The 121,896-nt window shown below is 46.8% G+C and overlaps 2 protein-coding genes across 10 annotated transcripts; one reads left to right on the top strand and one right to left on the bottom strand.

Annotated features, from left to right (window-relative positions):
• Positions 1 to 6,087: 6,087 nt before the first annotated feature.
• Positions 6,088 to 15,127, top strand: MOK (MOK protein kinase). Its single transcript, XM_030761915.2, has 8 exons — positions 6,088 to 6,166; positions 6,296 to 6,344; positions 8,429 to 8,613; positions 10,285 to 10,386; positions 11,391 to 11,564; positions 12,139 to 12,262; positions 13,953 to 14,153; positions 14,235 to 15,127. The coding sequence occupies exons 1-8, from the start codon at positions 6,120 to 6,122 to the stop codon at positions 14,313 to 14,315; spliced, it is 963 nt and encodes a 320-aa protein (XP_030617775.2). The 5' UTR covers positions 6,088 to 6,119; the 3' UTR covers positions 14,316 to 15,127.
• Positions 15,128 to 18,620: 3,493 nt separating this feature from the next.
• On the bottom strand, positions 18,621 to 82,366 carry WDR20 (WD repeat domain 20). 9 transcript variants are annotated; one of them, XM_022576055.3, is made up of 5 exons: positions 82,055 to 82,366; positions 41,965 to 42,147; positions 39,246 to 39,338; positions 28,539 to 29,798; positions 18,621 to 18,689 (listed from the first exon to the last, which is right to left on the bottom strand). In XM_022576055.3, the coding sequence occupies exons 1-5, from the start codon at positions 82,301 to 82,303 to the stop codon at positions 18,636 to 18,638; spliced, it is 1,839 nt and encodes a 612-aa protein (XP_022431763.1). In that variant the 5' UTR covers positions 82,304 to 82,366; the 3' UTR covers positions 18,621 to 18,635. The 9 variants fall into 9 exon arrangements, with proteins under 9 accessions (XP_022431763.1, XP_022431765.1, XP_022431766.1 ...); XM_022576057.3 differs by lacking the exon at positions 39,246 to 39,338 and having other exon boundaries at positions 82,055 to 82,364; XM_022576056.3 differs by lacking the exons at positions 18,621 to 18,689; positions 39,246 to 39,338 and adding an exon at positions 25,945 to 26,025 and having other exon boundaries at positions 82,055 to 82,364.
• Between the last annotated feature and the right edge of the window lie 39,530 nt (positions 82,367 to 121,896).

Here is a 121,896-nt window from a genome sequence, read left to right as displayed (position 1 = left end):
GTCCAGCTCCTTCAGCACAGCATAAAGTCCTTGAGGCTCATCCATGCTGTCGTACCGCAGTTCCCAGCTTCCTACTGCTGAGTAGTATTCATTCCAGCCTGTGACTACAGAACAACTTGTTTACCTGGTCTCCTGCTGAGGAACTTTTGGGTTTCTGGTTTTGGACTGCTCTGAATAAATCTGCTATATAACTTTACACAAGACTTCTTGTGGTTATCTGTTTTCGTTTTTTAAAATTAATTAATTTTATTTATTTTTGGCTGTGTTGGGTCTTTGTTGCTGTGCATGGGCTTTCTGTAGTTGCGGCGAGCAGGGGCTACTCTTCATTGTGGTGCCTGGGCTTCTCATTGTGGTGGCTTCTCTCATTGTGGAGCACGGGCTCTAGGCGCGTGGCTTCAGTAGTTGTGGCTCACGGACTCTAGAGTGCAGGCTCAGTAGTTGTGGTGCATGGGCTTAGTTGCTGTATGGCATGTGGGATCTTCGCGGACCAGGGCTCGAACCCGTGTCCCCTGCATTGGCAGGTGGATTCCTAACCACTGCGCCACCAGGGAAGCCTGAGTGTTTCTTTCTTAAATGTTTAAAATAATTCACCAGGGGGGCTTGAAGTTGACCTGAAGTTGACCTGAATTATAAATTAGTTTTTTATTTTTACCTACACCATAGTATTGAGCAAGTGAACAATCTACGAGAGATACAAGCACTGAGGCACCTGAATCCACACCCAAACATTCTTACCTTGCACGAAGTGGTTTTGTAAGTATATTTGGGCCGTTAAACATTATCTAAATTTGATGATAATTATTAAATCTCTTTTTAAGAAAGAAAACCATGGTAGGCATTTTAAATATTTGCTTTGTAGCTCAGAGAATAATAATTTTTATTTTACCTTAAGTCACTTACTTATTTAGACCAGTGTCTGTATCTGAGTCCTAACGTGGAAAGGCCTTCATTTCAGTGACTCCACCTCATAAAAGCAAACAACATTCAAATGGTTCCTCTCCTGTAGCAGTTGGGCTTCTGTGTAGACGGTGGTGGCCCTGGGCATCCGAGTGTGAGTTGTGACCTACTGGGAAAGGCCCTGTTGTCCTCTTTCAGGAGCTGCACTTTATTGCTGCCACTTGCCATCTCTGTGTGGTCTCATGCAGCCTTTCTTACTACAATTGACATAATTTCAGGGGACTTTTAATTTCTCTTCTAATTATAGAGTAGCTTCCGTAAGGTTTACCTGTTGATCAAGAAGGCAGAGCACAGCTTGTCTGGAGGGGCTTGTCTGCCAGGGGCTGGGGCTGGGGTCCTGGCCTGGAGCTCTGAGAAGGCGCCCCTCGGCAGGAAGCCTGGCCTGTACAACCAGCCGAGAAATCGCAGCCTCTGACCCTTAAAGTGCAGGAGATTTTAATCAGGAGGCTGAACAGTTCTAAACTCAAAATGCAATGTCTTGTCATGGCTGTGTGGCGTCCTAGCCCGCGTGCTCTGAGCTGTCAGTTGGGGCCAGATCCGGAGACCGCGGTCTGCGTGTGGCGATCACAGCACTGCCTGTGCAGAGGGTGCCTTATGTGCACTCTGCAAAGCACTTCCATGCACAGTTGCACGTGGGCCTCCTGACAGTCCTGAGTGACAGCGGGGACCCCTTCCAGCCCCACCAGGGGCGCCTGGAGCAGGGTCCGGGGGTGACACTGCAGGGGTGTGATGTGACTCACCTTCCTCCTTTTTGCCTCGGCTGGATTTTTGGTTTTGCTCCCTGCACTGGGATGTATCCCAATCACATGGAAGTAGTTTAGGTAAATTAAAACTAAATTTGCAGCCACAGAGCATGAATCAAATCCTACTTCTTTGTTTTGCTTCTACAACTCCTCAAACCTCATTTCTTCTTTCTGCTGATAGATAACTTTTCGATTTTCCAGACACTTCTCTTTAAAAATCTTGGGGAGGGGGGCTTTTAGAAGTTTCGCCTGAAGTAGAGTTTTACTATTATTTAAATTATTTTTGCCTGAAACGTTGATTAAAAATCAAAACTTCTGCTGTTTCAATCATTACACTTTGGTCTTTGTCTGATGTAGGAGTGCTTTGTGTTTATCAGAAGTGTTTACAAATGAATTAAATATTTGATTATTTTTTCTGATGAAGACAAGAAAAAAAACCATTTTAAAAACCTGCTTTCTTCTTCAGTGACAGAAAATCTGGTTCTCTTGCATGAATATTTATGAACTAATACGAGGTACGTAGAATAATTTCAAAGCTAATCTAAGGTCTTTTAGAGCTTGTAGTTCCCATATATTTGTTTTAGTTCTCAAAATCATTTGTGCAGTAGTTTCATCTAAATATATGGTACTGGGCTGTACACGTACAGTATTCATGGGAGGTGTTTTTCTGGCAGTCTTGTCTGCTCAGAACTCAGCTGCAAATGAGCAAAGCCACGAGGCGTCCAGGCCGGCTGGGTGACGTGGTGAGGAGGGCGCAGAGGGTGGCGGCAGCTCAGCCCTTCCTCAAGCCTGTCCCCTTCAAGCATCTTTCCCGGCTCTGCTGCTGCTTGACATTCTACTCTATGCTTCAGAATGAGGCAGGGCTCCCTGCTCAGATAATCCCTCTGAGAGGGAACCTCCTTCTGTTCGCATTCTTATGAAGTCCCCTGTATTGCAGAGTGCTCATTCACTTCCTTTCTCTCTTTCTTTTTTTTAAATAAATTTATTTTATTTATTTATTTTTGGCTGCGTTGGGTCTTTGTTGCTGCGCACAGGCTTTCTCTAGTTGAGGCGAGCGGGGGCTGCTCTTCGCTGCGGTGCGCGGGCTTCTCACTGCGGTGGCTTCTCTTGTTGCGGAGCATGAGCTCTAGGCGTGCGGGCTTCAGTAGTTGCAACGTGCAGGCTCAGTAGTTGTGGCTCATGGGCTTAGTTGCTCTGCGGCACGTGGGATCTTCCCGGACCAGGGCTCGAACCCGTGTCCCCTGCCTTGGCAGGCGGATTCTTAACCGCTGCACCACCAGGGAAGCCCATCCTGTTACTTTTAATGCAGGTGCTTCTGGGAAGGGCCGTTCCAGTTTGGCTGTGTTGACGCAGCTCGGATGTCCCACGTCAACACACTGGGTAGAGCATGCCCAGTGCTGTGTGCATTTCATGATGGTCGGTCCTGGTTAGGCTCTTGGAGCCTTAGTCCTTGTCTATCAAATGGGGATAATCATAGTGTCTGACTCTTAGGGTTGTTGTGAGGAGTAATAATATGTGTGAGGTGTTTGGCGCAGTGCTGGCTTGCATAGCCTTCAATCAAGGTCAGCTGCTGTCATTACCATCATCATCGTTATGACTTTACATTTTATAGTGTGCTTGCTCTGTGTTCCTGCATTTGCTCTACCCATTTCTGTGAGCTCAACTCCATTATAGAGGTGAGGCAATTGAACTTCCAAGAACTTAGAGCACTTGCTTGAGACGAGCCAGCTTCAAAGAGCAGAACTGGGAGGACCCCTCCTGGAATTTTGTCTTGTTGAGAGAGGGGTGCTGGTGATGGCTCCAGCTCCATGCTGAGCCTGACACCCCACCTGCTACCCTGTAACTTCTCTCAGAACAGTGTGCCATCAGGCAAGGCTCTCCTTTGGAAAACACCGATGGCAAACACGGTGCCGCAGGGCATAGCTTCTGGGCCCAAGTGTAGACTGTGGGCATTTGGCTGTGCCATGGTGGATCCAGAATGCACCCCCAAGCCTGACCAGGAAAGCCAGGCGCAGGCCTGGGTACAGGGTCTCTTGTGAGAAGGCAGTGTGCTGGATATTCTGTTACAGTGCTGGCTACACTGGAGGCCCTCTTCCTTCTGTTAGTACTGACAGCCAATGCCATAGTTAATCACTGTGTTCACTTCAGATTTTTTACATTGCTGGTATTGTATATGGCATTTTTAGTACCTTCTTAATGAGAATATTGGGTAAAAATTAACTTGGGAAAATTAATTTGGTCGGGAGAGGCAAAAGAGAGAAGTACTGTTTGCAGTCTGCGGGCATTCAGTTAAAGGGTCACACCAGGAACTTCAGAGTGGTTCATTAATTGTACTATGTGTATTTGTTTCAAGGTGTTTGTGAGCAAGCATCTGGTGGGAGCCAGGTGCAGTCTTGGGCCTGGCGAGTTAGGATCTTGTTTTGGGAAAACAGTGTGAAAGTCAGCGGTCAGTCCCCTCCTTGTCAAGGGTGTGGACTCCGATGGTTCAGACCAGTGGCCCACATGGTTCATGAGGGCACCTCTGTCCGCCTGGAGCTCCCGTGTGCAGGCAGGCGCTTTCACGGAGGACAGGGGAGGGAGTCGTGGCCTTGCCTCACGGCTGTGAATGGGGGGAGCAGGGGAGGCCCAGGAGGAAAGGAAGGGCAGGCATCCCAAGAGTCCTCCGCCACTGGGGACTGAAGGCAGCCAAAATGCAGATTCCTGGCCCACCTGCCTGGATTTGTGATTCACTGGGTCTAGGTTTGGGCCTTGGAATCTACTTTTTCAAAGCTCCCTAGGTACTTATGAAGATTGGATGGATCAGACTTTTCCTAAAAGAGTCCACCTTTTCTGAGTTCAAGTTCAGATGACTGTAATGGCAGTTGTACGCTACAAGACGTGGACGTGTGGACATGGCTGGGAAGGGTGCTTCTAGGAACAGAGCAGCGTGAGTACGGGATGCAGCAGGAGAGCTTTGGGGGCGTGCAGAAATGTCCCCGAGTGAATGTGGCTGGACCCTTCTATAAACAAGCAGGATGTGATGGGGTGCAGTTCCTAAGGGGAGAGACCAGGCCTGGCGGCCCATTCTGAGAACTTGCTGGAAAGGCAGCTTCTGGGGCCCCGCCGCAGACCTACTGAACCAGGAGTGCCGGGGCTGATGATGGGGCATTCTGTATCTTCACAAGCCCCCGGGGACTCGGGTGCTCCTGGGTCCTGAGAGCCCTGTGCTGGGAGGGAGTCTGCCAAGGGGTGTCTGGAGAGCCGGGCTAGTCAGTGGGCAGCGAGACCTCCTGCCTGATGAGGGCCGAGCCCCACGAAGGTTCATCCAGCCTCGCATGTGACAGAGAATAGAAATTTTACTTTCTTTTCGCCTTTATATAGATAATAATTTGATAAAATTCCTCAAGTGGGGGGAAGCTGACAAAGTCTTAGTTTTAATTCTTTCAATTTAAATTCTGGAAAACTGATGATAAATTACGTGAAACAGAATAAAAAGATTATAGTATGCCATGGAAAAACTTCATTGCACTTAGACGCTTTGTAATTTAAATTACTTTCTATTATTAACATAAACAGTCTTGTTATGCGAGAAAAAGAATACATTAATTTTTCGACAGAAATTGCAAGCTTAGGATGAAAAATGTCTAGAGGGATATGTGCTCACAGAGGGAGGGGAAAGTGGTTTTCTGAGTTGTTAGGTGAGAGTGGGTATTTTGCAGATTTAAAACCTAATGGCTTAGAAACACATACCTCTGATATTAAAATCAAGTAAAATGTGACACCTTGGAGAACAAGGGCAGCTCTGATGCTGGAGTGTGGTATTAAGAGTTTTGGAGCATCCTGAAAGCTGCAGGAGGGGAGAAGGTGTAGATTACAGGCTGCTGCAGGGCGCTGTCAGCCGGCGCCCAGTGACTGCTTCCTTCTGTGAGAGAGGAACGTGCGGCTGTGCAAGTGAGAGCAGCCATTGGTCTTCTTGGGTTAAGAAAACGTACTCCATCCCCTTAAAGACGGAGATCTCCACGTAGCCAGGAAGCCGAGGAAAACCCTGGATTTGAGCTCATAATCAGCGTGAAAGGGGGTGCCCTGGAGGCCCACCCGAGGCTGTGTTAGGACCTCCATACCGAGCCGCCCTTGCGGTGATCCGCTCAGCACTGTTCTGACTGCAGTCAGAAGGCCTGGCGCTCTGTGATTTTAAATGAAATCATGCCAGTATGTAGAATTCTAAATGGCATATTTTGTAGATAGACTCCTAGACTCCTAGATATTTCCTAGAACTACTCCAGGTTATTTTCACTGAGGAAGTTAGATTTTCACACATTGCTAAATAAAAATGGATTCCATCTTTCATTTCAAAAAAGGGGATACGGATCATTGGTAACCATATTTGGCTATTTCCTTGATTGCACAGGGAGAAGACACCCATTATCAGAAAAAAAAATTATGCACTATATGTACCAGTTGTGTAAATCCCTTGATCACATGCACAGGTAGGCACTTGGAGACTTGGCAGCTTTCAAGTGAATAAAATGTATTACCGTTCATTAAGAATATAGTATAAAAGAATTTGAATGAATGAGGCACAATTAATTCTATCCTTCCTTTTATATTGAATGCAGAAATGGAATATTTCACAGAGATGTAAAACCAGAAAATATATTAATAAAGGTAAGAACTTTTATATGAAAAATTGATATCAGAAGAAAGGTAGAATATAAAAACTTTTCCCTGGATATGTTTTCAATCCCAGTGGATACCATGTTTGTTATAACATGTTTGGTTCTTTCCTTCCAGTTTGGGAAAAAATGGTTAATTTAATAAATGCCATCCACATAACTGTACATCTGGAAGAAGGCACCCTTCTTATACTATATACAAAATAAACTGCGCTTAAATGATCATGCTAAGCACTCTAAAGATAGAAGTGGAAGAGGCAGGATTTGAGCTCTGATATGTCTCACTTGAAAGCCCTTCAAGTATGCCTGTGTACAATTTGCTCCTTTTGGGCATATGTGTACACCCACGAATCCATCATCCCAGTCAACTTCACAAACAAATCCAAAACCCCTGAAAGCCCCCTCTTGCCCTTTGGTAATCCTTGCCCCCTGTCCCTCGTCCCCAGGCAAAGACGAGCTAGAACATTCTATAAATGGAATTACATAGCATATACTCTTCCTTGGTCTGGCTTTCACTCAGCATCGTTATGTTGAGGTTCATCCACATTGTAGTGTGTGTGCCACACCTTTTGAAATTGTCCCACAGTTCTTGGATGTTTGGTTTTGTTTTTGACGTTCCTCTATTGCTTTGCATTTCGGTTTGGGAAGTTTCTATTGGCATGTCTGCAAGCTCACTGATTCTTTCCTTGTCTGTGTTGAGTCTATCAAAGTCTTTTAAAATTTTTGTTACAGTGTCTTTTGTTTGTTTGTTTTTAATTTTTAAAATTTTTTGCTGCGTTGGGTCTTTGTTGCTGCATGCCGGCTTTTTCCAGTTGTGGCGAGCGGGGGCTACTCTTTGTTGTGGTGCGCGGGCTTCTCATTGTGGTGTCTTCTTTTTTTTTAATAAATTGATTTACTTATTTTTGGCTGTGTTGGGTCTTTGTTGCTGTACGCGGGCTTTGTCTAGCTGCGGCGAGTGGGGTCTACTCTTCGTTGCGGTGCGCGGGCTTCTCATTGCGGTGGCTTCTCTTGTTGCGGAGCACGGGCTCTAGGCACGTGGGTTCAGCAGTTGTTGGGTTCAGCAGTTGTGGCTCACGGGCTTAGTTGCTCCACGGCATGTGGGATCTTCCTGGACCAGGGCTTGAACCCATGTCTCCTGCATTGGCAGGTGGATTCTTAACCGCTGTGCCACCAGGCAAGTCCCTGTTACAGTGTTTTTTATTTCTAGTGTTTCCTTTTGATGTTTTCTTAGGGTTTCCATCGCTCTGCTTACGTTTCCCATCTGAACTTGCATGCTGTCTTCTTTTTCCATTAGAGCCCTTAACAAATTAATCATAGTTATTATAAATTTCCTGTCTGGGAATTCTAAAATTCTAAAACCTGCACCATATCTGAGTCTGGTTTTGATGCATGCTTTGTCTCTTCAGACTGTTTTTTCTTGCCTTTTAATATGCCTTGTAATTTTTGTTGAACGTATTGGGGAATGGGAACAGAGGTAAAAGGCTGTCAGGGTAGGTTTCTTGGTAATCTGGCTAAGAGAACTGCTGTTTAATGTTTGCTCTGGCTGTAGGTGCCAGAGGCTTCAAATTTATCGACGGCATGAATTTTATTACTTGAATGTGAGAGGTAGAGAAGATGGAAGAAACACCTTGAAACCTGTTTCCCTGGGCTGTCTGACTTCCTTCAAGGATCCCACGTGGTGTAGGCCAGGCCCCCAGCCTCCCCCGAATGGGAACCAAGCTTCCAGAAGCACTGGACGCGGTGGGGAGTTTGAGGCATAACAGGGCGTGTGACCAGGTTGTATGGTTCATCTGTAGACTTACGCTGCGACTTAAAAATTTCCGAAACCTGTAGACATTTTGAAATGTCTGTTAAACATAGCCAGAATATTCGTAAATGTGTTCCACTGAAGAGAAATACCGCTTCCTCACCTGCTACAGGCTATTTCAGGTGCTTATAAAGCCAGTACTTTATGTTCTACAAGCTAGTTTAGGTGCTAGGGATTTTCCCGTTGGTGCATAAATATTTGAAATGGTTTGTATTACAATTGCTGCTTGATGAGATGTTATTTGTCCCTGCTTCTCTCCCCCCTTGCAGCAGGATGTCCTGAAATTAGGGGACTTTGGGTCCTGCCGGAGTATCTATTCCAAGCAGCCGTACACGGAATACATCTCCACCCGCTGGTGCCGGGCCCCAGAGTGTCTCCTCACTGACGGCTTCCATACCTACAAGGTGGGCCTGTGGAGCGCGGGCTGCGTGCTCTATGAGATGGCGATGGCCAGGTGGTGCCCGAGCTGCAGCTGCTGCTGGGCTAGGGGGGCTGCGTCAGGGCCCTGAGGCCGGTCCCCGCGGGGCTCGGCCGTCCGGTGGCTTCGTGCCAGTCCCTCCCTCTGCGCTGCCGAGTTTACAGTCCTGGTGTCGTGGTGGTTTTTTAACTCAACAGGAAAGGTGTCAAGCGCTTGTCCTTGCTTTCTGGGTGTGGAGGAAAGAACACTGTCAGTTACTTCTTTCCCACTGGCCCGCCCGGGCCCTGGGTCGGTGCGCCTCTCCATTCGGTCTCATCAGCGAGCGACAGGATTGATGAAGCCAAGTGAAGGAGCAGAGTCGAGGCGTGCTTACTGCCACCTCGTGGGGCCTGCCATGGGGGCGGGGTGCGAGCGGTGCCCCCCGGTCTACCCTCAGAGTGCAGTCACTCGGGTGGGGTGCTCTGGCCCCGGGAGTGAGGGCGAGCTGGATGGAGTCCAGGAAGCCCCAGCCCTAACCGCCCTCCCCTCCCCCAGCCTTTGTGCTTTACCGCTGGGCGCAGCAGGGCCAGGGCAGAGGCCCGGGAAGGGAGGAGGGCCTGTCCCGTCCACCGGCGGCAGGCGCACTGGGTGGAAGAAGCCCCGGGAGGAGGTGGGGCGGCACCTGCTCGTAGTGGGTCATGCAGGACGGGTGGGTGGGTTTAACCTCTGGGTGACGCACGTCAGGATGGTACAGCCCAGCGCAGGCAGGACCCGGGTTGTCCAGTCCCGCCTGCTCAACTGACCCCTTGATAAATACAGACGTTTGGGCCCTTCGGGACACGCCTTCTGATTCTAGATCATTCATATTGATAAGTGACTGTTATTTTTGGAAAGGAGAGTGGTGATTTCACTGATACTAAAGTACCAACAAATGATCTTTTCTCCCGTGCTAAAATCCCTGAGTCAGATTGGAGGGATGTCAGAGGCGCTGGTGCTGGCGGCATCCACTCAGGGCATTGGGCAGCCAACGCTGAGCCTCGCTGACTGCACTCTGTGCCCGGCCTGCCGCACCTCAGAGGCGTCCAGCTCCTCTGCGTTTCCTATTCTCCCCTGAGGCCTGAGCTCCTGCCGTTTTCCCTGAATAGAAGTCATCTTACCGTCAGAGCTATGTTTTTTTTGTTTGTTTGTTTTGTTTGTTTTTTTTTTGCGGTACATGGGCCTCTCACCACTGTGGCCTCTCCCGTTGCGGAGCACAGGCTTCGGACGCTCAGGCTCAGCGGCCGTGGCTCACGGGCCCAGCCGCTCCGCGGCATGTGGGATCTTCCCAGACCGGGGCACGAACCCGTGTCCCCTGCATCGGCAGGCGGACTCTCAACCACTGGCCTGTAATGTGTATGGGTCTAAAATCTTTTATCCACAATTCCCAAATCCATGACTGCTCCAAAACCAAAACGCTCCTTGGACCTCATTTGTCTACACAGCCCAACCTGACCCAGCCTGAATTTTTGTCAGTTAAACTCCCCGGGCCGTAAGGAGGCTCTGGGGGCTTTCACCTCTCAGCCGGCAGAGGCACCTGCTGTGCAGATACGGGAGTGTGGCCCTGTCCCTTAGAAAGACACCGACCCGTAGGGACAGTAGGAGGAGGAAGGCCCAAGCATGGGCGGGGGGGCTGGAGGTCCCTCTGCTGGGAGGCCGCCGCCCTGACCACAGCCCTGGCCGCCCGCCTAGCCTGCAGCCCCTCTTCCCCGGAGCCAACGAGTTGGACCAGATCTCGAGGATCCACGACGTCATTGGCACACCTACTGGGAAGACCATCACCAAGTTCAAACGGTAAGTGCAGCCCACAGGCCGCCCCACCACCGCGGACCCGCCCTGCCTCTGTCGCCCCCAGGGGCCTCTTCACAGTCCCACGAGCCCGGCACGCGGGTTTTGTCCCGGGAATGTTCACTCAGGCCACAGAGGTCTTTGGGTAGGAAAGGCTCCCCAGCATAGGCTGCACGCACAGACCCTGCAGAGCCGGCAGCTTGGCTACCCTGACCCCTCGAGGGGGACTCGGGGGCATGGGCAGCACCCAGCAGCTCCCAGAGCCCTAGGGAGGTAAGGAGATGACAGCCATGCTGGATTCTTTTTCTTTTTCTTTTTCTTTTTTTTTCCAGTATGCGGGCCTCTCACTGTTGTGGCCTCTCCCGTTGCGGAGCACAGGCTCCGGACGCGCAGGCTCAGTGGCCATGGCTCACGGGCCCAGCTGCTCCGCGACATGTGGGATCTTCCTGGACCGGGGCACGAACCCGTGTCCCCTGCATCGGCAGGCGGACTCTCAACCACTGAGCCACCAGGGAAGCCCTTCTTTTTCTTTTTTAAAACTTTATTTCATTCTTTTCTGGTGGGAATGTGGTATTAGTCTTCTCAAGAAAATGTTTTCTTACACTTAACAGCGTAACAGATTTCACGACCTCCCACCCTTTTTAAAAAAACAGACTTAATTTTTTTAGAGTTCTAGGTTTTAGGTTCACAGAAGAACTGAGCGGAAGGTACAAAGATTTCCCTTCTACCGCCCGGCCCCACACAGTGCACAGCCTCCCGGCCACCAGCACCGGCCCCGGGGTGGCATGTCTGCTATCATCAAACCTGTGCTGACACGTCATTCTCACCCAAAGTCCACGGTTTCCACGAGGATCTTGTATTCTATGGGCTTTATGCCCCCCTGCCCCCTGCCCTTTTTAGATTGTAAGCTGTTACCGTCAGTGCAGGTCCCTGTAGGGTCGTGATGCTGGACCGGCCACGTGCTCTAAATGACGGCATGATCGTTTATTATCATTGGGCTTTCAATACAGGTCGAGAGCTATGAGTTTTGATTTTACTTTTAAAAAGGGATCAGGAATACCTCTACTGACAGCCAGTTTGTCCCCGCAATGCCTCTCCCTCCTGCACGCAATGGTGGCCTATGATCCCGATGAGAGAGTCACTGCCCACCAGGCCCTGCAGCACCCCTACTTCCAAGAACAGAGGTAGGCACCCTGCTGGGTTCCCATGGGGCACGCGGATGGGTGGCTGGTTCCCGGGAACAGTGCCGGTCCCTCTGGGAACACGCACCTTGCTCCTTTCTGGTATCTTCCCCCAAAAGGAGGCGATTAGTGGCATCACGGCAGGGTGGAAGGAGGGTCTGTGGCTGCTTTGCGGTTGATGCCAAGGCTGTGGTGTTAAGCCCCGGAGGGCCACGTGGCACACAGCGGGGGGAGCGGGCTGAGCTCGCTCGCTGTGAGGTTCCAGGGCGCGTGCGTTGGGCGACACCTGCCATTGGAAGTACCTGCCCTGAGGGCTTCGGACTCCACCCCTCTGTCCCCTTGTGCGTGTGTGACGTGGGGGTGACGTCTGACCCGAACCTCGAGTCACTGGGCAGGGGTGGTCCCACGGCTCCAGAGCCCAGAGGCTGTCAGGCTGAGACAGGAAAGGAAAAGAAAAGCTCCTCGGATGAGAGGAGGGGCGACAGGCACAAGCCCACACTGGGGACAGAGGAGGCCGACAAGCCCTGTGGCAGCCAGGTTCTCAGCAGAGGCGCCCCGTGCCCCTTCCGTCCTGTAGGGCAGCTGAGAAGCAGGCTCCAGCCAGGCCCAGGAGGAAGGCCTCCGCTCTCTGCCCCAAGCGGCCGGTGGCACCGGAACTACTCAGTAACAACTGGCAGCCAGCACAGGAGGGCAGCAAGCAGGTACTGAGCGATCAGGCCGTCTGAGCTGGGACTGGACACCCTCAGGGGCCCGTGTCTCTCTGACGCAGATGCCACCTGGGGAGGTGCTACATCTGCCTGGAAAGTGCGCCCGTCGGCGACCTGCCGCCACACCAGGTGGCACCTCTGCGCCCCCAGCTAAGGTCCACAGTGTCGCGGGGCTGGGATCCTCCCAGCCGCAGGGCCAGGCCGGTGCCCAAGCACGTTGTGCTCGCAGAGGACCCTAGCCGGGGCACAGGGAAGCCAACACTGGCCCAGGTGACCGTCCCCACTCGGCTGCTGAGCCCCTGCGAGAGCAGCAGGCCCCAGAGGAGCACTGCGCCTGGCACAGAGGTGGCCTCGCACGCTTCTTGGTGTAGAAAGCATAGCTGCATCCCGCGATAGCTTCCCCTTTCTCTCATGTGCCGCGGGGCCCCCCTTTGCTCGGCTCCCCCAGTTTCTGTAAAACTGTGGGCTGGCACCGAGCTCTGTGGTAACCGTGGCCTTCCATCGTTTCTCACTCAGCCCAGCATCTGTTGAATGTCACTCTGTGCTGGGAGCCGAGGACGCAGGTATACCTGCAGTCAGGCTGCTTTCCAGAAATCCGGACCCCCGTGTCCAGACACCTGCTTGATGGCTCCAGCTGAATGTCCAAAAGGCAGACTTGTTCAAACCCGATCTCCTGTCTCTCCCCCCAGACCTGCCTCTCTCCCCGTGCCTTCCCTTCAAGGGCAGGTGAAGGCGGCTCCCCTTCAGCTGCTCAGGCCGCCAACCGGGGACGAAGCGCACCCCCGCCCCCCGGCTGAGCCTCCCTCACTTTGCCCCTAACTGCCCTCCCTGCCGGGTCTCCTCTCCCTCTTGGTCAGCTGTCGGTGTCTCTCCTGCTGGCACCTGCCGCGGGTGCCCCCGCGGCAGAGCCGAGGCGCACGCTGTCTGCCAGGGCCCCGGAGTGAGGGTTCAGGCTGTGCCGGCCATAACGTCTGGCGCGACTGCCCACTCTTCTGGCCGGTGGCGCCGCGGACCATACATAAACGAATGGTGGGGGGGCTTCCCTGGTGGCGCAGTGGTTGAGAGTCCGCCTGCCGATGCAGGGGACGCGGGTTCGTGCCCCGGTCTGGGAAGATACCACATGCCACGGAGCGGCTGGGCCCGTGAGCCATGGCCGCTGAGCCTGCACGTCCGGAGCCTGTGCTCCGCAACGGGAGAGGCCACAGCAGTGAGAGGCCCGCGTACCGCAAAAAAAAAAAAAAAACGAATGGTGGGGATGGGTTTCAATAAAACCGTGGGCCCTGAAACTGGAGTCTCATAATCACATGCCGTGAAACTTTCTCCAACTATTAGAAGATGTGAAATCCATTCTTAGCGCACTGGCCACGCAGAAGCAGGCTGCAGGCCTCTTTGGCCGACCTCAGGGAATCCGAGCGGGAAGCGTCACCGTGGCCTCGGCCCTTGGAGCTGCACATGCATCAGCGCGGCCTCCCCCGCTGTCCGCCCGGGCCCCGGCCCAGGGAGCGGCCACCGCACTTCTAGGGGGCTGGGACGCGGTACGTGTTGTCCAGTCACCATACCGTCACACCTCACGGTCAAGAAATTGTGTGAGGCAAAAGTAGTACAAAAGAGCCCCTTTTGCTTTTCCTAATTCCCACAAAGGGGAAAGCATTGTATGTTCATCTGACCTTTGCTTTATTTCTAGAAACAGCCCCTAAAGCAAGAGGAGGACCATCCCAGGAGACACGGACCAGCCTACGTGATGGCACTGCCCAAGCTCAAGCTATCGGGAGTGACCAAGCAGCCCTCGTACTCCAGCCCAGCGCTGCAGTCAGTGTTTGCCCCCGGAGCGACCCGGAAGGTCCCGGTGCTGAGACCCCCGAAGTGTGTTGGCCTGAACCAGAAGGTGGGCGTCCCACCGGTTCCCCTGGCGCTGCGCTCGCGCCCATCCCGGCCTCTGCTGAGTGTCTGTCACTTTCTTTAACAGACAGACACACAGAAGGACATCCAGCCTAACCTGAAACAGTACCGCCGGCCCACAGTAGAGCGGAGAGGTGGAGGCTACTGAGTGGCGCTGCGGCTCCCCTGCTCGGGGCGGCTCCTACCCGGCCGGGCCCCAGCGAGCGTCCCGGGAGAGCTGCCCCCAGACCAGCACCAGCACCTCAGCTTGGAGCCCGCCGGCCCGAGGCTGCTTGCATCCTAAAGGCAGCCGTACTGTAGGTTCCAGTCTCATACCTTTGTAAAATCACCTCATTCTAGGGTTTCGGTTCCTTTCCGTAACAGGAGAATTTAGGGCAGGGAATATTTTGTAATTTTTTATATGAATCAAAACAGAAATTATACGTTATGGATTATTTAGGCCCGGTTTCACCGAGGGCTCTGCACACGGTGCCTTCCTTAGTGCATCCATCACCGGCAGTGGCCTAGCACGTCTGGCTTCCCGGCTGTGCCACTGGAGACCCCGATTTCTATTAAACAACAAGCTATCGTTACAGTGTCGCACCTTGATGTATTTTGAGTTAAACATGTGTCCTGATTATCCGTTCCTTTATTTTGACTTTTGGGAGCGTATCAGGCGCATTGATTTTGTTGGGGAGACTTCGGTGCAGCTTCACTGTTCACTTGACCGTCCACTGAGGAACGACACGGGCTGGCGCTCGGCCCTCGGAAACCCCGGGTGCGGGCCGCGGGCAGGTCGCCGGTCCAGCTCCCAAGGCCCAGCTTCCTCCGTGAGTAGAGGCCGCTGCTTCCCGATGGCCTGCGGGCGCGCCCAGCTTCGTTTCTGGGGTGCCAGCAATAAGCGGGCACAAGAAGAAACCTGTTTCCCGTGGGGGAGGGAGGGGAGGTGGCAGAGCAGCGGTGGCGCCGGAAGGGGCAGGGCAAGGGGCCAGGAGGGACAGGACGAGGGGCTGGGGGAGGTGGACCCGGGGCAGGGGGTGGGGGTGGGGGTGGGGGTGGGGGTGGGGGGGGGGGAGGAGGGCAGGCCGTGGCCAGCATTTCCCGGTGCCCGGGAGAGGGGGAGCCATGGGCGCGGGCGCGTGCGGGCCCAGGGCGGGCAGAGCCTCGGTGCACGTGGGGAGACGTGGGGGGCTTCGGGGACGCCCCGGGTGGAAGTGGCGTCGGGGCGGGGCGGGCAGAGGGCTGGGAGCGCCGCGCCCCGGGGGCGCTGCGGGCTCGGCGAACTCGGGAGAGGCCAGGGACAGGCCCGCGCTCTGAGCGCGGCTCCAAGTGAGGGCAGGTGCAAGGACAATTTAGGGAAATCGTCACCCCCTTTAAGTATATAAACGCGAAGGGCCTCTCTAAAGTTCTTCGGCGCTGTACCTTTTTGTGAAGGCACCCTCCTCCCTGCGGGCGTGGTGCCCTGGGCCCTGTGGGCCTCCGCCTCGGTTTCAGGGGGCGGGTCCGCTTTCCCCAGGGGGCCCCTGCGTCCACCAGGTCTCTGTGCCCCGTGGGCCTGGCGACGGGCGGGCGCTGGCCAGGCTCTGGGGGCACAGGAGGCCGCCGGGCCCTGCTGCCAGAGCGCTGCTGGGTCTCCGTGCACCCCAAACCTGACCGGTTGCGAGGCCGGGCGGCTGGGCCATCTCAGCCTCCCCGGGGCCACTGGAGGGCCCGTCTCCACAGACCCGAGCAAGGGAGCTCCCTCATCACCACCCCGACCGACGCCCTCGTCCACGTTTGAGACGCAGCTGGGGCCGAGGTTGGGGGCAGAGGCCGCAGGCGGACACCCCAGTCCAAGGAGCCCGGCCCTGCCGGCTGTTGATGTAAACCTGCTCCCGAGAAGACAGAGCAGGGGCGACGCTGCCGAGGGATGAGGGCGCTCCAGGCGAGCAGTAAGAGCCGGCGAAGCGTACCGGGTGCGCCAAGCCGACCCTCCGTGGCTTCCGAGAGGAGGGGTGGGGGCCGGCCTGGGGGCCCTCTGCCCTGGGCCTGCGGCCGCGGGGCGCGTGCTGGCGGGGCGGGCGGGGGCGGGTAGGAGGCCGGCCGATTTTGGAAGCCATCTTGGACCACTTGGCCAGGGACCAACCGATAAAAGAAAAAGATGCGTTCCCAGCACGGATGCATCCCGCAAACTGCACCGCAGAGTCGCACGGAGGGCGGTGGGCGGAGCAAATAGGGCCGGAGCGACGTCAGCCTGGGGGCGCCGAGAGCTGGGCCGCGCCCTGGGTCCTCGGACTTTTCACGCTGCTGTTGTCCTGGGGCCACCAGGTACCCACCCGTCACTTCCTACAAACAAGCAGGAAGTTCACAGGAAAAGGAGTCGACCCAGAAGAACCGCAAGGCTCAGGATTCTGGACTCGAGTTCCAAGGCGGCCTTTTCTGATCTCCAGAAATACGCGTGGCTTCCTCGTAGGCCTTCAGTGTGATGGACAGCACTTAGAGACCAGTGCTTTGACTAGGATGACAAATACCAAACTATCTAAAACGTGCTGATGTTTTCATAGGAAGGGCATTCTGAATGTGTCCAACATATAAATCCTGCTTCTTTCACTTACAGCGAGAGGGTGTCCTGGTGTGTGGTGGTTTCCACCTTTTGCGAAGGCTCCCCTGCCCTGTGACGGAGGCTCCCCGTGGCGCAGCCCTCCTGGCCCGGCGGCTGGTGAAGAACTGGCTCCCTGACCCTCCTCTCCTCTGAGAAGGAAGCCAAGACCCAGGCTGATGAGAATTTTTCTGCAACAGTAACATCCTGTTGCTACGTTCACAGAAATGATGGAAATGGCGCGTGGACACGTCTTTTCTAGCCTAAAATCACTTAGACGCGCCCCCAGTTTATTGGGATCACTTAGAGAAATGTGTTTTAGGCACTTCGTGGTTTAGAGTCTGACCACATAAAAAGGCCTTCAAAGGGTTCAACTGTGTATGATTTTTTTCAATTGAGAAAAGTTCCTGTACTTGGCAGCTACACTGTCATGATTCTAGTCCCCTGTAGCGCCTACAAGTAGGCGTGGGCATGACCAAGATGCTCACCAGCTGGCTTCAGCCAGATAAAAATCCCATGTAATTGTCATCAGGCTTTTTTTTCTCTGCATCCCTAACAAAGCACTTTCACACTCACCGTACAGAGCCGTGTGTGATCTTCCAACAACAGAAGGTGGACTCGTGGACTTGAAGCTGTAAGGAGAAAACTGCTCCCTGAGACCGCAGTCCGCACGCATGGGCAGCTGCCCACAAAGGCCGAAGATGGGGAGACAGCAAGAAGGGGCCAGAGAACCGCAGGGCTCTCCGGATGAGCCACGGTCTTGAAGAGCCTGCCTCACATCAGGGCTGCAAGGGACATGGTGTAAACATTTAATTCAACAAAAACAATACAGTAAAAGTTGAGCCAATTTAACAGAAGATAAACAAATGGTATATTCAAGCAAGTTTTAATATTAATTATTCAAGAAAGTTTTAATATTTTTTTGTGAATTAGAAATATCACTCTTGGAAGATGAAAAGTACTACTGAAGCGACCATTTCCCCAATTGCAGAATGACATTATTTATACATATAATACAGAGCCGATTGCATTGGAACAAGAGTGTTAAATGTTAACAGATTAAAAAGGGCATCTTCATGCCACACCTTGGAGGCCCACTACAACCATACTCAAAGTTATTTTTTTTTTTTTTTTTTTTTTTTTTGCGGTACTCGGGCCTCTCACTGCTGTGGCCTCTCCCGTTGCAGAGCACAGGCTCCAGACGCGCAGGCTCAGCCGGCCATGGCTTACGGGCCCAGCCGCTCCGCGGCATGTGGGATCCTCCCGGACCGGGGCACGAACCCGTGTCCCCTGCATCAGCAGGCGGACTCTCAACCACTGAGCCACCAGGGAAGCCCTCAAAGTTATTTTTTAACAGCATTAAACTATTTCAAGTGCAAACAATTTTTAAAAACCCATGCACGCAGCATCCGTCTTCCTGAATTGCATATTTAAGCCAGAAAGTAACAACTTTCTTGATGAGTGCATTCCAGGTTGTCTTCTGACACCTAAGGTGTTAAAAAGAAAATCAGCAAAAACAGAGTGAAGTACTATTTTTAACAGTTGGATTTAAGGGGATTTCTTGTCCAAGAAACATTTTATTTCACACTATGTATATATGTATATATTACATAAATATATATAACATTTTTATTACATTGAGTTTTAGAGTAAAAAGCAAGAAAATCTCATTTCTTATTTTTTACTGCAGCCCCAAGAGAACGATTTAAAAATGGAAACAGCTTCTTTGGGTGAGCGGCGCCGAGCCCCGCGTTCCTCTTCCGCGCTGCTCTCCACGCGGGCGATGCCTGCCTGCGGCCTGCCTGCGGCCCGGGGCCTGACGCCCACGTGGCTCACGTGCGGCCCTGGGCTCCGTCGTCGCTCCCTCAAGACCCGGTCCGGGGTGAGAACCTCCGAGCGGGAGCGGGCTCACTACACTATAGTCCCACCTGGAGAACTGGCCTGGTTTGGGGCTGACATTAAACCCTGCAAACAAAGCCGTTTACATTAATCCAGCAAAACACGGGGCCGCGAAGAAAGTCAGTCACTCATCCTTTCCAGCAGTTTCACAGGAGCACAATTAGCTTTCTGTTGGTTTGGAAGCCAGGGTTTTAACAGCCCCTCCGTGTCCATCTACTTAATTCCTAACATCGGAATCCTGAGCCTGCCCCGCCCCCGCACCTCGGGTGTCACGCTTTGGGCAGGGCTGGCCTGGGGGAGAGAGTGGTCTCTCAGGGCCAGGGTTCCTTGGAGCAATCACTGCCCAAAGGCCAGGGGCACCTCCCGGGGGGCTGTTCACTGCCCTCCCCAAGGGCTGCAGCTCTGGGCCACAGAGGGGTCCCCCCGGCTCCGAGGCCAGCTCGCCCAGTGAGGCCAGACAGCTGCACGCCCAGTCCCCCAAGGGCCGGGGTGGCCGCCAAGGACAGAGTCTAGTGGCATTTTTGAAGAGGCGTTTTCTTTGCTCTCTCTGATGGGTGGTGTGATGGTGGTGCCCCTCTGGCATTAGCGCCAGCCCACCGGGCCCAGCAGGTAGAGAAAGCAGGATCCAGTCATGTGGGTGGGGAGGCTCAGGACAAAAAGGCTGCCGCTTGGCTGCGGTAAGTAAGGGGTGGTGTCTGTCCCTTTGGGCTGGTTCCTACGGAGAGGCAGGAGGCTGTCACGGATCTCTTGCAATACAGGCGTGCGCTTAGGTAACCCTGAAAGCGTTTTTACCTCTTGTACAGCAAAGAGCACTTACATCTCCCTGCATCTGCTGGGATGCACGTAGTCCAGCACAGCTTGGCATTCATTTATTAAGAATAATTTTAAGGTTACAGTATTGCAACACTGAAGCTACAAATTTTCAGTTCTGTGAACACAAACATCCTTAAGCTGTCCCCCAAAATGCTGCACACAGGACACGCCTTTAAGCAAACATGGCTGCGTTTTCACACCTGGCCTTGGGCTGGCACAGATGAAGGGTGATGATCTGAAACTGACCCTCAGCTTCGCCCACGCCTTGTTGGAGGGAAGCCGGGAAGCACGCGGTCCTGCTCCAAGTCACTTTATCTCGTTTCTCACCTTAAACCCGAAATCTGTTCATCTAGGCAAGATCAGGAAGCAGGGACGAATGGAACTTAGCAACTCGCCCCCGCTCAGAATCTACAGGAGTGCTTTTCCTTGACCTTGGAGTTACTGCCGGAAAGGCACACAGCCCTGTCTGATCTCCATGGCGACGGGCAGCTTCTCACTCAAACCCCTCAAGACGGCGTGGATGGAGCCTGACAGAAGAGGTAAAGCTCTGGCTGGCCCAACGGGAAGGAGGAGCTCTTTTGGACACTGTGCCCATCCCGGCCCAGTCCACAGAGGGGAGGATGGCTGGTTTACCGCCTCGGTGATGAAGGGAACCTTTGGCCAAGTGATGAGAAACGCTCCCCCCGAGTCTGAACTGAGCTGCAGTGAGGCCGCCAGGCCCGAATCCCTGTCCATCGCGGACAGTCTGGAGGGAAGAAGCCTGTAACATCACAGATGACCTCATCCGGTCTAAGGTGTCTGAAGCAAGGGGACTCTGACCTTCGCGGGTCAGCCACAAGCAAGGAGACGGCGGCCCGGGACTAAGCTCCCCGGGGTGAGCAGAGCAAGGCCTCAGGATCTGCTCGGTGCCCGGCACGCAGGCCAGGAGCCTGTCGGGGGGCCAGGCCTGACCCCTGTCCTCTTCCCAGAGATGGAATTGTTCTGCAGGACAGACACACTGTGGAGGCATCGGGGGAAACACCACTATTCAAAAGAAAATGTGAAGAGTAACCTTATTTCTGGAAGCCTGTGCTTTAGTTTCGAAGTTGCTGGGTGATGATAAGAAAGATGGAAGACACACTTGCAGGCCTCCATCGAAGACTCCAGAACACTCTTAGGGGGAAGCCTGGCTGGACACGTTAACCTAAGGGCACAGTTTGGGGCCGGTTTTTCAGCGAGGAGGACCCGCCGCCGTCTGCCCCGCTGTGGCCGCCCGTGAGGGCGGCCTGCCCTCTGACTGCATCCTCCCTGATGACTCTCGGGGAGGATCAAGCGCCTGGCCTCAGCGACCCTGCTGGCTTCCAGCTGTCCGGGCAGCATGGTAGCTGCTGGTCTCTCCACCTGACGCCGGGCAGCTGGCAAACGAGGGCTTTACATATATCACTCAAGCAAAAGGTTTCTCCAGCCAAGAACCTGCTTAATGTCCCATTACCCCTCCAGGAAGGAAGCCTATCACAGAAATAGTGGCAGCTCTTGGATCTAATATTTAATAGGTTGTTCTGTTCTCACCAGAGTTGCCATTTTATTCCTGCTAGAGATTTCATGTGAAAATTGATAAAATACCCCAGCTCTTAGTTTGGGTTTGGTTATAATTTATAATACTAACAGAATTAAACCTTGTTTCATAAGAATGTATATATAGAAAAAGTAATATTTCGGCTAAAAAACAATTTACAACAAAGGAACATGTCTTTGTTCGTGGGTGCTGCCGAGATCAGAGACCCTGACAGCAAGAAAAGACCGTGAGGGTCTCAGAGGCCTTCGTCAGAGAACGGCCTCGTCCTGAAGTCCCGCTGGGCCCACGGCAGGCCTCCCCATCCGACCCCAGCTACCATGGACTCGTCTGGAAACGTGTGAGACCGCAGACCCTCGAGAGAGTGGTCGTGGGATGGGCATCTGGCGCTGTTCAAAGCCTGGTCAGTCGACTCCCAGAATCACCCTCTTCACCCCAGACGAAAGTGACGTGCACACTGGCCCCGGGACAGGTCTTGCAGCAGACTGGCAGCCTCTCGAGACCAGCAGAGAAGTGCTACAGGAGGAGCTCAGCGCTGCTGCGGCCCTCAGCCAGGTCAGCCTCACCTGGAGGGGTGGCCCTGCACCTGCCACAGAGCACTTAACCCTGGAGGCTCCGGTTCAAGGCAACCTGCCAGGAGCTCCCCCGAATTATCTCACTTCACTCGGAGACTAAGAGGTAAATATTTGCGAAGTGAGGCCCTTTTAGAGACAGTACACAAACGATGAGAACCGTCACCCGGCTAACTTCCTCAGGGCCGCTTCTAGCTATGGATACATTCTCCTTATTTCATCCACAAGAATCCCGCCACTCACACTGCCCAGGCCGCTGCATAAAAGAACCATAGAAGAGCTGGACAGAGGACCTCCCATTTCATCAAGGCGCGTGAGGCCCGGACTCAGTGAGCCAAGTTTAGGAAGTGGGTGCGGGCTGGGAGGGGCCCACTCCACCGGCGCATACTCTGAGCCATTCTCTGAGCATCTGGACCCCTCCCTGCCCCAGACCCACTGTTCACCGTGGCCTGGGACCTTGGCTCCACTGGGCAGCTGCCCCTTGGCCGGCCCTGACCTGCCCGGTGACTGGCCACACTGGCGGTGACACATTTCCCCAAAGAGGCCACTCAACCTGGGAAAAGTCGCCCAGGGAAAACGATCGTGGTGTTTTCTTAGGGCACAACCAGTCAAGGGCTCCTGCGAGAACCAGAACCGTGCTGGGGAAGAGCCTCGCCCACGGCCTGCAGACCCTCCCGCCGGGTGACCCGCTGTGGCTCTGACATCCTCTCTGCAGGCCGGGACCTCCAGTGTCTTCTAGCTTGAGTCCCGTCATGGGGCATCCACGTGAAGGCTGGTTTAGAGGCTACCGACACTAGAGGGGCGGGGCTGAGCACCCCTAGATGTTCTGTCCCTTTCAAGAGATCTGTTGGTCCAGAATCGACTGTTTCAAAAGGCAGCCACACGTGGGAGAATGGACTTATGTTTTCAAGGTGTACAAACTAGTTATCTTTAAAAGATCAAAATGCTGTGCATGTGTGCGTCTTTTTAGACTTCCTGTCAACCTATAGCATTCAGGGCTTAAAATCCCCTCGAGCGCTAAGGAGAAAACGTGCAGCTTCTGTGGTAGTAAAGTCCAAGTAGATCCCTCTGAGGGCGGAGTATCGGACCGTCTCTTCTGCTCTGGCAGCTTCGAGTCAAAGGCAAGAGCCCACACACCCTGCAGCACGGGCGGCTCAGGAGGACAGCGCAGCCAGGAAGATTCTGGAGTCCACCGAGAAGGACAGGCGGCCAGGAGGGGCTTCCAGAGGCTTTGCCAGCCCCGAGCTCTGGGCCCAGGCGTCTCACGAAACAGCAGGGACGCAGCGGCTGAGTGGGAGCCCCAGGGCCTGACAAGGCCTCTGTCCCGGGCTGCTCACCGCTGCCCCCACGAGCCCCGGGCTGAGCGTGCGGGCCGAGGCCTGGAACTCTTGCCATGAAGGTTCTTTCGGGGCCGGAGGCGCCGGCGCTGCCGAGAGCGAGGGGCGGTCCAGAGCAGGACAGTGCACATCGCTCCTGCTTCCCGCCCCGGGAGGACCGGCTCCCACTGCCCTGCTCACGGGGCTCGTCCTGCACCGGAGCCTCGGGGCCCGGGCGCGAGGCAGGACCACCTCCACGGCGATGACAACGCCTCCGGCAAACAGAAAATGACAAACCCTCCCCAGGAGAAGAGCTGCTACAGCGTCGCCTGCCCACCGCCTGGGAACTCAGCACGCGCTCCACACAGAACCGGCACCAGCTCGGCCGCAAAGCCAACCCACGGTCCTTCCCCACATGGGACTTGGCTCAGAGAAAGGTCACAAAAAACAGTGAATACCTCCCGTGCTCAGAACAAACATCTCACTTAGAAAGCTTCTAATTCGGAAAAACTCAGCATCAGTAATAAGAGGTAGCAATTCCTGGGGCTCTTTGTTCTATAAACATTAACAAGGCCCTTGATTTTACAGCATTTAGAAGCTTTCTTTTTTGGTTCACTGAGATTTTTTTAAAGCTCTGATGTGAAAGTGACTACTGAAAATTTATCTACATTTACAGTTCATTCACGCGTTTATTTAACGTCATTATACAGAGGACAACCCCAAAGTTCTTCAGAATATCAAGTATGTAGTAAGTCTCTAGCTGTGACAGTGACAAGGGAACAGCTAAAAACCAAGGCAGTGAAACAGAAACACGATTTTCTTAAAATTATAAAGTAACAATACTGGTATTAAAGCTTCATTAATTATTGCAACAGTTAAGAACTTAATTTACCAACATTTCATGTTAGGAAGGCTCTTTATGAAATTTATTCAAGTTTTCAAGAAATTAGATGAGAATGTAAAAAAGGAAATACATATGAGTTTTGATTTTCATTAAGGGTAAATATTCATACAATTTTATACAGTGTCACCTAACACAGTAACCTTTAATAAACTTAGGTATACAGAAATCAAAAATGCAGAAAAGTTTTCTTTTACATATTTAACTCGAGCAACAGCGATGTGACCATGACACAAAGTCCACGTAACAGATGCAGCAATGAATAAAAAGTACCAGTGGAACAGCTTCCCTCTCCTGGAGGGGCTTTTACACACAGGTTTGAACTTGGCTCTGAGTTTCAAAGGGAACAGGTGGATACAAGTGCCTTGCAAGAGGAGCCCTGGACTCCACCCTCCCAGACCGCCCCTCTCACTGGCCAGCACTGGGGTGGTGGGGCTGAGCCCCCGGACTACCTGAACAGGTGACAGTCCCAAGCAGCCCAGCGTGACAGGTGTGCTCTGGACAAGGAGGGAGCCTTTGCCCATTGTTCCCTGCCGTGGTGCCCGAGGCGGACCTCTCCTCCGGGTCACTTATCAGGCCTACGCGTGAATGCAGAGGAAGGAAGCCCCAGGAGTGGACACGCCCGGCACAGCGGGACGACCCGCACAGGAGGCCAACCGCTGCCCCTCGTTCCCCTCCGTGCAGGGGCCGCGGCCGGTCACCCTGGGCCAAGCCCTCCCGCAGAGAACGGGATGCGGCGCGCTGTGTGTTTTTCCTGGGAAACCACGGTCGACCTCTGCTTCTAGTTCCTCCTCGGACAGACAGGTCCACGAACGTGGCCTATGGGTTTTCAAAGGATTCCTTCCGCGGTGCTCCCCGGCCCTTTGGCTCTCCCCTCACACTTTGAGCTTCCTCAACCAGGAAATCAAAGCTCTCCCTCCCAAGCAGGAGGTAACGAGAACCTTGTACACGGGTGCGGACATCGATAAAGCTGCTTCACCAACTTCAGCACAAGTTCAATACTTGACAATTTCTTAAAAATTCAGGATGTACCACAGGAAGTGGAGGAATCGGGGGGAAACGGCTGCTGGGCCACCTGCCAGCCTGCACTTGGCTGTGGGGCCAGCGGTGGAACAGAATACTGGGGGCACGCGTGTTACACGCCTGTAAAAACTGAGAAAGCTTCAGGGCCTTTTGTCCCTCATCGTTTCTGGATGTCTGAGGCAATAATCACTGTCATAGCTTATCCCTGTATTTCCACTCCTCTCTTTTTCTTCCATTAAGGCATTTATCCTTAGTCCCAAGCCAACGGCTCACAGGAGAACCCTTCAAAAATGTGAGAAGGTCCAGTCAGCACAAAAAACAAAATTAAGATTCTTTACCACTATTTAAATCAATTTAGAACCCAAAGCTACTGGTTATTTTTAAAGAGTCTGCCTACTCCCTCTTCCACATTTGCCTTTAAAAGAAGGCCAAAAATAAAAATAAAAATAAAATAAGAGGCCAGGTTTTCCAAAGGCTTCCCACCCCAGCTCTCCCAGCGGAGGAGAAACAGAGAAGGGCTGGGGCTGGGGCAGCCAGTGGGTTCAGAAGCCTGCATCGCCCAGGTCACAACACAAGCCCAGCTCTGGAATTCCCAGAAGCTTTAAGGGGCGAGCCAGGGCAGGGCAGGCAGAGAAGACCCCACAGCCTGGCTAGTGCCCTCCGAGGGGTCCTGTCGCCGCAGGCGGGCAGAGCCACCTCTTGTGGGGGGGGGGGGAGCAGCTCGGCTCACGTGCTACCCTGAGCACTTTATTTCTCTGCTTTTCATCGATGCGTCTCAGTGCATGGTGGAAAAATCGTGCTGAGCGAGTAGAAATAACCTCTTCTGGCCACAAGCTGTTTTATTCCAGAGGTTAGGTTAGAAAAGATACTCTTGCTCAGGATAACGTTTAAGCTGAAAAACTGAAAAGTTTCAATGAGGAAGCTCAAAATGTGGGGAGAAAACTACAAAAAAACACTCCCCAGATTTCCCTTAGTGGCCACGGTGCCTTATATTCCTGCGACTGGCGCCCTGGAACCCCTCGAAGCAACCCCCCTCCTGACCCCGGTCTGCAGGAGCCCTGGCGGCCCCGAAACAAACCCGAGGGTGGAGGGGAGGGGCCCGCCCGTCCGTCCCCTCCCTCCCTCCCCTGTGCCCCCTCTCCTCAAGCTGCCGGCGACTTTAGTCCTGGTCTTGGAGAGCACCTCGCGCTCTGCCCTCCTGACTGCAGGAAAAGGGTGCTGCTGGCTGTCACAGAAGGGCGGAGGCATCAGAGGGGCAGAGTGGGCGGAAGCAGCGTCGCCCTGCCGTGTCCGGGCCGGGCCGGGCCGGGCCAGGCCAAGCAGCCCTTCCCCGGCACTTGACACTCAGCCAGGGCCCCAGCCAGACATCAAGGATACACTCACCAGCAGCAGCTGGAAGACCGAGACTGTGACCAAGCCCCAAACCCCAAACTGTGCAGGGACCACGGTGGTTTAATGTGGGGGCGGCGTGGAGGAGATGGAGCCCGGCTTCTACGAGCGCGCTGCGGGGCTTGTTTTTTAAGGGGCCAGTAACACCCTCCTCTTGCCTCTCCCACCCCCGCTCCCACCCACAGACCGCGCCCTGGGTAAGCTGCCCCAGCGGACGCTGAAGGACAGAAGGAACCAGAAAGGGCCCCCGTCGCACAAGCATCAGCTACACGGGCCCCACCCGTGGCTTTCCTGCCCGCACTGAAGGAGCACAGCGCTCAGAATTGGAAGGTTGTGCGCGACACACTCCCCCGTAAAGGCCACTTACCTGGGATTCAGCCACTTGGGCCAATTACAAAGTCCTGAATTTTGAAACTGCATACTCAATGCCTCAGAAGCATTTGAAACTGAATTTCTAAAACTATGCAGGTACACAAAATTGCACATGGAGTGCTGGTTCCTGCTCTCCACCTGACAGCCCAATTTCCTAGCCTCCAAAGCTGAAACAGTCCACAAGCATGGCTGTCTTTGCTACCTCAGATCAGTTAACATTTAGGAACAAAGGACCATATCTTAAAGGCAGACAGGACATTAACATCCCCATGGACCGTGATGCATGAACCGGCCCGAGGTTCTCACGTGGAAGAACTGTCACAGGTCACACCCCCGCTGTCACAGGTCGCAGAAACCACCACACTAATGAGCACGGGGGACACAGAGTGAACGGCTCGGCCCGGACGCGTGTGGTGCGGGGAGCTGGCCTGGCCTTCCCGGGAGGGCGGCTTTAAGAGCACGGAGCTGCTCCATCAACCAGAGTCTCGCACCCCGACAAACTGAAGCCTCCAGGTCGGCACTTTGCTGAATCGCGTTCACTACTCAAACCGGTATAAATTATCAGTATCTCTATATTTAATTACAAAGGCGTGCACAACAGAAAAACAAACCTAAGTGAGCTAACAAATGAGATCATTATCATCTTGACACGAAACATATGGGTCAAAGAGCCCTCTCATCCACTGTGAAAACTAGAATTTGCAAAGCAACTCGTCTGACAGCTGATAAGGATCTGAAGGAATTAAGAGTCGCAGCCATCTGGGCAGAGGGAGAGCCAGCCCTGCCCCCAGCAGCCACAGGCCCCCAGGGGCAGGCGCTGGGGTAGGGGATGGGGTCCCTGAGACAGAGGCCGAGGGCATCCCGAGAATGATCCGGAAGATCCGGGACCACGACTGCCCTCCAAGGAGAAGAGGAGCAACCTGCACCTGCCCTTCCCCTCTGGTGGGAACACAAAACCCAAACGAGGGAAAAATTTCAAGTTCTCTGAACCTTGGGGGCCTATCAGTCTTCACAAACAAGGCTGAGGAGTCTGCCTAGGGCCTACGGTCATGTGCCTTTTTGACCAAAAACCAAAAACCCACACCAAAAAATAAAAAATAAAAAAAAGGAAAAGAAAAGAAAAGCTCCTTCCCCTTGTTGGAAAAAACGTAAGCAAATCACATCCACCATAAAAGATCTTGGCTTGTGTGGCAAGAGGCACTTCTGACAACACTGCTGGCGCCCTCAGCCCGCAGTTCGCGGTAACTGTCCAGGCTCTGAGAAACATGGGTATTTTATTTAGTGCACAGAGTCTCAATCAAAGTGCTACAAACTGCTTCTTTGAAAAAAGATGTTTATTAAACAATTTTAATTGTCATAAAATGACTAAAATGGGTTTTAAAAATTAAGGCTCTTCTCTTTCTGTGGATTGCCAGAACGATGTAAAAATAATATCAATCAACCCTGCTGAACACTTTGTTCCTAAAGTTAAATTTCATAGATTCCTAAACATTTGATGATTAAGATAAAAAGTTGGACTATAAATGACAATTAATGGCCGTTCGTATTGAACACACACTCTGATCAGGTGTACAATATTCTAATTGAGTAGTTAAGCAAAAATATTCCAGTTAAAGCAGAAATTTTAATTTTAGCATTTTAAAGTCATTGTTTCCCCACACTGTCATGATTTTCCTAAAATCGAAATAGTCTAATACAGGAGCGCTAACCTTGGGACTCTATATACTCCCAGGAGGGTGACTGACTTGGCTGGCCATTAGTTTGATTATATTTTTTAAACGTTCTAAGGTGAATTATCAAATGATTCAGAATTACATGGCATGCAGTATCCAAAATTATGGCTCTGATGCATTTAGATTTACATTAAGAATAAGAAGTGTCATTCACATTCATTGTACACCCCGCCCCTCCCGCAAGAAAAAAATCACTACCTATTCAAGTTCTAGATCTGGTGCAGCATTAAGGATTAAAACTTACCACTTTACCAGGCCTTCCCCATGTGCAAATAAATCCCTCCTGACAAGCAGTGACTATACAGTCTTCAAGAAAAATTAATACAGTCAGTCTTTCATGTGCTATCTTTTTACAGATGAGCGGCTCTAACAAGGGAACGTCTTCCATCCGAGGACACAGGGGCGTCCCCAAAGTTTTAGCTGGGTCCGTTTTGGTTTTAGTAACTAGGTTCAGTTTGTCGCTGCTCTTGCTAGAGATGTGTCCCATGCTATGGTTTCGTTTGTGATCCTTCTCATGGTGCCTGTCCTTCCGGTCATGTAGTGAGAGCGTCGCGAATTTGCTGACCCCGGAAGCGATGGCCCCGTCCGCGATGCTGCCCTTGCTGCCGGTGCTGGAGACGGCGGAATGCGGGAGGCTGTTGGACCGCGGCAGGGGAGGGGGCGCCGAGTTGCCGGGGGTCACGACGCTGTTGCCAGTGCTTCCGGCAGGAGGACTCGTGGCGTTCATGACGTTCGTGTGCGTCCTTGCTCTGGAGAGGGGCTGGTGGGGGAAAAGGATGTCTTCCGTGAGGTCCCATAAGCAGAGCTGCGTGTCCTGGCCCACGGAGCCGAACCGATACGTGACACTGACGGGGCGGCTCTCGGTCGAGTTCCGCTTGGACAGCCGGGACTGGGTACTGTTTGCTCGGTCTCTCCCAAAGTGAAGAAGGTCCTGGAAGTCCTCGTCGCTGCCACTTAACTCCATAGGGTCGCTCTCTTCCACGCTAGTGGTGTAGGGGTCAAACGCCACCACGCTGACCCAGGATTTGTGCCCGTGGCCCCGCGCGATCACGCGGCAGTCTCCAAAGGACCAGACGGTCACAAGGTCGTCCTCTCCGCCCGTCACGACGTACTTGCCGTCCGGGCTCCAGCACACGCACAGCAAGCCTCCAAAGTAGCTTTTCATGGTGCCGTGCAGCTCCACTGAGTCAAAGCTGAACACCCGCAGGAAGCCGTCCTGGCTCACGCACGCCAAGAACTTGCCATCTGGGGAGAAAGCAAACTCGTTGAGGGCCCCCTCGCCCACCGTCCACTTGAGGAGAGGGTTCCTCGTGGATTTGCTCTTGCAAGTGTGCACGGCAAAGCTCTCTCCCTGCTTCAGAAGCTGGTAGTGGGGAGCTGTGGTGCCACAAGCGTGCTCCACATTATACAAGTACATGTTCCCACTTGAATGGGCTACTAGGAAAAGGCTTTCCGAACCAGGAACCCATTTGACACAGGTTACTCGTGACTTGTCTATTAGTCTCTGTGAAGACAAAGGAGAACAAGTTATCACAATGGAGAAGTTTTAAAGGTCTACTTTTCCAGCAAGAAAACTTGTCTGCTTCTCAGTGAGAAGGGACGCGTCCATCCAGGCACTCCACATCCTATCCCGCGGTCAGGCCAGCGAAGGCATTTTGGCCCCTTGTGGAATTACCTTCTAGAACTGCACCTGGGTGTCAGGCCACTGGGTTTCACCGAGTCAGTCATTCAGCAAACACTGTTGAGAGCCTAGTATGTGCCCGACAGATACTATAAGAGGCGCCGGGACACACCGGGGAGAGGGACAGCCCCGGGCACTTCGCACGTCTCACGCCAGGAGCGGCCGGGCCCGTGACTCCTGCACCTACACAGGGTCCTCACTACGAGGTCCCCGGGAAAGTCTCGCAGTCCCCACGGCCGGGAGCCCTGGGCCCCCAGGGGCTCTCTGCACTGCATCAGCCCCGCGTGCCCCGTGCTGACTACCCCTGCCTCTTCCGGCTGCTGGGGCGGGGGTGGGGGTGGTTAGTCCACGTGCAGCCAGCAGCACCCAGGACAGCAACGCACACCTCCCTGGGCTCTGCCTCGGCCCTGATGCACTGCAACTTCCTCACTCAGGGTCGCTGTCATGTGTGCATCTTTAGAAGCCATTCCTCCATCTTCTTTGGAACAAGGTGGTGTTCAAAAAAATAAACAGACGATTAACACTCAGGAGTATGCGCCTAATCACTGCCACTCTACTCCGCGTTTATTTTTGACCCACTGACCACCTGTTTCTTTAACAGGCACAGGTCGGGAGTCTTGCCTTTAAAAGAACGAAAGGCAAAAGGAGAAACCTCCCAAAGGGACGACCACCCCCCGAGTACGCTTCCCTGCTTGCAGACCTTTCGTGGGGCTCACTGGCACAGCGGCTTCCATGAGGCTGCCTGGTCCCCAAATCACAGCACCAGAAACCATCTGGGAGTTCCCAAGACCCCTGAGTTCTCAGCAGGTCCTGCTGCCAGACGCTCTCCACTGCCAGCCTGGCAACCGGGTGCCTCGGGAGCCCGGCGGGCTTCGGTGAGCTACACGCTCCCACTTCCCTCACGTGCTTGGGGTTCCCCGACTCGAGCCTCAGAGGGCCACGGGCCACAGGGACGGGAAGCCCACCGGGACACAGGGCCTCCTGCCTTGTCGGCCTTGCGCTGTGTGTCTGCTGTGTGTGCTGCATCTTTACAGAAAGTCACAGAAAATGAAAACACTTGGTTTCTTCAAAGAGACTAATGAACCATGCAAACTGCTGCAGAAAATTAGGCCCTGGAAGGGAGGTGGCCAACAATGGTCCCAGCCAGGGAGGAGTGGAGAGGCCTGACCCTGCCCGGCATGAGGGCCCGGGGCTAGAGGGCCCGGGGCTAGCGGGCCCGGCAAGGGTTACTGAGCAGCAGGGGTCACTGCTGTCGCTCTGCAGTGTCACAGCCGCACTGTCACCCCCTGCCTCTTTCCTCTCCTGCCCGGTGACCTTCCTGTATATGGCAGCTGACCTATGCTAACGCCAACAACCTGGAAGCCCAGCGCTGCTCTGTCAGGGTTTCCACGAGACCGTCACCATTTCTTCCACAGAGGTCAGAGGCACCTTACGAGGCCAGGTCAGGGCTTTGGTCTTGGGGGAGCCTACCCCCACCCAGCAGACCTTGCTGTACCCACCGGGCTCAGGCTGCCCCAGCACTCCTGATCCCTTAACCGGGACTGGTCTGCTGGCCTAGTGTCCAAGGGTGGTGCCGGTTCACCCCCATTGGTGGCCTCACTGGGCGGCTACAGAAGCAACCTCAGGCTGAGAAGCCAGGCTGCTGGCCGTGCCCTGGCACGGTGTGTGGCTTTCAACCCCTGCACCTCACATTTCACCACAACCAAATCTAATCTCAATTTTCCCAACAGCTCTCCACCGTTACTCTATCATGTGTGGAAAATTTTAAGGATGGACATAAAAACTAGCACTATGGTTAGGAGAAAAATTTTATTTTTGGCTTAAAAAGGCAAAACAAAAATAATTCCATTAGAACTCAAAACTGGAATACTGTCAAGTAAAAACGGTATTTCCCTGCAACTGTGAGGAATGGAGATAAATAATCATAGCACCATTATTAAAATACATGTTACTGGGGTGACGAGACACATTTAAAGACTTTACTCCACGTTCAAAAGGTGCATTGAGCCTGCTGTAAGTAGACACGTGGATGTAACTTACGGACAAAAACCTGAGCCCACCTTCTGTGCCCCTGCTGGGGCCCCCACGTAGACACGTCACACCTCAGCACTTGGGAAGCAGGTACAGCAGCTTAAGCAACTGCAAACCAAAACCATTAACGGACCACATATCCAACTCTAGCGTGGGAAGGCTTTCTCAGTTGTTCTACACCATCAGTTTTCCCTACCAGATTGTGTGCTCAAGTGCAGGGAAAACGTCTGCTTCATCTTGGGGTACGTGGCAGGCATATCAGGACAGCCGTGCTAACTTCCAACCTGAGGATCTACTCTGTGGCCAAGCACTGAGCAGTGGCTCTGCACACATGCTGTTTCATCCTCAAAATAACCCCGCAACGTAAGCTTTTAGTTTTTTAATAGGTAATACAGTCATAATTCATATATATTAATAAAAGTATCCAGTAGAAAGCCTCACTCACACCCCTTTCCTCCATCCCAGATCCCTTGCCCCCAGAATTACTGTCATTAGCTTCTTGTTTATCTCTGCAAGTGTCTTCCTGCGTGGACAAGACAAACACAGATACAAGTTTATCCACACTCCTTTTTTTCACTGTCTGCGCCTCTGCTTTCTCATGCAGTCACACACGTGCGTCTCTCTGTACTGGTATGAAGACAGCTTCCTCATTCTTTTCTACAGCTGCAGAGTACTCAATTATATGGATATACTGTGGTTTATTTGAGAAGTCCCCCACTGAAGGACATTGTATAGCAAAGAATAACCTGCGCATATGGCAATTTTCACATGTATAACTGCAGGATAAATTCCCATTGGAATAGCTGGCTCAGGAGGTACATACATTTATAATTTTTTATAGATATCGCCAAATTACCTCCCATACAGGATGTAACAATTTATATTCCCACCAGCAGTGTAAGTATGTGTGCTCATTTCCCCATAGGAAGGTAGGTGCTATTGCCGTGTTACCCACCAAGAAACAGGATCAGAGAGGTCCGCAAACTCGCCTGTGGTCCCTCCCGCTCACCACTCACTCATGTTTCGTTCATTCCTCCTTCCATCCTTTACTGAATGTACACTACACGCCAGGCACTGACAGCACCAACAGACAGACATCCCTTCCTGAGGGGAACTGATGTTCAAGTGGGATGGAACTGACAGGATGTGACGGTAAGGAGTGCTGTACTGTGAGCAAACCCCAACCAGGGAAGAAGACAAAGGGCAGGAGGATTAGAGTGATTCCAGTCTCAAGGAGGAAGGCCTAGAAAGGCCTCTATCTCTGGGATGAGGGCGCGCTGAGCAAAGAGGTAAAGGGGCAGCAGAAGAAGCGGGCTGGGAGGAAGCAGGTCAGAGCATCCTCACAGAGGGGACAATGGTGGGGGTGCTGATGGGGGAGCAAACCAAGCGCTCTTCATCCTAGAGACACGGAAGGCACTGGTGCAAGGGGGATGGAGCGGGTAAGATGACACCCAGCACAGGCCCGTCAGCCCCAAAGGCGCATTCTGTGCCACCGACAAACGTCAATAAACCAGGGCGCCCCTGGGGCAGTGGGAGGCACAACTTCAGGGCTAGCTCGGAGTCACTGAAGTAAACTGCCCTGGGCTATCACTTGGTTTGGGTTTAGCAAAACAGTTAGAGAACAGAAATTAAAAAACAAATACCTAGAACATCTTATTCAATAAATATAAAGAATGCAAACCACTTTCTGCACCATAAGGGTATATTTTTTGTTCCAGAAAATGTCTAATAAAAAAAGTAAGGCATCTTGGTCAGTTCTCAGAGCTAACTAACAGGATTTCCCCGCCGGGCTTGACCTCTCCAGTGTCAGTGGGGCCGTGATCTGGATGATGTGTTTGAGTATGTTGAAAAAACACCCTTGGCGAAAGCCCAGGCCCCCTGAGGAGCTCCCGAGTACAGGTGGGGCCGGGCCTGTGCTGGGGGCGGGCGGCCAGATCAAGGCTCAGCACAGTGCAGTCGGGTCTGCGGATGTGCACGGTAACCGTTTTGGCTGGAGCCCCTGAGCAGGGGCAGGAAATTAGGTCTGGAATCGTGAGCTGGGACTCAAGGACATGCAGTACCAGGCTAAGGGGTCTGGGCTGTGACCTTGGATCCCTGTGCTGACCAATCCCACAGTCCCAAGCACTTGAAAGTGACTGGTCCAAAGTGAGACATGCTGTGAGTGTAAATTACACACTAGATCCTGAAGACCTGAAAAATTATGGAAAGTATCTCATTCATAATTTTATATTGATTATATGTTGAAATAATGTTTGGATGTATTAGATAAAGTAATACATTTTTTTTTTTGGTCTGCGTTGGGTCCTCGTTGCTGCGCGCGGGCTCTGTCTAGTTGCGCCGAGCGGGGGCTACTCTTTGTTGCGGTGCGTGGGCTTCTCATTGTGGTGGCTTCTCTTGCTGTGGAGCATCAGCTCTAGGCACGCGGGCTTCAGCAGTTACAGCGCATAGGCTCAGTAGTTGCGGCGCACGGGCTTCAGGAGTTGTGGCATGAGGGCTCAGTAGTTGTGGCGCTCGGGCTTAGTTACTCTGCGGCATGTGGGATCTTCCTGGACGAGGGATTGAACCCATGTCCCCTGCACTGGCAGGCGGATTCTTAACCACTGCGCCACCAGGGAAGTCCCAAGATAAAGTATCTTAACTTCACCTATTTTTAAATTGATGTAATGTGGCTATTAGACATTTTAAATTGAATTTGTGGCTCACAATATATTTCTGCTGGCTGTACTGCTGCAGACAGTAGGGGCACTGAAGATTTCTGAAAAGGGAAGCAACAGAATGAAGTGAAGTCTCCCGTCAGCAGGTACAGAATGGTGCGGGTGAAGAGAGACCAGTTAGGAAGCTATGACAATTGTCCGTGGACAAAAAGGTCTTAAACTTGACCAGCGGTGGTGTGGCAGGATGGACTGTTTAACAGTGGGCTAGGCTGGATGGAGTAGGAGGTGGGGTGGGGGTGAAGGAGGGGTGTGAACAGACTCCTAGGTTTTGAGCTTGAGTGACTGGGAAGGGGGGTGACAGAAAAGAGAGGAGGGGTGACTATGCTGGGGAGAAGTTCAAGTGTCCTCATCGAGTAGGCAGCCGATGAAAACGACTGTGGAAGACGAGGAAATGGGCTGTGAACAGTAAGAGCCAGATCTGTGACATCCTGAGCTCTCCAAGGCAGAAGGTGTACAAGGAAGAGGAGGAGAGTGTGCAACTTTGGGAAAAGATTACTTATAGGGAGCAGGACAAGAGTCAGGAAAGCAGAAGGAAAGCCGAGAAAACCAGCCAGAAGTCCCATGAGGAGAGGAAGGAACTGACACTGAGTGAATGTCTGACAGGCCAGGGGCTCTGCTCCCTGCATCACGATTCCCTCCATCCCGTCACAGGGTCTCTGGGGGCGGCTCTGTGCTACAGGCCAGGAGGGGAGGCAGTGAGGGAGCTGGGCGGGGGTCCAGGAGAAGAAAGCCCCTTGCTCCGAGGCTGAGGTGAGGCCGCCCTGGCAGGAAGGGCAAGGAGAGGAGAGCGGGGCAGGTCTCAGGGAAAGACAGGCGCTCAGGTCATCTGGCAGGACCACTGAGCTTTCCATTAAAGAGGGAAATTCCATAACACTCAAAGGCCTACTTTTAAAATCACTTCCATAAAAACCAAAACCAAAATCTGGGTATTACTATGCCAGGTCTGTACGTCAAGCCACCTACCCAGGAAGCGGGCTCCCACACCCACTTCTCTCCCTGGTAATCACCACGGCTCCCACATTCCCCCTTCTGAATGCAGAAGACACTGCCTCATTTCTAACATCAATCCAGTCAAAGTCCAACAAACACCAAAACTACCGTCCTTAATGGCATTCACAAACAAGACTTTCTAACTATACTAAACTAGTTTAGAGGAAGCAAGAATAAAAATAAATCCGTAACCACATTAAAGCACCACTGCTAAAATGAAGCTTTCCAAAGCACATACTTTTTAATTTTCTTTTTTTCACTGCTATCAACATGATAAGCAGGAAAAAATTCTTGGGGGGCCGCTGGGTATGCATTTTACAATGCAGATATTAATTTACAACAGAAGTACTAAAAACACACAATTCCAAAACCACAGCAGCTGCTGGAAAAGCCGTAACGCAGCCACAAAGTAACGCAGCCACAGAGTAACGCAGCCACAGAGTAACGCAGCCACAGAGTAACGCAGCCACAGAGTAACGCAGCCAGAGTAACGCAGCCACAGAGTAACGCAGCCAGAGTAACGCAGCCACAGAGTAACGCAGCCACAGAGTAACGCAGCCACAGAGTAACGCAGCCACAGAGTAACGTAGCCACAAAGTAATGCAGCCACAGAGTAATGCAGCCACAAGCAAAAACGGTGACTAAGGGCTTTGATTCTGTAAAGGCATTTGAAGACAGCTGCTTCTTCCCTCAGGAAGTATTAGGGAAAGGTATTTCAAAGCCCTGTGAAAGAGGATCAGATGTCATTTTTATCAATGTCAAAACTTTAAGGAGTAGATCATTAAGTGCTCATTTCCTTCCTTTGATTAAAAAAAGCAACAACAAAAACAAAACTAACAAGATGCCCAGAGCCACTCTCTCCTTAGAGGACTAGACAGAATATTGCGAAGCTGGGCCTCCTCTCCTCCCCACTCCTGGGGGCGCTGCGTGCAGAGGGAGCCTGCAGCCTGGGATGAAAGAGCAGACACAGCCTCAGGCAGCAGCAGGGACAGGCGTCCACCAGGAGCCTACAGCCTACCCAGTGCGCTGCCCTGGCCTCACAGCCTGCGAGAGAGGAGGAAGTCAAGAACAGGGGGGCTCATTACACGCCAGGGATGAAGAAGCTGAAACGACAAGTTCTTCTTAGATTTTACATCCACCCAATAACCAAACATACTTAAAAATCCTTTGAAGTTACTGTTCTATGGATACAACCCAGATATAATCAGAATTTTTACAAAGGCAAACAAGGCTGAGTTCATTACCACACAGAAACTACCCCTTTATGACTTTCTCCCCAGTACATCGTAACCGTTAGTGATGAAAAGTGCACTCCTCACCCCTTCCGGGCGCTGACCAGGGCACCTCTCCCTCCCTGGTAACCCTTACCATGAAGGTAGGCTCCACGGTCTGGGAGCTCATCAGATGTGCCATTAGATACCATCAAGGGCATAAAACATACAGAACACTACACACAGAGACCTCAAGTCTACTCTAAGGCTTGAGAGAAAGCAGTGTCTCAGGGGATCTAGGCTATCATTCCCCAAGGGACGCTAGCAAGGACCAGCCTTCTTCCGGGGCTGAACTGGTGCAGCGGCCAGGGTCTCAGTATGACTGGGACGGCCCGGGGAGCAGGGCTCGCCTCTGCTATCTGACATGAACTGGATGGACTGAGGGCCAGACCAGGAGGTGAAGGTTGCCAGCAGCTCTAATGGAAGGTGTGAATCTGACAGTTCTGCCTCATTAAAAACATAAAAAATTACAAAGACAATAAAGTTAACAGTGAGCAATGGGATTTCTAGGTGATGTTTTCCCATCTTCTTTGTCCCATTTCTCTATGTCCCAATTTTTTCTATAAACAAGTATTTTAAGTTTTTTAATCAATGGGGGGGGGAAAAATCACCTTTTAAGATACACTCTATTCCCAGATAGAAATTTTCACCTATCTTCGGTCTAGTGTGGATTTCTGGAACTTATAATTTCTTTTCCATTCACTTACCCACCTATCCATCCATCCAAACATTTATTATACTTTCATGCACCAGACACCTCCAAAAAGGAGCAAAGGTCAGAGTAATCAATAGTGGAGTGTGTGCACGCACACGTGCATGTGTGTAATGGGAGGCTGAGGAGCTCTCTGGTGAGTAAGACAGACAGACACCAAACAGTCATGATAAACAGTCCCCATCGTCTGCCTTACTCATGTTGCTTCTCTGTCTGGGTTGCCCTGCTCTTACCTTCTTGTCCTGGAAAATCATTTGTGCTTCTCCTTCAAAACTGCTGGTATCTCACCTCCCAAGAAGCCTTTCCTCCAACCCCTAGTGAAAGAAACCCTCTGAGTTTCCCCTCCACCTGGAACTTTTCTCCCCAGGGCTTGCTCTCCAGGCCCTCTGCTAACATCTCATCCTCACCACACCTCCAGGCGGGGACCGCCCTTATCCACTTTCTGGCTGAGGAGAAGAGATGAAGTAAAGACCACATCCTGCAGGCAGTAAGTGGCAGAAGGGTGTCTGAGCTCTAGGCATTCGGGTTCAAGGGTCTATGTTCTTAGCCACTGGGCTGGGAGTCTGTAAATTTCATGGTAATACACTGATGGTTGTAAGTGCTCCTTTGCGGGCCATGAGCAGATGACCAGAATCTTGGAGTATAAACAGGGCTCAGCCCCAGACTCGTCTAGGAGTTAGCAAAGACTCGCCTTTGCTCTACTGTGCCTTCTCCACAGACCTGCCATCTAATCTCAGGGACATGATTACTATTTATATGCGGACAGCTCCCAAAATTCACCTCTAGTTTTGTGCTCCATATCCATGTATCCAACCACCTACTGGCCTCTCAAGCTTAACAAGTACAGAACGGAGCTCTGATCTTTACCTCTGTTCCCAGCACCTGCTCCTTCCCCACCTTACCCAGTGTAGTAAGTGAGCCAGAATCTCAAGATTTGTTCCCTCGTCTCTCCAATTCCGTCTCCAAGAAGCAGCCAGGGTTATTTTCAAAAACATCGATCTGACCACCTCTTGCTCCCGTCTGTGAGATCCCACAGCTCGAAGAAGCAAACCCGGCTCAGGCCCTGAGTGGCAGGGCCTCCAAACTCATGCCCTCTCACTTCACAACGCCCTCCCAGGTCCACCGTCCTCTCTCAGGTCTCTTGGCCCCAAGGTCTTCCCTCCAGGGGCCTTCACCGGCTCTCCCTCTGCAGGGACTCTCTACCTCCAGCTCCTTACCTGGGGGCCTCCTCAGGCGAGGCGAGGCTCAAAGCACTTCACTTCCTCCGAGAGACGGACGCTCCCCACGTCCCCGTAAAGCAGGCCTCCATGTCTGCCTCTCCTTCAGGCCCTCTATCTCCTCTGACATCACAACAGGTCACCGCCATCTGCCGTAATTGTGTGTGTGTGTGTGTGGTGCTGTTCACACTTCTCTCCCCTCTCTCTGGAGGGGAGACACAGGGCAGCTGTTACCTGCCGCTGCAGACCCAGTGCCGGGCACGTGGTAGGCTATCAAGGTCTGTCAAATGGATGAGAAAATGGCCACAACCCTAGTTCAAGTCCTCAGCTCTCACCTGGACAGTTACTAGAGCCTCCTCACTGGTCTTGCTACCTTCATTCTCTCTTTCTTCATTCCAATCCACCTTCCACAAGTGCTGACAAGAGTTCTAAAAAAACACATTTAATCCTGTCACTCCCTTGATTAAATGAAAGCCCAAAGGTCCCCCACAGCATCCAGTGTCAGATCCAAATCTCCCAGCATGTAATCAAAGGGCTTTTACAATCTGGTTCCAGCTCATCTGTCTGGCTTTAACTTCTGCCACTCCAAGACCCACATGCTGTGGTGTGGCCACCCTTGGCCTCCACATGCTAAGCTGTTTTCTCCAGCTTTGAAGGCCTTTCTCATCCTCCTCCAACTCCTATGCATCTTTCAAACCCAGGTCAAATGTCACCTTCTGGAAGCTTTCTCGAACTGTCCCCACTGAACTTAACTTTTGTTTTTATTTTATGATATTTGATACACACTGAGGAATGCAATTAATACATTATCCCTTGGTACTCTGTTCATAACACTGGGATAACACACGTTCCAGTATCCTTTGGGTCCATCTCACTAAACTGTGAGCTCCTGAGGAGGCAAGAGCCCATCTGGCAACCACACATGGTGGGGCTTACAATCTATGACCAATAAGAGCTCGTGGAATTAATTTCTGGATCCAGCTCCATCATCAAGTTGTTACCTGATGTGGACGATTCACGTACCTTCTCTTTGACTATCTCCTCATCTGTGCACAATGGAGACAGCAACCCACCCTCCCAAGCCGAGGAAAGAGACAAAACACTTTGAAACCTCCACGTCCCATACCAATGCAAAGCACAGCCTAACGACAGCTTCGACCACCATCCCTGGCACTCTCTGAGAAACAAACCCCTGATGACCCTTTCTCTTAGACATCCTGAGCAAAATCTGATGAGAATGTTACCCATACAAGCCAAAGAATGTCCTTACTGCGAAGGGCAATCATGTCTGCCCCAAGTTGTAAATGCCAAGTTGGTATTAAACCATACACAATCCTAGAACTTTGAACAGCCATTTTTCAAATAAAATGTAAAAAGAGTAGGAGGTAACTCATGCTTCACTCATTAAGAGTGAGGAGCTGCTTTCCGGCCCGTGACTCCCAGCTGTCCCGAGTAAGGAATGGGTCTAGCTGATGCGTCCGCGCGCTCTCAGGGCCCTGCGGCCTCTGCTGCGCCCTCCCCCAGCGACGACACACAAACCCTCCTTGTTCTCAGTGGCATTCTGTGCCGTCCTCAGCGATCAGCCTCCCGGCCTTGTTTACCAACAGCCCTTTACATGGCTCCAATCCCTTCCCCCTCAAAAACACGTCCCCTACCTAACCACAAATAAAACCCCACAGTGACGCCAAATTCACAATTTCTATTAAGAATGCAGAGCAGTCTAGTTTTGTGCCCTCACGCTCCCCACCACTACCCCCCAAAAAGATCGTCCAGCTACTTAGAAGTCACTCCGTCAAATGATGTTAATAAAATGTTTAGGTAAATAGAATAATTTTCTGCTTAAGATTTTTTTGAACAGAAAATGGGTTTAAATACTTCTGTCAATCCAGACGGCAAGTTTTGTTTCCAGTCAACCCAGATGAAACTAGAAGAAGAGATGGCACGGTTCAAAGGATTTCACCAAATCCACTGGCAATGCCAACCAGGAGCACCGTGGCTGGAGACTGGATATGCATGGACAGCATATACCACGGGGACTGCAAAAAGAGTCAGAATTTTAACTGCAATTTGTGGAGTATTCTTCCCCAAGCAAAATTATTTCTTAAAAATCAGAATTTATAATGCACTTCTGTTCCAAGTTAATGACTTTAAAACCATGCAACAATCAAAACCACTTGCCCTTCCTGAGAGGAATCCATGTGACCTGGCCCTTGTCACACCAGGGTTGAGGTCACAAGTAGTAGACTGCAACCCAGGGCTTCTAACTCAGCAAGACTGCCTCATCTCTTCCATTTACTAGGAAAGTCATACAGACACAGAGGAGGAAGTACGTCAAATGTGTAATGGCAATACTTGGGGCTGAAAAGCCACTTCAATCGCTTATAAAAATATAATCTATTTGGCAACTTACATCTACTATGTTTAATGGTTGACATGTTCCTGAATGGACAGCTCAGATATCTCAGGCTCCTGCCAGAATGAAACTGAAGACACTAGAAACCCCAGCACATGCTACAACACTGGCAAAAGCTATGTCATAGGATCCAATTTTAAGTGCCAGGATTTCTAACCATGTCAAAGGTGATTTAATAGCAAACATTTACAAGAGCAAGAGAACAAATTCTCAGTCAAACGCCTGTCAAACATACACACCAAATTTTAGCTACAACTGAAGCAACCTAAGGAAATATTATCAAGTTCTTTGATCTTCATGACATTTTCTGGTGATGTGAATAAATTCTTTATTTTCTTATTTAAATTATAAATATCAAGCTACAAGTCTCATCCCTATCTCCATTATAAAAAAATTTTTAAAGCACCTGCTATAGACACCTGAGCATCTCCATAAAAAATGCACAGAACAGTTAGCCCAAGGAAGAACAGGTAAAAGTCAACAAGGTAACGCACCACATTTAAACTTGGGTAATACGAGGTAGGACATCTGAGAATGGAAAACGGGCTTCGCTCACAGTGTAAAATAAGGCCCACTACCCTCGGTAAGAACGTATACATTCTTAAAGGGATTCTTAACAGCTAAGACAGGGTGCTACTTACTTCCTCATTAAATAGTTTGCTAGTTTCTTTTTTGATTGGGTCTATAAGCTGGACTTGGCCTGCGGAAAAGCCCACTAGGAGAGAGACACTTTCTGCTGTGGCTGTTAGGTGGTTGAAGTCATGACAAGTAGGCTGTGTTCCTTTGTATATCCTTTTATCTATTGGTTTACTCAAGTCAGCAGCCTGGAGGAGAAAGAGAAAAATACACACGGTAAACAGCACGTTGAGATGAGAAATCTAAGTTACACTATTTTATACTCCATTATGATGTTCAATCTTAAAAATAAAAAGTATTAAAATATTTTTGCGGTTTTTAGCATTTTATAAAAGCACTTTCACATACCTCAGCCAATCTGGTATTGTTTGACTATCCATAATATGTTTATAACTGTTACTCTCGTAACTTATTCTTCTTCAAGTATATTTAACAAAGACTCCTGGACTTCAGGAGGAAAAATCCTTGAGATACCAAATTCAGTATTTGCGAAATGCATTCCGAGCACTTTCTAACAAAGTTAACTTTAACCACATAAAAGCTCGGTTTTCAAATACAGCTACAGCACCTAAATGCTCATCGGTGAGTTCACCTGCAGCCCAGTCATTCTCAAAGCGTGGTCCCCAGACCAGCGGTAGCAGCAGCAGCATCACCTGGAAACTCAAGAGATGCAAATTCTCAAGGCCCACACCACACCAAATGAATCAAACTACAGGGGGCAGGCAGGGTGGACCCAGCAAGCTGTAGTTAAAACAGTCTTCCAGGTGATTCTGACACCTACCCAGGCTGAGAACCACTACTATGGCCAGTTGTACACAGGCAGTGACTCCTGTACTGGGTCACATTCTCTCTTCTGCACCAGCTTCCAAGTAACTCTCACTTGTCGAGCCCGCACCCCAAGTCTGGTACATGCATCATCTTTAATCCTTACAATGATCCTTCAAAATGATAGTATTTTCCCCATTTTACAGATGAGAAAACAAGTTTAGGGAAGTTAAATAACTCAGCCGAGGTCACCATACCTACCTAGTAAGTGGAAGGGCTGGATCTGGAACACAGGTCGGTTTTACCGTAAAGGGGATGGGGAGGAAACACCCCCCACACTGCAAATTCTGACTCCTGACTTGGGCTAAATGTGAGTTTTCAAAGTGCCTCACCCCTTTTAAAGCAGGATCTTCTCTTCATGAGAAACCTTCTGTGCAATCCAAAATGCTGGGCTGGCTGTTATTGTTGAAATAAAGGAAACCCAACACCTCCCACTGTCATTTGAAAATCACAGGTGGAGACAACTGAACACATCCTTTAAAACACCCACTTTGGCCCTGTGTGCAGTTCCTGGGTTCACAGCTCTGGCTCTCTACGGACCATCCCCAGGGTTAGGTTCTGAAGATTATATTCTTCCAAAGAGGCCTGTGACACTGCACTGAGAATTCTAGATTTTTCAGATAACAAGTACAGTGTAAAAAAAGAGGACCTCAAGGGCTTCCCTGGTGGCACAGTGGTTGAGAGTCTGCCTGCCGATGCAGGGGACACGGGTTCGTGCCCCGGTCAGGGAAGGTACCACATGCCGTGGAGCGGCTGGGCCCGTGAGCCATGGCCGCTGAGCCTGCGCGTCCGGAGCCTGTGCTCCGCAACGGGAGAGGCCACAACAGTGAGAGGCCCGCGTACCGCAAAAAAAAAAAAAAAAAAAAGAGGACCTCAAAATGACAGGCTCAAAACCTGAGCATTTGGCAGTCTGGACCTGAGTGGCACAAGTGACCCTGGGAGCCCTGGCAAAGGAATGAAGATTCATGCCATGTGGACACTCTCCCTGCCTCACCTCAGTTAAAATGGGGATGAGAATCCGTTCTACCAACCTCATGGTACTGTCTGGAGGATGAAATAAGAGAACATATACATGAAACAGCCTTGAAAAGTGTAATATATAGTATGATGCAAAACAAAAGGAAGTCCTGACTTTGGAGCAAGGAGAAAAGGGACAGTGGGCAAGGAAGCGGGTACTCAGCAGAAGTCGGATGCCAGAGACAGGAGCCTCTTCACTGCTGACAGTCTGCCTGGAGGGAAGCAGCTCCTGGGCTGGGCCCTAAGGGCAGGGAAAGAGAAGTCTAGGCTAAGGGAACAACACAGCAAATGATCTCAGTGCAAGGAAACAGCAGCGAAAGTAAAAATGCTCAAAATATAAGACAGAGTCAAAAATCAAATTTGAAATATGAACAACTAAATTATTATATGATCTCTATATCGGCATATGTTAACTCGAGACTTTTTCTTTTTAGTTTGCTTAAGCAACTACCCCGTGGACTTCCCTGGTGGTGCAGTGGTTAAGAATCAACCTGCCAATGCAGGGGACACGGGTTCGAACCCTGGTCCAGGAAGATCCCACATGCGGTGGAGCAACTAAGCCCATGCGCCACAACTACTGAGCCTGCGCTCTAGAGCCCGTGAGCCACAACTACTGAGCCTGTGTGCCACAAATACTGAAGCCCATGTGCCTAGAGCCTCTGCTCCACAAGAGAAGCCACCACTATGAGAAGCCCGCGCACTGCAACCAAGAGTAGCCCCCGCTCACCGCAACTAGAGAAAGACCACGCGCAGCAACGAAGACCCAACGCAGCGAAAAAAATAATAATAAATTTATATTAAAAAAAGAAACTACCCTGTGAAAGAATATACATAAAATTATGCACCAAAATATAAAAATCAATTCAAAGGCAAACCAAACATTAATAGAGAGAACAAATATAACTTAAATGAGCAAAAGAAATACAATGATTCTCAGAACAACAGAGAAAGTTTAAAGCACCAATTTTTCCAAGTATTGCTACTAGTTTTAAACTTATGGATCCCTTACAATAACAATGTTAGCCTCAGTTCTTGGTATATTTCTTTCACATTCCTGCCCCCTAATATGGAACTTTACTGAAAAGATGTCATTTGTCACAGATGTCATTGGATCACACAGGAACACACATCTAAAGTATTTTAAATGCCAACTGAAAGACAATTTTTACTCTTGAATCATGTATCTATTCCAGAAACGTCCTGTTACTAATTTGCTTAACAAAGTTTCTCCCTAGATCATTGCTCTCAAGGTGTACCAGACCATGAACAGTCTGCTAGCCTGCAGTCAAAATTAAGTACACACACACACACACACACACACACACACACACACATTAAGTACACAGATTGAGAATACGCATTTAGAAACTTTTACGGCAACGTGACAGAGTGATTTTATACCTGTTGAACCCAATAACAAAAAATTCCAGTTTGCATTCTCCATGTCTTTTTCAGGTTTTCTAGTAATCCTTCTTTTATTTTACAAAAGTATCAGCCCAGATAGACTGGAAATTTTAAGAACTGGTCTTTCAGTACTGGTGGGAGAAACACTGTCCTAGAAGGCATAAAAGTAGACCTAGGCCCAAGGAACACAAAAATATCTCTTACCTAAGGTCACTCCTTCCCCCGCAAACCCCCAATGGCCCTGATGGCACTACAAGAGCAGAACGTTAGCCAAGCAACATGCCACTTACACCCAGCAAGACCTACTGTGAGCCCTGTAGTGACTGCGAGGGGTGTACCCACAGGAAGTTATTCTTCCGAGAAGCCTGGGGACTCCCCCAGCGGTGCCTGGGCTTTTTGGAGCCCGACCCCAGGTGCAGGGAAAGGTGGGTCCACCAGTGCCTGCCTTCATTTCTAACAGCACCGTCACCTCCAGCTCATCTCGTCCTCTTTCCTTTTACAGCCAATCACCGAGTCCTGTCTCTTTTTCCATTGCTGTGCCGCTGTCTTCTTTCCTCTTCCTCCTCCTCCTATCTTCCTAGGAGGTGGGGTGGGGGTGTGCCACTGGGAATCCTGAACCCACCCCCGTTTCAGTAGCAGTAACAACGACCTGAGCCAGCCACTCCTTCCCCGTGGGGTCGTCAGCCCCCTGACAGATGGCTTCCCAGGTCAAGGCAGTCTGGTAGGAGGAGAAAGAGCCCAGACTTTGGAACCAGGCAGGCCTGGGTTCAAACCTCGCCTTCCCTCTTGGTAGCTAGGTGGCCTTGGCCAAGGTGCTTGTCACCTCTCCCAGAGCCGCAGAGAACAAAGTCCCCTAGCTCCACTGCAGGGTCACGGAAAGGCCCGCAGGTAATGGATATAAAGCACAGAGCACGCATCAGCACTCAAACGGTAGCTACCACTATTAATTTATCCCTGTCACATCCTACCTGGGGGCAAATGTCTCAGTGGCTTCCTAATTTCCATCACATCAGAACAGGACAACTCCCAAGCAGTCCTGCCCTTCGTGGTTGGGCCCCAGCCATCTCCCCTAACAGCAACAGCAACTTCTGTCCGTTGAACACTTTCTATGCACCAGGACGTTCACACTTATCATCTCGTTTAATCTCACGGTCCGCCCCTCAGAGTCGGCACTAATACCATCCATGTTTTACAGCTGAGGAACCTGGGAAGGAATTAAGGGGTCGAGGGCCATGTCCCACCACTCCACCTTGTTCTACCGTCCCACCCATCCTTGCCTCCAACCAGGTGTGTTGAGTCTGGTGCAGGCAGACGTCCTCTCTTCCTGGCTTCATTAAGTCGCCCCCTTGGTTGGGATAGTCTCCTCTGCCCCTGTTCCCAGGAGTATTACCCATCAGTTCAAGTCCCGCCACCTCCAGCAAGCATTTTCCCAACTACCGTTTCCTGAGCTGGCTCCTTTAACACAATTCTCAAGTACTTAGTTCGTTGCACAAAATTTAGTATTTAATAACTTACGTGATCACAGAATTGTTTTATGTCTGTTATCATCAATTAGAATTACAACTAAAATTACAACAGAAACTTCCTTAAAATGCAGAACTTCTTTATTAAACAGTTACTATTGTTATTCCACAAAACTACTTCTGTTTCTCAGCTTTCTGGTAAATCCTGCATAGACAGGCTACAGACACTTTGGTATTTTTTTAGTGCTTTTGCATCCTAATTATTGCCAATTATCTAAATTCTTAAATGTGAATTTATAGCAGAACCAATTTATTTAAAAGTCTTACCAATTTTAAGAATTGACAAGAATTTTAAGAACTGGTAAGAATATCTGGTTATCCAGCCCCACAGAGCATCCAGTTTGTCATAAATGCTCAATATCTGTTTAACAAATGAAACTGCGATTGTTCCAAACTTTTCAATTAAATTTCATCATTATGCTCATTAGTTTCTGCATAAGGAGTTACGATTACAATTAATTTGTCAATGTCTCATTCTCAACAGAAAAAATTTAAATGATGGTTTAAAAATTCCTACTACAGAAACAGAGCTGGTTAACCAAAACCCTGTCAATAAGTACAAACTTTAAAATGTCATGTTTCTTTTTTCCTTGGACTTTTGATCCTTAAAATCCCTGGAATTCTCTTCATGACGAATACTGTCAAGACGTGAAGTCAGCTCGGTGGGTTTAGCATGGAATTAACGAACATTTATCACAAAGGTCTGCAAAAGAAACCAAGCTGTTGCAGCTCACACCTTCACCGCAGATCCCTGCCCGGTCCCAGGGAATGCTGGTGAGCCGACAGGAACATGGAGGAGGGACTGAACCAGTAGGGCATGGGCTCCCACAGGCGCCCTGTCACAGCCATTCCAGGAGCTCAGAGAAGGCACACGGTGGGCCCGGGCCGAGCCCTTGTCATGGGAACCTGCTACTTGATACTCTTGAGTGCCCAGAAGCATTTGATGTGATGTGGAAAATAATCTCAGAAAGACCTCTTCTGAAAAATGTATGCCAGATGATGGTATGTGGGAGGCATGTAGGTACTAAAGGGGGGCTTTATTTTCCCTAAATGTCACATTCTCCCTCCCCTTTAGAGAATCACCTCAGAGAGAACTGTCTCACAGAACTTGCCAGAAGAATCTCCTTTTACTGGTCTATCTAAAAGCTGCCAAATGTCCACCCAGACAAGAAGCTCACCCCGTCTACACCAGAAATCACTCTCTTCCCTCCGCAGCCCCTCTCCTGAGCTTTAAGCCTGTCGCCTTGGTTGGGTCCCCCGCCTGGCACCCCCCCATGCCAGCTCAGAGCCCTGCTAGCAGCCTGTCCTCCTCCAGGCCCCCTCCTAGCCTAGGGGCAGCTTACGGGTTTAGCACCAGGCTCCTTCCACCCATTTCTACACACCTGCCATTCTTCCCCCACACTTGCCAGATTAATCCTCATGAAGACTTAGGTCACTCTCCCACTCCAAACCTCCTCGGCTCTGCCCGGCCGTACCGACGGCTAAATTGCTTAGTTGGCATCCACAGGCCTTCCTCTTACAGGCCTCACCATCCCCTGCCCCTTCACACACACTACCCGCAAGGGCAGCACGTGTTCACACGCTGCCTGCGCTCTTTGCACCTTCCTGCCTTTCCTTACATTTCCCCCTTCACTTACAATACTCCCTTCCCCCTCCCCCCTCCATCACACAAATGCTGCTCACCGCAGCGCCAGTGTCATTTCCTCCTGATCTCACCCCGGGAGGCAGGCTTTCACTGGGCCTCCACTGAGTGCCTATCCCCATGTGCCACATTTATTAGCGGTAATATGTGAACTGTACTCCATATATTGTGAAAGTCCTTTCAAAAACAACAAAAAAGTCAGGAGGCTGCTCAGTCACTGACTGCCTGAATGGATTAACCCAAAATAGCAGGAGCAGCTCCAGGGGCATCAAAGGTCTCCATTATGCCATTTGAAAATCAAAAAAGAACTGCTGTAGTGCTTTCTTTTACCGTTCCTTTTGACCACATCTCAGACAACCAAAACAGGAGCCAGAAGTGGACAGGGGATTACTTCCCAGTGCCCCAGAAGATCACCGAGTTGGAAAGAGGAGGAACAACTGGAGTCCTATCTCAAGACCTGGGATCCAGAATAAACCACATTATAAAGACTGTTCCACAGTTTTTCCTGGGGGAGACTTTTAACCTAGTCAGGCTTGGGGTTTCTAATGCCTGCGAGGGATTTGTCCACAGCCTGGGGCTGGACCACACCTAGCTGGTCATCCTGGGGAAACGCCTCCCGGTCACAAGAGTGAATGAAACGAGACTCAGACCACTCTGAGCTGTTGTATTTGCTTTGTGAACAAAGACCAATGTACTATTTAATACAAATCTTCTTCAGCACAGTGGAAAATAACCTGGGGCTCTAATGACCAAAATACCAAACAGTGATTTTCAAACATCTTCACTGCCCAGGTGAGCAGTTTAACACTCAGGTAACAGTCAGTTGTAAGGCACTGCACAGATGCTGATTCCACCGTCCAAGCCACCTGCCCTTGAAGTAGACACAAAACCAGGCTAATCTTGTGAAATAGCCCCACGACTCATCTTTCTCATAGTTTCTTCAGTTCAATAGTTACATTCGAAATAGCTGCATAATTGGCATTAATGGTATTTAGAGTCTAACACATTAAAAAAAGAGATATCAGGGGTATTAGGAAGTCAGGTTTGGGATAACTTATCCCAGTAGGAAAAAAAAAGGTCACTCAACTGTACCGTTCCAGCATTTCAAAAAGGCCAGAAGCATGTCTGTCTTACTCGCCACTCTACCTCCAATGCCTAATAAAGCTCCCGACACACAGAAGACGTTGTTAAGTATCTGCCGTAGAAATGAAACAATTCCGAAAACAGGAAAGAAAAGTAAAGTGATGGGAACCAGAAGAAACTCAGAGCCAGACATATATATAAAAGCAAATATATAATCCTTCTGCTGACCAAAAGCCTAACTAACAACTAATGCCTTCTTGGGCGCCCATCTATGAAAGAAAACAACCTCCATTAGCAAATACCGGAAAGTCACTTGACGGTTTACAGAGCACCCTCAAGAGGGTGCACCCTCAAGCATCAATTCTTCTGACCATCATTACGAACCTGTGCACATAAGAACTATGGCCACTCCCATTTTATAAACAGAGAAACAGAATCAGCTGTCAAGCAGCAGCAAGTGGTGGAGTTTAGGCCTCTAAATTCCAGCCCCTGTGCTCCTTCTACTGCATCATGGTGCTATGACAGGAAGTTGACAAGATAACATCAGAGGTAGCACTTAGTCTAAAATTCTATTACTGTGTGACTCCATGCTCCTATCCTTGCTGAAGTGGCAATCGAATATTCCAGCCTTGCTCAGTTTGGCCCAGATTCCAGACCCACCTTCTCAACGCATTTGCCTTGCAGGGCCGTTTTCTTAAAATGGAGATAATCCCAAGCATAATACCTGACACTTAAAAGGCACTTTAGAAAACTTAGTGAAAACTCATATTTCTCCTTTTGAATACATAAGGACTTGCTGCTTATCAGAGAGGCTTTGAAAATCCTCATCATTCGTTAATACTTTCAAAGAAATCTAAATAAGGAAAAACAGGGATATTTCTTCCTGCCCTAAATTTCCTGGAGAAAAACAGCAGAAGCCAAGTTTAGAGCATGTTTTCCTTCCAATATAATTTTCCAAAACAAGACAGTACCTTCCTTAGTCTCTATTCCTCCTTCATTGTCAGACATACTAGCACACGCCCACACTTGCATTGGCACACCAGACCCACTCTCTTTACCGAAAACAACTGTCAGTCGTCTGCCAGCAGTCTTCTGCCAGTCCTGACCCCCGAATGAGCACCCAGCGCTCACATTCCAGAGCTCCTCTCCTGTGCACGACAGCAGCAGCGAGGCCATGAGAAGTGCGGCAGGGAACTCCAAGGAGAGAGAAGGGACGAACAATGCCATCCACCATCAGAATACAGGCAAATAACAAGACGTAAAATGCGAGGGGCACCACCTTTAGGTCATTCCAAAATGGGAAGAGATGCATAGTCACAAAATGCATAAAATGTGTTCATTCACAGCAACGATCTGTGGAATTGCATACTGTTCACCAAAGAAATACTTCTCACAGGAGCCAGAGAAGGCTCCTCCTTTGGAACTCTGTTTCGGGCGGGGTGGGAGCAGCCACCCAGAGGAAGCAGGGCTGAGATTATGTGAAGCGTCTTCTTCTCCCCTGGCCCAGCACTGTCAGCCAAGTGTCTGCTGAAATAATAAACTTCTGTTGTTATCACATGCCATTTTTTCCCAAGGCAGTCTGTTACTTAAAAACTGTTAGCTATGTAAACTCTACTCCTCTTCCCCCAGAGTGATTTTTCAAAAATGAACTTGATAAGCTACTAAACTGCAACATCTTCGCCATCTCTTCGTTTTCTTATGTTGCACTCCACATTCAGGTTAAGGCTCTTATCACAATGCAAAACGCTACAAATGGTTGTCCTGGTGCTTCATTTAGGCTAATGAGATACTGATTTCTTCATTAAAGAAAAACTATGAATAAACATTAGATAAAATCAATTTGCACACATTCTAACACCAGATCTCACCCCACTAAAATGCTGACATATTCAAATGACCTATTTTTATTAAACCCTTCTGTTAAACATGCATAGACATATGCATTCCTATTCCCAAGGGAATACCAACATCTCAAGTGGAAGAAAAGGCAAGGGGCTTTCGTTTCTGCAAAAGATACTCATTTCAAATTCTTAGAAAATAGGTATTTTTAAAGTTTTCCCTAAAAGGGGTGGGGGTGGGGAGAAATTCTGTGACCTTCTAAAAGTGCTGTGACAACACTGGTAAAGTAAAGACCACTCCAAGGCAGTGAGTAGTTCCTGTATGCTGCTTAGCTGCTATCCCACTGCCTTCCTGGCATTTACATGCCCATGAGCTTATTATGTTTGGCACGGCACACAGATGATTTTTCAATTTTCTCAATCAAGGTGCTGAGCAACACAAGCAGCGCTCTGCAGAGGAGATCCCGTTCGAAGGGGGAAATGCCCTAAATCTCCAATTGTGTAGAGGCCCTGCAATTTTCTGACACTCATTTCCTTACCCTACATTGAAACTGAGGCCCAGGGAGGGGTGGTGATCTGCCCAAGGTTGCACAGACCTTAGAACTGTGCTTTCAGTCACATCAAGTTGCTACCTTTTCAATCACCCAACTTCAGGTGGAACAATGAACTACTGAATCTGTAATATATGAAATTTTAAAAAATGGCACTGATGTGTACCAGTAATTTTACACCAAATGACAGTACTTTGGAGCCAGTACATTGCTGGGTTTTCAAATAGGAAGCAAGAGAGCCAGAGAGCACATTAAACTTATCTTACAATGAAAGGAGACCAGCCACTAAAATCGACGGCCAAAACACTGGATTTGGCCTCTGTAATTCAAATAGTTATTTTCTGATCCAGCCAGGCCTCAGGTGAAGAAAGCAGACTCAATTCAATGACAGTTACAGAGAGCTGACCGATTTCTAAATACTACTATGAAGAAAAGCTTTGCTCTTTCCTTCATCTAAAGTTTTATAGTATCACTGGAACTACTGTTCACTTGGCACTTCTGTTGTTTGTCATTCTGTCATGTCTTATCTCCCCAGCTAAGTCAAATTTTGGGGGGACATAACTGTCTTATAGGCTACCTCAATGACAGCCACTCAGGCATTTCTGATGTTTCTTCCCCTACCAGATTAAAAATGCCTTTTTAGGCACCTGAAATGTACCATGCACTGGTACAGCACTAGTAATGCAATAGCAGCGAGTTTCAAAATGTGGACCAGTTAAGACTAGCACATACACGAATGTGGAGGGGCAGGCCTCACCTAACTAACTATGACGGGAGTGTAAACTGGCCAGCCTTCATGCAGAGCAATTCGGCAGCACGGAGCAAAAGCCTCCCTTCCTTTAAACACAAATTCAACGCCTAGGAATCTGTCCTTAGAAAATATTTTCCAACTGTGTAATCTATCTGTAATAGCCCAGAGCTGGCCCAACACAAATGCCCATCCACAGTAGGCTAGGTGAATAGCAGGCTATACATGGAATACTACCCATGGAAGACATGCACTGAGAAAAAACATGGAAAAACCTCAAAAAATAATCTTGAGTGAAAGAAGCCAGATATAAAAGAAGCAGAGCATATACTAAATAATTCTACTTATATAAAGTTCAAAAATAAGGAAAACTCATGTGATGCTGGAAGTGAGGACGGTGGCTACCCCTTCAGGAGTGTGGGAAGGGGTCACAGGGAGGCTCCAGGTGGCTAGGAATGCTGGTTCTTAACCTGGGGTTGGTTCTACTTTGTGAAAAACTAATAGAACTTCACATTTGTACACATTTCTGTTTGGATGCTATCCTTAAGTTAAAAAATAATTTTGGGCTTCCCTGGTGGCGCAGTGGTTGAGAGTCCGCCTGCCGATGCAGGGGACACGGGTTCGTGCCCCGGTCCGGGAGGATCCCACATGCCGCGGAGCAGCTGGGCCCGTGAGCCATGGCCGCTGAGCCTGCGCGTCCGGAGCCTGTGCTCCGCAACGGGAGAAGCCACAGCAGTGAGAGGCCCGCGTACCGCAAAAAATAAATAAATAAATAAATAATTTTAATGATCAAACACACATACAAAGACAGTCAACTCAGCTTTGTTTCTAACAAAACATTATCAACATCTTACGTGTTTGAAAAATGAAATGGGTAAATATATCATGCAGCCATTTAAAATGAAGACATTTACTTACCAGCAAAGAAGGATGTTATATGGTATAGCATTAAGTGAAAAATGCAACAATAAAAAAATAGGATTCAAAAGATTAAAAGAGTTATAAAGAAATCTTAAAACTGTATTCATACTGTAATCATATGGTTAGCAATAAGAGTACATTGTTACTCTTTTATTTTGGCTGTGCCGTGCAGCATGCAGGATCTCAGTTCCCTGCCCAGGGATGGAACCCGTGCCCGCTGCGCTGGGAGCATAGAGTCTTAACCACTGCACCATCAGGGAAGTCCCAGTATATTGTCATTCTCAATGTCTTGTAGAATAAAACAAAAAATTAATTATGTGAATGTCATTAGGAATTCAGATTTTCCACATAAGATGTATTAACTGTATAGAAGCAATGACCAAATGACAATAGGAAATCCTAGTGCCCAGACTGTGTCACGAATGCTATTTTTCAAAGTCATCAAGGCTCCGATATACTTGATACCAGGTATGGGGCAGGAAGTGCACAGATGAATCTGGAACATCTTTCTGTACCGCTGAGCAAGAAAGCTATCAAAGACTACTGAAGTTGTGTCCAAAAGATTCAGGGGCTGGACTTCCCTGGTGGTGCAGTGGTTAAGACTCTGCGCTTCTACCGCAGGGGGCGTTAGTTCGATCCCTGGTCGGGGAAGATCCCACATGCCACACAGTGTGGCCAAAAAAAAAGACTCAGGGGGCAAAGCAGAGGGACTATCATTGGTCAATGATGGGACAATTTACACATAAAAACAATACTACAGAATTATCATGGAATAAAATAAGAATCTGAGTTCACGCTAATATCAATAAATGGGGAGGAAAAAAAAGCTTTCCTCTACAGTAGACTAACGCCTAATAAATGTAGAAGGAAAAAATAATGGAGTTTGAAAATCACCATTTTATAACCATCACAGTAATACAGTAATAACCAATTCAGCCAAAAATCATCAACGGATGCTAAAACTAGTGGATAAAGGTCTGAGGAGAAAAACGGTATTTATGTAGTCCCAAAGTATCCCCTCACAAATTACATACCAATTACAAAGAGAAAAGTGGAACCTGACCATGGATTAATTTAGCAAACACAACCTTAGTCAATGTTCACATCACCACTGTGACCAGAACAAAGCAGCGTCCTGTGTCTCCTGACCTGCTGCTCCAAGAAAGACACAACAGTGGTTCTGTGGTGCCCCCCCCAACTGTAGACTATGAATCTAATCACAAAAATATCAGACAAATCTAAACTGAGAGATTCTACAAAATAACTGGTCTGAACCCTTCAGGACGTCAAGGTCGTGAAAACAAAGAAGAAACTACTGAACACTGAATGAGACTAAAGAGCCTGCAACTACCTGTAGTCTGTGAACCTGGACTGGCTCCCAAACCAGGGGAAAATGGTTCTTAAAGGACAGCATGGAGATAACTAGTGAAATTTTAATGTGAACTGCAGATCAGATCAGTTATATTTAGATTCTGATAAATGTACAGTACTGGGGTTATGTAAGAGAAAATCTTGTTCTTGGGAAATAGAAACTGAGGTTTATATGAATAAATGGACATGATGTCTACAAATTACTCTCAAATGATTTATATTATATATGTACATACATACACATGGAGGGAAGGGAGGAGGAATGGAGGAGAAGAGGGGGAGGGAAAATACAAATGATAAAACAAATAGGCAAATTTTAAATAATTAGTCCATCTGAGGGTTCTTTGTACTATGATTGTCATTTTCTGTAAGTGAAATTACAACCAACTAATTTTTTAGTAAAAAGAGATTTAAGAGGCATGGACACTAACTGCAATCTGTGGTCCTTGCTTGGAAACAAATTTAAACAAACCAATTACAAAATTAATTTGAATAAACTGATTATGAAACAACACTTATTTGTGGCAGTGGTTACATGAATCTACACGTGGGATAACACCGCATGGAATATACACAGACAGACAGACACACACACACACACACACACACACGATCCTAGTGAAATCCAAATGCGCTCTGTAGACTTCACCAATGTCAATTTCCTGGTTTTGATATTATACTATAGTTATGCAAAATATTACCATTTGGGGGAAACTAGGTGAAGGGTACATGGGACCTCCTTGCACATTTTTTGCCAGCTCCCATGAATCTATATTTCAAATTAAAAAATAAATAAAATAATTAAAAGATCCTTATGTATCAAGAAACCAACTGTAAAAAATATTTATGAATCTGTCAAAGAACAGACTTTGATTGAATGTAAATTTTTTACATGTGAAAATATGGTTTTATTTCTCCAGTCTATGAATTGTAGAAAAAGTACAGAAGAAAACAGATGATGTTTGGGGTTTGCTTTAAAATAATGCAGTAAGGGTGAGATAATAGATGAAATGAGACTAGCCATATGTCGACAACTGGTGAAGCCGGGAGACATTCCCTCTACTTCTGTGTAAGTTGTAAATTTTCCGTAATTAAAAAAGTTTCATTCAGTTTGAGATGTATATGTTTGCAAAGAGAACAATTTGAAAAGATATTCAGTAAAGTATTAAAAGTGGTTATTAAAGGGGAGGGTAGTACTTAGATGACAATTTTTTGCCTATCTTAATTTCTAACTTTTCCTCAATAATTATATATTACTTGTGTAATTTTTTAAATAGAAAAAGAAGAAAACACAGGCCAAAAAACCAACTGAAACTATTTGAAAATTATTCTGGTAGTTTAAAAGCATGTCATGGCCTAGCAGAGAGTCACAGGAAAATACATGCCTTGTGAACAAACAGTAAAATTCACCGTAAAAGGAAGCCTACGGTTATACGAAGTAAATGTATGAGCAGGGATGATATATCGCCAAGAGGTGATGATATATTTTGAACTGGCCAGATCATAAGTTTCACACCAATTACGACTGCTGGTGTCTGTTAATAATGTTTCTGTGGCACCAGTGATGTCACTCAATGAGATGAGACAGGACAGGAAAATTCTTTAAAGAAGCCAACCATTCAGGGGACAGATAAGGAGGCGGTGGCTGGTTCTATTGTTTCACTCTTCAAATAGTACTACAGTGTGAGAAGCATTTACTGTGTGCTCCTAATTTGCTACAGTGGCAAATACAGATAACTTTTCCCAGAGTCCTCTTTGGGAAATTCAATCTGTTCCAAGTTTACTTCCCAATTTTGCCTCTAATGTAGGTCTAAAATTGAATCCCCCATCTTTCTCACAAGAATTGAACTGCAAATTTATCATCAATCCCATGCTTTTCTAGAGATTCTAGGCCCTAAATTATCCTCAATCCAGAAGAAATAGCTAAAAGGGTTACACAGTAGAATTTCTCCTTTGGTATTCGGCAATATTTTAACATTTAAAATCTGGAGGCCTGAAATAAAAATATTAGGCTCAAGAGGGACAGTATTGTATTTGTAGTCTCCATGGGGACAGTACTGCATTTTAAATGTAGGTTAGCAGGCCAACCAGCTGAATAAGCAGTTTCAAACTGAAGCCTGAAATCAACCATAATCCAAAAGGTAGCACTTGGCGACAATCGCACATCTGCTTCACTCTAAGCACTTATCATTCATCATCTCACATAATAAAACATAATTTAAAACTTGCAACTACTAGCTTAAAAAGTTAAATATGAAGCTATTCACAAAGAAGTGGACTGAAGAAGCAACTCATTTATTTCCCAGCATGAATAATTCTGTAACATATCTCTATAGACAATGGTCTTATGTGAACATAGGTAACCTAAGTCTCACATTCACGGAATCAGAAGACAGACAAACAGCTGGAGCGGAGCTTTAAAAAAGTCACATTTGCTCTCAAGATGTTACAACTTAAGACCGAGGAAGTAAATTGTCTAAAATCACAAAATCAATTCATACCGCAGCTGAACGTGGAGCTCTATACCCAGTAAACTCAGGAAAAGCACTAGAGTAGCCTAACCCAAAGCCCTCATTTCCGTCTCCTTTCCTTTCACCTGTGGTCTTCTTGCTTCTACATCAGATGTAACAACTAGCTGTCAGAACTTGAAATTACATTATTTATAACATAGAGTGAAGAAATACACAAGACTTCTCAAAACTCATTAAGCTTAGCATAACCAAATGACGCTCATTTAGTTGGCACCAAGTTCCAACTGCTGCGAGCCTTCTCCAGGCTGAGAAGGGAGGAGGGAGAAAGGGAGCTGCTTGCCTCTTGATAAGTCAAAGCTCTGGAGCTGCTGTGTCCTGAGCAACTAAGGCCAATACCCACTCCCACAGCTCTTTCCAAAGCCCCTGACTGTCTTCCAGAAAATCTTCCCTCTGCAGCCAGGCCAAATGCCCACTAATAAAATTCTGGCCAGCAGGGATGTACCCAAATTTTGTATGCAAATACAAGAAGGATGGCAGAAATAGACAGCAATTTTAAGCTAGGCTGCACAGACACTGAAAGCTAAGAAATGCAGGCCAGGAGCTCAGCTTGGTGGTACCCATGGTTATGACAAAGGCTGAGGCTCCAAATACCAGCAGGTCCAATAAGCAGCATTTATAAGTGGCCATAAACTAAAAGGCAGTCTTCAGGGTGGCATGGAAAGATCTCATCTCTCCTCCATGTAGAGTACTGCCGCTAGATTTGTCTTTAAATTAGAAGAGACACACAGTAACATGACATCCCCAAATTTTCTTGTTGTCCTCAGCAGGTCTGAGTACTTGTGCTGTTCTCACAAAATTCTCAGACCTCAAGCACATACATGCTCGTCGGGCGGCGAAAAACCACGGCACACTCAAGACCCCAAAGGAGGGAGAGCATGGCAAAGCACAGAGAGCCAGCCAGGGCCTGTCCTGGTGCAGGACGAGGCTGAGAAAGGCACTGGGAGACTGTTTTCAAGCCCGGTGTGTCCCACTCCAGAAGGCCACCTGCCTTCAGCACAGGTCTTCTGCCTGTGTCCCTAGCAAACACCTCAATTATTTGACATTTCTGAAGGGCCTAAATTATTTCTCTATGGAAGCTCACACATCAGTCCCATCCTCCACACAGGTCCTAACGCAGGAAAACAAAAACACTGAATAGGGTACCATTTGAAAAATGTAAAGTGACATGTTACAGAGAAAGCTCTGGCTGAAAACCTACACTACACTTTGAGGAGTGATTAGGAGCGCAGACTGCGGAGCTAGGATGCCTGGGTTTGATTTGGGTTCTGCCGTTCCTAGCGCTGTGAGCTTGGACAAGTTATTTAGTTTTCCACACTACTGTTTCCACAAAATGGGGAAATGGGGATAATACAATAGTTCCTACTATATACAATGTTTGAGGATTAGGGAGTTAAAATATGTAAAGCGACTGGAATAGTGCTCACTCAAAAAGCTACCCAAGTATTAGCTATTATCATTATTAAGTAAATAATATCAATTCACATTTGATAAATGCATTCAAACCAAGAAGTACAGTGAGTAAGCTTGGAAATAAGCACTTAATTCCTTGTAGGAATTTTAAAAATAAATGTATTTTTCTATTTAACTGCCTGTCCAAAAATGTGTTTGGAGGGGTGGGGGTTTGGAAGTGAGGGAGCAAAGGTCAAAGAGGTGAGAGGAGCAAACAGAGCCTAAATAACAAGGCCTCTCCCCTCACCAGAGACGGCAGCTGTCCCCTGGGTCAAAGCGGTGCTCAATCTGCTAACACGTGTTCACTTCACTTTCGTTAACACAGCTGGACTAAAGCAAAGCCAGCAAAATTACTTTTCCCAACCAACTAAAATTTTTCTAAGTTCAATGTAACATATTTTTTTAAGTTGCAAAAATAATACAAGTGCACAGGCCAGATTTGTGTCGTATACCAATTTATACCTCAACGAAAATACAAGTTGATTTCTGAGACAAAAATACTGAGTAGCACATATAATGTAATGACTAGATGTGTGAAAACATAGAGGCTGGACTATGATCTCAAAGTCTCTTTTACCTCCCAATTCTCTGATATACTGTTAAGTAAATGAATATTAAGAAAAGGAAATAAAAGTCTGTGTTTCTATTAAAAAAAAGCTAGGGCTTCCCTGGTGGTACAGTGGTTGAGAGTCCGCCTGCCGCTTCAGGGGACACAGGTTCGTGCCCCGGTCCGGGAAGATCCCACATGCCAAGGAACGGCTGGGCCTGTGAGCCATGGCCGCTGAGCCTGCGCGTCCGGAGCCTGTGCTCCGCAACGGGAGAGGCCACAACAGTGAGAGGCCCGCATACCGAAAAAAAAAAAAAAAAAAAAAAAAAGCTAGAAGGTTGTTGCTTAGTAGATCGGGTTAAGAATGTGAGGGGAGGGCTTCCCTGGTGGCGCAGTGGTTGGGAGTCCGCCTGCCAATGCAGGGGACGCAGGTTTGGGCCCTGGTCCGGGAGGATCCCACATGCTGCAGAGCAACTAAGCCCACGCGCTGCAACTATTGAGCCTGCGCTCTAGAACCCGTGTCACAACTACTGAAGCCTGTGCACCTAGAGCCCGTGCTCCGCAACAAGAGAAGCCACTGCAATGAGGAGCCTGCGCACTGCAACAAAGAGTAGCCCCTGCTCTCCACAACTAGAGAAAGCCCACGTGCAGCAACGAAGACCCAACGCAGCCCAAAATAAATAAATAAAATAAAGTTATATAAAAAAAAAAAAAGAATGTGAGGGGAGAAGTCCAGAATCATGTGTATTACAACCATGTGTTATATGACATGACAGCCACAGACTCGCATGTACTCTCTGGGAACAAGGTTTTATATGAAAGGCAGTGTGATGTGCCAGAAAGGACATAGGCTTAGGAGTCTGACAGACCCACTGAAATCTCACGCTGCCACTTACCAGCTGTGTAGCCAGCCGCCTTGGCAAGTTACTGCATTCCTCAGAGCCTCCCCTTTCTCATCTATATATAAAGTGGGAAACACCACTCCCTATTTTGCAAAGTGTTTGTGAGGATGAGACAATGTATGTGAAAGCACCTAGTTTAGTGCCCAGCACCGAGTAGGTGTTCAATAAATGATAACTGTGATGATAAACAAATTAATCAATGGCTATTAATATACTCCACAAATTAAATGGCCAATAAGCTTTAACTGAGTGTTAAAGCTATGAGGAGAGCCCTGAATTAGATCCCATAAGGCAGTGGTTCTCAAACTTGAGTGCATCAGGGACTTCCCTGGCAGTCCAGTGGTTAAGAATCTACCTTCCAATGCAGGGGACGCGGGTTCAATCCCAGGTAGGGGAACTAAGATCCCACATGCCCTGGGGCAACTAAGCCCACGCACCACAACTACTGAGCCTGCACACCTCAACTAGAGAGAAGCTGCACGCCACAACGAAGTTTCCGCATGCTGTAACTAAGACCCGATGCAGCCAAATTAATTAATTAATTATTTTTTAAAAAAACAAAACTAGCACATCAGAATCACCTGCTAGTTAAACAGAGTGCTGGGCCCCACCCCTAGAGTATCTGATTCAGTTGGTCAAGGGGGAGGGCAGAGATCTGCATTTCCACAAGTTCTGAGGAGATGCTGATGCTGCTAGTTGAGGACCACATGTAAGAGAACCTCTGATGTAAGAGGAGAGAGAAGAGGAACCCTTCTGTTTTTGAAAATGTGACAAGTCAAATATTTAGGCAATGGTATGGTTGAGCAAAAAGGTGTGGGATGGCACTTGAGAAAAGACCAAGACAGACAGACAGACAAAACAAATGTACAGGGACAACAAGGTGTCAGCTTGGCCAGTTAAGTATCTCATTACGAGAACTGTCAGAAAGATTTTGAAGAGGCCATTGGTAGGCTAAATTTCTTACTAGGCTCAGCTTGGATTTTTGATAGTTGAGTAAAGTGAGCCATTTACAAACCTTGAAAAAGTTAACCACATGGTGAAAATGGCAACTTCAAGCAGAGATGCAACAATAGATAAGGCCAGGCAAGGTGGCATAGAAATAGGAAGAAAAGAACAAAAGCAGTGAAGGACCACCATTGAGTCTATGCAGGTGATCCCAAAGCATCCTCCTTCACTTACAGCCAGGACCTTCAGAGCCTTCAGTCTGCGAGATGATCACCCATAAAGGGAGCCTACCAGACATGAGAATCAAGCCCCAGTAAACCCTATTTATTAACGTAGCACAGCCACGCATTAATCAAGGAAGCCAAGAGACCTCAAACACGATTCACTCAAATGAGAGGGTAAAATCTCTTATTTCTTTAGTTTTATATCATTTACTAAACATGTTCCTTTAGTGTAGTACATAATATTAATTAGCTATCATTATACCTATTATTACTAATCTTTTTTTTTAAACATCTTTATTGGAGTATAACTGCTTTACAATGGTGTGTTAGTTTCTGCTGCATAACAAAGTGAATCAGCTACACATACACATATATGCCCATATCTCCTCCCTCTTGCGTCTCCATCCCACCCTCTAGGGGAACACAAGGCACCAAGCTGATCTCTGTGCTATGCGGCTGCTTCCCACTAGCTAGCTATTTTACATTTGGTAGTGTATATATGTCCAACTAATCTTAATTTACCAACTGAAAATCCTACAAAATTTATCTCAAAACAATGCTCACCAATAGACTATACTTCAATCATTATTTTTAAGTCAACAGTGGTAAGATAAAGATAACTACAACTTGGGAATTCCCTGGTGGTCCAGTGCTTAGGACTTGGTGCTTTCACTGCCATGGCCCAGGTTTAATCCCTGGTTGGGGAACTAAGATCTTGTAAGCCATGCAGTGCCACAAAAAAAAAAAAAGAAAAAAAAGATAACTATAACTTATAATGAAAAAATACACAGGACATCATGATCTACTCAGAGTTCAGCAGAAAACTGCTGACAGAGATTATTTTCCACATAAGACATAAGAAATAAAAAAAGCTAAGATTGTTGTAAAAAATAATAATAATAAGGGGGGGTTGAAACTCCATCTCACATCTTATTCCCGAATAAATCTCAGCAGTATCAAAGAGATGTCAAATGTAACTAATGAAACTTCAGAAGTACAAGAAGAAACCATGAGGATTTTAAAAAATAAAATTAGAAGGGCTAATAAGTATGACCCCAAACCCACAGCCAAAAGGGAAAAGACTAATACGTTTTCCTCTAAAAAATAAAATTTCTACCTAGGAAAAACCACCACGAGCAAAATCAGGAAACAAATGACAAATGGAACCAAATGTCTGCAACTCAGATCACAAATTAAGGGCTAATTTACATAAAGGAGAGCTCCTACAAGTTAAAAAAAAAAAAAAAGAAAGAAAGAAAGACCAAAATCCTAGTAGAAAAATGTGCACAGGATATTGACAACTCACAGAAAATATAAATGGCTCTTAAATATATGAAATGATGCTTATATCACTTTTCATTCATCAAACTGGCAAAGATCAACTAATAGCACATTGTTAGCTAGAAGCCAGAAGTATAAATTGGTACAACCCGTGTAAGATAATCTGACTGTGTCTATCAAAAGTACAAATGCACATTCCTTTGACGCAGCAATTCCACTCATAGGAATTTATTCCTCAGATATACTAGCAACAGGGCAAAGTGACATGTGTACAAGGTTATTTACTGCAGCATAGTCCGTAACAGCTAAAGACTGGAAACAACTTCAATGTTCATCAAAGAAGGAACTATCGTACAGTCATACAATGGGATATTGTGCAGCTATTCACAAAATAAAGAGCTCTTTACACACTGACAAAGAATAATCTCCAAAATATATTTTATAAAACAAAACAGAAATAAGGTACAAAACAGTACAGATGCTAAAACTTACATTTTTTTTTTAAAGGAGGGAGGAATATATCTGTGATTTTATGTGTAGAACCATAGCCTGTCTCTGGAAATATACACATGAACATAACCCTGGTTACAGGGTGGCTAGAGGACAGGGTATGACAGACGTTTCACTGCATGCCATTTGAACTTTGAACCACATGCATGTATTACCTGTTTAAAAAATACAATATGCCTATGAGAAGTCAGAATACCTATGTTCTTTTTTAAATGTTTACTTTATAGTGGAGTATAGTTGATTTCCAATGTTGTGTTAGTTTCAGGTGTACAGCAAAGAGATTCAGTTTATATGTATATACATATATCTACTCTTTTTCAGATTCTCTGCCCATTTAGGTTATTACAGAGTACTGAATAGAGTTCCCTGTGCCATACAGTAGGTCCTTGTTGATTATCTATTTTATATATAGTAGTGTGTATATGTTAACCCCAAACCCCTAATTTATCCACCCCCACTCCCCCCTTCTCCTTTGGTAAGCATAACTTTGTTTTCTGAGTCTGTGAGTCTGTTTCTGGTTTGTAAATAAGTTCATTTGTATCATTTTTTTAGATTCCACATATAAGTGATATCATAATATGATACTTGTCTTTCTCTTTCCGACTTACTTCACTTAGTATGATAATCTCTAGGTCCATCCATGTTGCTGTAAATGACATTATTTCATTCTTTTTTATGGCTGAGTACTATTCCATTGTATATATGTACCACATCTTCTTTACCCATTCATCTGTCGACAGACATTTAGGTTGCTTCCAGGTTTTGGTTATTGTGAATAGTGCTGCTATGAACTTTGGGGTGATAATACCTATGTTCTAAATGAAGATTTTCTCACTAGGTTACCTGAGATAATAAGTTCCTTTCACTACCCACTCAATACTTATTGAGTTCTACGTGTGCCAAGCACTGTTGTAGGCACTGCATCCCAGCAGGGAAGACAGATAAACCCTCCTCTCACGGACTTAGGAGGGATGCAGCCAGTAAACAAATAATCGACTGAGCATCAGAGTGGAAAGGGCTATGAAGAAAATTCAGTCAGGAAAAGGGAGTTGTGGGACTGAGGTGGAAGGGTGATTATAGAGCCTTTCTGGGTAGAGGTGTCGGAAAGCTTCTTTGACAGGGACACACGGCAGAAATATGAAGCAGTGAGGGAGCCAGCCCTGTTGGCTGCCCAGGGAAAGGATTCTTGTCAGAAGGAATGCATAATGCACGCAACAGCACGCATAATGGCACTGAGGGTGGGATGTACTCCCCTTCAAGGAGGAGAATGGAGGGAGTGAGAGAGAGCGTGGCAGAAAATCTCACTGGGGGCGGGCGGGAGGTACCAGATCATAATAAGGAATTTAGGTCTTATTCTAAGTGATATAGAAAAGCATTAGAAATTTTTTTAAAAATATTTATTTATTTGGTTGCACCGGGTCTTAGTTGCAGCAGGCGGACTCCTTTAGTTGCGGCACGTGGGCTCCTTAGTTGTGGCATGCAAATTCTCAGTTGTGGCATGCAAACTCTTAGTTGTGGCATGCATGTGGGATCTAGTTCCCTGGCCAGGGATTGAACCCGTGTCCCCTGCATTGGGAGTGCGGAGTCTTAACCACTGCGCTACCAGGGAAGTCCCTAGAAATTTTTAAACAGTGGAGAAATGTGTTGTGACCTGTATTATTTAAAAGATCCCTCTGGCTGCCATCAGGAGAAGAGACCATAAGAGGCAAGGGTAGATGCAGGGAGCCCATGGAGCTCACTGTAACAATCCAAGTGAGAGATGGTGCTTCCTCAAACTAGCAAGGTAGTGGGTGGAGGTGGGAAGTGATCAGGTCCTGGATATAATTTAAGGCAGGGCCAACAGGCTTTACTGAACGGTTGCAAGTAGACTAAGAAAAAGAAAGAAGTCAAAGGTGACTCCAAAGTATTTACCCAAGCAACTTTTTACAATGATCTAATAGGCTCATTTAAAAAAAAAAAAAAGTCACACCTTCATACAAAGCTCAGCTACTCTAAAATGGGTTATAAATACCATCAACAAAAAGCAATGCTTAAAAAAAAAAAAAAAAAAAGAAATGCTTATCTACATACTAAATAGAACATACACCTGGGTCCATTCTCTAAATACTTAATGAGCATTTACACTGTGCCAGGCACAGTATTAGGTACTAGAGACCTAAATTATATAACTGAGCACCATAAAAGGATTGGGAGGAAAAACACCAAAATATTAATAGCTGTGGCATACAGGTTTTTTTTCTTCCTTGAATTTTCCAAATTTTCTACCATAAACATAACTTACTTTTAACTTTAAGGAGGAAAAAAATCTCTCCTTTTTACTGCTGCCAATGAAGGAAAAATTCCTACAGGGCAAGCTTATTAGTAATTTGAATGATCGGCAGACTCTCCTTCTAAGAAAACCTTTTTTTTTTTTTCTGCGGTACGCGGGCCTCTCACCGTTGCGTTCCCTGGCTGTCCAGTGGTTAAGACTGAACTCTTCCAATGCAGGGAGCACAGATTTGATCCCTGGTCGGGGAACTAAGATCCCACATGCCACGCGGCCAAAAATTAAATAAATAGGACTTCCCTGGTGGCGCACTGGTTAAGAATCCACCTGCCAACGCAGGGAACACCGGTTCAAGCCCTGGCCCAGGAAGATCCCACATGCCACGGAGCAACTAAGCCCGTGCACCACAACTACTAAGCCTGCGTGCCACAACTACTGAACCTGCATGCCACAACTACTGAACCTGCGTGCCACAACTACTGAAGCCCTCGCACCTAGAGCTCGTTCTCTGCAACAAGAGAAGCCACCGCAATGAGAAGTCCGCGCACTCAGTGAAGAGTAGCCCCTGATCACAACACCTAGAGAAAGCCCGCACTCAGCAACAAAGACCCAATGTGGCCAAAAATTAATTAATTAATTAAAATAAATAAATAAATGAAAGTGTGGCTCAAAAAAAAAATAAATAATAAATTTTTTTAATAAAAAACACATGGAACATTTTAACTAGGTTACAAGGAAAAAGATCATTACGTTTCAAGTAACTGGTATCAAAAAAACATACTCTATGACCATACCATGTGAATAAGTTAATCAATAACAAAACTAAACACCATGAATAGAAACAAAAAAAAATGCTTGTTTAGAAATTCAGGGTTAAAGAGGGAAAAAAATGGAAATTACAAAATATTTAGGTCTTCATGACAATGATATTACCACATGTGTAACATATGGGTGACTGTTAAGGCAATACATAAGAGGGATTTCTACAGCCTTGAGCACAGCGTTAAAAAGCAAGAAAGTCGGGCTTCCCTGGTGGCGCAGTGGTTGAGAGTCCGCCTGCCGATGCAGGGGACCCGGGTTTGTGCCCCGGTCCAGGAAGATCCCACATGCCGCGGAGCGGCTGGGCCCGTGAGCCATGGCCGCTGAGCCTGCGCGTCTCCGCAACGGGAGAGGCCACAACAGTGAGAGGCCCGCATACCGCAAAAAAAAAAAAAAAGCAAGAAAGTCTAATAACCTATGTTTTCAATTCAGAAAGCTATTAAAAGAATAGAGTAAATCTAAAGAAAACAAAGGAAGTAAAGATAACAGATATTACAAAACAGAAAACAAAGAAACAGCTGATTCTGTGGAACAAAATTTTAATTGACAAATTCTTACAAGTCTGTTCAAGAAAAAATTAAAATATGAATGAGGGGTGAAGCTCAAGCTGGTGACTGAGGCCAGTAGCTGCCTAAGAATGGCAGAAACATGAGTGTCCCAGTGACTCCACAGCAGGTCCCTCTGCAGAGGGGGCCACAGTTCCAACCCAGAGATGGCCACATACATGATGGCTGACAGATGCTCCAGAAAGCAAAAGACAACAGGAGCAGAAGAAGGAACTGGCAAAAGTCACTATCAAGAAGGAAGCTCTAGAGCAGACAGTGACAGAGACAGAGCTTTGCTGGAGCGCATGTAGTGTGAGTTTTAATTGCCCTAACAAACGGATGTGTGCTTTCAGGGGAATACCCGCTGGATTAATTTGCTGCAATAAATACTTTTTCCTTTGGGGCGGTGAGAAAAGGCACAAGCAAACAATGTTAGGTACAAAAGATACAGATACAGAGGAGTATCTCTACTCCATATAATGGGAGTAAGAAAACAAAAGGGAATAGGACTGAGCCATAGGGAAATCCAGTTACAGACTAGGTAGAGCAGAAGGAACGGACAGAGGTGAAGTAGAGAGTGGCCAGAGGCACGTGGACCAGAGAGGGAGAAAGGAAGTCAAGGTTAAAGCGTCACGACAAGGAGGGTTTCAATAAAGAGAAGATGATCAGCTGTGTCAAATGCTGCTGAGAGGTCAAGGAAGTTGTGGGCTGCATGGTGCCCAATGGATCTGGCAGTGTGACGCTGAGTGACCTGTATCCTGAAGAAATTAGAGCAGTGGGAGCCAAGGACACACTGGAGCGGGGGGACAACTGTTTCCATCCGAATTAGTAATTGTGGAGCTGAAGCCATGTCAGCTGACGACAAGACCCAGAGTGTCACCAGAGAAGAGAGCGCCAGAGGTGGACTACAGGAGGTCACTTGGGGTGGACATGGAGGACAAGAAATCGAGATGCCAAGGTGTTTGATGGGTTATGCAGTGGATAGGAAACCACCCAGGACGGTGGCAGGAACTGGAGTGGAAAGGAAGGCTGTGAGGCAGGTACCAAGGTGTTCAATGAGTAGAGGTGGCTAGGAAGTCGGCTCATGGCCGTGAGGAAGAAAGAGAAAGGTGGCACGAGTCTAAGGGCAGAGGCTCCAGAGGGACGCCAGGAGCAGTGGCAAGCGGACCTACTCCTAGTCTACTGTTGCGCACTGTGCGGCGTGGTAGTCAGGGCTTGGCGGAGCCTTTCCAGTGCAGCCCGCACGCACCCCGCCCTCTGAGCTCTCTGGGACTGCAAACTGTGGCCACACCAAGTAAAGTCCTGAGCATAACACCTACCAATTTTTAATTAGCTGAGCTAATATCGCCCTCAGTCTTGCCAGCTATATGTACACCTATTCCAAAATCCAGAGGGGGGAAAAGTGTAAGGAGTTGTACAATTCCTAGAATTAAGTGGGAAGTAAGAAGGGACTGGAAGGGAGAGTTTGAGCACTTTTTTCCAGGACACCAGGAAAAGGAAGATGTCGCTTCTGAACAAAGCTAGCACCAGGCAATCAAGACACCAGATGAAGCTGCCTCCTGGGTTAGCCCAGAAGAACTCTTAACAGCACAAGATTTGAGGCTGTGACTAACTTCTAAGAGCCTCTCAACCAATGAAAAGGGGCTGGCAAGCCTAGCTCTATGAGCTTTAGTAACAAACACTAACCATGTTTGTCTTGTGACAGGGATTTTGAGAGATTACTGAATTTACTCCAGTAAATCCTTAGGGGACTCTAAGTTCAACCAATTCATTCATTTAAAATCAAACACAATATGCCTACTATGTACAGGCACTGCAATGGATATAACATGAATAAGATGATTTCTGCCCTCAAGATTCACCGTTTTGTGGAGGAGACAAAGATTCAAACAAAAAATTCCAACACTGTGAAAAGGTGGGAGGACATTCATAATAGTCCAACAGCAAGAGCAAGGGAAAGAGAAGTTTCTAAGCCACGCAGAAGACCACTCAGCCCAAGCTGTGCTCAGTATGCAGGCTGCAGTGTGCTGTATTCCTTCCTTGCTTTACTGATTCATCTCACCATGAGCTCTTCTCTTGAGGAAAGAGCTGTGTCTACTATGTCTGGATCCCCAATACCTAACGCAGTGTAAGACGTTCAGTGTAGTTTGCATCTCTTGGTTGCCCACCCAGTACTGATCTACAGATCTATTCTCCGGGCTGGTATCTACCCACACTGCAGCTCCAGCATGAGCTCCAGAGCAATCAGGATATCAGATAATCCAATCCCCATGCTAAAGGTGTGGGTTAGTCAAGACTCCCGGTCAAACACTGCAAATTTCCTTGGCCACAAGAATGGGCTGGTAATCCAGTTTGGGGCAATGAGTCAAAGGAGGTTTGCTGGGTGCTTCTATGAAACAATCTTCTTTATTCTTCTGAGAAAGTGATTAGAAGAACTGTTCATTCTCATCCTGGGTACTGGCTCTCAATGTGGTCCAGTGGCACAGAAATGTGAAGCCTAGCACCCCACCACTATTCTGCCACCGAAGACAGGTTGATACACAGTAGAAAGCAAAACCCGGAGACTCTCAGCAAAACAGAGCTGGTGTCACAATCAATCCACATCTGAAGCTCACCTTACCTCCGGAATTTTCAATATCATAAGTCAACGCATCCCCTATAAAGTTTAAACTTGTTTGAGTTGGGTTTCCTGTTACTTGCAAACCAAAACATACCTAACATTATAATATATTCAAGGTGTGCTAAATCCCCAAACCACTAGTGAATCACTGCCCACCAGCTGCTGTATGGCACATTCTAATGTTCATCTCTTGCTTCCAGAAAAGTCTGTTAAGGCTAAATTTTAAAATGTAAATCTTTTCCCTCTTATTTAAACCTTGGAGAAGGGCAACTGGTTAACACCTAAATAATAAAACTGTGGCTCAAAATTATGAAAAAATTATAAAAGGAAATTTACAAATTTATAAACTTAACTATAAAAATATGAAACTTCTTCACAGCAAAAACAAGCAAGCACAAACATACCTACACATGCACACCCCTAAGCAAAGTTACAAGACAGGGGACAAATTGAGAAGAAAAAAAATCTGTTAATTCATTATCACAAAGGACTCATCTCCCTAATGTATAAAGGGCTCCTTAAAAACAAAAAAACCCACCCAAGATGTCCAAAAACCCAACAGAAAAATGGGTAAGGGATACGAAACAGTTCATAGAAAAAGAAGTACGTTTCACTCTTAATATATAGAAAGATGCGGAATCTCATTTGGTACAAGGAAAAAACCAAACTTACACTAATTTCTCACCTATCAGATCAAATGCAAAAGTCTGGTGACACACTGTTGGTGAGGCTGTGGCTGTGATGCAACACAAATTAGTATAACCCCTCCCTGTGGAGGGCAGTTTGATGATATCTATTGAAAACATATACACATTTACCCTTTGACTCAGCAGTATCTCCTCTGGAAATACGTACTACAGATATACCTGCTGCTGTGCAAAATAATATACACGCAAAGCTATTCACTGCAGCATTATTCGTAATTTAAAGAATATTAAGTCGAGAGTCATCTGGTTAAATAAATTGTGGTACATGCACAGCATGGAGTATAAAGCAATTATAAGAAAGAGTGAAGAAGCCCTCTATTTACTAATATGGAAAGATCTTCAGTATATACCATTAAGCAGAAGAAAAGAAGATGCAAAATACCATACACAGTATGCTCCTTCAATTCCTTCAAATCTCTGCTCAAATATCATCTTATTCTTATAATAAGAGAAGGATGAGTCAGAAACAAATAAAATGACTACAGGGAGAGGAAGGGAACTGAGTGAGGGGTCGGACAGAAATGGAAACTTGAGGTCTCTGAATATCACCTTGTTTTACAGTTCCGATGTTAGAGCCACATAAATGTTTTACATAATTAAAACACACAAAAAATGTATTTTTGACAGCTTTATAAAGGTATAATGATATACAAAGAACTGCACATGTTAAATGTGTACGATGTGATGAGTCTGGACATATGCAAGCACCCATGACACCATAACCACAATCAAGGTAACAGACATACCTAACACCTCTCAAAGTTCCCTTGTGTCCCTTCATTTTTGTTTTTGTTTTTTGTAGTAAGAACACTTAAAGAGATCTACCCTCTTAACAAATTGTGATGTACACATACTGTAGTGCTAACTACAGGCACTATGCCATACAGCAGATCTCTAGAATTCATGCATCTAGCATAACTGAACTTACACAAAATTAAACTCTAAAAAGATCTCTCACATACTAAAACTGGATTACAGTAACAGTTGCACGACTTGGTAAATTTACTAAACAAAAAAAAAATGAATTGGACACTTACAATAGAGGGCAGGAAGGTACAATAATTTGACTGGGTTAAGTCTGAAGAGGCAGTAAAAGAGAGAAAGCTGTAAAGACCACCGCCTCTCCAACTTTAGTGAGCACATGAGTCAGCTGGGGACCCTCCTAGAAGGTGGATTTGGATTCAGTAAGTCTGGAGTGGGGCCCAGTTCTGAACTTCCAACAAGCTCCCAGGTGACGACGCTGATGGTGCTTGTCTGTGGACCACACTTCGAAGGGTCCAGACAACTAGAGGAGCTTTGCTCTAAGCAACTGCTGAGAAATGGGGCAGTAGCTGCCCCAGACAAAGGACCTGTAGGGAGTGGGTGGGGGCCAGAAAAGGGTTCTCCCTTCCTTTCTTAAGATGGAGGGAATAACAACATGATTGCTGTAAAATTTGATTCAGTCAGGGCTAGAACAGAGAGTGTGCGCAAAGGAAGTTAAAGTGATTAGCCACAGCATTTAAGACAGGAGTGTGCTGGAGACAGCAGTGGGTGGCAGGAGAACTGAAGGAAAGTGATGAGGGTCCAATGACAGGTGGTAGTGACACAGTCTGATAGGCTGAGTCCTGAAAGAGGATAATACACTAGGAATCCTGAAGGAGGATAATACACTAACATAGTACATCACCTCAGAAGTAGTACCAAAAGAAAGAAAATACATTAAAAAGTATCTTTTAAAAAATCATACTGAAAGTTTTAGAAGCTAGGATATAGCCAACAGTTAAACGATCACCACTAACGAAGATAATCTTTTTTTTTTTTTTGCAGTATGCAGGCCTCTCACTGTTGTGGCCTCTCCCATTGCGGAGCACAGGCTCCGGACGCGCAGGCTCAGCGGCCACGGCTCACGGGCCCAGCCGCTCTGCGGCATGTGGGATCCTCCCGGACCAGGGCACGAACCCGTGTCCCCTGCATCGGCAGGCGGACTCCCAACCACTGCGCCACCAGGGAAGCCCCAAGGAAGATAATCTTATCCTCCCAAGACTTGCACGAGCTTCAAACCTCATAGAGCGGCTCACGACTTTCAGGAGGAGCCATCAAATGCCACATCCTTACGCCTTGGGCTTCTAGTTCCCTAGTTCAGAATCCTCTCCCCCTTCAGTGCACCCACCCATAAGAATTCAGTTCAAAGGTCACCTTGTTAAAACCTAAGTTCCCACTGCGTTTGAGACAAACAAACATTACAATGTAATCAATCATCTGAACCAAAAGGAACACAGGGTCAATCTGGTAGAGCAGTTCTTGTATTTCTCCCTCTATTTAGCACAGCAAGGGCAAAGAACGAGGAGGAGGAAAACGAAAGGAAGCACATGGCACAACCAACTCAGAATTCTACATATTCAACTGCTTTGTAAAATATTACGCCACCACAAGCACCACAAAGACCTCTCCACGGAGCTAAAAGTTTCACCTGACAGAAGAAACAGTTACCCTCCTCGCATTCGATCACACACATGACACTAAAGAAGGCAAGCCAAGACATCGAACCAGGGTGCTGAAACTTTCTGTGCATGGACTCCTTCTCAAAATAATGTTTTTAAATACAAAGGAGATCAATTATATTAAAATACAGTTGTACTACATTAAACAAATTTAGGATTTTTTGAAGTTTATTTCACATTGAAAGGCTCTAGCAGCAGATCCACTAACTACTGTAATTTCAAAGCAGTGATGAGTACAAACGATATCTGGTGTCTGCAACAGCCATAATGTGATATGCAAACATCTGTGATTTTCACTGGTGATAAAGTCCCAGGTCTGTTACTACTGTGATTTGTTGCCTATACTCATAATTGAAGAACATGTTAAAATTCAGTTAGAAGATCAGTTAAAAATAAGGATGTAAAATATTTCTTTCCATCTAGGTTGACATACCTCCTAAATTCTAATCAGATTAAGAAGTCCTAGGGAATTCCCGGCAGTCCAGTGGTTAGGACTCGGTGCTCTCACTGTGGAGGGCCCGGGTTCAATCCCTGGTCAGGGAACTAAGATCCCACAAGCCGCATGGTGTGGCAAAAAAAAAAAAAAAAAAAAAAAAGCCCTAAGAAGTGAATACTGTCTAAAATAGCAGACACCGTACATCTCACCACTATTTACTCATCCATCTTCCCACTAGATTGTAGTCACCTTAGGCCAGGGACTGTCTTATTTGTCTTTAGGCCCATAGGTCCAATAAATGTTAGGTGGATGGACAAGCCATTTATTATTCTACTGGACTGTGAACTCCCTGATGGCTGAGATTCTGTCTCAACAACAATATAGAGCAGGCACTCGAATCTTGTAGAATAAATGAGTGTGTGGATATCTTGCCTCCTTGGTTAGAAGATATCCTCTTAAGGTCAGGGATGTCTTATACTTCTTTGATTTCCCATAGTCTAGTATACTGCTTTTCACATAAAACCACTCAAATATCTATTAAATGAATCATTAAGACATGACAGAGCCTCTGAAAGGAAGATCAAAGTAAGTAGAGAATGAGCACCTGTACCAGTTTTGCTGTAGCAGGAAAACAAAAAACACACACAGCCCAACAGTGAGCTGGCTGTGAACCAACCAAAGGAAAAACAGCTTAAGGTCACAGGGATAACCTACAATTTGGTTCCTTGAAAATATATTAAAATATTCCTATTCTTACTTTAAAATACAAAAACCTTAAAAATTCCTTCCTCGTGAATGGTTCTTGCTCCTTTCTCATAAATTCTATAGTTTCAAGTACATTTTCCTACTGCTACAAAACAAGATAAAATGTAGCACAGACTGATTTGGCCTGTTTTTAGTATAATATACCCTACTTTTAAAAATTCCATACTACCAAATAGAATTGACAATGCAAAACATTACTCAGTTTACAAATTACCAATTGGAAGAGAAGCTGTGAAGTTGAGAAAAATGCTATAAGAGTGGGAGGGAGGGATAAATTGGAAGACTGGGACTGACATATACACACTACTATACATAAAATAGGACTTCCCTGGTGGCACAGTGGTTAAGAATCTGCCTGCCAATGCAGGGGACATGGGTTCGAGCCCTGGTCCGGGAAGATCCCACATGCTGCGGAGCAACTAAGCCCAAGCGCCACAACTACTGAGCCTGCGCTCTAGGGCCCGTGACCCACAACTACCGAGCCCACGAGTCACAACCATTGAAGCCTGCGCACCTAGAGCCCATGCTGCGCAACAAGAGAAGCCACCGCAATGAGCAGCCCGCGCACTGCAACGAAGGGTAACCCCGGCTCGCCGCAATTAGAGAAAGCCTGCGCGCAGCAATGAAGACCCAACACAGCCAAAAATAAATTAATTAATTTTAAAAAAAGATAACTAATAAGGACGTACTGTATAGCACAGGGAACTCTACTCAATACTCTGTAATGGCCTAGATGGGAAAAGAATCTAAAAAAGGTGGATATATGTATAACAGATTCACTTAGCTGTATACCTGAAACTAACATAACATTGTAAATCAACTACAGTCCAATATAAATAAATAAATAAATGGAAAGTGGGGGAAGGTAAGAGTAACTGCCAAGTAAGGCTTAATCAGAAATGAAGATAAAACATTTCTGAAATTAGAAATACAAGGCTGGGCTTCCCTGGTGGTGCAGTGGTTAAGAATCCGCCTGCCAATGCAGGGGACACGGGTTCGAGCCCTGGTCCAGGAAGATCCCACGTGCTGCGGAGCAACTAAGCCCGAGTGCCACAACTACTTAGCCTGTGCTCTAGAGCCCACGAGCCACAACTACTGAGCCCACGCTCCAACTGTTGAAGCCCGTGTGCCTAAAGCTCCTACTCAGCAACAAGAGAGGCCACCGCAATGAGAAGCCCGTGCACCGCAACGAAGAGCAACCCCCGCTCGCTGCAACTAGAGAAAGCCCACGGGCAGCAACGAAGACCCAACGCTGCCAAAACTAACTAACTGAATAAATAAATAAATCTATTTTAAAAAAAAAGAAAAATACAAGGCTACCCATTTGGAAATTTATGAAAATGTGATCTGTACACAACATTTTGGGACAAATCATCTAGTTGAAATCCAACCCAAAATTCTTCCACTAGGCAGAGAAATACCTCTTCATTTCACCTTTACTCCTTAATTCCACCTGATGCCTATACTGCTTATGCCATGTGCGGAGCACACACCTACTTTACCTTACAATTATCAAGACAAAAATACAAGCTCCTTACAGACAGGGAGTGTCTTAATTTACCCTCACATCACCCACAGCAGACAGTAGTAACTTGTATGTAACAATTCAGCAATAAACACTTGATGAATGAGGATTACTTTTTTCAAAGCAAGACGCATCTTGCACTCTATTATGAAAAATAGATGCCAAATGTTCAGAGGATAACTTGTCATTGATATTCTGAATTTTAAATGTCCTGAAAATTAAAACTGAGAATGTCTGCCAATTTATTTCTGTTTTTGATATCTATTCCTAAATAAACAAATAGGACATTTGATATTTCTGCACAAACTAACCTAGCTGAAATACAAATAAAACTGTTCTCTAAGACATCAAATATCAAACTACAAAAATCTTTACATTTACTTTTATTAAGAAAATTTTTTTTCAATTTATTTATTTTATTTATATATTTTTGGCCACACTGGGTCTTCGTTGCTGCGCACGGGCTTTCTGTAGTTGCAGCGACTGGGGGCTACTCTTCATTGCGGTGCACGGGCTTCTCTCGTTGCGGAGCACCGGCTCTAGGCACGCGGGCTTCAGTAGTTGTGGCACGCGGACTCCAGAGGGCAGGCTCAGTAGCTGTGGTGCAAGGGCTTAGTTGCCCCGCAGCATGTGGGATCTTCCCGGACCAGGGCTTGAACCCATGTCCCCTGCATTGGGAGGCGGATTCTTAACCACTGCACCACCAGGGAAGCCCTACATTAATTTTAAAATAAGGTTCTTTAGGCATATAGCCAAAGTACTCAGTGACAAAGTCCACTATGTTTTGATTCTTGCTCAAGTTTTCTACCAGAGCACAATAAACAAATAAAGGCACTAGATGATTAACTGAATGTTAATAAATATAGGTGACAAGTCTCTTGAGGGCAAGACTTTGTCTATACCCAGCATCTAAAACATATCTAGTACCTCATATCTGGTAGGTGTGCCCCACAAATATTTGCTGAAAAAATGACATTCATGACTAGCTCATGGATCTCCCTGACACACTCTGGGAGTTTACCATTGCTTACATCCATCCATGGAGTCTCTCAAAATCTCATCACCATCCTCCTCTTCAAGGTCAAGAGAACCAAGGTATCATATGAAAGTTTCTCAAGCCTGCTTTAAGGGATAAATTAACATGCTTTTCCCTCAGTATAGAAGATGCTATAGTCAAATAACTAAATCTTTATATCAATACTTCAGAAGTCATTAAGTGGCCCTTAATGGGGAAAAACAAAACCAAAACAAAACAGATTCCCATCCAATTCCACATATGCCCTACTAAATTAAGTACAAAATTTCTTAAAGTAAATTTGATATAAAAAATTCTAGACTTCTAAGCCTTTTTCTAAATAATAAATGGAGAGCAGAGAGATGTGAAAATAACAAATGGGGAGAAGGGTGAGAACATGATCCTCTCTGGAGCAATCCAGTATCTAAAACTAGTCTGTGGGTAAAAACCTTTAAAAGGCATTTAAGTTCACCCTCCCACACAAAGCATGAATCCCTCAGTCACCAACAGGTAGTCCTGCAGTCATTGATAAAGAGACAGAATATTTCCTATATGGAATGCTCATTCTCTCTCAAGTCAACCCATTACCCTCCTGGATAACTCCAGCTCTAAAAATATTCTAGCTGCTATTTTTTTTTTTTTTTTTTTTTTTTTTTTACTTCTTGGCCGCATCTCGCGGCATGTGGGATCTTAGTTTCCGGACCAGGGATTGAACCCGCACCCCCTGCAGTGGAAGCGCGGAGTCTGCTTCCACTGGACCGCCAGGGAAGGCCCTTTAGCTGTTATTCTTGACTGACTTCTGGCCCCAGCTTCATCTCAGCCTGGTGAGTACCCGAGCTTTTTCTAGCACAAAGACCTAGAGTCACTATGTGTTCAACTTGCTTTCACAACACACCTCACTCTTCCCAATTCCCATTCAGAGAAGTAGGCAAAGAATCCAAGACATGAAGACATCTCCCCAGTACAAAGATGCATTTTCATTTAAAAATTACTGAGCACAGAATTATACAACCTTAAGGGCTGAAAAGGCCCTGGACACCATCCAATTCTACCTTTCATCTATTGTAGGAATTGCTTCAATCTCTGGACAGTATATTTGTGGCCTAGAATGTCAAGATGGGGGGAAAAAAGTAAAGGCTCTTTGATTTGAATGTTAAGTAATTCTGAGTATAGCTTTAAAAAGTTCCTTGATTCAATTAAAAAAAAGGTGGGGTCATGGAGGGTTAAATTAGGAGCTTGGGATTAGCAGATACAAACTACTATATATACAATAGATAAACAACAAGGTCCTACTGTATAGCACAAGGCACTGTATTCAGTATCCTGTAATAAACCATAATGGGAAAGAATATGAAAAGGATATGTATATATATATGTATAACTGAATTACTTTGCTGTACACCAGAAACGAATGCATTATAAATCAACTATACTTCAATAAAACAATTTTTTTAAATTTGAAAAGTTGTTTGACAGTACATAGATCTGGTAGGTAACATGGTTTGACAGAAGTAGATCAAAAGTAATCCGCATCATTTGCCTACTTTCCACTACTTCACTGTCTCTTGCTACATAATTTCCCAGTTATAAGAAGCTAAATTTGTTACCAATAATTTTAAATGTCTTTTGTGAATTCCCTGGCAGTCCAGTGGTTAGGACTTGGTGCTTTCACTGCCAGGGGCCTGGGTTCAATCCCTGGTTGGGGAACTAAGATCCCACAAGCCATGCAGCACAGCCAAAAAAAAATTTTTTTTAATTAAATAAAAATGTCTTTTAAAAGATGTGAGCTACTAAAAATACCTGTTACTTTTGGGCCCAAAATTGAACAGATTTTTAGCTCCTAAAGATCTTTTTTTAAAGTAAGACATAGATGGACAGAGATGCTTTATCCAGTCATTCACTCAACAAATTAACAGTAGGGGTCTACTCTATGCTGGATGCTGTGCTGGGCACTAGGAAGACAGAGAAAGCAGAAAAGACATCCTATTCTAAGGGAGCTTTGTTTACAGAAGAGACAGAGAATTACAAATTGAGAAAAGTGCTAGAAAGGCAAAGTACAGGATGCTATAAAAACGTGTAACAGGGAAAACTGATCTAGCCTGTGAATTCAAAGAAGGACATGCTGAGGAAGTGATGTTTAAACTTAGATCTGAATGGTAGCCATTTGCATTTACGTAAAAACAGATCTCCATAAAATGAAAGGGTTGGTACAATAAGCCCAGTACCTTTGGCATCTTTATCCTAAAACCATCTCTTTTTTAAAAAGAGGAAAGCAAAGTATGCTATAAAGAGATCTGAAAGCTAGTAGCTGAAAGTTCTTTGGGAGGAGGGGCAGTGTCTCACTCATCTTTGGTTACCCCACATCCCCTTGGTAGTCACTCAAATCTTTGCTGAAATGCTGAGTTCACCTCCATATTAAATCAATGTTCATATTATTTTTAGCTCAGCAAAACAAATTCACAAAACTGGATGTCCTCACACAAGAAACCCTACTCCGAACTTCAGTTTTGAAAAGAAGATGCGTGATGAATTGAGAGATTGGAATTGACATATATACACTAATATGTATAAAATGGATAACTAATAAGAACCTGCTGTATAAAAAAATAAATAAAATAAAATTCAAAAAAAAAAGAAAAAGGAAAGAAGATGCTTTCATCTACCTCACAGGATTGCAAGATTCAATGAGATAACATAGGGTAAAACACTGGGGTAAATTCTGAAGTGCTTGGAGTATACGGTTATCTGTGTAACCAAAAAGCTAGATCAGTCTCTTCTAAGACAGTTCTTTAGATTCAGTTGTGCTTCTTTACCATGAATTCTTTACCATGAGAAAGAAACTGCATCACAGGTTTGCACACGCTCTCTAGCCTTGGCTTTCTCTGAAGGGTGAGACTCCATAAACTGAAGGTGCCTTCTAGCTCTAGAAACTGACCTGTAAGTGTTTTAAAGGGACGAAGATTACACTCCTTAGCTTAGATTCTAGACTACCTCCTAAATCTGGGATTAAGAGATACAAACTATTATGTGTAAGATAGATAAGCAACAAGGATATATTGCATAAAATGGGGAATTATAGCCATTATCTTATACATTTAATGGAGTATAATCTGTAAAAATACTGAATCATCATGCTGTACACCTGAAACTAATATCATATTGTAAATCAACTATACTTTAATAAAAGAATAAAAAGACCTAGTTTCCACTCATTTCACATGCAGATTTAAGTTGAATGTATTCATCCAATTTAAACCTTCTGAATGTTCTAAATAATCTGATTAATTGTTGTAAAACTTTATATGCCCCAAAGAAAAAAAAATTTTAAAGAGTCAAAACGACCAAATGTCAAAAACGGATTTATAACTCCTAACCCCAAAAAGTAAAATTTGGCTTTTTGATTAAGGAAAAGTATCTGCTGTTTTAAAATCAGAAAAAAAGTCACAAAAACAATCACTTGTATTCAAAAATAACAAAAAATAAATGCAAACTCATTCATGGAAAATGAATTTTTTAAAAAATTACAGTGGCTAGGAGACAGTTGAAACGTCCACCATATAATGCAAATATATCTACAAGATACTACCATGAAATTTTACAAAAAAGTTAATGTGCTCAAGTAAATTATGCAGCTGAAGGCAAATCTACATGTTTAAGATTTGTCTTGTTTAAAATAATTTTTTGCTGTAGCTTTGAAAAGCTCTCCTAGTTTATTCTTCATTCAATAGTATCCCACTAAAAGAGGACACTATTATGATCCTTCCAGGCAAGAGACGTGTTTTTATGATGCAAACCAGAGCTACCAGATCCAGATAAGGTTTGCCACTAGAATGCTTCAGAAATAATATACTTTAAAAGAAAACTTGTTTAAAAAGGTAACATCTACACTAGTAATCGTTAATATATTTAGTTTTTATGCACTTTTAAATTTTTATGTAAATCCATTTAATAACTTAAAATTTTAAACTTGTTACCAGAGAAAAAGCTGATCCTTTCAGTCCTTGTATCAATGTCAAGATAGCAGCTCCCGTTTGACAGATGCTCTTAATGACTATTTTAACTATATTTTACATCTACTGAGTGTTTCGGGGCTTTAAAGTTCATTACAGTCATTATGCTATTAATCACAACAGGTGCATCGCAATATTCTCTTTCTAAAGAGCTGCAGATAGAAGTTAAGCAACTCCTCCAAGGCCACGGAACAAGTCAGTGACAAAGTTGGGGATAGGACTAAAACTTCAGCTCCTAGACTACTAATTACTTCACACTTTTCCAATTCCGAAAAAGTGAAGTCAAGAGATTTACTTTCAGTAATTTATGTCAAGATACCTCAAACACAGCAGTACACTTATAAACACTAACAAAAAGACTCACCTCGAACAAATGAGACAACTTGTTACATTTAGATACCACCGTCACATCCCTAGTTCCTGTAACCAAGCAAAAACCTACTGCTTCTGGATATAGTAAATCCTGGAAAATGTCCACTCTTCAATATACACAATTTATTTTCACACTAACTGACTATTTATAAATTAATCTGTTATCACCTTCTCCCACGCCCAGGTACTGTGGAGGGCATTAATTCCCTCACTCTTCCAAGAGTCAACTCAAAGACCACATATCTCAGAAGTAAGCAGTTCTCAATGAGAACAAAGTTACGTAGCCAATGAAAGAACAGCTCTAATAAGTTGCTTCTTTTAAAGAGATATTTTTAAAGGATGATTACATGCTTGACAGCATTCCTGTTAAATCGCCCGCCCAGAATAATGGTTCTTGTGAAGCAGCTTTTAAGGCATATCCCTCCCTGTTTGTGACACAGTCTGACTTGTTGGACAAGACTGATCTGGGCACGCTCACACACAACCCCTATGAACCAGCCCAGTCCACTGGAAACATCGTTTGGACCTCTTAACTGTAGTAGTACTCAACCCTTCCCATACCTATAAGGGACAGAAGGACCCTCTTTAACATTCTCTCAGGAGAAGGTTCCCTTCGAGGAGGCAGTGACAGCCGTCCTCCCTCGGATGTTTTTGGAAACAAAGTGTTAACACCAGAAGGAGAGGCTCCTAGGAAGTGTCAGTGTGGCAGCAGGTGGAGTAGCCCTTCGTGCCGAGCAGGTCCTTTCTGACCTAGTCTCAAGTCCTCTGCTGCCCAGACCCGGTTCCGCCTTACAGATTTTCCCAAGCCGCCCCGCGCCCCTGGTCTCTAACCCAGAGCGAGACTCTCCACCCTCCTGGGAGGCGAGGCGGTCTCAGCAGACCAGACGGCCACCCCACCTCTTCCGGGGACTCGCAGGCCCGCTCCCGGGCCGTGTCAGAGCCTGACGGACCCTCAGGGGCGGCAGCCGGCCCTTTCTGGGGCCTCCCAGCCGCAGCCCCGCGCCCCGCGGTCCCGTTCCACCCCCTCCCCCCGAAACACCACCGCCACCACCCTCCTCACTCCCGAATCCCCCTTCCTCAGGAGCACTCCAGTGGAGTTACCGGCCCACTCAAAAGTAAGAGCGACGGCCAGCCCATCGGTCACCCTGGCCCCCGCTGTCGCCGCCCTGCTCCTGGCCTCTGCTCACGCCGCTGGCGAGCCCCGGTGACGCCCGGGTCGGTACCTTGCGGACCCCCTTGTAGATATAGAAGTAGAGCTCCCGGCCCACATTGAAGCAGAGGCGGTCGCCGTTGCCAGACTGGTCGTTGAGGTTTACGAAGGAGACGCGGACAGGGTTGGATCCCTGCGAGTTGAAGGGCACCCGGTTGGGCCGGCTGTACTCCGAGTGCGGCAGCAGCTTGTACAGACCTTCCCGGGTGGTGAATTGGGTCTTAATCTCGTTCATCTCCTTCCCTCCTCCCTCCGTCGCCATCTTGGAAAGCAGCGTTCATCCTGCCCTAAGTGCCCGGATCACGCCCACCGCGCAGGCGCCGTCCCGGGCTCTCGCCCTCCCCCCCGCCCCTTCCTCCTGGCCCCTCCCACCCGTGAGCCGGCCCCGCGGAGGCCAGCGAGGAGAAGGGGCGGGCTTGTTTACGGCCCGACTGCGCAGGCGTGCTCACCTGGCGCACTCCACGCTGCAGGGTGTCCGCAGGCTCCTCCCGCGGGCGGGGCCTCCGAGCCACCCCGCTGCGGCGCAGGTGTTGCTGTCCGGGGTCCGAGGGCTGCCTAGTGGTGCCGCCTACTCCGCCGCCCCGGCCGGGCTGAGCCGGCAAGGGGAAGTCGCAGCGGGGCTGCGGTCGGCGCCGCTGAAGGGAGCTCGCAGCGGCCTCCTCGGCTGCCTCGTGCCCTGTCCTGAAAGGTCCCGGGACCCCGAGGAGCGGAGGAGAGAGCCGCCTCTGCCAACGCAGATTCGGGGTCAGCACGTGGGGTGCCGTGAACCGAGCGCTCAAGCCCCAGTGTTACACCGCAGGAGGGTGCGGGGGAGCCCCGAGTCCGGGAGAGGGCCGGTCCCCCTGTTCTGGGGTCTCCCCTCGGCCACCCCGCACAGTCGTCTGGATGCCCGGGTCAGGAAACCCCTGTGCACCTCCCCGAGTCAATTTCCGAGAAGGTACTGAAGGACCTCAGTTTGCCGCTTCACCCTGTTTTGTTTTGGTTTTTTTTTAAGGTGGGGTGGAGGGGAGAGGAGCGTATAGATTACACAGCATCTGTGTTTGCAAGTCAAATATCTGAATACCTACCTATCTGTAGTGAGCACTGGCTAATTTTAAGGAAAGCAGGTTGTGTTGGCGCTTCTGTTTCTTAAGTTTGTCTCCACCAGGTGTTTAGAGAAGGGAGGGTCGGGTCAGGTCGGGAAATGGCTTTGGGAACCAGAGGCTGAATCTAAGCATGGTTCACTTCTCTTGCTCAACAGTTTATGAAGAGTTCTTAGTAAAGTTTGAGGCTGTTGATTTTTTTTTTTTAAGGCTCAAGTGGAATCTGCAGAATTGTTCACTAGGCATAGTTGTGTGGATATACTGTACTAGGTCTAGATTGTAAGGCAGAAAAACAAATTTAAGGCCGGCACACGTGTTGCAGATTAAACAATCACCGTTTTGTAGCTGGGTTTCTTGGCATGTTGCAGTAGAATACGAAAGTTTCTAAAGTAACAGAAACATCCTGATAGAATTTCAGGTGGGGGTGGTGGGGAGCCAACATCTGTTACACCAAGAATGATTTATCCCTCTAAGTACAAATCATAGCTGGAGGGTCACAAAAGAAGTAGAGGGAGGTAGGTTCTAAAGAGGAGTCTGAATCCTAAACATCTTATATACATAAGCAGGTAATGATAGTGGAAACTGTGCCAATGATGTAATAATGCATTTGACAGTAACATCCTGTATCCTTTGTACATGCTGGCAAAAAAGCAGTGGAGTAAATCCTACTTAAAGAATAGATACCTACGGGCTTCCCTGGTGGCGCAGTTGTTAAGAATCCACCTGCCAATGCAGGGGATACGGATTCGAGCTCAGGTCTGGGAGGATCCCACATGCCACAGAGCAGTTAAGCCTGTGCACCACAACTACTGAGCCCGCGCGCCTAGAGCCCGTGCTCCGCAACAAGGAAATCACCGCAGTAACCAGACCGCTGACCGCAACGAAAAGGAGCCCCGCCCGCAACTAGAGAAAGCCAGCGCGCATCAACGGAGACCCAATGCAGCCAAAATTAATACATAAGTAAATTTTTAAAAAAGAATAGATACCTAAAACACCTAAAATTTTGTGTTACAGTTGTTTTGATGTTATCTGTCTTCTGCTAAAGGTCAAAAAGATATCAGAAGCCTTTTAAAATGACCAGGATGTATTCTGCGGTCCCATGGATTTATTCAAATTTCCTATAACCATGTTATTTTACATTGGAAATGTGTATACTCTCCTTGAGGAATAGTGACATCCTGAATCATCTAAAAATAAGTCAGCTGTGTTCCCTAGTTATCAAGGAGAAAAAAGCGTAATAATACATTTTGGAGGGAAAAAAAAAACTCAGCAAGCAAAAATTAAAACATAAAAATTAGGGCTTCCCTGGTGGCGCAGTGGTTGAGAGTCCGCCTGCCGATGCAGGGGACACGGGTTCGTGCCCCGGTCCGGGAAGATCCCACATGCTGCAGAGCGGCTGGGCCTGTGAGCCATGGCCTCTGAGCCTGCGCGTCCAGAGCCTGTGCTCCGCAACGGGAGAGGCCACAACAGTGAGAGGCCCACGTACCGCAAAAACATAAAAATTATATTAGCAGCCCTCAAATTAACTACCAACTTTCAATTACCCATAATACCTGTATACCTTAGTCTTCTCTTAAGGTTTTATTCTACATAGATTTAACATTTTATTGAGATCACAGTAATAATAGGCTGTTCACTTTGTCCTGTCCAAAGCCTCTGAATAATCTCTGTTCTTAATACTTTTTCTCTTGTCATTTTCCCCCCCACACTCATAGATTCAATAAATAACACCAAATTTATATAACTGGGCCTGACCTAAAGTTTATTTCTGATTTTCAGTTTCAAACCAGGCATTTCTACATGGATTCGTGCCTCAAATTCATCCGCCTCTAAACCTTATCAGTTCCCTTTCCACATCTTCAAAGTTGAATCATTATAGCTTCATGAGTATTTCCTTAATTTCACTTTTTTCTCTCAACTTTCGTCCTATAAACAACTACCAAATTAATTTTCTTAAAACAATGCTTTAGACATTACATTCTTTTGCCCAAACACTCTCAAAGACTTTGAATATCCATGTCATTTAAGTCATACACCAAGCAATTCTCAGCCTGTCCTTACGTTTTGCATGAATCCTCCATTCCAGTCAGACTCTTCTACCATCACCCTTAGCCCTTTCTCTTGCTTGAAAAGACCTTCCTCTTGTTTCCTCTTCATAGCCTATTCTTTAAGAACTAGTTTGAGTCCCATCTTCACCAAGCCTTTCCCAAGCCCTGGGTGATAAAACAATCCTTGAAACCAAGGGTTCTCCATTCAGGATTCATAGCTGGCATCAGGGAGTGTTTGAACCTCTTGTAATAGTATTCAAAATTTTGTGTACATGTTCATTATATCATCGGAGTCTGTAGCTTTCATCAGATTTTCAAAGAGGTGTGACCACCTTCCCCCCAAATTTAAAAATTACCACTCTAAACTTCTTTGGCACTTCTCTGAGCTTTCATTTGTCCTGTGTACTATACTAAAATGTTATCTTCTTTTGGTACTTATCAACATATGCTAATTGTATTGATGTTTATCTTTTAGGATGCACTGCTGCCTTTCAGCAAGATTGTTATGCACACTCCAACATATGAGGGACCTTGTTAAAATTCTTTGTCTCCTCGAATATGTATTTGAGCGCCTACATATGCCACTCTGTTGTAGCCTTTGGGATACATCAGAAAACATAAATCCCTCACTCATGGAGTTTATATTCTTGTAAGAAGACATAAGATAAACAATCAACATGAATAAGTAAATCATGCCGTGATTGTGCTAGGAAAAAGAAGTAGAGCGAGATAAGGGGGGTTGGGAGTGTGCTGACTAGCTTGCAGTTTAAAATGTGGTGGCCAAGATAAGTCTCCTTGAGAGGTGACACTTCAGCAAAGACTTGAAAGAGGTGACGGAGTGGGCCATGGGAAGATCTGGGGAAAGAGCTGACCAAGCAGAGGAAAAAGCCCCCCAGGGCCCCCAAGGCAAGAGTGTGCATAGCATGTTAAGGAATCGCGAGACAGCCAGTGTGGCTAGAGCAGAGTGAGCAGGGAAGCCATTGCAGGGTTTAAGAATCCATTTGTGGACTTCCCTGGTGGCGCAGTGGTTAAGAATCCTCCTGCCAATCCAGGGAATACGGGTTCGAGCCCTGGTCCGGGAAGATCCCACAAGCCGCGGAGCAACTAAGCCCGTGCACCACAACTACTGAGCCTGTGTGCCACAACTACTGAGGCCCACGCACCTAGAGCCCCTGCTCCACAACAAGAGAAGCCATAGCGATGAGACGCCCGTGCACCGCAACGAAGAGTAGCCCCCCTCGCCGCAACTAGAGAAGGCCCGCGCGCAGCAACGAAGACCCAGCGAAGCCAAAAATAAAAAAATAAAAAAGAATCCATTTGTTTGCTGGCTTGAGTGTAGACTAAAGGAGGCACGAGTGGATGGGGAATCCACTTCAGAGGTTAGCGGTGTTCATCCAGGCCAAGGGCGATGGAGGCTTGCTCAGGGAGTGGTAGCAGTTGAGGTTAAGAAAGTCTAAAGAAGGAATCCCCTGGCCGTCCAGTGGTTAGGACTCCGAGCTTCACTGCCAGGTTCGATCCCTGGTCGGGGAACTAAAATCCCACAGGCCACACAGTGCAGGCGCGCCCCCCCCTCTGGCCCCCAGAAAAAGGGCTAGAGAATCGTAGTTGTTTTCTGAAGGTAAAGCCAAAGCCAATGGAATTTCCCAGAAGACCTCGTGGGAGAAATGGGGGAGTCAAGAGTGACTCCACAATACACATAAGCAGCTGGAGGATGGAAGTGCCATGAACTGAGATGAAAAGGCTGGAGAAGAGTAGGTCTTGAAAGGCGGACCAGGAGTTCAGTTTTGAGCGTGTTGGGTGTGGAGCGTCTATTAGGCATTTACAGGAAATGTCCGGCAGGCAGTTGAATAATCGGGTCTGGAGAGAAGTCTGGCCCGCCGGCATGTATTTGGCAGTCCTTAGCTGATGGTCTCTAAAGCCTGGATCTGGTCACCAAGGGAGCGAGTGGGAACAGTGGGACAATCCAGGAGGTGGAGGAGAAGAGGAGGAATATTTGTTGATGAAAAAATACAATTTTTTTGCAGCTTAGTATACATACGGAGTATTCACTTTAGACCAAACTTACTGTTTTTCTGATTCAGAGATTCATTAAGATGCTGAAAAGCTTTTTTTTTTTTTAACCTTGAAGAGAAATAGTGTTTGCCACAGTGACCTTATAAAGAGAAACGGGCATAGACGGGTGTCTTTAGGAACCACATTTGACTTCTTCACTGACTCACTGTGTACATAACCACATAGACGGGTATCTTTAGGAACCACATTCGACTTCTTTACTGACTCACTATGTACATAACCAATCTCCCAGATTTATCTTTTTGGATGAGTTTATTCTATTAGTACATAATGACTTGGTACTTCCTTATAACACCATTGTGAGACTTGAAAACAAATTTGGAAAACATCGGATAATATAGTGTCCTTAATAGAGCGCTCCAGCTTTCTGCTTCAGATTTGCAGAATGGTTAAACTGACACACCACTGGGATTGTTCAGTTATGGTATGTACAAATTGATCTTGTATAAAGCATCTTATTCTTTCTTAAATAATCATTATTAAGTGGATGCAGTACTTAATATTTCACATGTCTTGCAATAAAAGTGCTTTTTAAAGAGCTCTTTTAGGGTTTTCCAATACAGCTCGTTTGGGGAGTGCCTACTATATGGGCATTATGCCGAGTGCTCACGCAGCCTCTGGTCTTCATGCACAAGCTGGTGAAGGAGGTACCCTTATCTCCTGTCCACACGTGAGAAAAGAGAGTGATGAAGTGACTTGTCCAAGTTACTACCCTAGAGTTAGCTATTAGCAGAAACAAAATTCGAATTCAGGTCTCAAAAGAGAAACTTGTTGGAGTAAAGTAACAAAATATACTGTTTTTTAAAATTAATTAATTTGGCTGCATTGGGTCTTCATTGCTGTGCCCAGGCATTCTCTAGTTGCAGCGAGCGGGGGCCACTCTTTGTTGCGGTGTGCGGGCTGTAGGCGCGAGGGCTTCAGTAGTTGTGGCATGAGGTCTCAGTAGTTGTGGCTCGTGGGCTCTGGGACACAGGCTCAGTAGTTGTGGCTCGCGGGCTCTAGAGCGCAGGCTCAGTAGTTGTGGCGCACGGGTTTAGTTGCTCCGCGGCATGTGGGATCTTCCCGGATCAGGGCTCAAACCCATGTCCCGTGCATTGTCAGGCGGATTCTTAACCACTGCGCCACCAGGGAAGTCCCAGTATGCTCTTTTTCTTTTTTTCCAGTATGCTCATTTTTAAACTATACATTACTAAAAGGGGAAGAATAGCAATTCAGATGAAGCAAACATTTTTTTGGGTTTTTTTTGCGGTACGCGGGCCTCTCACTGTTGTGACCTCTCCCGTTGCGGGGCACAGGCTCCGGACGCGCAGGCTCAGCGGCCATGGCTCATGGGCCTAGCCGCTCCGCGGCATGTGGGATCTCCCCGGACCGAGGCACGAACCCATGTCCCCTGCATCGGCAGGCGGACTCTCAACCACTGCGCCACCAGGGAAGCCCCTCAAACATGTATTTTTAAATCAAAAAAAATTTTTTTGAAGTATAGTTTATTTACAATGTGTTAATTTCTGCTGTACAGCAAAGTGATTCAGTTATACATCTATATGCATTCTTTTTCATATTCTTTTCCATTATGGTTTATCACAGGATATTGAATATAGCTCCCTGTGCTATACAGTAGGACGTTGTTGTTTATCCATTCTATATATAGTAGCTTACATCTGCTAACCCTAACCTCCCACTCCATCTCTCTCCCACCCCCCTCCCCCTTGGCAACCACAAGTCTGTTCTCTAGCAAACGTATTTTCTTTTAATTCAAAGGTTTTTTTTTTTTTTAAATTCAAAACTAGAAAACACAACCCAGAGAATGGGAGAAAATGTTTGCAAATCATATATCTGATAAGATACTTGTATGTAGAATGTATAGACAACTCCTACAACTCGAAAAACAACCTAGCTTTTAAACGGGCAAAGGACTTGAATAGACATTTCTCCAAGAAGATATACAAATGGCCAGTAAGCACATGAAAAGATGCTCAGCATCATTGTCATCAGAGAAATGCAAATCAAAACCACAATGAGATCCCACTTCACACCCACTAGGATGGCTATAATCAAAAAGATAGGGCTTCCCTGGTGGCGCAGTGGTTGAGGGTCCACCTGCCGATGCAGGGGACACGGGTTCGTGTCCCGGTCCGAGAGGATCCCACATGCCGCAGAGCGGCTGGGCCCATGAGCCATAGCCGCTGGGCCTGCGCGTCTGGAGCCTGTGCTCCGCAACGGGAGAGGCCACAACAGTGAGAGGCCCGCATATGGCAAAAAAAAAAAAAAGACAGATAATACCAAGTGATGAATATGTGGAGAAATTCAAACCCTCATATCTGCTGGTGGGAATGTGAAACAGTGCAGCCACTTTGGAAAATAGTCTGGTATTCCTCAAAAGTTTAAACAGTTACCAATGACCTAGCAATTACACTCTTAGGTATATTATACCCAAGAGAGGTAAAAACATGTCCACACAAAAACTTGTACACAAGTGTTCATAGCAGCATTAGTCATAATATCCAAAAAGTAGAAACAGTCCAGATGTCCACTGACTGATAAATTAATAAACAAAATGTGGTCTATCCACACAGTCGAATATTATTCAGCCACAAAAAGGAATGAAGTACCAATGCATGCTACGACATGGATAAACCTTGAAAACATGCCTAGTGAAAGAAGGCTGACACAAAAGGCCGCATATCATGTGATTCCATTTATATGAAATGTCAGGAACAGGCAAATCTATAGAGACAGAAAATAGGTTAGTCGTTGCCTAGAGCTGGAAGGGTGAGGGGGAAGGAGAACTGACTGTTAATGTGTACAGGCTTTCTTTTTAAAGTGACAGAAATGTTCTAACATTGATTGCAATCGTTGCACGATTCTTTTTTTTTTTAATTATTTATTTGGCTGCATCGGGTCTTGGTTGCTGCACGTGGGATCTTAGTTGCAGTGCGTGGGCTCTCTAGTTGTGGCACATGGGCTCATTAGTTATGGCACATGGGCTTAGTTGCCCCAGGGCATGTGGGATCTTAGTTCCCTGACCAGAGATCGAACCTGTGTCCCCTGCATCGGAAGGTGTATTCTGAACCACTGGACCACCAGGGAAGTCCCATACAATTCTGAATATACTAAAAACCACTGAATTTTATACACTTTATTTATTTTATTATTTTATTTTTGGCTGCATTGGATCTTCATTGCTGTGTGCAGGCTTTCTCTAGTTGCAGCAAGTGGGGGCTACTCTTCGCTGTGGTGTGTAGGCTTCTCATTGCGGTGGCTTCTCTTGTTGCGGAGCATGGGCTCTAGGTGCGTGGGCTTCAGTAGTTGTGGCATGCAGGCTTCGTAGTTGTGGCTTGCGGGCTCTAGAGCGCAGGCTCAGTAGTTGTAGCGCACAGGCTTAGTTGCTCCACAGCATGTGGGATCTTCCTGGACCAGGGCTCGAACCTGTGTCCCCTGCATTGGCAGGCGGATTCTTAACCACTGCGCCACCAGGGAAGTCCCTATACACTTTAAATGAGTGAGTTGTATGTGCTATTAAATCAAAACTAGAGCAAACTACACAGGGCCCAGTTTATTTTTCGAACAGCCACTAAATTATTAGGAATAAATACTTACGTATTGGGTTGTTTGGACACATCTAATAAACGATAAACAGAACTGTTAGGTGTTCTTTTGGTCTAGGGGTGACGTGAAGAAGTTACTGAGACGTTAAGGGCTCTGAGAAACAAGAAAATTTGGGAATCTGCCATGAGGCATGAACCTCCCTCAATTTCCAAGTTGTACCTGCATTTTTATCTTTCTCTGAACACATTCTTACTCTTTTCTTCAAGAATCAAAGGAAGAGGCATCTCTTCTTTTCAAAACAAATTTCTCCACCATGCTCTGGTAGTGAGTCCCTCTTGTGCGCTCCAGGACAGCATGCTTCAGCAGTGATATTCCCTGTCTCCTAGGCAAGTTCCCACACTGCTGCTCCACTGCTTCCTTCCATGCAGTGCAAATGTGCTAAGCAAGGAATGCTAGTCAACAGAAGTGCTCTTTTTCTCCACTTAAAAATGAAACACCTCTATCTATTGCCCAGTTTCTCTACTCCCAGCCTTAAAAGACTCACAGCTGTCTCCCCCACCTCATATAGATACAATTCCATGTGTGCTGTTTTAATTATCTTAGACTCTAGAGATAAGACAGAAATGTGGGCTCCAAACCATAGTAATGAAGGAAAAAATATAGGAAGAGAATGAGAGAACCGGTCATCACAAGGCTGTGACATTCTGTCACTCACAGACACAGAACCAGTTGAATTATTTCTTAGAGTATTCTTAGAACTGCACCCAAATTAAGACATCGCTTTTCATGGCTAGAACTTGTGCTAGCTTTGTTTTTCATTGTGAACCTCCTCCAGTTACAGATTCAATGACAGCCTGTCCAAGCAGCCCAATGAACTTTGTGGGTTTTATCTCTTTAGAGATTAGAGTGAGGACCTTCAAGCTTAATAGCCTCAGTAACAATTTCTAACTTTCTGTCTGAGAACCTTAAACAGGAAAGAGAGAGAAGGAGATTGAAAACAAAAGAGTTGGTATGCTGTATGTAAAGAAAAAATTAACAAGCTGCTTATACGTGATTAGTAGAACTTCTCAGCTACTCTCTGGGGTAACATTACTGGGCTGTTGAGAAGCAGCCAGTAAAGTTGAGTGATTTCTCGCCATAAGCTTCTGTAGAGTAGTGGTTGGGGGCCTGTGATAGGAAGTAAGATGCATTTGTTAAGTTAAAAATCTGTTTTGGGGCTTACCCTGGTGGTGCGGTGGTTAAGAATCCGCCTGCCAATGCAGGGGACACCGGTTCGAGCCCTGGTCCGGGAAGATCCCACATGCTGCGAAGCAACTAAGCCCGTGCGCCACAAATACTGAGCCTGTGCTCTAGAGCCCGCAAGCCACAGCTACTGAGCCTGCGTGCTACAACTACTGAGCCCATGTGCCACATCTACTGAAGCCCGCACGCCTAGAGCCCATGCTCCGCAACAAGAGAAGCCACTGCAACGAGAAGCCCGCGCACCACAACGAAGAGCAGCCCCCGCTCCTGCAACCAGAGAAAGCCCGCATGAAGCAACGCAGACCCAACACAACAACAACAACAACAAAAAAGACATATAATAGAGTTGGCAGGGTTAATTTAATAAAAGGTACTGGAACAACCAACTAGCCATTTATCATGAAATAAATATGGATTCCTAATTCCTTCCTCAATCCAAAATATGCTCCAGATGGATCAAAGATTTAAATATAAAAATTAACCACGAGTCCAAAAAGAAACTACTTCAATAAATATATTGGTAATCGCGAAATAGGGAAGTCTTGTCTGAACATCACCCCAAACTCACAAGTCTTAGTCTATTTTTATTCTATATTTTGCATGGCGCAAAACACCGCTTAAAAAGATGACAAACTTGGGAAAAATATTTGTAACACATATGGCAAGGGGATAATGTCCCTAAAAATAAAAATGCTTCTTTAAGTCAATGAGAAAGGAAAAATAACAGTTTAAAAAATAGGCAAAGGACGTAAGTAAGCAATTCACAAAAGTTGCATTTGTCAGACTTTTTGTTTATGACTTCTGAGTTTCCTGTCATGCCTAGAAAGAACTTCCCTGCTCCAAGATGCTCAACTTTTCTAATAATGAAAGAAATGCAAATTAAAACAAAAATTTCTTTACTGTCACATTGGAAAATATAAATTATCAATAAAAACTTGATAATAGCGTTGCCACAGATTTTTGTGTTGGCAAAAGTATTAAGAAAAAGGCACTTATAGTCGCCGTTGGTAGGAATGTAGATTGCTATTACCTGGGGGACAGTTTGTTAATCACTATCAAAATATCTGTTGTAGTTATGTGATTGGACTCAACAACTCCAACTTTAGGAATTTACCTGCACAAATGTGCAAAGTTTATATTAGGATTTTCACTGAAGCATTGTTCTTAATAGTGAAAAATTGGAAATTCCCTAAATAGCCATCAGTAAGGAATTAGATAAATAAAATATGGAAATGCCATACATTGCAGCTGTTAAAAAACAAATACGTAGGACTTCCCTTGTGGCGCAGTGGTTAAGAATGCGCCTGCCGATTCAGGGGACACGGGTTCGAGCCCTGGTCCGGGAAGATCCCACGTGCTGCAGAGCAACTAAGCCCTTGCACCACAATTACTGAGCCCGCGTGCCTAGAGCCCATGCTCCGCAACAAGAGAAGCCACCACAATGAGAAGCTGGTGCACTGCAACAAAGAGTAGCCCCACTTGCCGCAACTAGAGGAAGCCCAACGCAGCCCAAAATAAATAAGATAAATGCATTTATAAAAAAAAAAAAAAAGAGGAAAACATTTCAATGCTGTTATGGGTTGACTCGTGTCCTCCCTAAAGAGATGTTAAAGTTCTAGCCCTCGGTGCTTGTGGATATGATCTTTCTTGGAAATACAGCCTTTGCAAATGTACTTAAATCAAGATGACACTGTTAGGGTGGGCCCAGATCCAAAATGACTGCTGTCCTCATGAGAAGAAGAGACAGAGTCAGGGGAGGGAGAACACCGCGTGAGACAGGCAGTGAGCAAAGTGCTGCAGCTGCAATTCAAGGAACCCCAGGATTGCCAGCAAACCCCAAAAGGTTGGAAGAGGCAGGAAGGATTCTCCCCTGCAAGTTTCAGAGAGAGCATGGCCCTGCCTGAACCTTGATTTGAAACTTCTAGCTTCCACAACTGTGAGACAATAAATGGTTTAAATCACCCAGTTTGTGGTACTTTGTTGCAGCAGCCGTAAGAGACGAATACAGATGCTAGAGGTAATCAGGATATCTAAAAACAAGTGAATTTCAGATATGAAAAACTCACAAATTAGGGAAAAAGGTAAAGTTATCATTATTTACAAATGATATTTGTTTGGAAAATGCAAGAAAATGAATGGAGAAACCATTACAAACAGTAAGCAATTTCAGTAAGGTAGCTAGGTACAAAATTACTGTACAGAAGTCATTATGTACACAAGCCACACCAGTTAGCAGAGATATAAACGGCTTTATTTACAATAGTTATGAATAAGATAAAACACCTAGAAATATACTTAATAAGAACTGCAAGATCTTTGTGTTAGAAACTTTAAAATGCTACAGAAGGACTCCAAAGAACAATTGAACAAGTGGAAAGGCACACAATGTTCTTGAACAGAAAGACTCGACATGATAAGGGTATTCGTTCTTCCTAAATTAATCTATAAATTTAATGTGATTCCAAAATTCCAAACTGTATTTGGAAACTAGACAAGATGATTTCACCGTTCAAGTGGAAAAAGTAAAAAACCAAACAAGGAGACCCATGAAAGTTCTAAAAGAGAGAATAAATGGGGAATCAGCCTTATCAAATATTAAAAGTTTGATAAAACTATAATAAAATAATGTAGCAAGGCACATGATCAACGGAGCAGAACAAGAATTCCAGAAATAAACACAAATACACGTAAAAATTTTGTATGTTTTTTAAAAAAATATTTAAAATCTGTAAGTAAAAGGTGAATGTTTGATAAAGAGAATTAGGACAACTGGGTAGCCATCTGGGAGAAAAAAGTCCAAATGGATGAAAAACTGAAATATAAAAAAGAAAAAATAGGGACTTCCCTGGAGGTCCAGGGGTTAAGACTCCATGCTTCCAATGCAGGGTCGCAGGTTCGATCCCTGGTTGGGAGACTAAGATCCCACATGCTGTCAGGTGTGGCCAAAAGAAAGAAAAAATAATAGAAGCAATGAGGGGAGGCAATTTTAATCTCAGAAGTAGAAGATCTTTCTCAATATGACACAAGACTTGGAAGCCATAGAAGAAATTTGACCACATTAAAAAATGCTTTTCCCCCTCAATACAGTTGACGCTTAAACAATTCAGGGGTTTGCTGACCCTCTGCACAGTCAAAAATTCAGTATAACTTTACAGTCGGCCCTCTGTATTGCCAGATCTGCATCCTTGGATTCAACCAACCACAGATTGTGTAGTACTGTAGTAGGTATTTATTGAAAAAAAATCTCATAAGTGGACCGGCCCAATTCAGACCTGTGTTCTTTAAAGGTCATCTGTAGTGGACGCTGTCATCCCTGCTGCTATTATGGCATTTTGGTCCCTTCCCAGCCCAGGAAGGGGACTTGCAGGGACCTTTCCCTCCAAAACAAAATAAACGAAAAAAAAACAAGGAAAGACATGATTCAGCACAGGCAGTTTTCTTCTGCTCCCCCTGTATCTAATACCACCAAATTCAGATGTGATAGATAGAGCTCAGGCTAGGCCCAAAGCCCTGCTAACTGGGCACCTAGGGAAGGGCAGGCACGGTGGAGACTGAGGTTGCCCATCCAGTCGGCCACTCCCACCAGGGAAAACAGAAGGCCCAGCAGGTGTGCCTGATTCCACGGCTATATCACGCAAGCTGCACTGGAAACCTCCCGGTCAGCTGCCCCTCTCCTGCCTTTATATGAATTCTCTGAATCACCTTTGCAGAGAAAAGTGTTTGCTTTATTTTAAAAAAAAAAGTTTTCCTTTTGATAAACCACTGTAAGCAAAATCAACAAACAAGAAACTGGAAAAAGTAAAGAGCTCCTAGAAATCAAAGAAAGGCTAACAATCCAGTGGGCAAAAGGATGTGAGCAGACATTTAAGAGGAAACAAAATGGAAGTATGTCTCAAGCATGAAAAGATAATCTCAGACTTAAGAAAAATGTAAATTAAAATAGCATAGATAGGGCTTCCCTGGTGGCGCAGTGGTTGAGAGTCCGCCTGCCGATGCAGGGGACACGGGTTCGTGCCCCGGTCCGGGAAGATCCCACATGCCGCGGAGTGGCTGGACCCGTGAGCCATGGCCGCTGAGCCTGCGCGTCCGGAGCCTGTGCTCCGCAACGGGAGAGGCCACAACAGTGAGAGGCCCACGTACCACAAAAAAAAAATAATAATAAATAAATAGCATAGATAAAATAGTTTCCATCTGTTTTCAAAGTGAAAAAGTTTGCTGTTTACAAGGTCTGAAGAAACAGATACTCTCATATCTTGCTGGTCGTGGTGTAAATTGGTACAAGCTCAATAGAGAATAATTTGGCAATGACTAATACAAATCTAAAGCTTATGTACTCTTCAATCCAGCAATCCCACTTCTTGGAGTTTATCCTACATATACCCTTGCAAATCTAGATTCCCCCTCCTAGCAGAAATCTGAAAGTTTATTCTCTGGAAAAGGCAAAACAAAGAGTTTCTGTACAGGAGAGTCTAAGCCAAATTAAGGTCACAAGTAGTGTCTTGAATATGAGGATTAAGTGAGCATGTGACTACTGAATATGCTGAACCCTCTTTCTCCCCACTAGGCTCCCAGGATATTGGCCACCAAGCCTTTACTCTCAATACAGAAATTTTAGAAGATTCTTTTCTGGAGAATCTGGCAGCTCCCGAGATACAGGCATAAAAGCTTCCCCCAAGAAATGGCCCATGCCGATTATCCTGCAGTGAACCCCAAACTCTGAAAGTCCTAAAGACCATGTGCTTAGACCTACCAGCTTTTTAATCTCTGTCTCTTAATCGTGAGCAGACCACCAAGGATTATCCATACATCCGAGAAACAAATGAACAAAAAGAAGCATTGTTGGAGAAAACAGGTCATGCAAAGAGATGAAATTTGAAAACAAATGCTAGTATTCTCAGGTAAATAGATACTGTATCCATGAATCAAAACCAGGATGACCTTTTTTGTAAGAAACTTCAGAAAATAAGGGACTTCCCTGGAGGTCCAATGGTAAAGAATCTGCCTTGCAATGCAGGGCATGAGGGTTAGATGCTTGGTCAAGGAACTAAGATCCCACATGTCGCGGCGCAACTAAGCCCTTGCGCCACAACAACTGAGCCTGCGCTCTAGAGCCCGCGAGCCACAACTACTGAATCCTCGTGCCACAACTACTGAAGCCCACGCTCCTAGAGCCCATGTTCCGCAACAAGAGAAGCCACCGTGATGAGAAGCCCACGCACCACAGCGAAGGGTAGCCCCTGCTCGCTGCAACTAGAGAAAGCCTGCAGTGAAGCCTGAAATGAAGACCCAACGCAGCCAAAAATAAAAGAAATAAAAGAAATAAATTTATTTTTTAAAAAATGTTTTGGGACTTCCCTGGTGGTCCAGTGCTTAAGACTCTACGCTCTCGAGGCAGGGGGCCTGGGTTCATCCCTGGTCGGGGAACTAGATCGCGCATGCATGCCACAACTAAGAGTCCGCATGCCACAACTAAAAGATCCTGCATGCTGCAACTAAGACCCAGTGCAGCCTAGATAAATAAATAAATATTTCGGAAAATAAGTGTGTTGAATGAAGGAGAACAGTGGAGAAATACTTTCAAAATTCTGAGGAAATACTTCTTCCAGCCTGTAACTAAACCCACGCCAAGTATCAATCCAGTATGAGAGCAGAATAAAGACATTTTTGGACATGGGATTTACCCTCCCTGTGCCCTCTCTCAGGAAGCAATGAGAGGATATGTCCACCAAAAGAAGAGAGTAACCATAGAAAGGCAAACAGTACAGGAAATAGGAGACCTAACGCTGGGAGAGAGACATGGGAAGCCCCTAGGAAGACGTGAAAAGAGATCCCAGGATGAATAGCTCTGCATCTGATGTAAAGGACAACCAGTTCAGATGGGAGCAGCCTCCGAGATGCCCACTGCCATTGTAGTACCATTTTGCCTGAGAACGAAGTGCTCTGGTTATCTTGACCCAGATTGTTATCTGTACTTGGCTGCCTGGACCATGCACTGATGAAGTTCCCGCCCTCCCTCCCATCCCCTGCCACCTGAATGAACTGAGAGCATTCATTTCGCTCCGTAGAAATACTCTTCTCTGAACTACTCCTGAGAGTTGGAGGTCGGCCAAGACGAACTAAGAAGCAGAAAAATACAGCAAATCCCATTCATCTTGACATCGGTCACGAGAGACATCCTGAAACTGACCCACCCTATAGTCCAGTCAGATGCTCCAACCTCGGTGACACTTGGGTTTCCCAGCATACTTTCATAACCCTACTGCGTCAGGTTCCCCAAGACCACCCCCATGTTTGGGGATTCACTAGGAGGACTCACAGGGCTCAGCATAATGTCGTACTCGAGGCTGTGATTTATTACAGCAAAAGGATACAAAGCAGAATCAGCAAAAGAAAAAAGGAATGGGCATAGTCCAGAGGAAACCAGGCATGAGCCAAGAGTCCTCTCCAAGTGGAGTCACAGAGGCTACCTTAATTCCTCCAGCATCAAATTGTGACAGCGCATGTGAAGCATGTCAACCATGGCAGCTCATCAGAGACTTAGTACCCAGACTCGTGACTGGAGTCACCCTCCACCTAGCACACACCAAACTTCCAGAGTCCCAGAAGGAAAGCTGGTGTTCAACACAAGCCATATTGTTTGCATAAATAGTTTACGCACAAGGAACCACACTTATCACTTAGGAACTGGTGGAAACCCTCCTGAAATCCAAGTTCCCAGATGCCGGCCAAGGGTCAACGTTGCAAGGGCCAACCTTTCTAAGGAAAGCAGTCTCAGGCCTGCTCTGTGAACTCTTTTCTGCATAATTGCCCACTGATCTTACCCAAGAGGGGCTCCTGTAAACAATTCCGGAAGCTGAAGCCAGGCTATGACCTGGAACCTCTCTTTAGTTTATATTTTCCTGGAAACCTTCCATCGGATCATGGTAACATTGTCCTTTCTTTACACAGCTAGGTATCTTCTTGCCATTTAGTTTTCTCTTTGTTTTATTTACTGGAAGATATTGTTGCAAGGTATGCACCAAGGTGATAAAATCACAAAACGTGTTCTCCCCTTCTCTCCTGGTAACGGAGTTGTGATTGGGCACAGGGCTGTCCAGGTGGACTGCATTTCTGAGGTGCTAAGTATGTGACTACGGTCTTGCTTATGGGGCCTAGTAGAAGTGACGTGCTGCTTCTGGGTCTGGGTCTAAGACTTTCGGGCGCCCCGTCCCCATCTTTTTTACCATTCCTGCCGCTGGCACCTGCAAGTGCCAGTGACAGCTTCAACCATACAGATGGTGAAATGCCCTAGTGATAGCGGAAAACAAAGATGTAAGGAATCAGGTTCCCAGAATGACCACATAAAATAAGAGCTGCCCCACCAACCTGAACTGTTCACATCGGACTGGCATGGGAAAAACTTTTTTTAAAAAAATATTTCTTTATTTAGGCTGCGCCAGGTCTTAGTTGCGGGATGCGGAATCTTCATTGCGGCCTGCGGGATCTTTCTTGTTTTTTTTTTTTTAGTTGCGGCTTCTTAGTTGCAGCCTGCATGCAGGATCTAGTTCCCCAACCAGGGATCGAACCTGGGCCCCCTGCATTGGGAGCACAGAGTCTCACCCACTGCACCACCAGGGAAGTCCCCAGAACTTCTTTATTTCTTAATGCAGTGTTGAATATCTTTATTTCAGCACTTTATCCTCTCCATCCCCCAACTAATACAAAATGATAACACAAAAGACAAGGTGGGGGGCTTCCCTGGTGGCGCAGTGGTTGGGAGTCCGCCTCCCGATGCAGGGGACGCGGGTTCGTGCCCCGGTCCGGGAGGATCCCACATGCCGCGGAGCGGCTGGGCTCGTGAGCTGTGGCCACTGAGCCTGCGCGTCCGGAGCCTGTGCTCTGCAACGGGAGAGGCCACAGCAGTGAGAGGCCCGCGTACTAAAAAAAAAAAAAAAAGACAAGGTGGTAGCTACCTCAGGGAGAGGCACACAGGGGGCTTCTAAGATCCAAAGATATTCTGGTTTTTAACCTGACTGATGGGTACAGTAGTATTGACTGCTTTTATTCTTATTCTTTTAAACACACACACACACTTTTGTATGTATATGTGCATGTATGAATCATCCCACAATTTTAAAAAGTTAAAAATAGAGTAATAATGAAATACCATTTGACCCTTGCCATATTGGCAAACATTAAAAAGTTTGATAATATCCAACATTGGAGAGTGTGTGGCAAAACTAGCATCTTCGTAAATTTCGATAGGAATGTAAATTGATCTAAACTTTTTGGGGTATAATTTTACATTATCTATGAAAAATTTAAATCTACAGAGCAAATCAACAAGAGAAAGACAACTCAATTTTTTAAATAAGCCAAAGACTTGAACAGACACTTCACAAAAGATAACATTCCAATGGCCAATAATCATATGAAACGGTGCTAAATGTCATCACTCATCAGGGAAATACGAAATAAAGGCACCGCAATACCCTTGCACTCGCAACAGAATGGCTAAAATTAAAAGGACTGAAAAACCAACTGCTGGTGAGGAAATGGAACAACTGAAAGTGTAAATTGGTTACAACCACTTTGGAAGATGGTTCTGCAACATCTACGAAACTAAGCGCAAGCATGAGCTAAAACACATATGTCCTATGACCTAGCAATTCCTCTCCTGGGTTTAGACCTAATTGAGATGCATACTATGTTCAACAAAAAAATGTATACGAACATTTTTAAAGTAGCTTTATTTATAATAGCCCAAACTGGAAATAACCCAAAGTCTATCAGCAGTAGAATGGTTAAACGGGTTGTGGTATATTCATATATTTCTGTGGAATACCACGCACAAATGAAAAAATAACTACTGTTACACACACAACATGGGTGAATCCCACATGTTGAGTGGAAGTACCCAGCATAAGAGTACATACTATATAATTCCATTTATATGAAGTTTAAAAACAAACCAAACTCGGGACTTCCCTGGTGGCACAGTGGTTAAGGATCCGCCTTCCAATGCAGGGGATGCGGGTTCGATCCCTGGTCAGGGAACTGGATCCCACGTGCATGCTGCAACTAAGAGTTCGCATGCCATAACGAAGAAGCACACGTGCCACAACTAAGGAGCACATGTCGTAACTAAAGGAGACAGTGAGCCGCAACTAGGGAGCCTACCTTCCGCAGCTAAGAGCTGGTGCAACCAAAACAAATAAGATAAAATTTTAAACAAACAAACAGACAAAACAGACAAAACTCATGAATAGTATCAGAATAGTGGTTATCTTTGAGAGAGATAATGATTGACAGAGGATACAGGGACCCTTCTGGGGTGCTGGAAATTCTATGTTTTTATCTGGGTGTGTACATTTGAAAAACTTTATCAAGCTCTACACTTAGGATTTGAGCACTTTATGTAAGTTTACTTTAATAAAAAAAAGTAAAGAAATCCAATTGTCTAATAAAAATAAAATAAAACATATTAAAGTCAGGGCAAGACAAGAATGGCCATCGACTCTACTACCATTACCATTGTACTAAAGGTATTAACAAAAGCAATCAGACAAGAGGAAGAAATCAGATGTATAAAAATTAGAAAAGAGGGGGCTTCCCTGGTGGCGCAGTGGTTGAGAGTCCGCCTGCCGATGCAGGGGACACGGGTTCGTGCCCTGGTCTGGGAAGATCCCACATGTCGCGGAGCGGCTGGGCCCGTGAGCCATGGCCGCTGAGCCTGCGCGTCCGGAGCCTGTGCTTAGCAACGGGAGAGGCCACAGCAGTGAGAAGCCCGCGTACCGCAAAAAAAAAAAAAAAATTAGAAAAAAGGAAGTAAAATATTTACTCTTTGTTGATAGTATGATCAAATACTTAGAAAACCCAAGAGAATCAGCTAAAAAACTGCTATTAAGTGAGTTCAGTGAAGTGATAGGGTATAAATTATCTACAGAGGTCAGAAAACTTCATACGCACAGATACACAAAGGCATTACAGTGAGCATCCTCACGTGTATCCTCTTATGGGCCCACATGACCACTTCCCTTGGAGGAGTGCTCGGGAACAAGATTGCTGGGTCACAGGGTTCACATAGTCTTCCTTTGATGGACACTTCCAGATGGCCGTCCAGAACAGCTGCGCCAGCTGACACTCCCACCAGCATCCTCACTAGTGTTTGCCACGTCCCTGGAGAATGTGCTTCTGCAAAACTAGGGGCTACACCAAGAAAGAGGAAGACACGTGATCTAGGAAGCAAGGATTCTAGCCCAGGAAAGCAGGAAAAGAATTCCCAGAATGTGTGGCAGGGCTAGGTTGGAGCAGAAGGATACGAGGTTGTGGGAAGGAGGATGCCAGGAAATTAATAGTTGACCCACTGCGTTTAAGTGGTTTGAAAATATTATATTGATAGGTATTTGAAGGATCTGTTGGAGAATTTAGGAAAAAATTATTTTAAAAAACCAAAACAGTGTAAATGTAAATACAAGGCAATCATTAGCAGAATAACTAGAAGTTATCAAAAAGGGGAGGGAGGGGACTTGCCTGGTGGTCCAGTGGTTAAGGCCCCACACTTTCAATGCAGGGGGCACACGTTCGATTCCTGGTGGGGGACCAAGATACTGCATGCTGCATGGCGTGGCCAAAAAATAAAGGGGGGAGGAGGGAGGCATGTAATGATACCCTTCTGGCTCATCGTTGAACTATTTTTACATATCCTTAAAAATATAAACACTGATTATTGATTTAACCAAAATTTATCGTAAACTATAATGAGAAGATGGGGAAGCAGAAGCTAGGGTTAGTGGTAGTAAGAGAGGTAAATCTTCATCTATCATAACAGAAGGTCAGTAGTATCTATTGGTAATTTTTTAAGTAGCTGCAATAGGACTATTTGGAACCTGCTAAAAGAGTTGAAAGGGGTTGCCTGTGTGTAGCAGCGTAGAGGAAAGAGGAGTGGTAGAACGGGGCTGCTCTTTTCCATTATGAGCTTTCTAGAACAATTTTACCTTATTTTAAAAAATATTTTAATGTTATTGGAGTATAGTTGACTTACAATGCTGTGTTAGTTTCAGGTGTACAGCAAAGTGATTCAGTTATACATATACATATATTCATTCTTTTTTAGATTCTTTTCTCATATAGGTTATCACAGAATATTGGGTAGAGTTCTCTGTGCTATGCAGTAGTTCCCCGTTGGTCATCTAGCTTATATATAGTAGTGTGCGTGTGTTCATCCCAAGCTCCTGATTTATCCCTGCCCCCGACGTTTCCCCTTTGGTAACCATAAGTTTTTTTTTTTGTTTTTTTTTTAACATCTTTATTGGGGTATAATTGCTTTACAATGGTGTGTTAGTTTCTGCTTTATAACAAAGTGAATCAGTTATACATATACATATGTTCCCATATGTCTTCCCTCTTGCGTCTCCCTCCCTCCCACCCTCCCTATCCCACCCCTCCAGGCTGTCACAAAGCACCGAGCCAATATCCCTGTGCCATGCGGCTGCTTCCCACTAGCTATCTACCTTACGTTTGTTAGTGTGTGTATATGTCCATGACTCTCCCTCGCCCTGTCACAGCTCACCCTTCCCCCTCCCCATATCCTCAAGTCCGTTCTCCAGTAGGTCTGCGTCTTTATTCCTGTCTTACCCCTAGGTTCTTCATGACATTTTTTTTTTCTTAAATTCCATATATATGTGTTAGCATACGGTATTTGTCTTTTTCTTTCTGACTTACTTCACTCTGTATGACAGACTCTAGGTCTATCCACCTCATTACAAATAGCTCAATTTTGTTTCTTTTTATGGCTGAGTAATATTCCATTGTATATATGTGCCACATCTTCTTTATCCATTCATCCGATGATGGGCACTTAGGTTGTTTCCATCTCCGGGCTATTGTAAATAGAGCTGCAATGAACATTTTGGTACATGACTCTTTTTGAATTTTGGTTTCATAAGTTTGTTTTTAGTAGCTATCAATCTGCTTCTGTTTTGTAAATAAGTTCACAATTTTATTTTTATTTATTAATTTATTTGTTTTTGGCTGCATTGGGTCTTCGTTGCTGCACGCGGGCTTTCTCTAGTTGCGGCAAGCAGGGGCTACTCTTCGTTGCGGTGTGTGTGGGCTTCTCATTGCGGTGGCTTCTCTTGTTGTGGAGCACGGGCTCTAGGCACACGGGCTTCAGTAGTTGTGGCATGCGGGCTCAGTAGTTGTGGCTCACGGGCTCTAGAGCGCAGGCTCAGTAGTTGTGGCGCACGGGCTTAGTTGCTCCACAGCACGTGGGATCTTCCTGGACCAGGGCTCAAACCCGTGTCCCCTGCATTGGCAGGCGGATTCTTAACCACTGTGCCACCAGGGACGTCCCCACAATTTTATTTTTAAACTATATATTACTTTGAAAAAATTAAAAATAATTTTAGGTTATAATAAGAACTATGAAAGCAGTAACAAGTTCTGAGAATTCTGCTATACTCTAATAACCCTGTTCCATAAAGTTGGAAATCCAGGATTCAAGATAGGTGTTTGTGATCCGTGCAGGAGATTAGATTCAGGAACATCAGAAGATGAGAGCTTAGAGGTCTACATTTTCATACTGAGAGTAGATCAGGCCTACCATCAACATCCTGAAACAAGCATCAAGTTGTACCCGTTCAATAAGTACAGCATTCTCTACGTCAAACATACCTCGGTAAAGTGGTTTAAGTACATGCACACACACCCTCATTTTATTGAGCTTTGCTTTATTGTGCTTCACAGATACAGCATTTTTTTTACAAATCGAAGGTTTGTGGCAACCCTGCATCCAGCAAGTCTATCCATGCCATTTTTCTAACAACATTTGCTCACTTTGTGTCTCTGTGTCACATTTTGCTAATCCTTTCAATATTTCAAACTTTTTCGTTATTATTTGTTATTATCTGTGATCAGTGATCTTTGATGTGACTACCATGACTCCCTAAAGGCTCAGATGATGGTTAGCGTTTTTTAGAAATAAAGTATTTTAAAATTAAGGTATGTACATTTCTTAGACATAATGCTATTTATTGGACACTTAATAGACTATAAGATAGTGTAAATATAACTTTTATATGCCCTAGGAAATAAAAAAATTCGTGTGACTAGCTTTATTGCAATAGTTGCTTTATTGCGGTGGTCTGGAACAAAACCCACAATATCTCTGAGGTCTGCCTGTACATATATATTTCTGAAAGAGCTACTTAACAGCAAGACAGATTCACAGAATATATTCCACCAAGCATGTTAATCGGAGTTCAGTGAACCAAGAAGCATTATCAATCTTTATATGACATCGGTAATAAAGAAGCATTAGATTTTGCCTTTGCATATTCAGAAAGCCATTTTAATCTGAATAATCTTCAGGACTCCCCCAGAAATCCTCAGTTATCCTTAAAGCCAAGAAAACCCTGCAAGTGAACACTAACAGTCTTACAGAAAGGGTGTGTAACCTGGAAGTATGAGCTGGCTATGTATGGTTATGTCAAGTCTTATACTGACTTGATATGACTATTATTGGCAGTAAGTGAATTATTGGTCTTCTGGAGGAGGAGGAGTATACATCCAAACCCTCTGCCGTGACCTCAGAGTGGTCAAGTTTTTCTTTACCCCTTCATTTTGGATTTGGCCACGTGACCTAGCTTTGGTCAATGCTAGTGAACGTGATGTGAGCAAAGGCATGAAATGTGCTTGTGCATGGGCATTTGGGATTGCTCTCTTACACTCTGGTATTCTGCCATGAAAAGAGCTTCCCTGTTATAATTTCAGCCCAGATCCCAGAATGAGACACGTGAAAACAGAGCTGCCCTAGCTAACTCTCACATGTGTAGGCAAGAAATAAATGCTTGTTGTTTATACTGCCAAGCTTCTGTGGTTGTTTGTTACACAGCATTATAGCGTCAATATCTGATTAATACATACTGCAAGTTAAGCTTTCATGTGAGCTTCCTAATACATGGCACAGAGCCGAAAACTGAGACTGTATTTTGGTCTCAAATAGTGCTACAGGTTGGGTTCTCCAAGAAGCAGATGCTAAGATGGAGTTAGGAGTACAGATTTACTGAAGAATAACACCGGTGAGGGGTTCTTCCCTGGTGGTGCAGTGGTTAAGACTCAGCTCCCAATGCAGGGCACTGGGGTTCAATCCCTGGTCAGGGACTAGATCCCACATGCATGCCGCAACTCAGAGTTCACGTGCCACGACTAAGGAGCCTGCTGGCCTCAACTAAGACCTGGTGCAACCAAATAAATAAATACATAAATAAAATATTTTTTAATAAAAAGAATAACACATGTGAGGGGGGAGCCATCAGACAACAGGGCAGAAGTGCAGACCTGGCAAAATCTCTGCTGGCCCAGCAGGGAGCTCCAGAGCAAAGACTGCTTCATAAAGAAGTCCTGTGCCAGGGGAAATGGCTAGGCCCTCGTGCTGCCCCCTGGCCCAGTCATTGACATGGGACTGCCCGAGAAAGAGAGTGCCCTGGTCAGTCATTGGCTGGGAGATGCCCTGAAGAGAGCATGACCTCAGCTGGAAAGCTGAGATGGACCCTGAAGGAGAAAAAGCTGGAGCTGGTCAGCTAAGCACACTCCTTGCATCTGGGCAGCTAGTCCTTTCTTGAAGGGGCATCTGAGCTGCACATGGCCATGCCTTCCAGAGGTAGCTTTAAGACAGGAGGAGCATTGGACTTCCCTGGTGGTCCAGTGGTTAAGACTCCGTGCTTCCACTGCAGTGAGTACTTGTTCGATCCCTGGTCAGGGAACTAAAGATCCCGTGTGGTGTGACCCAAAAGGAAAAGAAAAAAAAAAGACAGGAGGAGCATAAAAGACCATGAAAGCCACAGAAAGCTAGTGCGCTAGTTGACAACCTAGTAGTGGATGAATGACCTATAATTCAATAGTGCTACCTATTCCTTTTCCAGATGTCGAACAATACAGAACTCTTGATTTTACCCCTAAACTTACTCTTCCCCAGTCTTTTGCATCTCCATAAACAGCAACACAACCACCCACAAAATCGCTCAGGTCAAAAACCCAGGTGTAATGAAAAGACAACCCTCAGAATGGGAGAAAATATTTGCAAACAAATCAACAGACAAAGGATTAATCTCCAAAATATATAAACAGCTCATGCAGCTCAATATTTTAAAAAACCCAATCAAAAAATGGGCAGAAGACCTAAACAGACATTTCTCCAAAGATGACATACAGATGGTCAAGAAGCACATGAAAAGCTTCTCAACATCACTCTAAAGCTCTAGAACATCAATTATTAGAGAAATGCAAATCAAAACGACAACGAGGTTTCACCTCACACCAGTTAGAATGGGCATCATCAGAAAATCTACAAACAACAAATGCTGGAGAGGGTGTGGAGAAAAGGGAACCCTCCTGCACTGCTGGTGGGAATGTAAATTGATACAGCCACTATGGAGAACAGTTTGGAGGTTCCTTAAAAAACTAAAAATAGAACTACCATACGACCCAGCAATCCCACTACTGGGCATATACCCTGAGAAAACCATAATTCAAAAACAGTCATGTACCACAATGTTCATTGCAGCACTATTTACAATAGCCAGGACGTGGAAGCAACCTAAGTGTCCATCAGACAAACGGATAAAGAAGATGTGGTACATCCTAAGTGTCCATCAACAGATGAATGGATAAAGAAGATGTGGCACATATATACAATGGAATATTACTCAGCCATAAAAAGAAATGAAATTGAGTTATTTGTAGTGAAGTGGATGGACCTAGAGTCTGTCATACAGAGTGAAGTAAGTCAGAAAGAGAAAAACAAATACCGTATGCTAACACATATATATGGAATCTATAAAACAAACAAAAAAATGGTTCTGATGAACCTAGGGGCAGGACAGGAATAAAGACGCAGACGTAGAGAATGGACTTGAGGGCACGGGGAGGGGGAAGGGTAAGCTGGGATGAAGTGAGAGAGTGGCATGGACATATATACACTACCAAATGTAAAATAGATAGCTAGTGGGAAGCAGCCACATAGCACAGGGAGATCAGCTCGGTGCTTTGTGTCCACCTAGAGGGGTGGGATAGGGAGGGTGGGAGGGAGGTGCAAGAGGGAAGGGAATATGGGGATATATGTATACATATAACTGATTCACTTTGTTATACAGCAGAAACTAACACACCATTGTAAAGCAATTATACTCCAATAAAGATGTTTTTAAAAATGTACTAAAAAAATGTGGTACGTATATACAATGGAATATTACTCAGCTATGAAATTGGGTCATTTGTAGAGACATGGATGGACCTAGAGACTGTCGTACAGAGTGAAGGAAGTCAGAAAGAGAAAAACAAATATCATATATTAATGCATATATGTGGAATCTAGAAAAATGGTACAGATGAACCCGTTTGCAAGGCAGGAATAGAGATACAGATGTAGAGAACAAACGTATGGACACCAAGCGGGGAAAGCAGGGCAGGGGTGATGGTGGGATGAATTGGAGATTGGGATTGACATATATACACTAATATGTATAAAATAAGTAACTAGTAAGAACCTGCTGTATAAAAAATAATAATAAAATAAAATTTAAAAATAAAACACTAGGTGTAGGGCTTCCCTGGTGGCGCAGTGGTTGGGAGTCCGCCTGCCGATGCAGGGGACACGGGTTCGTGCCCCGGTTCGGGAAGATCCCACATGCCGCGGAGCGGCGGGGCCCGTGAGCCATGGCCACTGGGCCTGCGTGTCCGGAGCCTGTGCTCCGCAACGGGAGAGGCCACAAGAGTGAGAGGCCCGCGTACCACAAAAAAAACACACAAAAAAACAAACAAAAAAAACACTAGGTGTAAAAAAAGAGCTTTTGAAAATTAAGAAGTATAATTGCCAAATTAACAAGTATGGTTGCTCATTGTAATAGACCATAATGAAAGATTATGGTATTTATTGACGTCAACAGATTCATCTAAAGAAAGCTGCTGCTGATCTTCAATCGAACGTACAAACGTTTTCTTTACTAGTCCATCTTCCTTCTGCTTTTTTATTTCCTATCTGGGAATGTCCTGATTCTCATAATCTTCCTCATCTCTACTGCTTTAAGGTTCATTATCTATTTTTCTTGGCTGTCATGATTCTTCTCCTTATCTTCATGATTTTGACCATAAGAATGTTTAGTTGTTGTGATATAATGACACTTTTTAATGTTTCAAACTTTCTGTTCATCTTCTTTCATTTTGTGTTTCACGTCCACTAGGTTACCTCTTTCTCATCATATCTGAACTTTGGTGTGATCAATAATTCAGAAAGAATATACAAAATTCATCTGACATTAACACATACGAATAAAAGTTCAAATGGGCTTCCACTTCCGTGTTGTATGGCCCCCCCCATTGTCGTAATCAAAGGTTCTTATACTTCATATGTTGACTTATTGATGAAAATGTGTGGGAGCCTTTTCACAGGGACACTTGTTTCTGCGCTGTGTTGCTGCTTCTGGGACAGTTTCACGTGCCAAACTTCACTAGGATACGATGCATCAGATACGCCAATTTGCATTCCAATTGACTGGGATGTAGAAAACACATGACGTCACACATGGGTGTACTTGGCTATTTGAGGTATTGCTACTGATTCTTGGAGAGGACACAGGATTTTGGATCAAGTCTATTTCACGTATTTCTCATCAAAACAGAAAAAAAAATGTGTGACGTGTTTATAATCGTGTCCACTGCATTCCAGAGTATATCCCTAACAGAAGAGACCTCTGTTCTGACCAGGCACTGAATCCTCCTTTTACATCTCACACCTCTGGTAACTGTAAGAATTTTCACCAGCTGACTCCTGGCTTCGTGTATTTCAAACCTTGCTTCTCTCCCTCTTCGCACGCACTTCCGTTGCCAGGCACCGTCGGATACCTTCCCATCTCCTTGAAACCGCTGGTCCTGCACCCTTGACTCACTGGACAAGCTAGTGACAGCTGACTGCACAGAGAAGAGACCCAATCACATCCGCCCCGCCCAGGAACCCAAACCAAGTGTAGCTCTCCAACAGGAGGAGGAGGGTGTCAGTGGAAATGGAGCAGGGAGAGTGGTCTGAACCATTTGCGGTGAAGTAGCTTAATTTTTCAAGACTTACAAAAATGTGAGCACATTGCTAGGCCCGTCCAAGGGGACCCGTGCAAGTGAGGGACCCTTCGTGGTAGGTCCACCTCCCCTGTTAATGGTAACTGTTCCCCAAAACACTCCAAGCCCCCCATTAGACTCCCAATCAAGAACACACTCCCACATCTAGACCAGGGGACTTCTCTTTCCTTTTTTTTTTTTTCCTAATTTATTTTGTTTTATTTATTTTTAGTTTTGGCTGCGTTGGGACTTCGTTGCTGCACGCGGGCTTTCTCTAGTTGCAGCAAGCGGGGGCTACTCCTGGCTGTGGTACGTGGGGCTTTTCATTGTGGTGGCTTCTCCTGTTGTGGAGCACAGGCTCAGTAGTTGTGGCATGTGGGCTCAGTAGTTGTGGCTCGCGGGTTCTAGAGCGCAGGCTCAGTAGTTGTGGCGCACGGGCTTAGTTGCTCCGTGGCATGTGGGATCTTCCCGGACCAGGGCTCGAACCCGTGTCCCCTGCATTGGCAGGCGGATTCTTAACCACAGCGCCACCAGGGAAGCCCAGGACTTCTCTTTCGACTGCCTCCCCTTCTTTCCTCTCTGTTCCTTCTTCTTTCCCACGGGTACTGCCAGGTCCTTCCCCAGGCAGCCCTTGCTTCCCCAGGATGGAGCCTCTGCATCGCCGTGACTGGGCCTCCAGGATCCAAGCTGGCCATGCAGCAGCAGCAGCAAAGGCTCTGAACACTTATCCTTTCATAATTTTTGTCACCATTACATTATTTTGAGTCAAATGTTGCTTCTCTTTAACTTCTGCTCGTTGTCCTGTCCTCCAGCTTCAGATGAGAGCCCTTCAAATAGTTCCCACCTGTCCCATCAGGCAGTCTGGGTTCAGCCATCCCGGCTTTGTCAGTGGTTGGTTACATCGGTGCTGGTCAAGGTGCTGGTCTACGAGAAGAGCTTGCACCAGAATGCACACCATCTTCGTTCCTGCACACAGGGTTGAGTTCAGCTGACTTTTCTTTTGCCACAAGCTTTATCAAGGAAATGGCGTGTTGAGTCTATCCTGCGGCAGGCAGTCAGGTGAGCGTCTGTGGACTGGCAGCCAGTCCACACATCACACTTTGAGTAGCACTGTCTTTTAGGGGATGACTTACAGTCTCAGGGGCTTTGTGAATAACCTCACTTCCCTGCCTGAGCTCAGAACTGCTTGAGACACACAAGAGTTGGACAGGTGGCGATTAAGCTATTAGCTTTATTACTGAAAAGCTGATTAGAAAGAAGGGTTATACATCTGTGGCCAAAGACACTTCCCTTTGAGTTCAAATTGCTTTTGAATTCATTTTACCCACCCTGCCTCAGTCTGTTGGGACCATGACAGACCGCCCCCCACCCCGGGGCATAGAGCCGGCCAGGATACATGCGATTGCAGATAGGTGATCAGAAGAGGATTGATTTGAGTGTTCAGTTCTCCTCCCAAACATCACCAATCATGTCCTCTAAGAGAGGAGGAAAAGGTGCAGGGTGGGATGAGAGATCAGAAGTGTTAGGTGAGTAGTCAGGGGTCCTAAACCTGCAGTCCATGGCTTCTGAGGATCTGTGAAGTCCCTGAAATGGAACAGGGTGTGTGTGTGTGTGTGTGATATTTTTCTAGAGAGTCTACAGTAGGTGTTGTGGGTACTCTGACCAGATCCCTTTAACCCACGACCTGGGGCTGCTATAAGTATTGGCTGTTAGTCACAGCTTCCCCCTCCTTTGACGAATGTTCCTTGACCAAAAGGGAACCCCAAGCCAGAGGGGCTATACCTGCCCCCACCAGGGGAAACTGGCTGCCCTGGGGGGCTCAAAGGCCACCCCCTGGCCTCAAGGTGGGAACAACTGTGTACCGCAGCTCATGCTCCAGGGCGTCTCCTGAGGTCAGGTTGAGCTCATCTCCCGCTGAGACCACCTTCTGGCTTAGCCCTTCTCCCCTGCCCTAGCCTGCGTCCATCACTCTCTTTCTCCTTGGAGCACTCCCTCCAAAACTCACTTGTACAAGAACCCCTGACTCAGGCTCTGCTTCCAGGAACCTGACCCAATTCAGGGCTCATTAGCTCTCATCAGATTCTGACAGTGGCTTATGAGCCCGAAGTAGGTTGTATAGTGACCCCCAAAAGATAAATGTCCACATCCTAATCCCTGAAACCTGTGAGTGTCACCTCATTTGGAAAAAAGGTCTCTGTAGATTAAGTTAAGGATTTTAAGTTGAGATCATCTGGGATTATCCTAAATCCAATGACAAGTGTCCTTAAGGAGACGCACAGAGGAGAGCCACTCAGACGCAGAGGAGAAGCCATTTGCAGTTGGAGGCAGAGATTGGAGTGATGCGGTCACAAGCCAAGGACACCTGGAGCCACCAAAGGCTGGAAGAGGCAGGGGGATCCTCCCCTAGAGCTTTTTTTTTTTTTAAGTTATTATTATTATTATTATTTTGGCTGCGTTTGGTCTTTGTTGCTGCGCACAGGCTTTCTCTAGTTGCAGCGAGCGGGGGCTACTCTTCGTTGCGGTGCGCGGGCTTCTCATTGTGGTGGCTTCTCTTGCTGCGGAGCACGAGCTCTAGGTGTGCAGGCTTCAGTAGTTGGGGCACGCGGGCTCAGCAGCTGTGGCTCATGGGCTTAGTTGCTCCGCGGCATGTGGGATCTTCCCGGACCAGAGCTCGAACCCGCGTCCCCTCCATTGGCAGGAGGATTCTTAACCACTACGCCACCAGGGAAGTCCCTCCCCTAGAGCTTTAGGAGGGAGTGAGGTCCTGCCAACACCTTGATATTGGACTCCTGGCCTCCATAAATTTCTGTTTATGCCACCCAGTTGTGATCATTTGTGACAGCAGCCACAAACACCTCCCAAAGGTTAGGAATTCCTTATAGTTCTTGAAGCTGAAGTCCTTCCCCGTGGAACCATGAGAGTGCCTGAACTACTGTCCCCACCCCACCCCGCAGCACTGAAGCTGCCAGAGTCCTCATCCCCAGGCCCTCTTAAAGGGCTGAGCTCATCGGGGGAAATGGCCTATACTTTGCCGAAATCACTGCTAAGGCAGCAGCTTTTCTGTCCCTGAAGCTATTTCTGCCTTCTCTCAGCATCCCTCTACTTGGTATCGTCCCCTCATCAGTGGATCTATCCCTTCTGTGTTCCTCTTGCTCTAAGAATAACCTTAAAGACCTTTTTGTTTTCCTCCGGGTTTCTGGCAAAGCGCAGCACTTCCTGAGTGTTTCTGGGGATTGTGTCATTTCCCAGGATCCATCTCTGATGATGCACTCCTTCATTTGTATTTTGTCCTCCTCTCAAAAGATGAGCTCAGCGGGGAGCTGGGGCTGGCGCGCAGATCTCCACTACCGCTTCCCTCTCCTCGCCTTCATCATGATTATTCATGATTTATAGTCATGATGTCTTTTTAAAGAAGCTCCCTACTTGATAGTAGGTGACAGAATAAAAGGTTCTTGATTAAATGGTGGCTCTTTTCTGCTCCCTGAAGGTCAAAAGCTAATGAAATACTTTGATTGAAATGAATTTTGCTATTCTTTGCTATAAAAATAGCAAAAGTCTTCCAGGAGGGGTTGAACAGTTGTTTGGGTGGATGCTTTTAGAGGTCAGGAATCATTGATCCGAGGGCTGCTTCTGAGCAAGGAACTGGAGAAGGCAGACTCCGCTCGGCCTGTGCACGGATGTGATGTAAATGACTCGCATGCCGGGTGCCTAGTTCACGGAACTCTCCCTTCTCTGCTTGGACCCTTGTTACAGCTTTCTAATTGTCTCCGTGCGCCCAGGCTTGAGACCCTTGAATCCCAATCCCACCAAGCCGCCAAGAACACAAATCTCCAAATGGCCTGCTGTCTCCTGCAGGCTGGAGACCACTTCCCTCCGTTCAGCCCCGGGCCTTCCAGATCCGGGCCTGCCTCTTCCACGGGCCCTCCTCCCCACATGGCTCCCTGCCTCCCAGCTGCTCTTGCCGCACTGCTTCTCCCCTCACGCCTTTGCACACGTGGTCCCTTCCACCTGGCGTGCCCTTCCTCCGCCCTAATCCCTCTCTTCCTTGTGACTCAGCTCAGGTGTCATTAGCCATCGGGAAGCCTCCTCTGGCCCTCACTGTGCTCCCATCACACCCTGAGCCTAGTTTTATCATTACACTTACGTCGGGGAGTACAATTACCTGTTCTCATGTCTGTCTCCCCAACAGTGAGTTCCCAAGACCAGGAAATGAGTCTTGTGGACCCTGGACTCTCCAGACCTAGATCAGTGTGTGTTGAATGAAGGTTGAATGAAATCTCTTGTCTCTTGGAAGGAACATCAGGCATTTAGCAATGCCTATTCTCTATTCATCTACCTTATAAATAAATTATTTTAAAATGTTTGAAATACTTGCTTATATTTATTCTTATCCAGAAAGAAAAGAAACTAGAAAATTTTATAATAGAAAATCCATTTAGCTTTTTCATTATTTTTATACTCCTGCCAACTGCCAAAAATTATTTGAGGCAACTTATAATGAAAGGGAAAATATCAAGCCATTAAACCACAGCCCTCCACCACCACTCTCACCAGTCACAGACTTCTGCTTACATCTTATTGGCTGGGACCGGGTCACATGACCCCTCTGACTGCCCAGGGGCAGGGAAAGCAAGTACAGCTTTCCAGCCTTCATAGTGAGAGCTGTCAAGGGAGAGGCGGTTGGACATAACTGATTAGACAACGAAGAGTGTCTGCCAGTGAATGTAAGTAGCCTTTAACAGTCATTAATTTAGGTTCTTATGTGGCCCAAGAGTCCTGCTCATGAGCAAATATGTTTCCATCTCTTCAATTCGGAAGACACTCTGGGCTCTACCTAAGAAAGGAAATGCACTCTTCTTCTGAGGTCTTCCTTCCTGAGAATGCTGCTTACATGACGTACCAGTCAAACTCTTTGGGTGCAACTAACAGGATCCCGACTCTCGGCAGCTAAAGGAAAAAGCCAAACCATGGGAGGTGCAGGGGATGGGGAGCTTGATTCCATGCCTGGATCTTGAAATCTCACCATCTGGTGACATTCACTCCCCACGATACCAGACTTAGGCCTCAACATCCCAGACTCACATCCATCCGTATAACCTTGAATCTGAATGGAAAATAAGCTTCTTCCCAGCAATTCTAGTTAGAAAGGTCTGATTGGTCCGATTTCAATTGGATCCTGTCCTGAACCAATCAATGTGTCCAGAGTCATAGGTTAGGATGAGATAGGAGCATGCCCCAAAGGAACAAAGGTACTGACACCAGAGGAAGGGGATGGAAAAAACACCCAGGGGAACAGAAACAGCGTCCACCACGCTGGTGGGTGACCATCTTCCAGGCTGCTGTGCCACTGGCCTCTAGTTCTAGCGCTGCTGCTGAGACACGATGACAAGTCAAAATCAACTCCCACTTCCTGAGCACTTACTATGTACCAGGCGTTTCCCATGGTTAAGAATCCACCTGCCAATGCAGGGGACAGGGGTTCAAGCCCTTGTCCGGGAAGATCCCACATGCCACTGAGCAACTAAGTCCGGGCGCCACAACTACTGAGCCTGTGCTCTAGAGCCGGCGAGCCACAACTACTGAGCCCACACGCCACAACTACTGAGCCCATGTGCCACGAGCCCGTGCTCTGCAACAAGAGAAGCCACTGCAATGAGAAGCCCACGCACTGCAACGAAGAGTAGCCCCCGCTCGCTGCAACTGGAGAATGCCCGCGCACAGCAACAAAGACCCAACACAGCCAAAAATAAATAAATTTTTAAAAAATTATACAAAATAATCACAGGAAGTAGGTATTATCGTTCCCATTTGGCTGATGAGGAGAAACCATCACAAGGCAAGTATGTGACAGAGCCTGAATGTGAGCCCAGGTGTTTGGTTCCAGGGCCTGTCAATACAGAGGACAGAAGTTTGTGATTTACAGAAGTCATGTCATTCATGCATTTAGCTTACACACACACACACACAGCCATGTAACCAGTGCAGGAATCGTGCCCACCGCTGTGTCCATATGCCCTGGTCACCATTGCCTGTGCCCTCACATGGTTCCAGTGAGCAAACAGCCTTGTTTTTCATACAACTTGGCCCCTAAAATCAAATTAACCACCCCATGTGGTGCTCAAGGAAGAACCAACACCAGTTCCAGGCTGGAGGAAAACTCACTGCACACATCTACAAACAGACGCCCTCCTAGGGGGGTTTCCAGGGGGACTGCCCCCCGAGCCACCAACTGTGCAGCCCAACCAGAGCTTCAGATGCTCCAGTTCAGCTCGCCTGCATCGTCAGAACAGTGCTGCCCGGTGGAGCCTGGAAAAACAAGCACCGAGTTCCGGCTTTGCTGCAGGCCCTCTAGCCTGTCCGACACCAAGGGTAGATGTGCCGCCTTCCTCGGGAACGGGAGTTGGGGAGGATGAGCTGAACGTCCTTGAGGTCACCCAGCTCCCTTTCCTCTGACTCTGTCCACCTTTCTGGTCCCCAAGTTGGCTTTCGAAGCAGGATGAGAACATGCCACATATGTCAATCCCCTTGACAGTGACAGGAAAATTCTAAGGAAGCCGGGCATGTCCTACTGGGGCAGGTCCAAGTTCATCCCGTGCCCCCCTCAGGTCCTGGCAGGTAGCAGGTGCTCGGCACGTGTGTGTTCGAGGTATCTGTCCTCATTCGGGGGTTCCCTCCTGCAGAGCCTCTCTCACCGGCTTTGTTCCCGATCCCCGGCTCTGCTTCCAGGTGTTAACGTTGTGGCTGCTGCTGTCGTGTTGGCTTGAACACTTCTCCTGACACCTGGTGAAACCCTGGCCCCGCCCCCACTGGGCTCTGTCTTTACCAAGAGGTGACTGCTCGTCTCTGCTGTGTTTGGTTTGGAAGTCTGGAAGACGGTGTTTGTGCCGCCCGTGGGGTGCTTGTTCACTTGGACCCGAAAGAGGCCGAAGTGCCCCCTGGGTGTCGGGCGTGTGTCTGGATCCGCCGCCCAGTCTGTCTGTCTCTGGGAGCACACCCCCGTCCCACCTTCTGGGTCACCAGGGTCCCACGGGAGACAGCCCGACCTCAAGGGAGCCAGCCACGTGTGTTGCTTGTAGTGTTCAGGGTAAGGGGACTAAGGTTTAAAATTCCTGCCCTAAACGCTCCCAAGTAGCTCACCAGCCTTCCATGCCACCCTTGGAGAGGGGTGAGGGCCACAGAATGGCAAACGTTGGCGCTATCGTCGCTGTTCATTCCCTTGTCTGCCTATTCTTCCTTCGTTGCACTAGCGTCACCTCAGGGCCTGCTAGGGTCCAAGCGGTGCCCAAGAGGGTGCCAGGTCCCTGCCTGAGTGCACCTGACACACAGTACAGGGCTAGAGTGCATGCGAGAAAAGTACCGGGAAGGAGCAGAAAGGCATCCAGTTCCCTGGGCTCCCAGAAGAGGAGGCTCTAGGGCACCTGCCCACAGGGGAAAGCGCTGGGCCGGGGGTGCTGCGGGGAGGGGAGGGGGTTGGTGCGACGGGTCCAGAGACGAGAGTGCTGCTGGCCGGAGGTGGGTGGTGGAATGAAGGCAGGGCCCGGCAGACTGCCGAGGAGTTTGGACTTGACCCCGAGGTCAAAATGAGCCATGGAGCAGGGATTCAAATCCGTGGCCAGGGGCTTCCCTGGGGGTGCAGTGGTTAAGAGTCCGCCTGCCAATGCAGGAGACACGGGTTCAAACCCTGGTCCGGGAAGCTCCCACATGCCGCGGAGCAACTAAGCCCGTGTGCCACAACTACTGAGCCCACGTGCCACAACTACTGAGCCTGTGCGCCTAGAGCCCGTGCTCTGCAATGAGAAGCCACCGCAGTGAGGAGCCCGCGCACCGCAATGAAGTGTAGCCCCCGCTCGCCGCAACTAGAGAAAGACCGCGCACAGCAACGAAGTCCCAATGCAGCCAAAAATAAATAAATTAAATAAATAAAGTTTTAACAATCCGTGGCCAGTAAAGACATGAAAAGATATGATTACTAATCTAGGAAATGCAAATTAAGATCACAGTGAAAGGCCACTGCACACCCACCAGGTTGGAAAACAATTTTTACTATGTCACAGCAAGTGTTACTGGGGATGCCGAGCAACGGGGACTCTGCTGGGAGTGTCGATTGATAGCATTGTTTTGAAAACAATTTGGCTATATTGGCTGAAATTGAAGAGTTCAGTACCCAATGAAATATGGAAATGTTACTGGAACATCCACAGCAGCACTGCTTGTAATAGCAAAAATCTGGAAATAGCCCAAATGTTTACCAACAGAACAGGTTCACAAACGGCAGTACAGTCGTGCGGTGGAATATTATACAACGGGAAAAACGAATAACTACAGTTATTCGAGCCAATATGAACAAACAGTGTTGAGCAAAAGTCACAGAATACATGTGATAACCATTTATTTATGTTCAGACACATCCATCTTTTAAGGATGGACACACACACACACGCACACATGGTAAACACAGCACTTCAACTTCAACATGATTGGTGGGGAATTCCCTGGCGGTCCAGCGGTTGGGACTTGGCACTCTCACTGCCGAGGGTGTGTGTTCAATCCCTGGTCAGGGAACTAAGATCCCACAAGCTGCGTGGCACAGCCAAAAAAATTTTTTAAAATAAAGCTCATTGTTTAAAAATAAATAAAGCTCAAAATTAAAAACATGATCAGTGATGTCAAATAACATTCAGCAGGGTGGCCCTACATGGCTGCTAATACTATACTCTCTCTAGCTGATTATATATATATATATATATATATATATATATATATATATATATATACGATAGATCAGCATCCTGAGAGAATTCACTGAGTTTAATTCCCCTCACTGCTGCCATCCTCCCTGAAAAAGGAAAAATGTTGGGAGGCTTGCCAACCCTTCTGTTTTAAAGGGGGAATTTTAAAATAATAATTTTATTTGTAGATTTTTTTTAAAAAAGAGATTAGACGAGATAGCATTAATGACAGGAACACCAAGGCCTCTGAGAACACAGGGGCAGGTTGCTAATCCACGGCGGGGTGGTGGGCACAGCGGCGATCACGACCGGCCGGCTTCCCGCCCCTAAGAACACCCTGGGGTTTCTAGAGCGTGAAATTCTTCACCAGCCCCTTCATACACTTGTAAGGTTTAATTCCCTCGTTATTTTAATTTGGATAATGAGATTGAACGTTGATTGAAATGTCGTGTTGGGTGGATTTACTTATCCTGTATTTTTAAGTGAAATGCCAAGTTGTTGGAAGGGCTCGGAATTTACAGGCAGCATGCTGTCAGCGTGCTGCTCAGAATACTGGATCGTGACGTAGTTTAGAAATTAAAAGGTTCTTATTATACATCCAGTAGCAACTTGAACAGTGAACTCAGCACAGTACTCGTCATAACATATTCATTGGGACACAGTTGTTAAGTAACACATTTACACACGCTTGTCTGCCCTAACTTCAGAGAAGGTAGAGGGTGTTTGCAAAGTGTGGAATTTTCCAGTAGCTCATTCACTGCTCAGTTCTATGTAGTAACACACTTGTGCCCCAGTTGATCTGCCTTGAGTGAAAAAATTTAGAACCATATGAAGACAGATGGAACCTGCTCTAACTGTCCCATCCCTGCCCCCCTTTTCCAGATGAAGAAACTGAGACTTAAAGAGACTTGCCCCAAAGTCAGCAGAGGAGGAAAAAAAAGAGGGACAAAGAGGCAGACGCCACCTCTCACTGGGCAGGGAAGAGGCAACAATGATCTGGCTCTTAAAGGAGTGGGCGTTTTCCAGGCAGGACTAGAAGAGAGAGGCAGGGGCAATGGCACAGGTGCAGAGGTGTGAAGTGGCAGGAGTCTGGGCCACGGAGGGGAACCCTTTATTGCAGGGTTTCGAGGTGAGTGGGGAGCAGGGGGAGAAGCAACAGGATCACCTCGCTGTGGAGGGCCTAGTAGGGACCCCCTCATGGGGAGTCAGTGCCAAAAACGACGACCCCATTCGTTGCCCGACCAAGCTGCCCACCACCTGGGCCACATGGGCAGAGTCCTAACTGACAGCCAGGTGACCCCTGGCTCAGTGCAGCTGGAAAGGAACTGTCAGCTCTTAGGCCAGCTAGGGACATCACACCTGCTCGTCCCCCCGCCCCGTTTCAGCTTCGGACCCACCTCACCCCACCCTGGGCACCTGCCCACCCTCTGGGCACCTGTCAGGGCAGCTGGGTCTGCTCTCCTACCAGCTGAACAAGAGGTTGCCCTAGGGTGCGTCTCAGCCTAAAGGCCTCTGCCCTTGCGTTGGCCGAGACGGAGAAGGGAACAGGGAGGGCAGAGCTGCCCCAGCCGGCCCTGCTTTAGGGCCACCACCCGGGGATCCCAGGAGATGTCAGGGAGGCTGAGAGGCCCAGGCAGGGCTGAGCACACCCCTAACTCCATCTTAAGACTCAGAAGATTCGATTTGAAGTTGGCATTTTTCTATCCTCCGGTCTTTCTTCATGTATGTGGGGTTTTAGTGGTGAAATACATATATATACAAATTATATATAATTTAATAATATATATATGTGTGTGTATATATGTATATATATATATATATATACATATATTAATTTTAAAAAGTTGCCTCCTGTTTTCTCAGAGTTAGTTTCATTCCAACTCAGTGGAAGGCTGGAAGCTTTGCCACGAACTCTCCAGGGTGAGACATTAATGATGGTGATCTAGGGAATTCCCTGGTGGTCCAGTGGTTAGGACTCGGTGCTCTCACTGCTGAGGACCCAGGTTCAATCCCTGGTCGGGGAACTAAGATCCCGCAAGACGCGCGGCGTGGCCAAAAAAAAAAAAAACTGATAGTGATCTAGACTGCAACTCACATAATTCTCTCTTTCCTAACTTTCCAGTTCATGAGAAATAAAGAAAGTGAAATTCGTAAACATCAAATCCATCTCCAGTTGGAGGCCCCAAACACAACCAATCACCTGGCCGGTAGATGGCACCAAAGACTAATCTGCCTATGGACGGAGGGTTCCTACCCGGTTCCTTCCAACACTCAGTTACCCCTTCTGCGCAAAGATGGTAGATGGCCACCTGCTCTGTGCCTGGTTGTGAGCTGGGTTTGGGGGGTAAAGAGATGAGAAAGACAGAGTCTAATTTCAGTTCGTCCCCGTGGGCTAGAGCTGTGGAAGAGGCACCCAGACAGAAGGAGGGCTGGAGGAGGTGGCTACTTAGCTGAGCTGAGCTCCTACAAGTGTTGCCTGGAAGAGAGAAGGGTGTCCGGGAGGAGGAACTGCCCTGAGGTTCCAGGTGTGTCTGGGAAACAGCTGGCAGTGGACAGCAGGGTCGGGGACAGTAGATCAGCGCCAGGCCTTAAAGTCTGTGATGGTTTCTGTCCAGCGAATGAACGAAAGGGTGACGGGCCCTGCCACCACCATCATCCCCACCAGGGTGTGTTGGATCCCCTGCCCTGGGGTCATTCTGCTGCCCGGGAGGCTGGAAGGGGCCCGAGAAGGGAGGAGGGAGGCTGGAACAAAACCAGAAACCACCACCACCACGCTTTTACGTTCTGTCCTTCCTCCCTCTGTACCTGACTCTCTGCCATATTCTTCTTAACTTCCAGCTCACCTGATCAGGGTTGGCGGTGGCGGGCTCTGGGTGACAGGTGGGTGTCTGCAGCCAGCGTTCCGGGCCTCAGAGCTGAGAGCCCCGAGTTCATGATGTGGGCTGACGTCACATAGTGAGTGGCTGGAGGAGTGAGGGGCCCAGGAGCAGGATGCTCTGGTAGCTGGGCCTGGGGGTTTGAACACCTAGACGGGACTCTGGCTCAGTG

The sequence above is a fragment of the Delphinapterus leucas genome, chromosome 2, assembly GCF_059928025.1.
Source record: "Delphinapterus leucas isolate spDelLeu-1000000601 "Yukka" chromosome 2, BTC_Dleu_Yukka2, whole genome shotgun sequence".
In the NCBI taxonomy this organism is placed as follows: Eukaryota; Metazoa; Chordata; class Mammalia; order Artiodactyla; family Monodontidae; genus Delphinapterus; species Delphinapterus leucas.
This window is presented reverse-complemented; position numbering and strand designations above follow the sequence as displayed.

What these genes read in the sequence shown, in the direction of transcription:
- MOK (XM_030761915.2), top strand. Translation starts at nt 6,120, where the DNA reads ATGCACTATATGTACCAGTTGTGTAAATCCCTTGATCACATGCACAG. An exon ending in CCCTACTTCCAAGAACAGAG is followed by an intron (nt 11,565 to 12,138) that starts GTAGGCACCCTG and finishes TCCGTCCTGTAG; the next exon opens with GGCAGCTGAGAAGCAGGCTC. An exon ending in CACAGGAGGGCAGCAAGCAG is followed by an intron (nt 12,263 to 13,952) that starts GTACTGAGCGAT and finishes CTTTATTTCTAG; the next exon opens with AAACAGCCCCTAAAGCAAGA.
- WDR20 (XM_022576055.3), bottom strand. Translation starts at nt 82,303, where the DNA reads ATGGCGACGGAGGGAGGAGGGAAGGAGATGAACGAGATTAAGACCCAA. An exon ending in GCAAACTATTTAATGAGGAA is followed by an intron (nt 39,339 to 41,964) that starts GTAAGTAGCACC and finishes GTGTTTTTTTAG; the next exon opens with AACTCTTGTCAGCACTTGTG. An exon ending in AGGCTCTAGTAACTGTCCAG is followed by an intron (nt 29,799 to 39,245) that starts GTGAGAGCTGAG and finishes TTGTCTTCACAG; the next exon opens with AGACTAATAGACAAGTCACG.